General features: G+C 42.0%; 11 protein-coding genes across 15 annotated transcripts in view; 6 read left to right on the top strand and 5 right to left on the bottom strand.

Moving 5' to 3' along the window:
* LOC143107705 (fatty acid 2-hydroxylase-like) overlaps window positions 1–9,273 on the top strand; it is an 11,208-nt gene extending 1,935 nt beyond the window's left edge. The window contains exons 2-7 of one of the 2 annotated variants that reach the window (XM_076271511.1): window positions 3,272–3,340; window positions 4,730–4,872; window positions 5,199–5,278; window positions 5,775–5,944; window positions 6,472–6,724; window positions 9,111–9,273. In XM_076271511.1, the coding sequence (XP_076127626.1) occupies window positions 3,275–3,340; window positions 4,730–4,872; window positions 5,199–5,278; window positions 5,775–5,944; window positions 6,472–6,724; window positions 9,111–9,217 (819 nt within the window). In that variant the 5' untranslated portion in view covers window positions 3,272–3,274 and the 3' untranslated portion in view covers window positions 9,218–9,273. Of the gene's footprint in view, window positions 1–1,718; window positions 2,293–3,271; window positions 3,341–4,729; window positions 4,873–5,198; window positions 5,279–5,774; window positions 5,945–6,471; window positions 7,148–9,110 lie in introns of those variants that run through there. The other variant, XM_076271510.1, reaches the window with a different exon arrangement.
* A 1,398-nt stretch (window positions 9,274–10,671) lies between these two features.
* Window positions 10,672–14,407, bottom strand: LOC143138838 (zinc-binding protein A33-like). Its single transcript, XM_076299258.1, has 5 exons — window positions 14,390–14,407; window positions 13,997–14,245; window positions 12,400–12,422; window positions 12,200–12,318; window positions 10,672–11,824 (listed from the first exon to the last, which is right to left on the bottom strand). Exons 1-5 carry the CDS (start codon window positions 14,405–14,407, stop codon window positions 11,286–11,288), a joined length of 948 nt encoding a protein of 315 aa, XP_076155373.1. The 3' UTR covers window positions 10,672–11,285.
* Window positions 13,244–36,236, top strand: LOC143107610 (GTPase IMAP family member 8-like). 3 transcript variants are annotated; one of them, XM_076271503.1, is made up of 12 exons: window positions 13,244–13,361; window positions 14,643–14,725; window positions 15,115–15,166; window positions 18,436–18,510; window positions 26,549–27,238; window positions 27,424–28,125; window positions 28,226–28,924; window positions 29,249–29,923; window positions 32,770–33,064; window positions 33,608–33,704; window positions 34,495–34,621; window positions 35,123–36,236. In XM_076271503.1, exons 3-7 carry the CDS (start codon window positions 15,136–15,138, stop codon window positions 28,759–28,761), a joined length of 2,034 nt encoding a protein of 677 aa, XP_076127618.1. In that variant the 5' UTR covers window positions 13,244–13,361; window positions 14,643–14,725; window positions 15,115–15,135; the 3' UTR covers window positions 28,762–28,924; window positions 29,249–29,923; window positions 32,770–33,064; window positions 33,608–33,704; window positions 34,495–34,621; window positions 35,123–36,236. The 3 variants fall into 3 exon arrangements, with proteins under 3 accessions (XP_076127618.1, XP_076127619.1, XP_076127620.1); XM_076271504.1 differs by lacking the exon at window positions 18,436–18,510; XM_076271505.1 differs by lacking the exons at window positions 13,244–13,361; window positions 14,643–14,725; window positions 15,115–15,166; ... (3 more) ...; window positions 33,608–33,704; window positions 34,495–34,621 and having other exon boundaries at window positions 28,759–28,924.
* A 306-nt stretch (window positions 36,237–36,542) lies between these two features.
* On the bottom strand, window positions 36,543–41,604 carry LOC143107672 (E3 ubiquitin-protein ligase TRIM35-like). The gene is made up of 6 exons (XM_076271508.1): window positions 41,168–41,604; window positions 39,122–39,217; window positions 38,801–39,031; window positions 38,670–38,692; window positions 38,470–38,588; window positions 36,543–38,091 (listed from the first exon to the last, which is right to left on the bottom strand). The coding sequence occupies exons 1-6, from the start codon at window positions 41,576–41,578 to the stop codon at window positions 37,556–37,558; spliced, it is 1,416 nt and encodes a 471-aa protein (XP_076127623.1). The 5' UTR covers window positions 41,579–41,604; the 3' UTR covers window positions 36,543–37,555.
* A 4,143-nt stretch (window positions 41,605–45,747) lies between these two features.
* Window positions 45,748–50,254, bottom strand: LOC143107646 (E3 ubiquitin-protein ligase TRIM35-like). 2 transcript variants are annotated; one of them, XM_076271506.1, is made up of 6 exons: window positions 49,727–50,254; window positions 48,547–48,621; window positions 48,226–48,456; window positions 48,095–48,117; window positions 47,895–48,013; window positions 45,748–47,522 (listed from the first exon to the last, which is right to left on the bottom strand). In XM_076271506.1, exons 1-6 carry the CDS (start codon window positions 50,156–50,158, stop codon window positions 46,984–46,986), a joined length of 1,419 nt encoding a protein of 472 aa, XP_076127621.1. In that variant the 5' UTR covers window positions 50,159–50,254; the 3' UTR covers window positions 45,748–46,983. The 2 variants fall into 2 exon arrangements, with proteins under 2 accessions (XP_076127621.1, XP_076127622.1); XM_076271507.1 differs by lacking the exon at window positions 48,547–48,621.
* Window positions 50,255–54,064: 3,810 nt separating this feature from the next.
* Window positions 54,065–59,051, bottom strand: LOC143107689 (E3 ubiquitin-protein ligase TRIM35-like). The gene is made up of 6 exons (XM_076271509.1): window positions 58,392–59,051; window positions 56,284–56,379; window positions 55,963–56,193; window positions 55,832–55,854; window positions 55,632–55,750; window positions 54,065–55,304 (listed from the first exon to the last, which is right to left on the bottom strand). Exons 1-6 carry the CDS (start codon window positions 58,800–58,802, stop codon window positions 54,772–54,774), a joined length of 1,413 nt encoding a protein of 470 aa, XP_076127624.1. The 5' UTR covers window positions 58,803–59,051; the 3' UTR covers window positions 54,065–54,771.
* Window positions 59,052–63,270: 4,219 nt separating this feature from the next.
* Window positions 63,271–66,501, top strand: LOC143138829 (E3 ubiquitin-protein ligase TRIM35-like). The gene is made up of 6 exons (XM_076299247.1): window positions 63,271–63,681; window positions 63,862–63,957; window positions 64,077–64,307; window positions 64,836–64,858; window positions 64,963–65,081; window positions 65,755–66,501. The coding sequence occupies exons 1-6, from the start codon at window positions 63,271–63,273 to the stop codon at window positions 66,288–66,290; spliced, it is 1,416 nt and encodes a 471-aa protein (XP_076155362.1). The 3' UTR covers window positions 66,291–66,501.
* Window positions 66,502–69,130: 2,629 nt separating this feature from the next.
* LOC143138825 (zinc-binding protein A33-like) lies at window positions 69,131–74,611 on the top strand. The gene is made up of 4 exons (XM_076299233.1): window positions 69,131–69,529; window positions 71,817–72,054; window positions 72,503–72,619; window positions 74,091–74,611. Exons 1-4 carry the CDS (start codon window positions 69,131–69,133, stop codon window positions 74,609–74,611), a joined length of 1,275 nt encoding a protein of 424 aa, XP_076155348.1.
* Window positions 74,612–79,523: 4,912 nt separating this feature from the next.
* LOC143107578 (E3 ubiquitin-protein ligase TRIM35-like) lies at window positions 79,524–119,004 on the top strand. Its single transcript, XM_076271501.1, has 6 exons — window positions 79,524–80,068; window positions 80,364–80,459; window positions 80,572–80,802; window positions 81,148–81,170; window positions 81,276–81,394; window positions 118,271–119,004. Exons 1-6 carry the CDS (start codon window positions 79,661–79,663, stop codon window positions 118,855–118,857), a joined length of 1,464 nt encoding a protein of 487 aa, XP_076127616.1. The 5' UTR covers window positions 79,524–79,660; the 3' UTR covers window positions 118,858–119,004.
* Window positions 119,005–122,187: 3,183 nt separating this feature from the next.
* On the top strand, window positions 122,188–126,198 carry LOC143107594 (nuclear factor 7, brain-like). The gene is made up of 6 exons (XM_076271502.1): window positions 122,188–122,380; window positions 123,300–123,395; window positions 123,523–123,753; window positions 123,846–123,868; window positions 123,983–124,101; window positions 124,744–126,198. Exons 2-6 carry the CDS (start codon window positions 123,327–123,329, stop codon window positions 125,283–125,285), a joined length of 984 nt encoding a protein of 327 aa, XP_076127617.1. The 5' UTR covers window positions 122,188–122,380; window positions 123,300–123,326; the 3' UTR covers window positions 125,286–126,198.
* A 1,069-nt stretch (window positions 126,199–127,267) lies between these two features.
* srgap1a (SLIT-ROBO Rho GTPase activating protein 1a) overlaps window positions 127,268–143,210 on the bottom strand; it is a 116,615-nt gene continuing 100,672 nt past the window's right edge. The window contains exons 17-20 of the mRNA XM_076299220.1: window positions 137,262–137,442; window positions 135,849–135,983; window positions 132,766–133,150; window positions 127,268–131,783 (exon numbers count right to left, since the gene is read on the bottom strand). Coding sequence (XP_076155335.1) covers window positions 131,355–131,783; window positions 132,766–133,150; window positions 135,849–135,983; window positions 137,262–137,442 — 1,130 coding nt within the window. The 3' untranslated portion in view covers window positions 127,268–131,354. The remainder of the gene's footprint in view (window positions 131,784–132,765; window positions 133,151–135,848; window positions 135,984–137,261; window positions 137,443–143,210) is intronic.

The following is a 143,210-nucleotide window of genomic DNA, read 5'->3' as shown; positions in this document are numbered from 1 at the left end:
TAATTAATTATTTGTTGTTGTTTTGTTAACAATAGAAAATTTGCCTAGGTCTAATGCTACTCTGCTACAATGTTTATTACCACTACTATATACTAATAGTAGGCTACTAGGAATCTATTCTAATAGGTATTATAGGCAGCTAATACTAGGCAACTAATATTATTAGCCTATTAATCATAGCTATACATATATCATGTTAGGTAGACTAATATAATATCATATATAATATAATATAATATAACATAATATAATATAATATAAAATAGCCTAATATAATAGCATCAAAACCTCCACCCACTCACGGGAAAGAAAGCAGTTTGAGCCAGACTGTTTATTTATTGTCTTAGCCTAAGCAATTGACTTTCAATGTAGACATAGAAACAGGAACATAGAAATGCCCTGCAGTGACTAAATTATTATTATTATTATTATTATTATTATTATTATTATTATTATTACTACTACTACTATACTACTATTCTCATTAGGCCTATTATTATTATCACCTTGACACAAGTAGAAACTAGGCTACTTGCTCGTCTACAGATCCACTCATGACAACTAGCCGGCTGATTCGGCTGACTCGCACTCATAACAACAACGTAACCGGCCCGCTTGGCTGATCCACTGGCTAGCCTACTCTCCATACAGAGCTTGCAATGTTTCAGACTGTCTTCGCGACCTAATTGCATTTTAAAGTAGGCTATGCGTGCAGAATATATGTTATTTCAGAAGTGAACGCATGGCTTTTGTTGTGGATTTTCTTTTAACCTTAACGAGGAGTTACTCGCTCCTCTAAAGATCCACTCATGACAACGTAGCCGGCTGATTCGGCTGACTCGCACTCATAACAATGTAACCGGCCCGTCCTGCAGATCCAACTGACCCGGCTAGCCTGAGCAGCTCCATACAGAGCTTGCAATGTTTCGTACTGTCTTCACGACCTAATTGCATTTAAAAGTAGGCTATGCCTACGTGTAGAACATTGTATGTTATTTCAGAAGTGAAAGAATGGCTTTTGTTGTGGATTTGCTTTTCACCTTGACAAGGAGTTACTCGCTCGTCTACTGATCCACTCATGACAACGTATCCGGCTGATTCGGCTGACTCGCACTCATAACGTAACCGCCCGGCCCAGCGATCCGACTAACCCGGGTATACAAAGCAGCTCCATTAAGAGCGTGCAATGTTTCGGACTGTCTGCGCGACCTAATTGCATTTTAATATGCTACACATCTATACACCAAATCTAAAGTATGCCTAGGCTACATGCAGAACATTGAATGTTATTTAAGAGGTGAAGAATGGCTTTTGTTGTGGAATTGATTTTCACTTTGAGGAGGAGCTACTCGCTCGTCTACAGCCACTCATGACAACGTAGCCGTAGCCGACTCGTACTCATGTAGCCTAACCGGCCGGCTGATCCGACTAACCCGGCTCTGCGGGAAGTTAACCAGTTATCTCAGACTGCCTGCTCACTCAGTCGCTTGAGTTGATTTGTGGAGTTGTGGTTATCCTACTTACGAAATGGTTACATTTTTGGCAGATATGATGGCTAGTAGGCTAGCTAATGTTGCAAGAGGTTTGTGTGTGGCGCTGTTTATCGTTTTAGATTGAATTGTAGTAGGACTCAACTGATCCGAGTTAATGATACTAGAGACTCGCGACTCGTGGGTTAATTTAAAGATACGGGTGAAAGATCCGAGTGAATCACGACTCAAACAGGCGTAGAACAGAAGAACACACCAGAATAGGCCTGTTTAGTAGTAGGCCTAAGCAGGATTTGATGGCCGCATTCCTACACTTATAAAATGCAATTCAATGCGGAAGTAATCTAAGTATTCAGAATACGTTACTCAGATTGAGTAACGTAACGGAATACGTTACAGATTACATTTTTGGGCATGTACCCTGTATTCTGTAACGGAATACATTTTGAAAGTAACCCTCCCAACACTGGACCTATCGAAGATGGCGGAACATCTTCCTCTTCCTCTTAAGGATTTTTTGTGTTGTAATGTTTGCGGAGGGACACTTAAGAACCCAGTATCGCTTGGTTGCAATCATAGCTTCTGTCAGATTTGTCTGTCTGATTTCTGGAAAAAACAGATTGATGAGAAATGTCCATTGTGTGAGAGAAAGTCATCTAACGAAAGACCTATCAACTTTTCGTTGAAAGAACTTGCTGACTGTTATCGACAGGACGCGACGACACAACGACACAATGTTGAAGATGAACAGTCAGATGAATGCCCAAACCCAACAATTCAGCCAGGGCATCCTAAATTACAGGTAACACATGAAAGTTAACTGAGTCCGTCACATTCTGTTAGATAATTTTGTATGCTTTGACGCAAAAAAGACAGGAGCCAGTGATCCAAAAGAACAATACAATTGTAGGCCTATTATCTTTGCAAAGAGAGAGAATGAGACAAAGCAATGGTTCGTACCCAAACTCTGACATGTTCTGCAGGCAAGCAAGCTTCTTTATATCATACAATCGGGGTTTGACAGTTAACACATGGCCTAAAACATGACATAGCCTGACCCTCAGGTCAGAGCGCATTCCGAAATTGTGACCTGAGCTTCTCTCCATTCCTCTATGGTCAATTTTAAACTTACACTTGGGCGACTCAGCATGTCTGGATATTACTGTAGCAAAAGCAGAACTATAAACAGAACACAAGGTTCATGTTCGTAGAATAAGACACTAATAAGACAATAACATACCGAACATAAGATTTATAACTAAACAAGAGTCAAAATGACAGAACAGAAGATTCATATTTATGTGAAGCCAAAACAGTAGATGTGAACTAAAACAGCATCATAAGGATGCATGTGAACTAAACTAAATCAATGTAAAACACTTAAATGTTTTAAGGCAGTGCAATAACTAAAAACATATAACTTATAGGTATTTTTAACAGTGCAATAACAATTGGCAATGCACACGTCATCCGACAAAGTTAAAATTACACACAACTTTTGGGGAGATGAGCGAATATATTCAGCTATAGCAGGCTATGTCAAAAATGTGAACATGTGAGATTCAACTAGATGACCTTTTTACACGTATCTTCTGAAACTATTCAAAACTCTCCATACTATTCTCCAAAAACAATCACTGATAAATCTAAAATGCTGATACTTGCATGGAACATTTTGAAGTGCTGTGCCTTAACACACACAAATGTTCAAGGTCTGGTTGTTGTGTGTCTGTGTGTGTGTGGTATGATTTGTCTGTATGTTGCTGTTTGTATGTAATTAGCAGATGCTGAGAAAACGGAGTACCAAGGAGGAAGGACTGACCAGAGCCGGTAGAGTTGAACTAGAAGAGGTGAGAAAAAGAGGGAGGCTGAACATGAGAATGAGGGAGTGTCATTTACACAACTCAATTGAGTTGAGGATATTTACATTCCAGAATGACAAAGCTTTGTTTTGTACAAGTAAATTCACTAATAGATGGAGACATGATGAGTGCAACTCAGATCCTAAATGAGTGTTTGAGGTTGGGTGGGGAGGGGTTCCTAATCGATAGAGTGTGTGTGTGAAGGGGGTATTGCTAGGCCTACTATAATAATAATAATAAATGAAGCAAAAACAAAGCAGAAAAATAAATATTCAAAATAGAAATATTATGGAAAGAGCAATCAAGAAAATCAATCAATATCAGACCAATAATATGCTTAAAGGCATTTTGGAAATTAGCTTATTTTGGGAGCTATAGGCTAGTTGGTTCTGCCCACCTTAATGAGCTATACTAAGCTAGGCTAACGATGTGTGTGTCAGAGTGACACTGCGGTGAGTTACTGCATGCACAGAGATGAGAAGGGTTATATGTATAATCTATCTAACTGGAGGAGACTGTGAATAAGCTAATTTCTCAAAATGTTGATTGATTGATTGATTGATTTTATTTGACCACTTAGATATAAAATATGAAACAGTACTACTCTGTGTCATACATTAAAATACATAAATAGTCAGGGATGACACGGTAAAGCCCAACGACTTATTTCCATTGTGGTCCCTGTTTGTGGGTTACTTTAAAGCAATCAGTAAAATAAACAATAATATCAATCAGTAAACAACCAACCACCAGTAAAATTAAAGTGTTAATGAAAAGCTAAAGTAACCAGGTAGATTTTTAGCTGTCACTTAAAATGTCCACTAAGCCAGCCTCTCTAATATGTTGTGGTGGGGATTCCAGAGTTTGGGAGTGCAGTCTCTGAAGGCCACCTCTCCCATTTTATTTTGATGGACCTTATAAGAGCCTGCAGCAAAGGACCTAAGACCTCGGGATGGGACGTAACACGATAACGATTCTGTGATATATGAGGGTGCCAAACCATTAAGAGCTTTGTAAACCAGGAAACTTCTAAAAGATATAGGGAGCCAAATAGTGTTGCTAAATCAGGAGTGATATGCTCTCTTTGCCTTGTTTTCGTTAGGAGTATAGCAGCAGAGTTCTGGATTAGTGTCTGGATATTTTTTGTAAGACAAGTAAAAAGAGCACTACAATAGTCCAATCTACTTGAGATGAAAGGATGAATGAATATTTCAACATTTTGGGTTAAAAATGAGTGCACTTAGGCAATGTTTCTTAGATGAAGGAAGACTGGTCACAGGTTTCCCTATTCCCCTACAGCAATACTCTCTCACTGTGTGTGTGTGTGTGTGTGTGTGTGTGTGTGTGTGTGTGTGTGTGTGTGTGTGTTTTCTCTAGGATCTAGTGGATTGGAATAAACCCCTGTCGTGGCAAGTGGGTCATCTTGGGAACAAGTATGACAAGTGGGTGCATAAGCCTGTGGACCGGCCCATTCGCCTGTTTGAGTCAGAGTTCCTGGAGGCCAGAACCAAGGCTGCATGGTATTGTTGAAATCATTCACATGTACTGACACTGTATCATGCCTCCTCCAGGCCTGAAACAATAGCTTAACGTGACAGCAGTGCAGAGCCAGGACACATAAATGATGCACTCAAGCAATAACATATACTGTGCTGTACTGTAGGCCTAACTTGCCAGTATCGGAAAATAAACCCGAGAGGATGAGTGGGTCTTGTTTTGCTGTACAGTGTTTTACTTGTTTTATTATATGTTCTCCAAAAAGTTTCCATTTACTAGTACCTAGTAAAAGTAGGTCATGGTATTTATTCTTGAAATCTTCTAAATCTGCATATTTATTTGTGTGTAGGTATTGGGTTCCAATCTTTTGGGTGCCTGTAGTCATATGTCTGACCTTATACTGCTGGACACTTCTCTCCAGGGAGTCGGGTGAGACAGGAACCCCAACACACACACACACACACACACACACACACACACACACACATTATGCTGAATACTGTACTGTTCTTTATCTACAGTATATGTATTATGTGTTATTTGTTTAATGGCTATAAAAGTAAATGCACAAATAGGCAAATTTAATCTCATAATCTCAGTCCCCAGAGTTTACTCCACAGTGGAATGGTCTTATGTTTCCCATTGACAACTCAGTAGTTTAACATTTCTTTACATACAGTGTAGTAAAAACAGTCAACATTACAGACTACAGTTGAATTCACTTGTAATAGCTATAGCCATAGCAATTCATAGCTATTGATTCAATCATGTCGATCTGATTTGAAAAAAAAAGTCTATATATTTTTTGCTGCATGAGCCATAGCTCAGATTCTCTGTCTGTGCATTGCTATAATATACATTTATCTGGTCCTTTTCTCTCTCTCTCTCCCTTTCTGTGTCCCTCTCTGTCTCTCCCATCTCTCAGACAATTCAGTGCCGATTCATAAGTATGGTGTCCCCTTGGTCTTAACTTTGGGGGGGTTATTTCTATGGTTGTTCTTGACTTACTGGATACATTTCCTCTTCCACACTCCGCTGAAGCACAATTACTACATGATCACAATTCACTTCATACTGCATGGACAACATCACAAGGTCAGAGGCATCCTATGACTCTCTCCCTCTCTCTCTCTCTCTCTCCCTCCCTCTCACTGTCTCTCTCTCTCTCTCTCCCTCTCACTGTCTCTCTCTATCTGTATCACTCTCTCAGCAGTATCCACTGTAAGCAATAGACTGCAATTAAATGTCAATTATCAACTTTACTAGTTATTACTGTACATCATTTTAAACTATAATACCTAGCTGTGGTTGAACAGATTAGACGTTTGCAGGCTGCTCTGGTCTGACTTGACCTAGTTAATTGATGGTGTCATTAAGTATTGGATCAATTAAGACGTTTACTTTTAAAAAACTCTTTGGCCTATTATACAATTCCTTCTTAATGCATTAAATGGTTTTTGACATAGACTGTATAGAACTGTCCAGTTCTATATATACAGTCTATGGTTTTTGAAAGTTCCTTGTCTAGCTCCTGTATTCATTGCCTGATGATAGATAGGTCAAGGTCATCCGTTGCATGTGAATGCTGTCTCTCCCTCTGACTTGTCCCCTCTCTTTCACAGAATCCAAATGATAATTCACGGCTAGTCTTTCCTCCTAGTATGGCCATTCTTTTGATGGGCATTCTCTACTGGGCACTGAGCTGGCTGTTGCCAGAGGTTTTGGCCTTATCCCTGTTGTTGGGGGTCATCTGTGGATATGTACTAAATGACCTGGTCCACTACTACCTGCATCATGGCTCCCCAAGTGAAGGCTCTTGGTTCTATTTCATCAGGAATTCCCACATCAAACACCATTTTGAGAATCCAGATAAAGGTGAGGAACAATTTCATGCTTATTCACAAACTGAACTGGATGCTTGTGTTGATTATTTTGTGTTTTCCTAGATGCTAAATTGTCTCTTTTAGCTGCTGATCACAGTGTGTCTGACAATGAAATATATATGTGGCATATGAAGACAATCAATACAAGTCATATTAGGGAGAGATAAATACACAATTTGTGTTTATAATAAGAATATTTAAAATAAAAATGTGGATTTGGGTTATTTGAACAAGGGACACAGCTGGGCTGTACAAAAAAAAAGCAAAACGATGGTTTCGATGTAGACGGTGGTTAAGTGAACACTCTGTGCTGTGCTGTGCTATGTGCTTTTGTACTGTAAATGTCACTACCTCTCATTGTTCAGAATAATCCAGTGCTGCAGTTTACCATGCTAACAAGCATCAACAACACCCCTATTTACAGCGGGGAAAATAAGTATTGAACACGTCAACATTTTTTTCAGTAAGTATACTTCCAGTGAGGCTATTCGCATGAAATTTTCACCGGACATTAGTATTTACTTAGGTAATCCACACATATATAAAAATCCAAACATTAATGTGTAAAAGTAGTGTTATGAGTAAAAAAGTGGAATGGCACAGGGAAAAAGTATTGAACACGCTAAGATAAAGCAGTACACAAACGCAAGGAATGGCAAGGAACAAACTGGAATCTATAAGTAGTTAGAGAAATTATCCCTCCTATCTGTGCAAATTGATATAAGCTGGGTTAGTACATACTGGTGGGCTATAAAAAGGTTTTTTGTTAACAAGGTGTCACACAAGAAACATTTCATGATGGGTAAAAGCAAAGAGCTCTCCCAAGATCTTTGCAACCTTATTGTTGCCAAACATATTAATGGAACTGGTTACAGATGCACTTCAAAACTTCAGAATCATCCAGCAAGCAGTATTGGAGCCATTATTTGCAAGTGGAAGGAACATCACTACATCATCAACTGGCCATTCACAGGATCTACTTGCATGATTTCTGACCAGGAAGTCAGAAGGATAGTCAGAAGAGTAGCCCAAGAGCCAAGGACCACTCTGAGAAAGCTCCAGAAAGATTTGGAGGCAGCAGGTACAATTGTTACAGAGAAAATCATAGGTAATGCACTCCACCGCCATGGCCTCTATGCACGCTCATCCAGCATGATTCTATTGCTGAAGAAAAACATGTCGAAGCTCGTTGAAAGTTTGCTACACAACATTTGAACAATCCTATGAAATACTGAGAGAATGTATTCTGGTTAAAAATGTAACTTTTCGGATGTCATACTACACACCATATTTGGAGGAGAAATGGCACTGTGCATCACCCTAAAAATACCCTACCAACAGTGAGGTTTGGAGGTGGTGGCATCATGGTGTGGGCTGTTTTTCATCTCATGGTACTAGCAGACTTCATACAGTTGAAGGAATGATGAATGGAGTCATTTTTTTCTGGGAGAATCTTTACATCCACCAGGATGATGAGGATGAGACATGGCTAGACCTTCCAGCAGGACAATGATCCTAACCATTCAGCAAAGGAAACTCTCAATTGGTTTCAGAGAAAGGAAATCAAGGCCCTGACTTCAATTCAATTGAACAGTTTTGGAAGTTAACTAAAGATCAGGATTTACAAGAGGGACCCCTGAAATCTTCAATATTAAAGGACTATCTGTTTAAAAGAATGGGCCAAACTCACACCAGAATACTCTGACTGATTAGTTTCATCATACAGGAAATACCTTGAAGCTGTCATTACGAATAAAGGCTTTTCCACAAAGTATTTAAGAAATTTCAGCAGGCGTGTTCAATACTTTTTTCCTGTGTCATTCCACTTTATTGCACATAACTCTACCTATGGACTTTAATGTTTGGATTTTTTTATATGAGTGGATTATCTGAGTTAATACTAATGTCCGGTGAAAATTTCATGCAAATAGCCTCATTGGAAGTATACTTACTGAAAAAAATGTTGACGTGTTCAATACTTATTTTCCCCGCTGTATGTCTACTTGTGTGTTCTGATGTGATGTGGGTTTGTGTTACTATGATATGTCTACTTGTGTGTTCTGATGTGATGTGTTTATATTAGATGGGCTTGGAAAGATATTTAAGTTATTAGGTTAAATATCACATGTTATATGTGCTGCCATGTGTCATATGTGGTAATGTGCCCACATTCCTAACTGTGGACAGGAGTGATACAACTGTGGACAGGAGTCAGGGTGATAAAAATGATGACATTACAGACTGTCTAATGTTGCTCCAGCTTTGGAATGTAAAATAACGTTATAATAAAGTGCCTTTTATTGTAGCCTTGTGTGGTATAATACTGAAGGTGAATTGTATTCTTTTGTGTTTACATTTCTTTTTATGGTATTATGAAGAGAAGAGCAGAAGCGGTCTGCTGTTCCATCTCTGCCCTGTAGATGGCTCTAGAGATCATGGTTTCTTGGAGACAGGACAGCTCACATTCCCTTATGACTGCAGGTAGTGCTACTGTACAGAGGGAAACGAGAGAGGCGGGGACAGTGTTACCTGGGCTGTTATTTATAGATATCAAGCATCTCCTGTATGTAGCGGTCATGTTTTCATTATATATTTTATTATAAGGGATCAGGTTTGATCGCCACAAAGTAAAAAGAAAGGGTAGGACCTGCTGTTCCATCTCTGCCCTGCAAATGAGATGATGGTTTCTTGGAAGCAGGGCAGGAGCTCACGTTCACTTATGCAGTGACTGCTATGACTGCCGCTAGTGCTGGTACACTGAAGTCATATTTTTTTTATCAAAGTTTTTGGTCAGCCATTCCATAGGAACGCCCAGCACATATGAAACTTGTATGACCTTGACAGCAAAAGCCCTCTATTTAAGAGAAATATTAAAGTACACAGGCTTAAAACATGCATCTTTCATACTGGGTGTAGTCACAATAAGAGTCTATGAATAAGTCTATGAATTTCAACCATGATGAGCTGGAGAATTTGCAGTCTTTTTTTATAATATACATCTACATAATAATGAAGCAGATGCAATATTTGTGTTATTCCATGTTTTTTAGAGGAAAAAAGATAATTTTTTGTCTTTATGAATAAAGTATTTTTGAACGAAATTCTAAAAGATAAAATTGTCACATGTTCTGCTAATATTAGTTTTTAAAAGGTTGTTACAGTGATTGGACGAACTCTTGAAAATGTCTCTGTGTTTTGTGTGAGCCCAGAGTGATATTACACCACTGTCTGTGGCAGGTGAATACACATCTGCAGTAAACTTTTTTTAGTATATATTTTTAGGCTTTTTATGCCTTTATTTGATAGGACAGTGGAGAATGACAGGAAGCGAGTGGGAGAGAGTCGGGGTGGGATCCGGAAAGGACCACGGGGCGGGAATCGAACCCGGGGCGCCGGTGTATGGTGCAGGTGCCCCAGCCAGTTGTGTCACAGCTGGGGCCCCATCTGCAGTAAACTTGTAATTTTCTCTACACTTCTCCTCTTCATCTCAGTGATTCTGAGTCCAGTGAATTAGCAACGGCTTCACAAATGTAACCATTACAAGGAGCTGGACAGGTAAGGCATTACATTACATTACATTACATTTGGCTGACGCATTTTTAGCCAAAGCGACTTACATATGTCAACTATATTACAAGGGATTACATTGTCCCTGGAGCAACTTGGGGTAAAGTGCCTTGCTCAAGGGCACAATGGTGGAAGCCGGGAACCGACAACTTTCAGGCTACTGCACACTAGCCCAGTTCCTTAACCGCTACACTACGACCGCCCCGGCAAATGGATGGGTTGGATTTGTACTGACAAAAAGGCTGTACAGGAAGTCCCCATGAAATATACTGAAACACTGATAAAACTAGTTAATGTCACATAAATTAAGCTCATCTTTGAGAAACAAGATTTGAACTTTTTGAATTTTGTTTGGTATTTAAAAACTGTAACATATCAATGTTACATAATTACAAGCTTTGTACACTAATGATATTCGTTCTGAGGAAACATGAATGATCATTCTTACTGTTAGTGTTTTTACGTAAAAGCAAAAATCTCTTTAAACAGCAGTGTGGACACAAAATACTGCCTTGAAATACAATACACTTTGATTTATTAGTATGGTTTGATCTTAGTGGACGAGGTATGCTTGAGCTGCTGCTACTTGACCATAGAAAAGATGTAGTGGGAGACATTGTGACTGAAAATGCTTGGCAGTTGCACTGGAGTTGCAATCTAGATACACTTGAATAATGGCAAACATAATAGTTGGATGCTGCAAAAAGTAGGCCATATGCAGTTGATCAAATGCCACTGATGATGTTCATATTAGTCCAAGTAAGAAAGTTAACCTGCACAGTTAGCGGTGGTTGGAGGTAAAGTTTACGTTTTGCCATTGCTTTGTCAATATAGTACAGCTGCTACTGACATCTAAGCAGCAAGTACAGATTATTTAACAAGATTTAAGAGTTTCTTGGTTGAACAAAATTAATAATTTTTAGGCATAATTCCAACATTTAAGTTAAACTTTTTTTTTTTACTTTGTACATTGTTAAAACTATAATTCAAAGTTTTTTCACTGTGAGGAATACCTTAAAGGGGCAGATCTGAAAACTTGTTTCACTTTCATCACCTTCAGTACTAAAATATGGGAACAACTTGTCCTTGAAAGTGACCTTGTAAGTGTAAATATAAGACATGTCACTGGGGTCGTAGAAGTACACTTCTCCTCTCTCATAGTCCAACTGCACTCTGACCCTCTGAGATTTAGTCTTCAGGGAGAGGGTCTTAAGAGGTGCTATATATTCATCATTAATCTTTTTTACAGCCCAGAACCCATATTTTGGACCTAAGAATGTCACTCCCTTCCTCTCCACCGTCTCCTTGGCTACACCCAAACTCCACTGGCTCCTGTCCCCCACCTGCACCTCCCAGCAGTGCTTTCCTGAGGTGAAGCCCTCAGAGCCCAGCACATCATTATACTTCATAAAGCGCTCTGGGTTTTCCAGCTGGTGCTGTTTGGTTTCCATCTCTCTTACACTTGTCAGGTCCTCAGACAAAATGTGCCGGGGACTTGCGGTACTGGCGTCCAGGATTACAGGGTCTGTAAAAAATATAATTCAGTATCGATTATTGAGTATTAGCTTTGTTTGAATTTTAGCAGCATTTGTGGCTATATTTATGTATAAAGAATTGAGAAGTCAAAAACATAACCTTATCTAATCTTTGAGTCTCACTTAGCACATTTACTTAGTTTTACTAATTTTGTCTCACACACTAAGCACAAGTTAAACCATGAGTGAGTGAAATCAAAATGGTATTTTCTTCACATCTGTTGCTATAGGCCATTTTGAACGTTTTGAACTAAAAATACGCTTTTAACAACTGTATTCAACAAAATGACTGAAATTGCTGCCACCAGACCATTTCTGCACCCATACTGAGGTCCTCAAGATCAGGCCTGCTACATGTACTTTACGATACTCTACAGTGTCCACCATCTTCTCACAGACTCTGTACCTGAGGTTGCCCAGGTGCTTGGCTACATCTATCAGAGCCCCTGATAGCAGCGGTGGGTCCCGTAGTGTGCACTGGGCTCTGCAATCACACAGAACTCAGTCAACAGACAGAACAACTGACAGCAGAGGAGAAGAGTCATGAGGAGTCATGATGACTTACCTGCTCTTTGTGCTCTGGTATCCCTACAATATAAAACACAAATATTGATCAAAATAATATAGTATAGCCTACTGCATATGAGTAGAGTAGGTGATTATATATGGATAAACAATTAAACAATAAAACAACAGCATTATACCTTGAGAAAGGGCACGATGCCTGCTTCAGGTCATTTTTCACATGCTGAATTGAGTCCTTTAAAGGGAAACTTGGCAGGATTTCCCCCTCTGCTGGAGAAATTGTGCATTATGCTATTTCAAACTGTGGGAAAAGGTAACGATAAAGCACATGGATTTGTTTAGAACGGTTAGCATAAGTTTGGCAGAACTATGTGGATGTTACAAGGTAAGAAACACGATTTAAAACTAGTTTCTTGTTTCTCACTTCTCTTTTCGGGACGGTAGTCTCAATCTATGGTCTCAATGTTGCAAGGTTGGTTTTCCGCCTGAGGACGATAGGCGCAGAGGGGAAAGTCACCATTTTCACCGGAACAGGTCATTTAACCATCCAAATGATTTCTAAACGGGTTTATTACGTTGAAATAGTTGCCAAGTTCGCCTTTAAAGTCTGAATCTGCTCCTGAAGGGTCTTTATTTCTCTGCCAATCATCTTCCCCTTCTGCTCCTCTTCCTCCCTCAGTGCAGTCAGTCTGGCCTCCTCTTCCTCTCAGGAACTGACGGAGCTGCTCAAATACCTCCTTTATGCTTCTCTCTGTAGCAGCTAGCTGGCTCTGTACGCAGTGATACACATATTTATAAATGTAAACAGGCAACAGGCATACAGGCAACAATAGATTGTAAGTGTTTAAGTAAGTAAATAAGTGTAAAAGTGTAAAGTACTCACTTTTGTATGTTGCACCATGTCCTTATAAACCTTTTCAGTATCTGTGCATTTTTGCAGATTTGTCTGCATTTTTTCCAAGTCTGACTTCAGTTTCTCCTGACACAGACACAGATGCTGAGGTAATTCTCTATTTGTATTTGCTTTGAGATTTCTCTTCAACATTGACACCATAATTGGCGTAGGTGTATTATTTGGTATCTCAAATATACTAAAACCATATGCTATAGCCTATTATTGGTTGAAGATACTAAACACAAACATTGCTCAACTCAATGCTCTCACAGGCCACACAATACCTGTAGCTCATGCATGAGACACCTCGCTCCTTCACTGACTTTGTACTTTGCCTATAAATTACGTCTCTAAATGTTTAAATAAATGATTAAACATGAATATGCTGCATATATTATGTTGCAAAAGACTGCAGCTTGGTTGCACACACATTTTGCCATTTGGGATCTGTATCCAACCAGGCTTTATATTTAGCATTAACTTATAGCCTTAAAAGTAAGGAAAATAAATTTAATACAGACAAATATCTCTGTAAACTACATAGGGCATAAAAGAGATTAACAGAATCATCTGAAAATCTGTATCTGCACAAAATGCGAACATGTTAATTAATCGTTACTCATTGTTCAAAGTCCAGTTCACTCCCTTTACTCACATGAGATCTTTACCACATTCCTGATGCTATATCACCACCACCTATTAGAAATGCTGTCTTTTTTTATGACCCTGTTTGCCATCTTACCTTCATGTCTTCTACAGCCTCCTCTAAGGGTATGACTTTGTGTCCAGAGTGCTTTGGTGGGTTTTGGCAGTCGTCACACACAGCCCTGTCTTCGTCCACGCAGAACCAAGCTGGTGTTTTAGTGTGTTTACTGCACACCACCTCCTTCCCCTTGTCTGTGTTTTTATCCAGTTTAAGGCGTCCATTGAAGGAGTCTGCCAGTTCCTTCAAGGAGAAATTAATTCCTGGTTTCTCCTTGGATGACTTTCTCTTACAGACAGGACAGTTTCTATTCTTTACTTGTTTCCAGAATTTAGACAGACATGTCTGACAAAAGCTGTGATGACAGCCAAGAGAGACAGGGTCCTTAAATGTCTCAGAGCAAACATGACAGCACAAAAACCTCTCGACAACCTGCTGTTTCTCAGCCATCTTCACATCCTGAAATGGCATCTGTCTGCCTGTTTGGCAACTCTTGTGATAGTCTTACTGGTGCTTGCAGGCACTCCAATCTAAGCAAGCTCCTCCTCTAAACACTTTGTTCCTCAGGCTGCAAGACTTACAGTATCAGCCAATCACTGTCCTCCTGCCCAACCTGATATTGTTATTGTGCTTACTTGATCATATGCCAACACGTGATGTCTTTCACTTCCTCCTACTGATGCAGAAGTTACATACGTAGACAGGAGTGCTGGTGGAAGGTGCCGAGTGCCGAGAGAAATGGAATAAAAGGACTGTATATATTTTGAGGTAGGACAAATAATAATTATTGTCAATGTCTGAACAATTAAATCAATATGGGGTCAACGGTGTGATTGCAGTAGCCTAATGTTTAGGCATGTCCACATTTTGCGAACGCCCAGTAGCCTTGCACTTTGCGTTTCATTTCTTGTAAGCTACATTTACAAGAAAGGATTAATTGTAAGCGTATTTCTGGATGAGAGCAGAATGTGAGTAGATGAGTGTTCAGTTGATTGGTAAATCATGTAAAAGTGATTCTCATTCTTTACTCTTAAGAAATGTCCTGAGAAGACTGCAAAACATAGCCTAGTTTCTTCCTAGTTTCTTCTGCAAAACATAGCCTAGTTTCTACAATGATGTTTTCATTGTAAGCTCTAATGTTGGCGACTTGTGTTCAGTTGACAGTGTGAAAACAAATCATGGACAACAATGGAGAAAATATCCATTTGGGTGAGTTAAAAAGTTACTTTTCCTTTTCATGCTACTGCTTTTTACGTTTGAGGATACCAAATAAATACACAACAAGAACAAATATGAACATTAAATATATAAACAATAAATGCAACATAAGTGTTTTGAAAGCTATTTTGACTGTGTAAGACATTCAACTCTTAAAACGAATGTGTTGAAAACAACAGAACTTGCATTGTTTTTAACACATTCTGTGTCCAGATAGGGAAAACACAGTTTGTGTTGTTTCCTTTTTCATTTGTTACACAATATGTGTTGAAAATAACACAACTTGTGTTGTTTCTTAACACATCTCTGTGTCCAGATAGGGACAACACATTAGTTTTAAGGGTGCATGAATAAGTCAAATTGTGGTCATTATTCTGGATGTTTCAATCAGAGAGGGCTGAACCTGATCAAGGAACTTTGGTTTTAATTCTCTGCCATTTAGGCTAACAGTCATTATCAACAACATCAGAAGCATTGCTTTGGAACAGGTTATACCAGTTACACTAGGCGGGTCAATATATGAAAAAAAATACACCTAACCTCAAAAAAATTGATACAAAAGTTTTTTCAACTGATTATGATACCTTTAGATGTACTTAATAACATATTAAAAATCTAGTAAAATCTGAACCCAGTAAAGGGGTCATTTTCAAGATGGCGTCCAAGATGGCCACTAAGCTAATTTGGGATATCTGAAGCATTATTCAACCTAGGAAAGTGTTTTTCGTGTTTAATCAGATTTAGAGGTCACTGATTCATATATGTCACACTAAAGTATCAGTTTAATCATTTTCAAAGACTTATCATTTTTAAGATGGCGTCCAAGATGGCCACCAGAAGCTAATTTTGGCTATATCTGAAGCATTATTCAGCCTAGGAAAGTGTTTTTCATGTTTAATCAGATTTAGAGGTCACTGAATCATATATGTCACACAATCCTTCATTAAATCATGCCACCCTAAAAAGATGGTTGTGGCGTAACAAAAGGTCATGAATTAATTATAATCTATTGAATTGTAATTAGTCCTTCTTTTCCACAACTTTCCAACCATACTGCCAATCAGTGTTGGGAGTAATGCGTTACAAAAGTAATTTAATTACTGTAATATATTGCTGTTTGCGGTAACGCGGTAATGTAAGGCATTACAAAAAAAAATTTGGGTAATATTTACTCGGTACAAACTTCAGTAACGCGCGTTACAATGCATTTTAACCCAAAAGTAAGCGCTTGTTTTGTTTTGATACATATTCGCTAAAAACCACCGCGAGAAAAATAGTATCTCCTGATACTGGTTGAAGATGACTGTGGCTGCAGCAGACTCAAAGTCGGACTCTATTTGCGGGATGGACATAAGCCTACGCTCATTATTTTTAGCTTGTCAGAGACAAGGATATGAAGAACAGTTAGTCCACTTTGTGTGCGAAACCGGAAGATCTCACTATGCCTCGCGAAATAGCAAGTCATTTAATGAAACATCTAAAGTGGTGCCACGCTAATGTTTTTTATTCTTGATAAAACACAAACTATGTTCTTCTAGTGCATGTCAGCTTTGAGCTGTGAACTTGAATTAAAGAGAATAAAGGGATAGAAATGCAGAAAAGGATTGTGTAGCCTGGCAGTGCCACCTCTCCCACCACGCGCATCACGCACTTTGCGTAGGGCACCAAAGGACAGAGGGGGCACCCAAATGTAACCAATGAATAGTAGCTTTACTGCAAACTGCGTTTCACTCTTCATCAATAACGTTTACAATGTCAGAATGCACTAACACCATGGTACATGGAAGTTTGATACTTTTTGGGTTCTCTCAATCTCCACCACGTAGTACTAGTAGAATGGAATTGGTGGGTCTTCAATAATTCGTTTCCCAAGCATTTAGGCTACATGAAGCACATGATATGCCAAGTCGACAAAAAAATCCATTCAGATAGCTAGGTGGATACCAGGCTCATCATTCACTTTTATTTGCTAAACGAAATGTGAAGCAACATGTCATTGCATACTTTCCAAAGCAATGAAGGCTGCTTAAAACAACTTAACATTGTGCATATTATTGTTAATATTGTGCTATCAATGTAACTCAACAAACAAGGCTTGTAAACAAGAGCTGGCAAAAGGGCATTATGAAAACGTAAAGATCAATGCTCTTAAAGTGACCGTGCACCATTTATAAGAAAACAGCATTTCTTCAGAAATTAATGTTAAAAAACACACAGTAATGGTCTGTATAATAGGCCTTTTATTTTACTTTAGGTGTTTGAGTTATCATTTAAATGTCACTCACTCAAAGCCACTCACTTAGGGCACCGAAATGGCCAGTAGGCCACCATCTTGACATGTCTTTATTAAGCTTTGATTTACAATAGGCTCCAGTGTTTCCCATACATTGACTTATTTGTGGCGGCCCACCACAATATCAACATTGACCACCACACAATAATTTTCCAGGTTGTGCTAAATTGTGCTTAAATCTGGTTGGCATCATATCCACGCTGCGCTAATTTGTTAAAAACTGTTGCATTCAAGTTAATTCTGCAAACCTACCACCACAAATAGAATTCAATTCTGTGGGAAACACTGGGCTCTCTATTATGCAGGCCTAGGCCTTAAAGTTACATACAGTATTTATATCACAATTTACCAGACTTTGACCTTTTGTCGGTTTTTAACAAAATTCTGACTATGATTGTTCCTTGTTTTGCATCATGAGCACTGCGCCTATTGCATTCTTACTGTATGTTGTTAGCCTTAAGCCTAGCTCAGTCATTATGCTATACCACATCTCCCTCCATTGGAAGAGCAATGAGTTGCATTGAGCGTAATAAACTGCATTTAGAATGGCAAATCCATATTTCTAGATATTTTGGTGAAAGTAACTTAAAAGTAATGCAATAGTATTGTAATGCCCTACAATTTAGAGACAGTAATATTATAATGTAACTAATTACTTTGAAATGACAGTAATAAGTAATGCATAGTACATTAGGATTTTGAAGTAACTTGCCCAACACTGCTGCCAATTCAGTCTACTTAAAGCATAGAGAACAATAGACATCATTTCATTTTCCTTTTTTTTCACGACTTTCTGTCAGTTCAGTCACATACATATGACAGACTATTAGGGCCACACATGAAGAAAACAAATATTTTTGCCATGATGAGAAGCCAAACCCAACATGTCGTTTAAAGTCGACATGTCAATATTAAACACAACATTTTGAGAATAAAGTTAAAATATCATGTCAACTTTAATCTCTAGGATCTCTGGTGTCCGCAAAAGACAGCATTCCAGAAGAGGAGAGTTGCCTTCACTACTTCCAATCAGACAACAGAGGTGATTGGTGAATTAAGATGCCAAGTGATGGCTGTACTTTTTGGTGGAAGTACACAGACTCTCTTACAACATAAGGCACAACACCCTCAAGGTTGTCCTTGCGCCAGAACGTCTCCCTCCAACTGAATTTGCTAGTAGGCTAAAGCTTCACAGCTTTTGAAAGTTATCCGCTGTAACTGTGTGCATTTCTGCAAGACACTCTTCTGTTAATGTAGATATGGATTACGCTTCACTGCTGCCTGAACATGTCAAAATGAACAATGTGACAATCTGCACAACTTCCTTTCAGAGGACTGGAGGATGATGGATAATTATATAGTAATTATTTCTGATATACTAAATATAGTTTAAGATTTAATTAGCTCCCCCCTAATGATAGATGCCAACATGTTTTGATGTACATGTAACAGAGGTCGTCTCTCCCCTCCCTCGATCACTCTGCGTTGTGTATAAAGGATGGACGCCACAACCGACCTTGATTATACTGTTTATTGCTCTCTGGAATATAGGACAAAACAAACACAAATCAGGCAGGGAGCGAGCCAGTCGCGTCACAGCTCCTCTGCCTCAGGACAGTAAAGAAAGCGGCAAGACCACGAGACACGCAGTTAAAGGCGTGAATCGCCATAAAAGTACATGTGAAAAGACAATAACAAAAGTACATAAAACAAACATGGCATACCTGGAATATAGGACAAAACAAACACAAATCAGGCAGGGAGCGAGCCAGTCGCGTCACAGCACCTGCCAATCAAACAGGTAGCCCACGTTTAAATACATTGTCAATTCACCAGGTCTGTAAGCTAACTAGTTAACGCCGCTACACCTGCAGCCACGTTAGCAGACTGTAGCATGTAAAACTGAGGTAACATAAAAACAGTGATTAAACAAACGTAACTCGTAGGCTATATAAGGTGTGCAACACCAGAAAACAGTTCTTTGTGAAAAATGCACAATACAAGTATATAAAAGATATGATGTATTGTATGCAAGACTCCACATACCTCTGCCTCAGGACAGTAGCAAAAGAGGCAGAGGAGGGGGCTACATGAACACTTAAGGGGTCTTCAGCGTGGGAACCAACCCCTGCCACACCCAAGCCAGACCCCCCTCCAACCTACTGTACCTCAGAGGCGTGGGAAACAAAATATGTCTATAGAACTTATAGAAACGATGGGGAAATTCAGGGAAGCATAATTAACCCTGCTACATACACAAATATATTATGCATGCCTATGCATGGGTTATGGTTCTCTAAAGTCATAGAACAACCAGAACTGTATATATTCTAAAAGCATAGCATACCCTGTACATGAAATATAACATCAATCAACTTATGTTCCCATCTTCCACCACACTTTGCATAATACATAGGCTACTCTATTCTGTGTAGGCGGATCTAGTGTACAGCTGATACATTTTGGTATGTACAAATTAAACATCCTAAACTATATATTTTATGAAAGCATATAACCTGTAGATGAGACATAACACCAGTTAAGACATGTCCCATCTCTTTCTCCATGCCATGAACAATACATTGCCCTCTATTCTGTATAGGCGAATCTAGTGTAAAGCAGATACATTTTGGCATACAGTCCAGGGAAAACAAATCAAACACCCTAAACTACATATTTTTTAAAAAGCATATAACCTCTAGATGAGATAGCACCAGTTAAGACATGTCTTATCTTCCTCCATGCCATGGAGATGGTTCATAATCCTGTACTGCATTTGCTCTGTATTAAAACACATTGATTTTAATATATGGCCGAAAAAGGTAGAGCATTGAAACATTTTCAATATTTCTATCAGAAAGACTCAGGAAGGTACAATGAAAGATAACACACGTTTTAATCCATCAAAGGATATACAAAAGGCATAAGCAACAATAAGGCAGTCTTTGGCATAGGCCCCGTCCTCGGTCCAGGTCACAGAGTGTGCAGACCCTTGCAGATCCTGCCGGTATGAGACGGCAGGGGCCGAGCCTACCCCCAAAGAATAAGAAAAAGATACCCACGAGAATGCTTAGATGGTTATCCTCTCTGAAATAAAGCATAACAACATTAAACAGTGCATGTTGTATTATCCGGTTGAGCTCGGGAGATGAATCAGAGAAAGCAAGACAGACAGCAGAGACAGATGAAGAATATACTATTAATAAAATAAACTGATAATTTGATGTGGATGATTATGATGATGGATTCAACCACCTGTGACTCAAATTCTATGATTGATTTAAAGTTATGGAAGGGAATTGCGCTTGCAGATGTTCAACCCATTGAACGAGACTGCTTGAGTGACTAGTGCTTGCAGAAGCTTAGCTTAAGGGTTGACTAACAACGTGCAGGGCGATGAGCTTGCAATTACAAATGCTCAGGGTCAGTGCAGAGGATAGAGCCTGCAATAACAATGCTCAGGGTCAGTGCAGAGGATAGAGCCTGCAGTTGCAGATGCTCAGGGTCAGTGCAGCAGAATAGAGCTCGCAGTTGCAGATGCTCAGGGTTAGTGCAGCGGGATAGAGCATGCAGTTGCAAATGCTCGGTGGACAATGAGCTTGCAGTTGCAGAAGCTCAGGTTAGTGCAGAAGAAATAGCGCTTGCAGTCAAAGATTATGACCTGCACAAATGCGACCAAGCCAGACGGGCACCAGAACGAAGAGATGAGTAATAAGATTAAATTTAGATAACCGCCACCAGACATTTGCAAGAGGAAGTACATTGATTACAAAATGCTCATTACTGCTGAGTGAGTAATTAAGAACTCAGAAACCATACAGTCCATAGATTCTTGTGAGCCTTGTGACTAGTAAATGGAGTAGCTAGCTCTTAATTGATAAGCAAGTTGATGTAAAATATTACAGTTTGTGAACTCCATTTGTTACGGTTCAATGGTGAACAGAAGCTGCAAGGACAAGATGTAGAGGAGATGAAATTAACAGACTACTGTCCATCCGGCAGAGGTAAAGCCATGTTAAAGAAGCTAAATAGCACAACGTATAGGCCTACTATTAGGATAGAAATGTAAACAAGCCAGGTTTAGATTAATGAATTAATTATGTTGACTTACCCAAAATAACAGCACGGTGTAGTGTCCATGACTGATTATATACGATTTAAGTACGACCCCTAAATGTGATTACTTTCCATGAGCAAGCCACATCCAGAGGAAAATGACCAGCATGGTCTGCAGCGATTGCAGCGAAGTCGAGGAGCTTGCCCAAGCTCAGAGTTTTCGTAAGCTCGGTTCTTGCACGGCAAGGATGTAATGCAATGTGGTGCAAATCCCTGTGGAAAGTGCTTAATGATCGTTCTCAGTCCAGGACCCGAAGCGTGGAGACCCTCGCAGATCCTGCCGGGTGAATACGGCAGGGGCGAAGCCTACCCCCAAAGAGAAAGATGGGAAAGGCCTACCAGAGGGTAGACGTGAGGCTGGGACACTTCCTGGAATAGAGCATAATCAAAGAGAACATTAATATGAGACAAATCCTTCGTTAATAGTAAAGTGATTCATGAAAGGAAATGAAACCAAGAACAGATGATAGGAAAAGTGTACTCTCTTGCGGGTACAGAAGACATAACCAGCATGGTCTGCAGCGATTGCAGCGGGGAGCTGCACGAGCTCAGAGCTTTCATAAGCTCGGTTCTTGCACGGCAAGATGTAATGCAATGTGGTGCAAATCCCCGTGGTAAGTGCTTAATGATCGTTCGGTTGGATAACGATTGATGATTGCGATTTGATGATGCGATTCGAGTCGACTGTCGAGTCGCGTATGTATATGATGAGAAGTGGGGTGATGGAAGGATAAAGGAAATTAACTGTTGTGACGTGATTACCCGAGGTTGCTTGCAGAAGCTAGACCAAGGGCGGCGGTGCGTAGTGACTAGAATGTATTAACACTTTATTCTGTGCCTAAAGTGCCGGCTGTGCGTAGTGACTGGAGAAGAGTGGCTCGGGTCCATCGTAATTAATATAATGCTTTAGCCGAGCCGAATAACCACCACCAGACCTTTGAAAGGTAGCTTACCTTATTTGACACTTGCAAGAGCTATTTGCGCATCTAGAAGGGCTTTATCCTGAGGTCTTATATAGGACTCGTAAGCCGACGAAGACCATCTTCCGAGCAACTTGATAGAAGATGCAGGTAATCCTAGAGCGGCTGCTGACGTTGCAGCGCCGATGCGAAAGGGATGGCCAGTATATAGGGAGGTTGAGAGCCCGCAGCTACCAACCGCTGTCGACAAGCGGATTCTGAACCATTGTTTAGACATAGATAACCCAGTGGGTAGAAGAAAGAGGTGCATTAGGAGAAGTGTGTGGGTGAAGTTTAAGATAGTTGATCATAGAATTATAGGGACAGAGGAGTTATTTACTTTAGAATCTCTGATAATGACAACAGAACCTGAGGTGTCCATTTTGGAATGTTTCAGAAATACATAGAAGTGGGAGGAGAAGAGGATGGCTGAGCAAGCCAGATCCTGAGAAGGGTTAAGAACCTGGCTGTCAGAACAAAATTCCCCAGAGCGCATGAACCCATAGAAAGCCATGAGGAACACGGCTTCAAGGAGTGAATGATGGGGAGTGAAAAGAGAGCCAGGGTTAACTAACCAGCAGCAGACCTAAGGACACAACAGGACAAGACAAAATACAATCAACAGATACATAGCTGGAGTACACTAGCACTTATGGATGGTCGCTGTGGATGATTTAGCATACCTAAAATAAAGACAAGAGATGGAAGAGTAATCCTCATCATGCTGACTGGGTGAAATAAGATTAAATGTGAGCAAAGCACTGCTCCAGAGCCAAGAGTAAGTGGGTGTTTAGAATATGTGATCCAGCATCACAGACCTAGTAAATTAAATAGTTAGAGTGAATTGGTGATGTAGCCTAATAATTGCTGGTTGATTTGATTATGACGATTGAGAATTATGTGATTGAGATTCGAGGACATATGGATATTCGATAGTGAATTGCAAAATCTAATGATTTAACAATGCAAGTTCACTATTCTGCTGCTCCTACTGTGGTGGGATAAAGACATGAAGGGTTAGCGTATAGCTTAGATGAGGAGGTAAATAAGTTGACATCACATGACCTGGATGAAGTAAGATTAAATATGAACCAAAGCACTGTCCCTCGATGAAAGTTTTGGCTATAGGCCTACGTGAACCAGCCCCGCATCCCTGCATGAAGTAGATAGTTACGGTGAGGGTCAGTACTCCACTGCCGACAGATGCATACGCTTAAATTAGAGAGAGAGGCATTTACATTAAATGAAGAGGAGCTGCTCCTGAAATGGAAAGATTATTAAGATGTCAAGTAATGAAGAAATGGGAAGGAATGCCATCCCTGTGCTTGCGGCTGCCGTGACGTAATGGGAGATTACGAATGACGACAAGCAAAGTGCATTGTGCTTGGAAAAGTATATGAGTGAGTGCAGTATTGGCCTGAAGGAGAGTTTGTGCCTGCTATAAGTGTTGCTCTTTTGGCAGAGAAGAGTTTGAGGAAAGATCTTGTTCTAGTCCCTACAGCCTGAAGACCTGCAAGGAGGAATGGAGTGGTTAGAGAGGAGACATAGCATTTTCAAAAGGACCTAGCAGGCAGGCAAATAAACAGCCATGATACATTTACGTTGCCGTTAGTTAAATCAACGAACACAATGTATGGACCTACATATTATGTACATAACCAATGACAGTAACAGACAATGACAGACAATAATGATCAGCCAGACAGGAGAATGAAAATAAGATTAATATGGCCTTCAGGTGCATCGGAAATAGTATGGTTAATGACAGTAGCCTAGAAAGGGACAGGGACTAGGAAGAGTACTTTTGTCCCTGTTGGCCTTCCATACACGACAGCCTGACCGGCGAGACAATTTGCCTAGATGTGGACCTAGCAAAGCTGCATCATGGCAGCTTTGGCAAGGAAACCATCGCGAGTGTCGATAACTGGAGTAACGGAGTTTTTAAACGGTTCCGTACATGTATGTTAACAGCGAAGTTTGACGGTTTTCGTCAGAAAAGTTTAGCAACCATATTTCCGTTGTTAGCGATACGACGTTAACCTCATTAAGCAACTAGGATCTAACACGAGACTAGGGTGAAAGAGAACCTTCAAGCCGCGGAACTTGTCTCTTTCCGTTGATAAGACCGGGCGGACAACCCGAACAGTGGCAACAATTTGGCCTACCTTACTCTCCGACGTTTACGAGCTACTATCCTACATAGAAACCCCCGAGACTTTGGTGAGATGCGTCCAACTCGGTTGAAGCGAACGTAAGGTAGGCTAAGCTACTATGACTGCATCACATGTTAAAGTTGTGGCGAAGTGAATGACTAGCTACCCGTGCATGGATACGGAACATCGAAAATCGGCACCTGAAAGCAACAGGCAGGTGCAAAGTAAAGTGATTATAAAGGCTGATGCAGACTGGTGATTGGTCGGAAGTAATGAATGAATGAGTGACGCATGCATTGAGTCTTCCTGACAGAATTTACGCTAACGCTTCCATTACCATTTAAAATCATATTCTTGTTTAATATGACCACAATTTGACATCAATTTCACCCCTGTATGCTGAATAGTAATTGAGATATAGCCATTTTAACCTCTTGACAGCCATTTTGGCGGCCATTTTGAAAACAACCCCTTTCCCAAGTATTTTAGTATGTTATTTAGCATGTCCAACAGTACCAGAATCCATAAAAAAAACTTTTGTATCAATTTTTTTGACGTTGAACCCTATATTGACCCGCCTACTGTACTTACTGTGTTGACAGACCTTACTGTGAACAATGGGGAAAAAAAGAACTGTTGACCTGATGTACTGTATATGAATTAAAGACATTTCTTTGGATGTCTAAATGAAGACAGCTTAATTCATTAAGCAATGCATTTTGTTGGGTTGAGAAAAAATATTTTAAAAGCAACATTATGTTTTTTTTTTTACCTTAAAATAACAGCTCAAACTAATTTTGATGATATGCTGACTAAAGGCCAAATCATTGTCTGCATGAAAAGCGCCGCTCGATAAAAAGTATTGTTGTCGACAGATGTCACAGGCACTGGTCCTACACTAGCAACTAAAGGTCAAATCAAACCTTGTTTTATAATAACTTGGAGATTAGGCTACCTATTCTAACATTACATCTTATAACAAAACGAAAGCATCTGTTGCCAACTGGCAGAGGTGGAAAAAGTACTAAAATATTGTATTTAAGTTAAAGTACCAATACTTTGATGAAATATTACTCAAGTACAAGTTAAATTACCGATCTGAAAATGTACTCAAGTAAAAGTAAAATGTATCATTTAATCATTTAGTAGCCTATCATTTAGTAAAAAGTTCATTTAAAATGTAAGTAAAATTAAAGAAAAAATCCCCCAAAACAATCGGTTTTACCTAGCTCAAGTTGCTGCTACTCGAGCTAGGTAAAACCGATTGTTGTCGGGGTTTTTTGTACCACAGCAGTCTACTTGATGTCGGTGACCTCGGGAAACGGAGATCTATGTGAAAAACCACGCTCATCCTTGCTCCCTTTGCAGTGAACAGTAATCCAGCTGAAAAGCTGCTCACAGGCAGCTGAGGCAGGCAGGCCCATGTTGAGTTTCGGAGAGAAACTGAAACTGTTGGAGAGGAGTTTTAGCAGATCCAAGGGCGTTGGACTGGGGGGAAAGTGGGACTGATTACTAGGGCCCCAATGGAGGACAGGGCCCTTTAAAAGGAATATATTTTATTTTACCTGAATATTTTCATTTACAAATTAAATGTCAAAATGAATGTAAAGTCTGACTTCTGCATACAAAAAATAGTGGAAAAGACCAAAAGACTGAGCATCGCTAGTAGTGGGCCGCTAATTGTTTTGCTACTGGCAATGTCTTTCTCCAAGAAAACCAAGTTGGGTTACAAAAAACAAAGGCAAGAATAGGAAAAAGAAAGGTATCAAAATGAGGGAAAACAACTGCTAATAAACTTCTTTCTAAAGGTCACAAACGTAATTTTTTTTTAATTTTTTGCACTCCATGACAGGTCTCTCTGAAATACGCATTGTTCTGGTGGGGAACAGGAGATCTGGGAAAAGCTCAGCTGGAAACACCATCCTCGGCAAAAAGGAGTTTCATTGCAGGAGGACCACACAGAGTGTGAAGAGACAGGGAGAGGTAGCCGGGTGGCAGGTCACCATAGTTGAGGCTCCAGGATGGTGGCGAAATTACCCTCTGGAGGAAACTCCCAGGCTAACAAAAGAGCAGATTGAGTTCAGTGTGTCTGTGTGTCCACCAGGACCCCACGTCTTTTTGCTCGTCATTCGTCTGGACTCTCCATTCACAGAGACACAGCAAAGAACCACTGAAGAGCACATGAACCTTCTTGGCGAGAGAGTTTGGAGACATACAATAATGCTGTTCATCTCTGGGAACCAACTGGGAGACACCAGCATAGAACAACACCTTATACAGGAGAAAGCTCTTAGATGTCTTGTTGAGAGATGTGGTAACAGATACCACATCCTCAAAAGTTTGCAAAATGATGATGGCACACAGGTCACAGAACTTCTGGAAAAGATTGACAAGATGGTGACTGGGAACAATGGCTGTCATTATGAGGTGAACACAGAGAGAATACAACAGCTGGAAGAGAAGAGGAGGGAGACTGCTGACCAAATAAAAGAAAGAATGGAGAATGTGGAGCGACAAAGAGATTTTCACAGGACGTTAAAAGGTGATCTCATCAATCCTGGTATAATATATGTTTGTTATTGTATCATTGTTTCAGTGAGCTTTATTTTTGCTAATGAATTATGGGCAAGATGTAAGGAATGTTTAATATTGCATTTAGAATAAATATTAAATGTTCCACAAGGTGAATGTATACTGAAATGATACTTTTGTGATACTTTTGGCCAGATGACGCATTCCCTCTCTCCAAACTGGGGGTCTTGCTCCTGGGCTACAGAGCGGCAGGAAAGAGTTCAGCAGGAAACATCATCTTGGGGAGAGAGGAGTTTGATCTGAAGACAATGGCTCAGTGTGTAAAGAGACAGGGAAACGTAGATGACAGGCAGGTCACTCTGATCGAGGCTCCCGGATGGTGGAGAAATTACCCTTTGATAAATACTCCTCGACTGATCAGAGAAGAGATTGAGTTTTGTGTCTCTCTGTGTGGCCCAGGGCCCCATGCTATACTGTTAGCTGTGCGTGTGGACTATTCATTTACAGAGACCCACAAAAGAGCACTAGAGGAGCACCTGGGCCTTCTCAGAGAGAGAGTCTGGAATCACACTTTAGTGCTGTTTACCTTTGGGGACTGGTTAGGTGACACCACAGTTGAGGAGCACATTCAGAGTGAAGGAAAAGACCTCCAGTGGCTGGTTGAGAAATGTGGAAACAGATATCATCTGTTTAATAAAACCAGTATTGACCACAAACAGGTTACAGACCTTCTGGAAAAAGTAGAGGAAATGGTTGCTTGGAATGGCAAACGTCTTTATCAAATTAGGAATGAAAGGATAGTTGAGCTAGAAGAACGAAAAAGGAACATTAAAGAAGAAAAGATGAAAAGACTTGAGATGGTCGAGAAACAGAGAAAACATCACAGAGCACTAATGGGTGAGTTCAAATGTTTAAAACGAGGTCATTATTAATGCTCATGTATGTCTTATCAAAGGTCAATCTTTGATTAAATTAAACTCATCTTATTATCTTTCAGATGATGCAGTCCCTCTCTCTGAGCGGAGGGTTGTGCTCCTGGGTTACACGGCAACAGGAAAGAGTTCAGCGGCAAACACCATCTTGGGGAGAAAGGAGTTTGACCTGAGGAGAACGGCTCAGTGTGTGAAGACACAGGGAGAAGTAGCAGGGAGGAAGATCACCATGGTTGAGGCCCCTGGATGGGGAAGGAATTGCCCTTTAAGTAACACTAGCAAGCTGACAACACAGGGGATTAAGCTCAGTGTCCCTCTATGCTCCCCAGGCCCCCATACTGTAATATTAGTTATCATGGTAGACACAGCATTCACAGATACTAACAGGGAAACATTGAAGCAACACCTGGAGCTTCTTGGTGAGCATATCTGGAGTCACACCATGGTGCTGTTCACGGGAGCAGATCTGCTTGGTGATGTGGTCATCGAGGAGCATATTGAGAGAGAAGGTGCACCCTTGAAATGGGTTGTGGAGAAATGTGGGAACAGATACCATGTTTTTAACAATGAAGAAATAGACAATGACACACAGGTGAAATAGCTGCTAGAAAAGATTGATGAAATGGTGGCAGGAAATGATGGACATTTTTATCAAATTCCCAAAAAGATCTTTGATGAAAGAGCGAAGGAGGACATACAGAACAGGGTGAAGGAGAGAGCAACGAAGGTTGAACAATTCAGAGAGAATCAGAGATTACAAATGGGTGAGTGTAAAAATAAATATATAATCATAATGATAATAATATTATAAGCAGTAGCAAATGGTGTCACTGCATTTTCACACACTAAAATAAATACCTGGGTTATCATGCTGAAGTTTCAGTGGGTGATGAAATTACTTACTATGTAGCCTATTACATTTACATCCGACACAATCTTGGAGGCCAAAAAAAGCATGTTTTGTGTTCTTAGTTTGAGCTTTGATCAGGCCATCAGTGAATAGTCCTCATAGTTCCCTTTTAGTACAACTCATTATGTAGAAAGAATCAGGGATAGGAAGTGATGTTTTTCAATTGTTTTCCCGTTAGGCGATGGTCCCCATCTCTCAGATGTGAGGATTGTGCTGCTAGGACACACAGGATCTGGGAAGAGATCAGCAGGAAACACCATCCTGGGTAAGGTAGTGTTTGACTCAAACAGCACAACTCAGTGTACGAAGAGAGAAGGAGACGTGGCAGGCAGACATGTTACCGTGGTGAAGCTCCCGGGATGGTGGAGAAACGACCAACTGGAGAAAACCTCTGAAATGACCAAACAAATTGTGTCAAGTATGTCTCAGTGTTCTCCCGGACTTCATGCACTTCTACTGGTCATACGTGTGGATACGACATTCACAAATAAAAAGAGAAAAGCAATGGAGCAGCATCTGCAACATCTGAAGGCCCCTGATGTATGGAAACATGTCCTTATATTGTTCACGTATGGAGACTGGCTTGGAGGTGCAACCATTGAGCATCACATTGAGAGTGAAGGGCATAACCTCAAGTGGCTCATGGACAAGTGTGGGAACAGATACCACGTCCTCAACAACAAGCAGAGAGGTGACAGTGCCCAGGTCAAAGAGCTTCTTGAGAAGATAGAGGAAATGGTTGCCGGGAATCATGGGAAACTGTTACAGTTAGAAAAACCAGTAGTTTCACTAGAAGTGGAACAGCTGACCCCTTCCAGGCGATCTAATAGCTACGGACTCCTTCCACCTAATAGTAAGTATTTTCACACTATATAATCTATTATGTACTAGCACTATTAATTGGTGCTTATACACTAACACTAATATTTAACTATTAACAGTGAATATTACTTGTCCTATAAAGATTAACTTGGAATTTGAGCAGGCAAAAGATAATTGATATACATCACAGAGTAGGGGTCATGCACATACTTCACCCTCCCTTAATAACAGTCCAATATGAGGCTTATTTATTGCACCATAGATGCTGGGCCCAGGGGCGGAGCTACGTGGTGGCCAGGGGGGGCCACGGCCACCACTGGTCAAAGCTTGGCCACCCTGCTGGCCCCCCCCCCCAGCTCCGTTCAGTTAAAAGTAAAAAAAAAAGAATTGCTGCCGTTTTCGACAACACTTTGCAAAGCAGGGACTGAACCAATTACTGCACTCTATCTATGACCATTGGCCCAGTCAGGAAGTGTAGCCTACGGTTCTGATCACATCATGAGTAGGCCTAGTGCAGCAGCAGCAGCAGCGGGACAATTCAAGTCATCTGTTAAAAACACTTGACAGTAGACTAGGCTAGTCTACTACTTAACCTCAGTAACAGGTGAGTTGAGTTGGAACATTAATGCTAATAAGATGTTAGAATGTGTCACGAATCATAGCCAAGTGAGCTGCGTTGGGCTGTCCTTGTTAGGTAGCCTAGGCTCTGACATTGATGTGTGGGGCTGATCAAAAATAATCGGATGCCCGCGGGAACGCTGTTACAAGAATATTTTGATAAAATTCGGGTAAAATGCAAGCATATTAGGCACATATCTCCAGATGGCTCCAGGTAGGCTAATAGGGCCTAGCCTAGGCTACTTTATAAATACATAATTTGCTGACTGCGTGTGGTTCTTGCCATAGCTGGTCAGGCAGAGGCAGGCTGCTTTGCCTGAATTCTTTGTTACATTGCTCTGGAACTGTTCATCGCAGCGAGATGAAACCTTAATTGTGTGACAGAGCAGAAGTGGGGCTTTCCAACGAGACTAAACACTTGCCTGTGCGATTAAGTATGAAAATAAAAATAAATATCATGTAATTAAATAAAATTGATTCATATTTACAGTTCACCTGCGCACCCATTACTCTCGTTTGAATTACTTGCGAACCCGTGATCGCATATATATGGCAAGCATATCAGAAGAAAGAGGAGACACAGGGCTATCTATTGGTACCAAGTATATCGTTCCTTCTGGGCTATACAAACAGACAACGTGACTGCAAAATAAAATAATGTACAAAAACCAACGCTGCACACCCATTACTCTCGTTTGAATTAGGCCCTACTCACAAACCCGTGATCGGATAGATATGGCGCGCATGTCAGGTGAAAGAGGAGACACAGAGCTATCATTTGATACCAAGTGCATCTGTCTGGGTTATAAAACAGACGAAATGACATCAAAATAATAACTTCATATAGCTCGACTTACCCCACGTTTTTGTGTGTTGTGGTGGCAAAGCATGTTCATAATCCAACGCTATCATGTGTTTCTCTATGGCAAAGCATGTTCATAATCCGGTTTTGAGATCCTAGCGAATTCCTGCATGGCATCCAATTCGAGACTCACATTGCATCCCAATTTATTTGACAAAGAAACACCTTTTTGCCTTCACTTTGTTCATGACAATGCAGTAAAAAGTTGTTTTAGAATCATCATGAGTGTATACAGAACTTGCAAACTCGGGTTCAGTCAGGTCAGATCAGTTCGTGTCACAGATATGGAGCGCAGAAAGGGCATTTTTCATTACTGTGTCAATGCCACTTACAATGACCAGGATAACTGCTTATAACTAAAGGTAGTGAGAATGGGCAAAAATAGAGTAGCCATAGGGCTAAATAAAAAAATGGCATTTATTTCCATAAGGCACACACCACATATTTTTCACATTTGCTCAGCCCCAGAGAGTCCCTCCACCATGGCAATGATATTGCCAGATTCACAACAGTCTGCCCTATGCACACATGTGCCAGCTTGCAGTGGTGAGATACATGTCAAAATATAAGAATTTTTATAATACTCTATTTGTATTTTTATTATTTAAAAATCAAAATGAAATCAATGCAAGTATTAATACATGAAATAGTGGCAGATCTGGGTAGCCTAGACTCTGTTAAAAAACAATATATAGCATGTGTGTATGGCACTTACATTCACCAGGATAAATGTTTCTAAGGTAGTGAAAAAGCCCTTAAAACAGTCTAGGGTTCTAAGGGTTAATTTCTTAATTCAGAGCCATGTTACTTACAGCCAAGTACTTGGAGTGGATATCAGAAAGAAATATAGTTTGGCCATCAGTATGAGATCAAATATATAAATACAATATTTGTAGTATTTATTATTGTTCTTTGAGTTAACATCATTTGAATAAAACTGATTAAGTAAGGTGCATTATCATAATATTTTTTATTGGCATTGACCTATTTATGGAAAATATGTTGGAGTGGCCAACAAACTGACCTGTGTATCAGTGTTGGCTTTGCACAATTTATTGCAATTATTAAAATAGGCTATCCTAAATCTTCAAAACTTTTTGAGTAGTTTTCAAATAGTAGTGCCACCCCAATAAAAAGTCTGTACCCAGCTGGCCCCCCCTATAAAATAATCCTGGCTAGGCCCCTGGCTGGGCCTGTGGCTATCCTTTTGTTACAATATACAGTATCTTTATTTGACTCGTGACACCTGACTGGACTTTAAAAAACCTGAATGCACCCATAGTATCTCAAAATACATGTGGTTCAACAATAAGATTCAATACTCAATGCTTTTCTAATATTCCTATCATCTTATATTCCTATGTCTACTAAAAGAAATATCTCTTATGTTCTCTCAGTGAGTGCTGAGAACAGATCTGAAACATCATCATTCAGAGCGTCTCAGGCATCTCTCCGATCAGACGTCAGTTCTGTATCTCTGGCGTCGACATCCAGCTCTTTATCCGTGAGCTCTGGATATGAGTCTGCCAGTTCTGATGCCGGATCCATGAAAAGCTCCAGATCCACTAGATTTACTAAATTCTTCAAGAGAAAAGGAAACCTTGGAGTAGTCGCTGAGGATCAGGAGAGATCAATTCATCACAACAAACGGAGAGGTCACCATACAACAAGAAGAAAAAGGACTATCACTGAGTAAGTACTGTAGATGAATCGGGTAGTAAATAATAACCTCAGAAAATACACTTTGTATGGTTAAAAATAGCATATATGTCTCGTGTCACATGGTCATATCCTTTTATCTCTTAGCATTACCATGTTTTAACCATTGAGATTATATTGTGCTTTATATTATTTCACTGATATTATATAAGGGAATGAGGGAATTTATATTGAGGGAATACATGAATCATGGAGCAGATCTTCTCTTTCACACCAAACTGTACAATATGTATTTTAATGAATATGTTAAATAGATTACATTGATTGTATGTGAAATTATGAAGAGTTTGTAACAAACATTCTGTATTTAAAATGTCATAATAATTTATTAAAAGCTCACTGTTAGACATTTCAGCAATTTCTACAGTACTTTACTTCATATCACACAGTAAAATACTTTAAATTATTATTAGAGTAAGTTACTGTAAATATGGTGATTTTGCGTTATGAGTGGGGTAAGTTACCAGGTTTTTTTAAAATTGTGGTAAGTTACCCGTTTTTTTAAAATTACGATAGTGTACGTCACCTGTGACCCCACACAAGTCAGTTTGTTCCTCTACAACGGCTAGCTGCTACTGTTTCGCCACTGGACCTGAGAGAACTTGACAAAAAGGTAAATGCACCGTAACAAAACAGACACAACCCTGTTCATGGGTCTTCTTTTCGTCAATGTTTGGTAAAATAGCAGCTATCGATATAGTATGACACCGTCAACTTTCTGCCAACAGAGTGAACAGACATAATGCACATTGACATAACTTAGAAGCTAACGTTAGCCAATGTAAAAACTCTAGGGTGACTGATTAAGTGCTAGCATGCTAGACGTCCCCGATTTTGGTAGTCTGTCCTGTCCTGTCCTGAAACCTAGCTGTATAATGTCGGTTCGCGATGTTTTGTTTAAATTGGCAGCTGCTCTGGCTATCATCTTTGCAGTTCAACTGCTGGACGTTTATCATAGTAGTTATTTACTGAGGTATGGTGAGATAGCTAACGCTAGCTTTAGGTTAGCCCAGGTCAGGGGTTGGTAGCATTAGAATACCAGTGGGCTATGTGTTTTTGTGTGTTTATTTTGTTTCATATTTAGTCTTTATCAAATGAAGTGTTGTTGACTGGATAGCGCTGAATAGTTTAACGTTGGTGTTGCATGTTAAGTGAGCCAGTAGCTAGCAGTAGTGGGCGGCTAGCTTGCAGGAGGGCAGGATCGATCTCTGTAACATTAACAGTAATCTGTGTTCACATTAAAACCCTACACGTCTTTGCTTCGATCTGTCATCACCTATGGTTGTAGCATGTCCTAAAGGGGATGTAAAAAGCTTCACCTTCATCATAACTGTTAACGTTACTGAATATGTATCTAATACAATACTTTTTTTTCATCTTCTCTTGTCTACATTCTTCGAAAGGAGGGAAGTAAATGTATGAAACCAGGACAGGTGATGAAGAGCCATTGTGACTTTCTTCGTTTGTGTCAAGACTGACACTGTTGGCAGCACTCTGTTTATAACCAATGGAGTAATTTTTAAGGCCAAGGTGAAGTGAAATGTGTACTTTGGATGAAATAAACTTTTCAATATTTTGCAAAGTTTGGCTGTGTTAATTTGATCAGCAGTAGGTTACTTCTATATGATACATTTAAAAGGATAAATAAATACAATATTATAATTATAGCCTACACACAATATGAATTATTAATAGTAATATTAATAATAGAATAGTGTCCAGTACAGTACTGTTTATCTGAAGGTTTACAGTACTGTTACTGTAATTGAGATACAGTAGTGGTACTGTAAATCTGAATTACAGTAACTTACTGGCAAAAGTGCTGCCAGTTAGTTACTGTAAAATACCACTGAAATGTCTAACAGTGCTGTTTCTTTGATTAAAAGGGTATTTGACGTCAACACAGTATGAGGTTTATCACAAAACAGAGGTTTATGGGATTGTCCTGGCATCTATGACAGGAGAAAAAAGGCTGCACTTTGCATACAAAAGTGTTTATTGTCCTGACATATTTGTGGTTGTATCACCCAGGCCCACAGAGGACAACCCATCAGAACCGTATGCAGTTCTGCAGGAACAGCAGCAGCGGATCAGCGCCAGCTCAGAGCCATGTCTGGCCCAGAGTCACGTTACATGAGCCCAGACTGACCTCATCCCTACACAGCCTCTCTACCCCACACAGCCTCTACACCCCACACAGTCTCTCTACCAGACTGGTTTCCAGACTCACTACTTTGTTTGACTTTGTGAAGAAAGTCTGGCCTCTCATGATTGGGAAACGTTTCCAGCTCTTAACACAGTGGTTGTCTTTACCTTCATCTTCATGATGTTTTACACTGAGGTCAAGGGAAAGTGGATAGAAAAAGGCAACAGGACGGGAAATTTTGAGTGCAGCCTGAGAGACATGTTGTGTATGTTCATGTCCCATATGACATGCAGGGGGCACTGTGGGGTTGCACATGCTCTGGGTCAAATCTCAATTGAAGATGATAATCTTAGAATCCCTGAGACTGAATTCAGTGCTGAGCCTGTGGCAGCTGTATTCTCCCAGTGCTCATTGTTGCTGTTGTTTTTCCACAGAGTTTTTTATCCTACTGAGCAACAGGGATGTAGGGAATATGAGGTCATGTTTCCTGCTTTCATGAAGTGTATACAGCTCAAACTCCCTCTTATATTAAGCCTAATGTGGCATGGTTTTGCTGGCAAAGTGTCTGTACTTGGATTGTTGTGTACTATCTAGATATCTTATGTCACCTATTTATAAAACAGATAATATACCAAAAAGAGTGAGAGTGATGTGTAATTTACTTTTACCTTTGTAAATTAACTCACATAAGGATATAAAGTAAGGACATATCCTCCATAGGATTATGCAGCACAGAACCCTAATCAGGTTCTAGATGCCATAAGGTTTTGATAGATGGCCATTGGCCAAGACAGAAGAAGTGATCAGAGACATAATTTTTACTATGAATACATATATTCATATCTAGGCCCTGAATCTGATACCGATCTAACCTGGACCCTGAAATGGTCTATTTGTCCATTTTTCTCTTTCACTAGAAAAGAAAGGGAAACTCAACATGGATATCTATAGCAGGTGAAATATGCGCCACAGTGCATAAAAAAATAGCACCACTCTTCAAAATTGATCATTATGACCCAGAATGTGCATCATGTCATGCCACAGGCTAGCCTAGAAATCTAGAGGCACCCTAGCGGTAGCAAATGTAATTTTAATTTTAATGTGGGTCTGGCTCGTCAGGCTAGCCACAGGCAATAAGTTGAGAAAAACATAATCAGTTAATGCCTATTGTGACCTAAACATCATCTTATAAAGATCCCCTCCACACACACACACTTTCTCTCTCTCTCTCTGTAGTTGTTAGAGAGAGAGACTGACTTGTATATGTCAAAGTCAAAATGAAACATTCAATATCAGAAACCAAGAGAGGGGTGTGTGATTTATGCAGTGAATTTGTAAATGTATATCAAGTCCATTTACAGTAACGAAGTTGCAGTAAACATAATCAAACCATTGTTCTGATTGTTCTGGCAAAAATCATTATAGTTGACCCTACACATCCATATCATGACTTTGTTTCATTAGTCCAGAGAAATCATAAGATTGCTTCAGAGCAGATGTGGATCAGGAGAGGATTGCACTGTTGCTTAATCAACCCATGGCTGGGTCACCTGGGTAAGAGTGTGATTGACGGAAGACCCTAAACCTCTGATGACCCCAGTAAGCTAAATATCACTGAGGATGTGTCCTTGTGCAATATATATTATCTATATTTTCTATTTTGATTAAATGTAACTGAATTGGTTCCATTTCCAGACTAATTTCAATGTTCAAGTTTAAGCCTAAAACTACTAAACTGAGGTGTAGCTGAGGTGTACTGGATTAGCCTGGTTTTCACCAAACCCATTCACTTTGTGATATTTCAGTGAGAAAATGAACTGAGATACATTGAAAGCAATTTCACGTGTTTCAACCTAGTAATGCACCATATTATCAATATATAATGTTCTCAAACACTTTTTTTGTCAATTTTATCAATAAAGAAATGTTCCTGTTGTAAATGTGCACTGCCTTCTATGCAAGAGAAAATAATCTTGGAAAACATGTACCGGTATGTACATGGGTGTACATTTCTCCTTGAAGGAATTTGCTGACATGTTCACAGAACAACTCAAACTGAATGATGATTTAGATGAACACAGTGTTGTGGTGTAGTGTTGTTCTGTGTGGATGAAGACAGGTCCATGTGAGCAAACTGGTTGTAGTTACTTTTAGTAGCGGTGGCATGGCTGGATGTAAAGTTTACGCTTGGCCATTGCTTAGTTAAATAGTCCAGTCTCCAGAATGAGAAAACTCATCGCAAAGTACAGCTGCTAGCATCCTACCAAGTACAGATTGTTTCATAAGATTAAATGAAGCTTTGCACATTGAACACTAATTCAAAGTTTTTTCACTGTTAGGGATACCTTTAAAGGGCAGATCTGAAGACTCTCACTTGTATCAGTCTCAGTACAAAAATATGGAAACAACTTGTCCTTGAAAGTGTCCTTGTGCGTGTAAATGTGGGACATGTCACTGGGGTCGTAGAAGGACACTTCTCCTCTCTCATAGTCCAGCTGCACTCTGACCCTCTGAGGTGTAGTCTTCAGGGACAGGGTCTCAGGAGGTGCTTTATATTCATCATTTCTCTTACGTACTGTCCAGAACCCATATGATGGACCTATGATTGCCTCTCCCTTCCTCTCCACAGACTCCTTGGCTACACCCAAATTCCACTTGCTCCTGTCCCCCACCTGCACCTCCCAGCAGTGCTTTCCTGAGGTGAAGCCCTCAGAGCCCAGCACCATTCCATACTTCATAAAGCGCTCTGGATTGTTCAGCTGGTGCTGTTTGGTTTTCATGTCTGTTACACTTGTCAGGTCCTCAGACAAAATGTGACAGGGATTTGCGTTACTGGCGTCAAGGATTACAGGGTCTGTAAAAAAAATAATTCAGTATCAGTATCGATTAATGAGTATTAGCTTTGTTTGAATTTTAGCAGCATTTATGGCTATATTTGTGTGTAAAGAATTGAGAAGTCAAAAACATAACCTTATCTAATCTTTGAGTCTCACTTAGCACATTTACTTAGTTTATGATTTTGTCTCACACACTAAGCACAAGTTAAACCATGAGTGAGTGAAATCAAAATGGTAATTTCTTCACATCTGTTGCTATAGGCCATTTTGAACGTTTTGAACTAAAAATACACCTTTAACAACTGTATTCAACAAAATTACTGAAATTGCTGCCACCAAACCATTTCTGCACACATATTGAAGTCCTCAACATCAGGCCTGCTACAAGTACTTACGGTACTCTACAGTCTCCACCATCTTCTTACAGACTCTGTACTGGAGGTTGCCCAGGTGCTTGGCTACATCTATCAGAGCCCCTGATAGTAGTGGTGGGTCCTGTAGTGTACACTGGGCTCTGCAATCACACAGAAATCAGTCAACAAACAGAAGAACTGACAGCAGAGAAGAAGAGTCATGAGGAGTCATGATGACTTACCTGCTCTTTGTGCTCTGGTATCCCTACAATATAAAACACAAATATTGATCAACAGAATATAGTATACTGCATATGAGTAGAGTAGGTGATTGCATCATTATATGGATAAACAACGACAGCATTACAATGACCTTGAGAAAGGGCACGCTGTCCTGCTTCAGGTCATTTTCCATGTGCTGAATTGAGTCCTTTAAAGTCTCAATCTGCTCCTGAAGCGTCTTTATTTCTCTGCCAATCATCTTCCCCTTCTGCTCCTCTTCCTCCCTCAGTGCAGTCAGTCTGGCCTCCTCTTCCTCTCTCAGGAACTGATGGAGCTGCTCAAATACCTCCTTTATGCTTCTCTCTGTAGCAGCTAGCTGGCTCTGTACGCAGTGATAAACATATTTATAAATGTAATGTTAGAAAGCAATAGATTTTAAGTGTTTATGAGTGTAAATGTGTAAAATACTTACTTTTGTATGCTGCACCATGTCCTTATGAACCTTTTCAGTATCTGTGCATTTTTTCAGATTTTTCTGCATTTTCTCCAAGTCTGACTTCAGTTTCCCCTGACACAAAAATAAATGCTTGGATAATTAATACTATTTGTATTTGTTGTGAGGTTTCTCTTCAACATTAAAACAACTGAAATTGTGTAGGTGTATAATTCAATGTCTCGAACATACATACCATATGTTATGCTATATTGTTGGTTGCAACACAGCATTTAATGTATTTGTACCACTAGGCACACACACTTTTACAGTGAAAGAGTAATTATCAATATCAATAATTACCAGTATTATCAATAACTCAAATAGGTAACAAATAACAAAGTATGTATTACTTTTGTGCACTTATTGTAGTAGCCATTCATTCAATTATTTCGGATTATAATTAGAGCTCCTAAATTGGAATATTATATTTAAATTGAAATTATATTTGAATCAATTGTCCCATATTATGTTTTGTGCTAGTGTGCTGTATCTACTGCCTTAGTCTCCCTCTATAGGAAGCGGGAGAATTACCTATTTAAGGTGATGCAGCAACACGTGATTATAACCAAACTTGAATGGAATTTGGAACTTTGATCTGTACTGCAGACTCTTTCTTTTTGCAGTTTATGTTTATTTAATTTTGTTACTAAATCCACTCATCAAAAAGAAAGCAATAACTCTCACAATTTTCATTTAAAACATGTGTCAGAGTACAGCACCAGTCTACTCTGGAAATGAACAAAAATGGGGAAAGTTTGATGGACAAGAAAAACTAAAAACATAGCTGTTTTTATCTCTGCTTCCAGGGTTCCTACACATTTTCCATTTCAAAATGCCATACTTTTTCCATACTCAAATTTCAAAACTTTGCAGCAGATTTTTCTGCCTATTTGACATCACAATAAAAAAGGCCCTAATTTAAATCATGGGCCAAGTGCAAAGTTTACTGTTTAACTAATTTTATGCACAAACATAAGTGGATCAACTCAATGCTCTTAAGCCACATGTAGTTCATGCATGAGACACTTCGCTCCTTCACTGACTTTGTACTTTGCCCATTTAAATTAGGGCTCTAAATGTTTATTACCTAAATAAATTATATACTGTATGCTATTTCGTTGCAGAATATTGCATCTGTAAAACCTTGAGCTGCACACATGTCGCCATTTGAAATCTGTATCCAACCAGGCTCTTTATTTAGTATTAACTTATAGCCCTCAGAAAACTTGCAATTGGCCATTGTTGAATAATATTTGTAAAGGAAGCTCTGTACTGGACTGTGCTTTCAATCAATTTTCTTTTTCTTTTTAAATTCCATATGTATGAAACATGCAATAGTTCACTGCTAGAAGAGGCCTCAGAAATCACCTCAGACATATGTTTTGGTTGCAATAGCACAGTTATTAGAGAATACAGTGTCTATTTCTTGATATATTTGACCAGTTACCATACCAGTTTGCCAGTACATACACACAATGGTGTAGGGCACTGGCCTACAGCCTAGATTCAACACAACAAATCACACTGTCCCACAACTCGCCTTACTTCTTTCAAAGTCAATGATATCAAGCTCATTATGGTCTCACATTTGTGAACATTTTGCCAATTTTATATTTTAGAAAACAATATACTGTAGATACATTGCGGTAGTCCGGAAGTACAAATATTTTCCACAACTACTTTTCTTTTTTCTTATCCAGGCCCGGACAATTCTAAAATCTAATTCCATACTGTTCCATACATACACACTTTGTCATTCTCAATTGCCTCATTTGCCTTGTCTTAAAAGTAAGGTAAAAGAATTTCCTTTGGACAAATATCTCTGTAAGATATACAGTAGGGCATAAAAGAGACTACAGAATCCCAAGAAAATCTGTATCACAACATGCAAACATGTTCAAAGATCTTTGTTCAAAGTTCATTTAGCTCCTTTTACTCATGTGATCTTTACCACATTCCTAATGCCATATGATCTCTTATTCAAAATGTTGTCTTATTTATTAATCCTTTTAGCTGTCTTACCTTCATGTCCTGTACGGCCTCCTCTAAGGGTATGACTTTGTGTCCAGAGTGCTGTGTGGGGTTTTGGCAGTCGTCACACACAGCCCTGTCCTCGTCCACGCAGAACCACGCTGGTGTTTTAGTGTGTTTACTGCACACCACCTCCTTCCCCTCGTCTGTGTTTTTATCCAGTTTAAGGCGTCCAGCGAAGGAGTCAGCCAGTTCCTTCAAGGAGAAATTAATCGCTGGATCATTCTTAGATGACCTTCTCTTACAGATAGGACAGTTCTTGTTCTTTACTTGTTCCCAGAATTTAGTAAGACATGTCTTACAAAAGCTGTGATTACACCCAAGAGAGACAGGGTCCTTAAATGTCTCAGAGCAAACATAACAACGCAGCAAACTCTGGAAAACCTGCTGTTTCTCAGCCATCTTCACACCCTGGAATGGTGTCTGACTGCCTGTTTGGCTACTCTTTAATCTGAGATTACTTCCTGCTCCAAAATCAAAAGCGAAAGTTTACCAAAATGAAGTCCTTCTTGACTGTCTTTCATATCTCCATCATATTTTTGTCCACAAGTCATTTACATCTGTCTCTGTAGAATTTGTTATATACAGTAATGTTATTTATAGTTTCCTTAAAAGATATATGCTTTACCATTTCTGCCCAGTAGATGGCTCTTGATTACGGATGCTATTTAAACTTGAAATCTTCTGCAACTGTGGATTTGTTTGTGTGTAGGTATTGGGTTCCTATCTGGTGGGTACCTGTGGTCATATATCTGACCTATTACTGCTGGATCTCTCCAGGGAGTCAGGTGAGACCACTATCACTTCCACAAGAACCCTAACACACAGAGAGGTGTCAGACTGGGGGGGGGGGGGGGGGGGGGGGTAGGGGGGGACTGATTATAGGGGAAGAGGGCCCTTGAAAAGTCTGGAATATATTTTATTTTTCCTGAATATTTTCATTTCCAAATGAAATGCCATAGGGAATGTTTAAGACAAAATGTAAAGGTAATTTGTAAAGTGTATTTGCTTAATAACTGGTTGGTTGACTGACTGAATTTTGTATATAAAAAATAGTGAAGACCTTCTAAGGTTACACTTACCCTTGCTAAAGTGTAAAATGGTTTAGTCCGCCTGCAGGATGATGGTGACAGGTACTGTAGGCTATGCACTTTTTGTTGTTGTCAAATTGATAAACATGTTTTCTTAAGTTGCTTGTGTTTTATCTATTTGCAAGTGTTTTGTCGATTTGTATTGTTATAAATTGCAGGTTGTTTGCACCCATCGAGTTGCTCTGATGAGAATGGCCCTTGTAATTCGCTTTGGATAAAATTGTCTGCTAAATGCTAAGGATTATATGAGGATTATATACTGTACTCTGAACAATTTTTTTAACAATGTGGAAAGATTTAAGTGGACTAGTCCAGCCTATTTCCACACAAATAGTTAGAGGAATAGTGACAAGATATACAGTCCCTTTCACACAAACACAACGACTGCTTTTATTGTGTATACCATCACATAGTCTGTGCAGTCAAATTGGTCTGACAGCTCATGTCCCCTCCTGTCAAGGGTTTTCAGCTTTGGGTGTATTATTAATTTGATACTAACTATTAACTCTCTTTTACTTTCAGAAAGGTCTTGATGAGGTAAGTTTAACAGATGTCACCTTTACATTATTCAAAGCTGCTAGCCTATAGTTACTTGTCCTATAAAGATTAAATCTGAATTTGAGCAGGCAAAATATCATTGGTACAGTATACAGCACAGGGTAGTGTTCAAGCACATAAACCCTCTCTTAATACCAGTCCAGTATTATGGGGCTTATTTATTCTGCACCATGGATGGTGGGCCTGTGTCTATCCTTTTGTTATAATATATCTTCATTTGACTTGTGACACTAGACTAATCAAACCTGTATGCACCTGCAGTACCTCCCACTACCATACATGTTTTTCAACAGTAAAATTCATTACTCACTGATTTTCTTACATTCCTATCATCAGATATCTCATTTTTTTCTCAGTGAGTGCTGAGAACAGATCTGAAACATCCTCATTCAGAGCGCCTCAGGCATCTCTCCGATCAGACGTCAGTTCTGTATCTCTGGGGTCGACATCCAGCTCTTCATCCGTGAGCTCTGGATATGAGTCTGCCAGTTCTGATGCTGGATCCATGAAAAGCTCCAGGTCCACTAGATTTACTCATTTCTTCAAGAGAAAAGGAAACCTTGGAGTAGTCGCTGAGGATCAGGAGAGATCAATTCATCACAACAAACGGAGAGGTCACCATACAACAAGAAGAAAAAGGACTATCACTGAGTAAGTACTGTAGATGAATCGGGTAGTAAATAATAGCCTCAGAAAGTACACTTTGTATGGTTAAAAATAGCATATATGTCTCGTGTCACATGGTCATATCCTTTTATCTCTTAGCATTACCATGTTTTAACCATTGAGATTATATTGTGCTTTATATTATTTCACTGATATTATATAAGGGAATGAGGGAATTTATATTGAGGGAATACATGAATCATGGACCAGATCTTCTCTTTCACACCAAACTGTACAATATGTATTTTAATGAATATGTTAAATAGATTACATTGATTGTATGTGAAATTATGAAGAGTTTGTAACAAACATTCTGTATTTAAAATGTCATAATAATTTATTAAAAGCTGTTTCTTTGATTAAAAGGGTATTTGACGTCAACACAGTATGAGGTTTATCACAAAACAGAGGTTTATGGGATTGTCCTGGCATCTATGACAGGAGAAAAAAGGCTGCACTTTGCATACAAAAGTGTTTATTGTCCTGACATATTTGTGGTTGTATCACCCAGGCCCACAGAGGACAACCCATCAGAACCGTATGCAGTTCTGCAGGAACAGCAGCAGTGGATCAGCGCCAGCTCAGAGCCATGTCTGGCCCAGAGTCACGTTACATGAGCCCAGACTGATCTCATCCCCACACAGCCTCTCTACCCCACACAGCCTCTCTACCCCACACAGTCTCTCTACCAGACTGGTTTCCAGACTCACTACTTTGTTTGACTTTGTGAAGAAAGTCTGGCCTCTCATGATTGGGAAACATTTCTAGCTCTAGCATTGTAAGGGACCAACCTAACCAATCACATTGATCAGGGATTCCAAACATTACTTCCTACTTTGATTAACCTTTGCAAACTGATAATAATCGGCATCAGTAGTCAGGAAATAATGTATGTTTGTTTATGTTTGCAGACGTTTACTACCATTTCCCACAGCTACATTGATTTTGAAACTATAGCGTCATACCCTCTCGTCACTGATTGGCCCAGCACCCTTTGTGTCAGATGCCAGACTAGTATCTCAGTGAAATGAAAATGATAGCATGCTTACTGGTTTCTGACACTGTTCCCTAAGTGAAATGTCCCAGTAATATTTAGTGATAAGAGCTGTTTTTCCTCTAAGTACTTAGGAAAGGTGCTTGAATGCTTCCTTTCAAATCTCCTTTAGCATAGGGCAAACTACTGAAGCATCCTTTGAAAAGAAAAGTGAGTGACACCACAATGCCCTGTGCCAAGTCATTAAAACCCACCTTCTAGTGAGTGCACAGGGAGTCGGATTCTCTTTACACAGTGGTTGTCTTTTCCTAAGTCCTTATGAATTCATCTTCATGATGTTTTACACTGAGGTCAAGGGGAAAGTGGATAGAAAAAGGCAACAGGACAGGAAAGTTTGAGTGCAGCCTGAGAGACATGTTGTGTATGTTCATGTCCCATATGACCTGCAGGGGGCACTGTGGGCTTGCACATGCTCTGGGTCAAATCTAGACTGAATATGATAATCTTAGAATCCCTGAGACTGAATTCAGTGCTGAGCCTGTGGCAGCTGTATTCTCCCAGCGCTCATTGTTGCTGTTGTTTTTCCACAGAGTTTCTTATCCTACTGAGCAACTGTACTAAGGTCAGATCTATTCTAGGGATGTAGGGAATATGAGGTCATGTTTCCTGCTTTCATGAAGTGTATACAGCTCAAACTCCCTCTTATATTAAGCCTAATGTGGCATGGTTTTGCTGGCAAAGTGTCTGTACTTGGATTGTTGTGTACTATCTAGATATCTTATGTCACCTATTTATAAAACAGATAATATATCAAAAAGAGTGAGAGTGATGTGTAATTTACTTTTACCTTTGTAAATTAACTCACATAAATATATAAAGTAAGGGCATATCCTCCATAGGATTATGCAGCACAGAACCCTAATCAGGTTCTAGATGCCATAAGGTTTTGATAGATGGCCATTGGCCAAGACAGAAGAAGTGATCAGAGACATAATTTTTACTATGAATACATATATTCATATCTAGGCCCTGAATCTGATACCGATCTAACCTGGACCCTGAAATGGTCTATTTGTCCATTTTTCTCTTTCACTAGAAAAGAAAGGGAAACTCAACATGGATATCTATAGCAGGTGAAATATGCGCCACAGTGCATAAAAAAATAGCACCACTCTTCAAAATTGATCATTATGACCCAGAATGAGCATCATGTCATGCCACAGGCTAGCCTAGAAATCTAGAGGCACCCTAGCGGTAGCAAATGTAATTTTAATTTTAATGTGGGTCTGGCTCGTCAGGCTAGCCACAGGCAATAAGTTGAGAAAAACATAATCAGTTAATGCCTATTGTGACCTAAACATCATCTTATAAAGATCCCCTCCACACACACACACTTTCTCTCTCTCTCTCTCTGTGTAGTTGTTAGAAATATGTCAAAGTCAAAATGAAACATTCAATATCAGAAACCAAGAGAGGGGTGTGTGATTTATGCAGTGAATTTGTAAATGTATATCAAGTCCATTTACAGTAACGAAGTTGCAGTAAACATAATCAAACCATTGTTCTGATTGTTCTGCAAAAATCATTATAGTTGACCCAACACATCCATATCATGACTTTGTTTCATTAGTCCAGAGAAATCATAAGATTGCTTCAGAGCAGATGTGGATCAGGAGAGGATTGCACTGTTGCTTAATCAACCCATGGCTGGGTCACCTGGGTAAGAGTGTGATTGACGGAAGACCCTAAACATCTGATGACCCCAGTAAGCTAAACATCACTGAGGATGTGTCCTTGTGCAATATATATTATCTATATTTTCTATTTTGATTAAATGTAACTGAGTTGGTTCCATTTCCAGACTAATTTCAATGTTCAAGTTTAAGCCTAAAACTACTAAACTGAGGTGTAGCCTACTGGATTAGCCTGGTTTTCACCAAACACATTCACTTTGTGATATTTCAGTGAGAAAATGAACTGAGATACATTGAAAGCAATTTCACATGTTTCAACCTAGTAATGCACCATATTATCAATATATAATGCTCTGAAACACTTTTGTTGTGTCAATTTTATCAATAAAGAAATGTTCCTGTTGTAAATGTGCACTGCCTTCTATGCAAGAGAAAATAATCTTGGAAAACATGTACCGGTATGTACATGGGTGTACATTTCTCCTTGAAGGAATTTGCTGACATGTTCACAGAACAACTCAAACTGAATGATGATTTAGATGAACACAGTGTTGTGGTGTGGGCCACTAAAACACCCAGATTGTTCTGTGTGGATGAAGACAGGTCCATGTGGGCAATGGAGCAACTGGCTGAAGTTACATTTAGTAGCTGTAGCTGGATGTAAAGTTTACGCTTGGTCATTGCTTAGTTAAATAGTCCAGTCTCCAGAATGAGAAAACTCATCACAAAGTACAGCTGCTAGCATCCTACCAAGTACAGATTGTTTAACAAGATTAAATGAAGCTTTGCACATTGAACACTAATTCAAAGATTTTTCACTTTTAGGGATACCTTTAAAGGGCAGATCTGAAGACTCTCTTCACTTGTATCAGTCTCAGTACAAAAAAATGGGAACAACTTGTCCTTAAAAGAGTCCTTGTACGTGTAAATGTGGGACATGTCACAGGGGTCGTAGAAGGACACTTCTCCTCTCTCATAGTCCAGCTGCACTCTGACCCTCTGAGGTTTAGCCTTCAGGGAGAGGGTCTCAGGAGGTGCTCTATATTCATCATTAGTCTTCTTTACAGCCCAGAACCCATATTTTGGATTTAAGCGTGTCTCTCCCTTCCTCTCCACAGACTCCTTGGCTACACCCAAACTCCACTTGCTCCTGTCCCCCACCTGCACCTCCCAGCAGTGCTTTCCTGAGGTGAAGCCCTCAGAGCCCAGCACCATTAGATAAGTCATAAAGCGCTCTGGGTTGTCCAGCTGGTGCTGATTGGTTTTCATCTCTCTTACATTTGTCAGGTCAGCAGAAATAAAGTGGTAGCGACTTGCGGTACTGACGTCCAGGATTACAGGGTCTGTAAAAAATATCATTGAGTATTGATTAATGAGTGTTAGCTTTGTTTGAATTTTAGCAGCCTTTATGGCTATATTTATGTATAAAGAATTGAGAAGTCAAAAACATAACCTTATCTAATATTTAAGTCTCACTTAGCACATTTATTTAGTTTATGATTTTGTCTCACACACTAAGCACAAGTTAAACCATGAGTGAGTTAAATCAAAATGGTAATTTCTTCACATCTGTTACTATAGGCCATTTTGAACGTTTTGAACTAAAAATACACCTTTAACAACTGTATTCAACAAAATTACTGATATTGCCGCCACCAGACTATTTCTGCACACACACTGAGGTCCTCAAGATCAGGCCTGCTACAAGTACTTACAGTACTCTACAGTCTCCACCATCTTCTCACAGACTCTGTACTTGAGGTTGCCCAGGTGCTTGGCTACATCTATCAGAGCCCCTGATAGCAGCGGTGGGTCCCGTAGTGTGCACTGGGCTCTGCAATCACACAGAACTCAGTCAACAGACAGAACAACTGACAGCAGAGAAGAAGAGTCATGAGGAGTCATGATAACTTACCTGCTCTTTGTGCTCTGGTATCCCTACAATATAAAACACAAATATTGATCAGAATAATATAGTATACTGCATATGAGTAGAGTAGGTGATTGCATCATTATATGGATAAACAACGACAGCATTACAATGACCTTGAGAAAGGGCACGCTGTCCTGCTTCAGGTCATTTTCCATGTGCTGAATTGAGTCCTTTAAAGTCTGAATCTGCTCCTGAAGCGTCTTTATTTCACTGCCAATCATCTTCCCCTTCTGCTCCTCTTCCTCCCTCAGTGCAGTCAGTCTGGCCTCCTCTTCCTCTCTCAGGAACTGATGGAGCTGCTCAAATACCTCCTTTATGCTTCTCTCTGTAGCAGCTAGCTGGCTCTGTACACAGTGATAAACATATTTATGAATGTAATGTTAGAAAGCAATAGATTTTAAGTGTTTATGAGTGTAAATGTGTAAAATACTCACTTTTGTATGCTGCACCATGTCTTTATAAACCTTTTCAGTATCTGTGCATTTTTTCAGACTTTTCTGCATTTTCTCCTAACACAAAAATAAATGCTTTGATAATTAATACTCTATTTGTATTTGTTGTGAGGTTTCTCTTCAACATTAAAACAACAGAAACTGTGTAGGTGTATAATTCATTGTCTCGAACATACATACCATATGATATGCTATATTGTTGGTTGCAACACAGCATTTAATAGGCACATACTTTTGTGCACTTATTGTAGGAGCCATTCATTCAATTATTTCAGATTATAATTAGAGCTCCTAAATTGGAATATTATATTTAAATTGAAATTATATTTTAATCAATTGTCCCATATTATGTTTTGTGCTAGTGTGCTGTATCTACTGCCTTAGTCTCCCTCTATAGGAAGCGGGAGAATTACCTATTTAAGGTGATGCAGCAACACGTGATTATAACCAAACTTGAATGGAATTTGGAACTTTGATCTGTACTGCAGACTCTTTCTTTTTGCAGTTTATGTTTATTTAATTTTGTTAATAAATCCACTCATCAAAAAGAAAGCAATAACTCTCACAATCTTCATTTAAAACACGTGTCAGACTACAGCACCAGTCTACTCCAAGGAAGTGAACAAAAATGGGGAAAGTTTAACGGACAAGAAAAACTAAAAACTTAACCTGTTTTTATCTCTGCTTCCAGGGTTCCTACACATTTTCCATTTTTAAAATTCCATACATTTTCCATATTTAGTATTAACTTACAGCCCTCAGAAAACTTGCAGTTGGCCATTGTTGAATAATATTTGTAAAGGAAGCTCTGTACTGGATTGTGCTTTCAAACTATTTTCCTTTTCATTTTTAATTCTCCATATGTATGAAACATTAAATAGTTCACTGATATAGCAGAGGCCTCAGAAATCACCTCAGACATATGTTTTGGTTGCAATAACACAGTTATTAGAGAATACAGTGTCTATTCTTGATTCATTTGACCAGTTACCATACCGGTGTATGGCACTGACCTACAGCCTTAACACAGAAACAAATCATGATTTGTTTCTGTGTTAAGGCTGTAGGTCAGTGCCATACACCGGTATGGTAACTAATGCTGTAGGCTATCACCACCTATTAGAAATGCTGTTTTTTTTATTAACCCTTTTAGCTGTCTTACCTTAATGTCCTGTACGGCCTCCTCTAAGCGTATGACGTTGTGTCCAGAGTGCTTTGGTGGGTTTTGGCAGTCGTCACACACAGCCCTGTCCTCGTCCACACAGAACCACGCTGGTGTTTTAGTGTGTTTACTGCACACCACCTCCTTCCCCTCGTCTGGGTTTTTATCCAGTTTAGGGCGTCCAGCGAAGGAGTCCGCCAATTCTTTCAAGGAGAAATGAATCGCCGGATCCTCCATTGATGACTTTCTCTTACAGACAGGACAGTTCTTATTCTTTGCTTTTCCCCAGAATTTAGACAGACATGTCTGACAAAAGCTGTGATTACAGTGAAGAGAGACAGGATCCTTAAATGTCTCAGAGCAAACATGGCAGCACAGATACTTCTCGACAACCTGCTGTTTCTCAGCCATCTTCACACCCTGGAATGGCATCTGTCTACCTGTTTGGCTACTCTTGTAATCAGAGTTTTCTTCCTGCTTCAAGATTGAAAACGAAAGTTTAACATGATGACCTGCTTCTTGAATGCCATGATTATTTTCTTTCATATCCTCAGTCATATCATATCATGAATTACATTTTGATGTTGGCTCACAAGACACACCACCAAACTTGTAACATACTAAATGACTTCAATTTTCACTAACCGGTAGAATCTGCTGTACCACATTATACCCATAGATGGCTCTACATCAGGTTTGTTAAAATCAGGGGAGCTCATGTTGGCTTATAGCGTGTTGTCATTTTACCCATATATTTTATTTATACTTCCACATTTTCTTCTAAATTGTGTTTCATTATTATATTTGCATCACCATCATGATCATGAATATTATGATATGGGTTACATTTTATCATCACATCAACTTTACTTTGCTCTCTGTGGTTAGCGCCATTCATCTCACTTGCTGGCAGTCAACTCTGAGCAAGATCCTCCCAACCACTTTGTCCCTCAGGCTACAAGACTTATGAGCTAATCACGCATTACTTGAAACTGGTTATACACCTGTATTATAAATGTATGTTGAGAGACCTTGTGCAATGACATAACAATGACAGCTTTGTTACTTAGGACTAGATGTTGACATCCCTATTTTACATGAGATGTTCGACACAGTGGGAAGGTGAGTGATGGCACCTTTCTGGATTATCAAGTGGGTGGCCTCCTTCCTCAACGTTTTCCTGATAGTCCCACAACCTCTCCAGAGGGTTCAGCAGTGAATCCTAGCATCCCGGGCTCACCCCCTAGACACCACCCACAGTTGAGGCCCATGTGGAGTCCTTTCTCTTCATCCAAAGCCACTGAATGCCCTTTTCAGAAGTTCTGGAGACATCTTTCAGTGCTTGCAGGGGGGCCTTTCCTCACACTCCCATCTCCCGGAGTAGCCTTATAAAACCTCGACTGGATGGATCTCTACTTTCCAGCCACATGGTTGCGCGTCGGCTGCAAGCTCGACATACCTCAGCTTCTTGCACTCAACCAGCTATGCTTTTGTTTCATGTTGAAGGAACAAGGTGATGTTATATGGGACATTCAACATTTTGTTGCTGCAATAGGACTTTGACATCCTATGTGCCTGTGACATCTGTCTGCAACAATATTTTTTGTTGAGTGACACTTGTCAGGACTATAAATTGGCCTTTACACAGTGACAGCATATTATGAGTTCAGTTGAGATGAGTTTGAGCTGTTATTTTAAAATAAAAAATACATATTGTTACTTTGAAAATATGTGAAAGGCTTTTTTTCTTACATCTGTCAGACCATTTTCTCAACCCAACAAAATGATTTGCTTCATGAATTAAGCTGTCCTCATTTGGACATCAAAAGAAAGGTCTTTAAGTAATTTTTATGCTGGTTACACAGACCAACATGGGCATTGAAGAAAGTTGTTAAATACAGTATAATATACAGTAGATATGTCGTGGCAGATATTCAGACTCGGGCCAGAAATTAAGTCCAAACATCTTGCCCACAACGTAACAAAAATACACCATTATAAGTGCTGAAGTCAAAAACTTCTCCCAAAAAGAAGGCTCAAAAGTCCGGCAGAGTTCCGTGCAAAAATTCCTTTAATGACTACATAGCGCAAAGCCTGAGTGGATCGCACGATCGCACTCCCGAAAAAAGGTAGAACTCTCTTACTTATACCCCTCCAAAATGCTACCCCGAATGAACTTTTCACCTTAAGTTTATGGAAAGTTCAGGGGTGTACAGTATAGAGTGATCACAGGTCATACATTGTGCATGGGTTAAATATCGTTCGCCCCCCTGCACTCTCCTACTGGTTGTTATGAGTAGAGCTCGCCCTGTGTACGTGTTATCTTGCAGCTTCAAGGCCGACTCTGGTTTCTTCAAAAGGCCTAGGCTAAGGCAGCATGAGACACAGTGCAACAAAATGAGACACAGGGCAGCAAACAGAGACATAGGGATACAAAGCGCACATAGGGGGAATTCTGGTAGAATAGCTTTAGTATGTTAATAGTATTAGTTAAACTTGTTATTTAAAATGTTATTATGAGTATTATGGTTAGGAATAACTTCAGTGTATTACTTGATTATGATTAAGGTTATATGAATACATGCTTTACAGTTTCAAACTCTCTCTCTCAATGATGTCTACAACCCATAGGATAATTTTATACAACAGATACACTGTAATGTCATGTCAGTAACATTCTTTTTTGACCTCGTACCTGAAGTACTTTGCAGTAAAATACAACCTTTTCATTGTTCATATGCAGCACAAGGTCAATCAACATAAGTATACATGTACAGTATACCTAGTATAACAAATTTCAAGGAATGCTGTGTGATAAGTCTTGTAGCCTGAGGGACAAAGTGGTTAGGAGGAGTTTCACAGAGTTTAGCGCAGAGAGCAAAGTAAAGTTGATATTTTAAAATGTAACACAATGATGTACTGTATGACAATGATATTCTCCCAGGTTCAACACAGCCACTAAAACACCCACATGGTTCTGTATGGATGAAGACAGTGCTGTCTGATGATCGTGACAGCCCCACACAACATGCAGAACTTAAGTAGGTACGTAGTAGTACATGCAAGCAAGCAAGTTTGATCTTAGTATGCTTAAAATGCTGCTATTTGACTAGTTGCAGAAAAGATGTAGTGGGAGACAGATGGCTATAGTGCTCAAAGGTCCTCTTGGATTAAGCCTAAATTTGCATGCTTTTCCTGGCAAAAGTGTCTGTGTTTGGATTTTTGTGTAGCCTACCATAGATATCTTATGTTACCTGTTTCTACAACAAATATTGCAATTGTAGCCTATTTAAAGAGTAATTTAATGTACTTAGTGAAAGAGGTTAATTTACTGATAACTTGGTAAATTAGCTCACATTAGGATGCAAAGTAAGGGAAATGTCACGACAAAGCAGAGGCAGGAATGTCGGAATGCTTTCTCCTCTTTGCACCCATGATCCTGATTTGGAATATCAGTGGAGTAAGCAGCACAGAACCCTATCGGTGTACATGTTATTCCATGTTATTCAGAGAACAAAAGGTTCATTTTTGTGTTTATGAATAATGAATTAAAATGAATAAAATAATTTATGAACAAAATTATAAAAGATAAAATTGTCCCATTTTCTGCTAATATAAGTTTTTAAAAGGACTTGTGTTTTGTGTGACAGCACTGTCTGTGGCAGGTAAATACACATCTGCAGTAAACTTGTACTGTTCTCTACACTTCCCCCTATAGTCCCCCTCCATCTCAGACCTCCTCTCCCCCTACTCTAATTTTAGGTCCCTTAGATCGGCCACGCTGTGGGACAGCATCCCTACCTCCATCAGATTCTCTTTTAAATCCCAGCTCAAAACATACCTTTTCTCTCTAGCGTTTCCCGATTCATCTTGACCGGAGCCCTACCTGTACTGTTGTCTCTTTCCTTTATTTGTATGGTCTGCTTTATGATGTGTTTTTGTATGGCCTGCCTCTGTTATATATGTTATATGTTTGCTTCCCACCGGTCCCTGTAAAGCACTTTGGTTGATGCAAGTCATGTTTAAATGTGTTATATAAATGAATCCGATTGATTGATTGATTGATTGACTTCTCCTCTTCAGCTCAGTGATTCTGAGTCCAGTGAATTAGCAACAGTTCCACCAATGTAACCCTTACAAGGAGCTGGACAGGTAGGCAAATGGTTGGATTTGTACTGACAAAAAGGCTATACAGGAAGTCCCCATGAAATGTACTGAACTGAACAGTTAACGTCATATAAATTAAGCCCATCTCTAGGAAACAAGATTTGAACTTATCCATACACAATTTTGTGGTATGGAGTTTGATATTTAAAAACTGTATTTAATGTTGTGACAAACATTTCAATGTTATTTACAAGCTTTGTACATGAATGATTTTCTTTCTGTGAGGCAACATAAATTGTCATTCTTACTGTTTTACGTATAAAAGCACAAATCTCTTTCAACAGCAATATGGACACAAAATACTGCCTTGAAATACAATACACTTTGATTTATTAGTATGGTTTGATCTTAGTGGACGAGGTACGCTTGAGCTGCTGCTACTCGATTAGTCAAAGAAAAGATGTAGTGGGAGACAGCGTGACTGAAACGACTTGGCAGTTGCACTGCACACTTCTAGATACTTCTAGAATAATTGCAAACATAAAAGTTGGATGCTGCAAAAAGTAGACGATATGCAATTCATCAAATGCTACTGATGATGTTCATATTAGTTATCAAAGTAACAAAGTTAACCCTGCTCAGGTAGCGATGGGCAACTGACTGTGGTTACTGCGGTGGGATGTAAAGTTTAAGTTCTGCCATGACTTAGTTAAATAGTGAAGTCTCCAGAAAGAGAAAACTCACCACAAAGTACAGCTGCTACTGACATTTAAGCAGCAAGTACAGATTCTTCAACAAGATTAAATAATCTTCTTTTTTAATTAAATTCATAGCTTTTAGGCGTTATTCCAACATTAAACGATCTGAATTGGCTTCTTCAGGTTGATCAGACAACTTCTCATAAACAGTTTAACTTTGTACATTGTTACAACTATAATTCAAAGGATTTTCACTGTTACCTTTAAAGGGCAGATCTGAATACTTGTTTCACTTTTATCACCGCCAGTGCAAAAAAATGGGAACAACTTGTCCTTGAAAGTGTCCTTGTAAGTGTAAATGTGGGACATGTCACTGGGGTCGTAGAAGGACAACTCTCCTCTCTCATAGTCCAGCTGCACTCTGACCCTCTGAGGTTTAGCCTTCAGGGAGAGGGTCTGTGAAGTTGCTTTATATTCATCATTAATCTTACGTACTGTCCAGAACCCATATGCTGGACCATAGCATGTCTCTCCCTTCCTCTCCACAGACTCCTTGGCTACACCCAAACTCCACCTGCTCCTGTCCCCCACCTGCACCTCCCAGCAGTGCTTTCCTGAGGTGAAGCCCTCAGAGCCCAGCACCATTAGATAAGTCATAAAGCGCTCTGGATTGTTCAGCTGGTGCTGTTTGGTTTTCATGTCTGTTACACTTGTCAGGTCCTCAGACAAAATGTGACAGGGATTTGTGGTACGGGCGTCAAGGATTACAGGGTCTGTAAAAAATATCATTCATTATCGATTAATGAGTATTAGCTTTGTTTGAATTTTAGCAGCATTTATGGCTATATTTGTGTATAAAGAATTGAGAAGTCAAAAACATAACCTATTTAATCTTTGAGTCTCACTTAGCACATTTACTTAGTTTATGGTATCAAAATGGTGATTTCTTCACATCTGTTACTATAGGCCATTTTGAACGTTTTGAACTAAAAATACACCTTTAACAACTGTATTCAACAAAATTACTGAAATTGCTGCCACCAGACCATTTCTGCACTCATACTGAAGTCCTCAACATCAGGCCTGCTACAAGTACTTACAGTACTCTACAGTCTCCACCATCTTCTCACAGACTCTGTACTTGAGGTTGCCCAGGTGCTTGGCTACATCTATCAGAGCCCCTGATAGCAGCGCTGGGTCCCGTAGTGTGCACTGGGCTCTGCAATCACACAGAACTCAGTCAACAGACAGAACAACTGACAGCAGAGAAGAAGAGTCATGAGGAGTCATGATGACTTACCTGCTCTTTGTGCTCTGGTATCCCTACAATATAAAACACAAATATTGATCAGAATAATATAGTATACTGCATATGAGTAGAGTAGGTGATTGCATCATTATATGGATAAACAACGACAGCATTACAATGACCTTGAGAAAGGGCACGCTGTCCTGCTTCAGGTCATTTTCCATGTGCTGAATTGAGTCCTTTAAAGTCTGAATCTGCTCCTGAAGGGTCTTTATTTCTCTGCCAATCATCTTCCCCTTCTGCTCCTCTTCCTCCCTCAGTGCAGTCAGTCTGGCCTCCTCTTCCTCTCTCAGGAACTGATGGAGCTGCTCAAATACCTCCTTTATGCTTCTCTCTGTAGCAGCTAGCTGGCTCTGTACACAGTGATAAACATATTTATGAATGTAATGTTAGAAAGCAATAGATTTTAAGTGTTTATGAGTGTAAATGTTTAAAATACTCACTTTTGTATGTTGCACCATGTCCTTATAAACCTTTTCAGTATCTTCAGTATTTTTCAAATTTGTCTGCATTTTCTCCAAGTCTGACTTCAGTATGCCCTGACACAAAAATAAATGCTTGGATAATTAATACTCTATTTGTATTTGTTGTGAGGTTTCTCTTCAACATTAAAACAACAGAAATTGTGTACAGTAGGTGTATAATTCAACGTCTCAAACGTACATACCATATGATATGTTATATTGTTGGTTGCAACACAGCATTTAATGCATTTGTACCACTATTTTACAGTGAAAGAGTAATTATCAATATCAATAATTACTATTATCAAAAACTCAAATAGGTAACAAATAACAAAGTATATATTACTGTTGTGCACTTATTGTAGGAGCCATTCATTCAATTATTTCAGATTCTAAATAGAGCTCCTAAATTGGAATATTATATAAAATTGAAATTATATTTGAATCAATGGTCCCATGTGTGCTTTCACTACTGCCTGAGTCTCCCTCTATAGGAAGCGGGAGAATTACCTATTTAAAGTGATGCAGCAACACGGGCCAGGTGGGGGGTGCAGGCGAAACAGTCATTGACCGTGTCACCGCCTCATCAACGTGACTATGTGTCACTTGAATGGAACTTGAATGGAACTTGGAACTTTGATCTGTACTGCAGACTCTTTCTTTTTGCAGTTTATGTTTATTTAATTTTATCAATAAATTCACTCATCAAGAAGAAAGCAATAACTCTCATAATATTCATTTAAAACATGTGTCAGACTACTGTACAGCACCAGTCTAGTCCAAGGAAATGACCAAAAATGGGGAAAGTTTAATGGACAAGAAAAACTAAAAGCTTAACCTGTTTTTATCTCTGCTTCCAGGGTTCCTACACATTTTCCATTTCAAAATTCCATACTTTTTCCATACTCAAATTTCAAATCTTTGCAGCAGATTTTTCTGCCTACATTTGACATCACAATAAAAAGGCCCTAATTTAAATCACTGGCAAAGTTTACTGTCTAACTACAGCTAATTTTATGCACAAACATAAGTGGGTCAACCCAATGCTCTCACAGGCCACAGAATAGTTGTAGTTCATGCATGAGACACCTCACTCTTTCACTGACTTTGTACTTTGCCCATTTAAATTAGGGCTCTAAATGTTTATTACCTAAATAAATGATATAATTTCGTTGCAGAATATTGCAGCTGTAAAACCTTGAACTGCACACATGTCGCCATTTGAAATCTGTATCCAACCAGGCTCTTTATTTAGTATTAAGTTACAGCCCTCAGAAAACTTGCAGTTGGCCATTGTTGAATAATATTTGTAAAGGAAACTCTGTACTGGATATTTTCCTTTTCTTTTTTAATTCTCCATATGTATGAAACATGCAATAGTTCACTGATACAGCAGAGGCCTCAGAAATCACCTCAGACATATGTTTTGGTTGCAATAACACAGTTATTAGAGAATACAGTGTCTATTATTGATTCATTTGACCAGTTAGAATACCAGTTTACAAGTATACACACAATGGTGTACTGTATGGCACTGACCTACAGCCTTAACACAGAAACAAATCACACTGTCCCACAACTCGCCTTACTCCCTTCAAAGTCAATGACATCAAGCTCATTCTGGTCTCACATTCACATTTTAGCAATTTATTTTTGAGAAAACAATGTAGGCTGCTGTAGATACAATGCAGTATTCTGGAAGCACAGATATTTTCCATAACATACTTTCCTTTTTTCTTATCCATACCTGGAACATTCTAAAATCGAATTCCATACTTTTCCATACTGCATACAAACTCGGCCATTCTCAATTGCCTTCTTACACTTAAGTCTCAATTAGTCTCCTTGACTTAAAAGTAAGATTAAATAATTTCATTCGGACAAATATCTCTGTAAGATATAGGGCATACAAGAGACTACAGAATCCCAAGAAAATCTGTATCACAACATGCAAACATGTTCATTGATCATTGTTCAAAGTTCAGTTCACTCCTTTTACTCACATGTGATCTTTACCACATTCCTAATGCCATATAATCACTTATTCAAAATGTTGTCTTTTTTATTGACCCTTTTAGCTGTCTTACCTTCATGTCCTGTACGGCCTCCTCTAAGCGTATGACTTTGTGTCCAGAGTGCTGTGTGGGGTTTTGGCAGTCGTCACACACAGCCCTGTCCTCGTCCACGCAGAACCATATTGGTGTTTTAGTGTGTTTCCTGCACAACACCTCCTTCCCCTCGTCTGGGTTTTTATCCAGTTTAAGGCGTCCAGTGAAGGAGTCAGCCAATTCCTTCAAGGAGAAATTAATCGCTGGATTGTCCATAGATGATTTTCTCTTGCAGACAGGACAGTTCTTACTCACTGCTTGCTCCCAGAATTTAGAAAGACATGTCTGACAAAAGCTGTGATTACAGTGAAGAGAGACAGGGTCCTTAAATATCTCAGAGCAAACATGACAGCACAAAAACCTCTCGAAAACCTGATGTTTCTCAGCCATCTTCACACACTGGAATGGCGTCTGTCTGCCTGTTGTAAATAGAGTTTTCTTCCTGCTTCAAGACTGAAAGTGAAAGTGTGAAAAGATGACCTGCTTCTTGAATGCCGTGATTATTTTCTTTTATATTCTCAGTCATATCATATCATGCATCACATTTTGATGTTGGTTCACAAGTCATTTACATCTCCAGATATTTGGGTTTTTACACCAAACGTGTAACATACTAAATGACTTAAATTTTCACTAACCGGTAGAATCTGCTGTACCACATCTTACCCATAGATGGCTCTACCACTTTGTCCCTCAGGCTACAAGACTTATCAGCTAATCACCCAGCATTACTTGAAACTGGTTATACACTTATATTATAAACTTATGTTGAGAGCCCTTGTGCTGTGAACAATGACAGTTTTGTTACGTAGGACTAGATGTTGACATCCCTATTTTACATGAGATGTTAGACACAATGGGAAGGTCATGTGAGTGATGGCACCTTTCTGGATTATCAAGTGGGTGGCCTCCTTCCTCAACGTTTTTCTGATAGGCCCACAACCTCTCCAGAGGGTTCAGCAGTGAATCCTACTGTAGCATCCCGGGCTCACCCCCTAGACACCACCCACAGTTGAGGCCCATGTGGAGTCCTTTCTCTTCATCCAATGCCCTTTTCAGAAGTTCTGGAGACATCTTTCAGTGCTTGCAGGGGGGCCTTTCCTCACACTCCCATCTCCCGGAGTAGCCTTAATGTTGTGGCTATAAAACCTCGACTGGATGGATCTCTACTTTTCAGCCACATGGTTGCGCGTCGGCTGCAAGCTCAACATACCTCAGCTTCTTGCACTCAACCAGCTATGCTTTTGTTTCATGTTGAAGAAACAAGGTGGGATATATGGGACATTCAACATTTTGTTGCCTATAAATTGGCCTTTAGACAGTGACAGCGTATTATGAGTTGAGTTTGAGTTGAGATGAGTTTGAGCTGTTATTTTAAAGTAAAAAATACATATTGTTACTTTGAAAATATGTGAAAGGCTTTTTTTCTTACATCTGTCAGCCTATTTTCTCAACCCAACAAAATGCTTTGCTTCATGAATGAAGCTGTCCTCATTTGGACATCAAAAGAAAGGTCTTTATGTCATTTTTATGCTGATCACACGGACCAACATGGCTATTAAAGAAAGTTGTTAACATACAGTATAATATACAGTAGATATGTAATATCATGTCAGTAACATTTTTTTTGACCTCGTACCTGAAGTACGTTGCAGTTAAATACAATTTTTGTCATTGTTCACATTGCAGCACAAGATCTATCAACATAAGAATACATGTACAGTATACCTAGTATAACAAGTTTCAAGGAATGCTGTGAGATTAGATGATTAGTCTTGTAGCCTGAGGGACAACGTGGTTAGGAGGAGTTGCTAAGTTGATATTTTAAAATGTAGCACAATATGATGTGTGACAATCATATTCTCCCAGGTTCAACACGCCCACTAAAACACCCACATGGTTCTGTGTGGATGAAAACAGTTCTGTCTGATGATTGTGACAGCCCCACACAACATGCAGAACTTAAGTAGTACATGGTAGTAAGTTTGATCTTAGTGGACTACGCATGCTTAAAATGCTGCTATTGGACTAGTTGTAGAAAAGATGTAGTGGGAGACAGATGGCTGTAGAGTGAACTATAGTGCTCAAAGGTCCTCTTGAATTAAGCCTATATTTGCATGCTTTTCCTGGCAAACGTGTCTGTGTTTGGATTTTTGTGTAGCCTACCATAGATATCTTATGTTACCTATTTCTACAACATATAATATGATTGTAGCCTTCGTAAAGAGTAATTTAATGTACTTAGTGAAAGAGGTTAATTTACTGATAACTTGGTAAATTAGCTCACATTAGGATGTATACTAAGGGGAAATGTCACGACAAAGCAGAGGCAGGAATGTCGGAATGCTTTCTCCTGTTTGCACCCATGATCCTGATTTGGAATATCAGTGGAGTAAGCAGCACAGAACCCTAATCGGTGATAGTGCAGCACATCTCAGCTCTTTTAACCCTGATGAAGGCAGGACAGAGAGAGCTTGTATCACCTAAGAAAGCTACACTGTAGAGTCTGAAAAAACCCAACTGATTTGGCAACAGCAACTCTCACGAGAAGAAGGCCCAATGCAGTACCTGACAGAACATCTGAGCCAGGCAGTGTAGATCAGATCAGGGAAACTAAATCATCAGCACACTAGTCTCTTTTAATGGCTACCCTCTGGACATCTATTTTCTCAGGGCTGGGGCAGAGGGACTAGCCTCCCCAGCCCCACCCAATAAAACAAATTAAGACTTAATTGACATACTATACCTTTTGCACTTATATATATATATATATATATTTTAATTTTTTTATTCACTTTTCTTTGCACAATTGGGAGTTTTTGTACCCCCTTCTCACTGCTGTCATGTGCACATGTAACAAATGATATTTGTTGAATCTTGAAAGCTCTTCTTGTTGTTGCCTACATCAATCACCAGCAGAGACTGCCATGCAATAAAAGTATGTCATATCTGAAATGAGGATACTACACAATAATGATGCTCAATGACCGCCCACAGACTGTCTACAGATGCTCAGATTATCATCTATTGACACTCTGTTAACTACAACTGTAAGGTTAGGGGTTGGATTTGGTTAAGTTGATGTTCAATAATTATTCAACAACAATTTCACATACTGAACTTGTACTTGTAACTTGAAACTTGTGACTCTGTAAAGTCTTTGAGGGCAGATTATCCAAGTAAAGCGTTACCCAATTATTTCATTCTCATTCTCATCAGTGAGAAAAGAGATTATACAGTTACAAAAGAAATCTTTAAATCCCAAATGCTTATAATGATTATTTAAGCAGATTTCATTCTAAAAATAGAAAATGAATTCTGAGATAAAGCATGCTGCTTAATAACCACAGTTTAGGACTGTTGTGATGGCAACATGCTTAATAACCGCTGTTTAGGACTGTTGTGATGGCAACATGCTTTGGACTGTTGTGATGGCGAAATGCTTAATTTAGCTTCAGCCCTCTGCAATCAATCTCTGTCAGTCCAACAGCTGAACCCCTGTGGAGTAAATGAGACCCCCGAAACACAATCTTCTTTCTGTACATTCTTGAGACCTCCAGTTGCCTCCTACAGTATGTCACAAATATCTCCAGAAACAAGAGTCTGGCCCATATATTACACTGAAACACAATAGTCATCTCAACACAAGTCATCTCAAGATCAATCCACAGCTGTTTCATATCCCATAACCTGATAACTATCTCCATTAGTTTCATGTATGGGATGGGCTAGGCCTCTTCAGCCAATCACGATGGACTCTTCGGGGGTTGTATGGGAAGTGATATGTCTTAGGGTAACACGAGACAGACCTCAGTACATTGAGATCACCCTTTTGCAACTTTTGCAAAGGACAACAGTTGGACTACCACTGGTCAGCAAGACTTGTTTTCTATAATAGGTATGCAATATCTCTTCATCTATCTCTTCTGATCGTATGTAAATGGCGGTATATTATAAGGCTGTCTATAATTTGGTGGTTGAGGGATATTCTCTATGATGTTGTAATAAATTGGACAGGGGTTGAAATGCAGACTGGTTTATAAATATCATCTGCTCTAAGCATACAGAACATTACAAACTGATCATCGTGCTGATTTATGTGCAGGAGACAGTTATACCATGCTGTCAGTCAGTTCTAACACAGCCGCAAAACAATTTATTATGCTACCCTTCCAATAGTCATTATTTCCTGGCCACACATATCCTGTTGGGGAGTATTTCAAAATGATTTATGAACTCAGTCGGTATGATAAAGTGCCTTCATTTTCAAAGAGATTATTTATGACTTGGCCCTGACTATCTGTCCAGTGGACTCGAAGCACAAGAGTGGTTAAATGCTGCAGATGATACTTGAGCTGTGGACACACTTGGCAGAATCTCACACTCTTAGAGGTCACATGTGTATATGCTGCACTTTAGCACTTTAACACACATCTACTCTGACACAACACATGCAATATATACTTGCATTTCTTTATTTCAAGAATATTAAAATAATAATGTTATATATACTTCCATTTTGTTATTTTGTGAATATCAAAAAATAGTGTTTATTATTCTACTGTGATCAAGGCTGAAACTCTTTCAGGTGGTGTATTCAGCTATTTATTACATGTATATTTATCTTTGTCAGTTTTATTGAATCATCAAATGCTATCTTTGAGGTGCTGTATTCAAATGGTTATTTATTTTATTTGCCTTTGTCAGCTTTATTGAATCATTGGGTACTGTGCAAATCCTTCCCTTAAAACTCAGCGTCGTACACATTTGAAAGTTGCGACTTATTGCCTGGACCAACATTTCAGCATCTGGAACATTAAAAGGATACAAAGTACAGGAGGACCGCACGGCTGCAGCTATGGCAGATGACTCAGAGGTTCTGGAGTATTTTCTTTCGTGCCAAATCTGCTCCTCCACCTTCACTGACCCTGTGTCCCTGGAATGCAACCACAGCTTTTGTAAGATGTGTTTGTGTACGTTCTGGGACCAGGACGACAACAGAAGATGCCCAGTCTGTGAAAGGTCGGCCTCCGAGGACATGCCGGAGGTCAATTTGACCTTGAAGGGCCTCGCGGATGTATTTGCTGGGAGGATTCAAGAAAACGGCAATGCGGAGACGAAGCAGGAAGTGTTGTGCAGTGTGCACACTGTGAAACCGACGTGGTTTTGCATAAGTGAGGACAAACTGGTTTGTGAGGGGTGTGAGAGTATCACTGCCCATGCTGGACACAAGCTCAAGCTTCTACAAGAGATTGTAGAGGATTTGAAGGTAAGAGGGTAGCCTACAACTGGAACTTTCTCATAATAGCACAAAATAAACACACACAGTCACTGTCACCTGTGGACCTGTGTCTTCATAATGTAATACAATTTAAAATAATAAAAGTTTTACTAAATGTACAGGTATAAGAAGTAGTGGATGAATTGTCATTCTTAATTTCCTACACAGCAAACTATTACTCTGGACCTGATCCCATTGAAGAAGCAGGCGCGAGAAAGCAAAGATGTTGAGGACACGTATGTGCATATGGAAAAGCACTTGACGGTGAGTTCTGCAACTGCCCAAACTGCCCAAACTGCCCGCTGCCCAAATGTGGGGAAGTAAACACAGCTCTCAGTGCCATCCGTGTTTTGGGAGCCGTTACATATTATGCATATTCACAGACCCAACGTGCACGGGTTGAGAAGAAGATCAAGGAAGAGTTTGAGCAGCTTCATCAGTTCCTGAGAGAGGAAGAGGAGGCCAGGCTGACTGCAGTGAAGGAGGAGGCCGAGAGGAAGATGATGATCATTGAAAGAGAGCTGAAGATCATCCGGGGACAGATCCATGCTCAGACAAAGGCTATCTGCCGTGTGGAAGTTGACCTGAAACAAAATGATGCGTCATTTTATCAGGTAAACAATCCAGTACAATAGCATTTGGCTCCAGCATAATTTAACCTTTATTTTGCCAGGAAGGCCCCATTGAGACACCATATCTCAAGGTGGCAGCATAGCTTCCTTTAAGAAAGACAGTGAATGGACAACATGGGACATAGACACAGTCTAGAGACACCTATAACACACTAATACACAGAGACAACAAAGACTAAGGAGAGCTAAAAGAATAATTAAAAAATAAATTATGGAAAATAAATATAGAATATATAAATCCTCATATGCACCCATTCTGTAGCTTGCTGCGGTCTTACCTCTGGCAAGGGTGTACCAGGGCATGGCTAAGCCATTCACGAGTCTAACTACCATATGTAGCGATCAAAGCCATAGCACAGCTGAAAAGACATAGCTTCATGTGAAAAAAAAACGATTCCAGCGCAGTCGATTCCAGTCCATTTTATCCCCCAAATGGCTCACTGCAAAGTAATTTAATAATTGTAGTTAGCAATTTTTTTTTACTGAATGCATTTCCCTGTTCATTTCTAGGACTACAGTCGTACCAAGGCAAGGTGAGCATTTATCTATTTATTTATTTATCTATTCATTTTACTTCTTTTTGGATGTCTGCATATGACATAGTTTGAGTTTGACTGAGTTTTGTGTGTGATTGCAGAGTCCAGTGCAAACTGCAGGACCCATATGTGTTCTCTGGGGCTATGCTAGATGTCGCCGAACACCTGGGAAACCTCAAGTTCAACGTCGGGAAGAAGATTGTAGAGACAATGGATTACTGTGAGTGGAATAGTGCAGTGTGGTTGAGGAAAGCGATTAATAGGTGATATGCTGCATGGGGACACCAGCTCTGAGAACTTCCAAAGCATTTGAAAAGTGTGTGACTGCTATAACCCCTTTATTTGCTATGATTTGGACATATACAGTAAGTCTCTGTTTGCTGAGGGCTGTGACTTTACATTTAAGATGCTCCCACCACTTTGAGTCTGCTTTCAAATGTGATACAGATTCATGATTGTGTCTGTATTTGAAGGATAGAACAATGTGCTTCTAAAACAGCGTGCTTCTGAATAAAGATATTTTAACCATTTGCATTAAGGGTAGTATGGAAACCCTAATGGAGGAGTAAAGGCCCACTGTAGTGAGCATGATGTTTTTGCACTCTGTAGTCCTGCACATTTGTGAGTCCTAAGAATGGGCCTTTTGATGACCCTCATGATGCCTACACTAAGTTTAGAATACATTAGGATATTTTGCCCAGATTTTTTTTTTTCATTTCATAAATCAACTATATATAATACCAGTGGAAAAGTTAACTTAATTGACACAACACACTAATACTTAATTAACACAGCACACTAATACTAATATATTTATACTTAATTGACACAACACACTAATGCTAATATATTTATAGTTATTTCTACAGTATACATGTGTCTGTTATTTCCAGACCCGGTGATCCTTGACCCCAACACAGCAGATGGCTGGCTCAGTGTGTCTGAGGACATGACGACGGTGACGGAGATAAGAACCAAACAGGATGTTCCGGACAACCCGGAGCGCTTCACAAAGTACATCTACGTACTGGGCTCGGAGGGCTACGACTACGGCGAACACTGCTGGGAGGTGCAGGTGGGGGACAGAGACCGCTGGAGTCTGGGTGTGGCCAACGAGTCCATCGAAAGGAAGGAGGAGACGTTCCTGGAGCCAAAGTTTGGATTCTGGACAATCTGGATGGATGAATTTAAGTGCACTGTAGGCGGCATACACATTGAGCTGGAGAAGAGACCAGAGAGGATCAGAATCCAACTGGATTATGGGAAAGGACTGCTGTCCTTCTACGACGCCGATGACATGACACATATTCACACATACAAGCCCACTTTCACAGAGAAGATCTACCCATTCTTTAGCACAGAGACAGATGAAAGTGCAACAGGCATCCAAATCAGCCCATTCAAAATGTCCTTGATTGCAACCCCATAGTTGCAAAGCATGCTGAGGTGTCTAAAGACACTAAATACTGTCTATCAGTAATACTGTGATTGCAGGATTGTATGTTTACTGTGTTGCCTGTCTATCTGTCTGTCTGTCTGTCTGTCAGTCCCTAACCTGTACAATTCCCAGGTCACTCTACCTGAATTTGGCAACAAATATTGAGTTTAACTACTAACCTCAAAATAATGATATTTGCTGAGCTGGCACAAGGTAATGGAGTTGGCTCATTAAGTATTATTGACAAGGCCCTGGGTCTCCTACTCTTCAGTGCCCCTTACAGGCTGAGTTACACACACACACCCAACGCACCGCACACCAAATGTAATATGGCATACAGATACACTAACACTGGTGGGCTAAACTAAGACACACACTGACAAAATGGTTATGTTTACACACAGTAACAGTGCCGAGTGCAGATGCAGAATTCCGTTAATCCAGAGTGATACTAGCCTGATGTAGTCATACTCAATTCTAGTCAGAATATGAACTTCCCAACCTCACTAAGACTAAGTTCGGAATGGCACCCAGGCTAGAGTGATACAGCACTGTGGGGTGAAAATATTTACATTCTGGTCATTCACAGCACACAGTAGCCTATACAATCCTCTTGTACACAACAATACCTGTAATTCATTCACTTACACAGCATATAGTTATATGATGTGGAGTTACCCTTGGCAGTATCTAAGGAAGCACAGGATAGGTGCCTTTTTTCGGTATCAGACATGCATATACAGGTTCAGGATTTATGCCTTAGCACAGGGGGCCTACCTAAAATAGACAACAGAATAGGGGGTCCCAGAAAGCACTCGTGTGACTCAGATTTCTCCATGTAAGGGTCATTTGAGCCTTCCGAGTCAACATGGTTACTAACACTTACTAATGCTAACTAATACTAACAGTTACTAACTATTGCCTTTACCATGTTTAACATGCATATTTAAATCATTCTTAATTATGTTATGTCACATCCTGTAATGTTAATGACATACATTTCTTCATGATAATATACTTTTTTTTAACTTCTTTGTCTACTGTCCTGACACTTCCAGGGACTTGCCAAGTCACAATAGTAGACCTCTGAATTGAATGACATTGTTATTGAAACAATCCAGTTGATCTATTTATCATTTTCAGTATAGAAACCCAATATGGTATAATAAAGGAGAAGAGATTTGAAATGGATGCTCTGTGGAAGAGGGAGCCAGTTTATGTTCTGAAGGACTGCTAGGGTGCTGTGGTCACAGGAATGGCAATGAGTGGGCAGCGGACCTGCAGCAGATGTGCAGCCTGCTGGAGTTTATTTAGGACATTATAATATGTACCATAACAATGTTGCTGTAGTTATTTGACTAAACACCTAAATAAGAAGGGCTAAGGTGGATCACAAGCTTATTCTACCCTCAAGGGAGAAATCCTTACACATTGTTAATCTACATACATTACATCATAAACACAAATCATTTGTATATAAAAAAGTGAGACGAACTATCCCTGATATTAAGATTTGAAATTTAGGGTCACATGACACTGTGTGTGTCATGGCACTGACATGTGTGTGTCATGGCACTGTCTGTGATTAACAAGACTGCCAAATGTACCCAGTGTGTCATCTTACCCTGCTGTTCCCTATAGGGATAATATGGATCGCTATATATAGCCTAGTATAGCCTATGTGGACTGGAATGAAAATACATTTTAACTTAATTATGTTATGGTTACACTATAGTGGAAAATAATATACTAGATGCATGCATTTGCAGAGTCACTCACCACCAGACCAGAATCCACTACAGCACTTTGGCAACCTGAGAGGTCTTGAGGTTTGGGATAAATGCTTTGTTTGAGGGAATTGCTGGCATGCTGCAAATCACAGTGATGCAGGCGCTCTGTAGGTTACACCCCGGGCACGCTGGTGGTTGGCAGCCTAGCGAGAGATGGGTGGGGTGGGGCCCCTTAGAGATATGGGAATGAAACTTTTTTAGAAAGTTCGCTCTCTTTTTCTCTGGGGCAGTTATGAAGCGCTGTTAATTCATTAATGTATGTCATATGCGTGTCCTTTAGAAATAAATCAAGATATTGGCATAAGTGTAAGACATTTTTTACAGGTTGATTGTCGTCAGGGGACATACGATATAATTATAGATAGATAGATAGATAGATAGATACATAGATACTTTATTGCCGCACAACAATGTACAACAAAGAAAATACATAAATGTTCCTATCAGTTTAGTTGTGTTCAGGACTCTTACTGCTGAAGGGAAGAAGCTATTTTTGAAGCATGTGATTTCAGTTCTTATACATCTGTAACATCTTCCAGAGGGGAGAAGCTAGAAAAGTGGTGGTTTGGGTGAGAGGGATCTTTGATTATTTTGAAAACACGGTTAAAGGTGCCCTCACTACTAGCCTACATCTACATAAAGCATTTGAAATGCCTTATGCATTATGCAACCGAATATAATGTTTAATATTAATGGAGAGCTCTCGAGATTTATGGACGTAAAACATATGTGTAAGACAACACTGAGACATTACAGCACGTTCCAGGTGTCACCCTATGCTCTGGCGCCATCTGTCGCCATTTTCACGGGGCAAACTTCAACTCTATGCAGCAGAGTATCATGACTGTTACTCACAAGTGAAAGGTCAAGATACTTGAGAACCGTCTGTTTCTGGTTGTAATGTACACTCAAGAAACAGTCTAGTCTTCTGACACTCTTTTCTCAGACCTCTTTATAAAGGGTGGCTATAGGGGGACCCCAGAACCAAAACTGTTCCCACTGTTGACGTAACGCTGTGAAGTAAACAAAGGGACGTCGGAAATGGATATTAAGTCGCCAATTATGATGCGCTTTTTGCGTTGTCACATCTGCTCCAAAAGTTTAGCAGACCCCGTGTCTCTCAATTGCAATCACAGCTTCTGCAAGAGCTGCCTTATTCAGTACTTGAATCAAGCCGAGTGCCGAGACTGTCCGGTGTGCAAGAAAGAACTTCCCAAAGAATCTCCAGGAATCAACATCGCTCTCAAGGAACTTGTAGATGCCTTTGCAGGAAGAACACAACTTGATAAAATAAGAAACCAAGATGTCGTGTGCCGGAAACATACCCCATCCTGGTTCTGTGTGGACGAGGGAATTGCAGTATGTGAGGAGTGTCAACATTCCCTTTGGCACGCTGGACATAAGCTGAAACGTGTGAAAGAGGCGGCGGAGAGTATGAAGGTGAGAAAACTCAAGCAACAACCCAGAAATCTTAATAGACACATTTAGTTGTCGGCGATCAAATGCGACTGTAACAGGTAGCCTAGCAGCAGCATCCTTTTAATGAATCGTGGCTTGACGTGACACTTCAATTTCCTAAAAGCTGTCGGGATAGCTATAGCGTTTCTCCCGGGACACTCTCCTTTTCAACATTGTAAGGAGCCAATTTATTCTGAAAAAAAAAAAGACATATGACCTGTTCAATAGGCTACTCAAAATGAAATAAGTAGTTTAAGAGGAGGTTTTGGGAAACGTATGTACTGTAGCCTACATATGTGTCTCAATTGAATATATCTGTCATTATCTCTTTAATCAAAAATGATCTGGGATGGGTGAAAATGCATTACGTTTATCTTGACATAAAATGCAAAATACTCAAGTATTGACAATAAATGTAAAAAGGAGAGATAATTTCACTGACATCTAGCCCTATAAGGTAAGATGATATCACAAGCCTGTTCTCTATAGACATACTGTACATCATCATTTGACAGCTTGTCACTGCCTAAGGCACAGCGCAACTCTGTTTTGAGAAGCACTGTCATGACATAATATTTTGTCATCCAGTCCCAGAGAGAAATGGTCATGCACCTTTTCAGAATGCTGCATGCAGATGACATGGTATGCACTGCTCTTGGCACAAAGATGCCTGCAGAAGCATTCATGTGACATCATCCTGTACAAGTTTGGGTTAAGCATTTTATTTTTTATTATAAACACCACACTATTTTCATACAAATTGTCTGAACAAAAAAATGCTCATTACATGCAAATAGTCAAATAAAATGTTGTATCAGTAGGCATACTGTGCTTATTATATATTTATTATAAGTACAGCCCATCCCTGACAACCATTCCATTTCAGTATAGGGGAGCTATCCTGTTTTTCATGCAGAGGAATCTGATCACTCTAGCTCTGGAACTATTTTTGCCTTCTCCTCCGACCTGTCATGGAGGGGAGAGGTCAGATTTGGACTCTCTGGATACACAACGCTAATTGATACCGAAATACTGTATCACCAACTTCGTCATGTAGTTTGAACTGTGCAGCAGGCCTATCTTCCAGTAGACACATGGCAAGTGGGATGCTTTCAGTTGTTCATGTTTAATCCATTTAGCCTGTTCATTTGAGACCTTATATAGTTAACTTACCTGAGAGACTATCTGAAGCTCACAGGTGAAAGCTTCAGAATCAGGCCATTTTCTTCAAATGGTCCATTAATAATATTTGTCAGTTTATCATGATATGCAGCCTATTCAAATAAGACATGTGTCTGCAACAAGGCTCAATGAAGATTCTATTCTTAATGTGCTAGTGTGTACACATGACATATAGGAAACAAAAATCAAGAAACCTTAGTGCAAATCTCAGGGGTCAGGGGTCAGGAGTCAGACTCAGGGGTCAACTATTCTGGCAGGTGGGCATGATATTTTAACGTGAACACGCCCAAATAAGGCTGCATCCGGGCATAGAGTGTCTAAGACTGTGAAAAGATATATCCACATGTTGACTCAAATTTACAAGATAAATATCTTATCATAAATCTTTATAGGATCTATTATCTATTTATTAAGAGAGAATGTACATGGTGCAGAAAAGGGTTAATAGATAACAGATAGATAAATGTGAGGATGCTATAATGCTGTATTTCATTAATACACTATCTACAACATAACGCAAAGTATATACTGTATTAATGTACACATTATTTGTGTAAAGCGTATTAAGAAATGTGGTTTGACATATACTGTTTATTATTTCCTTTTCATGCATGTAGGAGACTTTACGCTCTAAGCTGCAGCGGATGGAGCAACAGCTTGATCTGTGTATCTATGCAGATGAAGTTTACAAAGACATAGTGAAGCATATGGCGGTAAGAATAAAGCTCGAAAGGTATCTAACCATTTGAATAGGAATCGGAATCACAGAATATGATCTCATTTAGAACTCACAATGTGACACCACAATAGTAGCAGTGATGCTGCAGTACTCAATACGTTACTAATAATATTACATACATTATGTATAGCATTTTACATCGTGATATCTGTGTACTCTGTAACTGAAGAAAAATATTCACCAATTATGTCTTTATTCACTGAATATATGTATCTATTCACATAAATTCTTTTTTTTTAACTGTCTTGAGTCTGAAAACATTTTTTTTCTCAATATGTATAGGGTATTGATATAACAATAACGTAAACATGAGCATTCATATTCAAGGTCATTATTTACAATTTGCAGAAACAGAGGGCTACCACTGAGAGAAGGATACAAGAGGAGTTTGAGCAGCTTCATCAGTGGCTGAGAGAGGAAGAGGAGGCCAGACTCACAGCAGTCAGGGAGGAAGAGGAGGAGAAGAGGAAGCTGATTGATCGAGAGCTGGACATCATTCAGGGCCAGATGTTGGCTCTAGAGAATTCCATACATCAAATTGAAAAAGACTTAAAACAGGACAATCTGTCATTTCTGAGGGTAAGGAGTCATCAGTACTTATACCAGTAATTGATAACAGGTTGCCTTCACCTTGGTATAATAAAATGTTATGCATATTTTTTTTCCTTTGCACTTTAGGATTCTAAACACACAACAAACAGGTAAATCCTCATTGATTATAAAAGATATAAGAAAACTCCACACACTCCAGTCTGTGAAAAAAAGGTTTTTACTTTGACTCGGCAAGCTTTGGGTCAGCAGACCTTCTTTAGCCAGAGGAGTAGGATCTACTCTGCCTGAAGAAGATCTGCCGACCGAGAGCTTGCAGATTCAAAGTAAAAACCTTTTTTGCACAGAATGGAGTGAGCGGATCTTTCTTATATATTTTATAAGCTACCAGCACCTCGACAGATGACTTTAAATCATAATAGTTTAAAAGTCTTTAATTCAGTCCATTCTTATGTGTGTTGACTGACTCTAATATGATTTCAGAGCCCAGTGCATACTGCAGGACCCACAAGTGCTCTCAGGCGCTTTGATAGATGTAGCCAAACACCTGGGTAACCTCAAGCACAGAGTCTGTGGAGAACTGCAGGAGAAAGTGCAATACAGTATGTATAAATGAATGAGTGCATTGCTAAATATCTCACAATAGAGTTTTAAACAGAGGCTGTTTAAAGAGTCTCTTACATTCACATTGGTTGTATTTAGGATTTACTTGCTACAATTTCCAATCGAACAGAAAGAGTTGCATACTACTGTCCTTTAAAGCAGTGTTTTTCGACCTTTTTTGTGCCACGGCACACTTTTGACACTTAAAATGTCCCACGGCACACTAACAAAAAATAAACATACCATAGCCTAAAATTTCAAATAATACACAGATATGGCCTTGTTATGGCTTCTATGCAAGACCTGCTCAATATAACAAGCGCCCTCTGTTTCATTTGTAGGTGACTATATCTAATTTAATTGTTGTTTTGAACTGGATATGCGATGATTCTGTGAATAGTGGATATGGGGCCCCCGTTGTACAATGCCTGCATACCACAAATAGTGCAATCATACAATCAATGAGAGCATGTGGTTATAAATTCTTTGATGCAACAGTTGCTTTTCTGGACCAGTGAGTGACATTTGGGTAATTTTCTGCGGCACACCTGATGATCTCTCACGGCACACTAGTGTGCCCCGGCACAGTGGTTGAAAAACACTGCTTTAAAGGGGCATGATGTACGCTTTAGTGATATCTAGTGGTCATGTTTCAGATTGCAAGTTGCACCCCTTCCCTCACCCCTCCCTCTGTGTGCTTGACCATGCTTATGTGTCTGAGCAAGCTTTCTGGGCATCTTATGTCTGAGCAAGCTTTCTGGGCATCTTATGTCTGAGCAAGCTTTCTGGGCATCTGCCAAAATGAGACTCTACGTCCATGAGACTCAACATGACTGACCAGCATCATATTGATAGATGAGGATACTAAAGTTACTCTGCTTTTGTCGTTTGAATAGATTTTGAATAAACAAAGTCTTCTTAATGAATAAATTGAATAAATGAGTTTTAGCACGTCGCTTACAGTGTATATAGTGTGTGGTGATATGTCTAGGGTTTGACAAACTGTACTTTATTCTCTCTGAATTGAACATTATGAAGTTGAGTTGAACAGCCAATAGAAACCAAATAATTCCACTTTGGTTTTCAGCCAATATCAGTCTGATTAGCGTCAGAAGATAAACCTTTTCCTTTATTAGATTTTAATCTTAGAGCTTGTGTTGGAATCTGTGTTGTGCTTGTGGTTGTGTTGGTGTTAGCGACTCACTTTTTATAAGCTATGGTGTTGATGCTTTAGGTTGTAAGACACTCAAGGGAACACATAGCAAGCCTACATAAACCTATTGTATATTACACCACAAAATCTGATCTGATTCTTTCACATAGAGAACTACATGCAGTTATAAGCAACAGAGGAAGTCAGCATGTTTAGATGATATTGTAACAAGTCGCACGCAGGCAGTAAATAGTGATTTTAAATGTTGAAAAACCCACATAATGCCCTTTTAATATTTTTCTCTGTGCTACTTAAAGCTCCCCTGATTTTGGACCCCAACTCTGCAGCTGGCTGGTTGGTTCTGTCTGATGACTTGACAAGTGTGAGGTATATTAAAGCCAAGAAGGATCTGCCTGACAACCCGGAGCGCTTCATGGAACATGCCATCGTCCTGGGTTCCGAGGGCTTCACCTCAGGCAAGCACAGCTGGGAGGTGGACGTTGGGGACAGGTTCAAGTGGGTCATCGGTGTTGCCCGGGAAACAGTCGACAGGAAGAAAGACTGCTACCTGAAGCCCCAGTATGGACTCTGGTCCATTTGGAAGTATCATGACGAGTACCATGCAACCCGTCAGACGCTTACGCTGCAGAATCCCCCTCAGAGGATTACGGTGGAGCTAGACTACGAGAAGGGCCACGTGTCGTTTTACGACTCCCACGACATGTCCCTCCTATTCCAATATGAGGACAGTTTCAAAGAGAAGATGTTTCCCTATTTCAACCCTCAGGCAGACACGAGTGGCACACCCCTACAGATATGCCCAAGCAGGATTCAATGATATTTATTATTAGTAGTAGCCTATTATATTACTATATGAGTACAGGTGTATAGGTCAGCATCCCTGGGTGGTCAACATTTCCTTGGGGGGTTGCGTTACAGCAAGTTTGCCGCTTGTTTAGAGCAGAGCAGGAAAACTAAGTGCACCATTGTAAGCAATTGGTCAAATTAGGTATGGCACTGCTCATCTAGCATGCTAGCCAATTTGCTACCCAACGTCTCCTTTGCATTGTATCTTCAATGTTTTTCCTCATTTTTGTAAGTTGCTTTGGATAAAAGCATATGCTAAATTAATACATGTAAATGTACCATTTAGCCTGTATGTTATTATTGATATATCAGTCAGTCACGCACCTAACATGAACTGTTCCAAACAATGGCAAGACACATGAAGACAGTGGACATGGCACAGATAGGCTGATGCTACTATAAGATGTATTGGACTGAAAAAGTGTAAGGAATTTGCATGAACAAGACAAAATAAATGTTTCAAGCGAAGCCTGAAATCGTGTGGGCTTTCATTGGACACATTTATCCTGGTCCACGAAGAACCAATTTGGAGCTGTGTTGTTTAGGCTGCCTGATCACTGATAGCATGACAGAATCCAGACAAACCTGTTAGCAAATCCAAAAACCCAGGCACCAATCACAATGGCTTATCCGGCACGGGGCAGACTGTATATGATGACAGATAGAACAGGTATTTTCACTGCTGGTTATATGGCCCTGGAAGTCTTAAGTCTATTCTCAATCTCAATTGACATTTGAGAAGATCTGGTGTTAACTCTTAAAACTAGCCTAATCTTTTTTTGCATTAGGCTACTATTGCAATACCGACTATCTTATATCCTTTTTTTCAGCACAACCTAAGCAATAGGATTAATTTATTAAGTTGATTTCCTTTTTACCAATTACAAATGAGCAAAAAACGTCCAAATATACTTAAAATCCAGTGGTGGGATGTAACGAAGTACAAATACTTCGTTACTGTACTTAAGTACATTTTCCACGTATTTGTATTTTACTTAAGTAGAATTTATAGTGCATGCTTTTGACTTTTACTTCGTTACATTTTACAGCAATTATCTGTACTTTTACTCTGCTACATTTCTATAACACCATCGTTCCTTTTTTGATACATTTTACAGTTTTTTTTTCTCTCTGACAAACACGTTTGTTCTACCAGGGGGCGGGGTTGCTACCAAAGATTCTGGAGCGCTACGTGCCCAGCTTCTAAATCTTTGAAACATAAGCTTCTAGTCTAGACCAGGCAAAGCGTGAGCTTGTAGCCATCTGCATTCGGTAGGCTATATTCACCAGAACCATGGCTACACTGGACATGCAACTGTGTTCTGTGCCTTTCTCTGTCTGTTATCTGCAGCGTTAGGGCCTCCTCTCCAAAGAGATTTCTATCCGCGGATCAGCTAAGTTACAGGCTATGCCCATATGCTTCTGTCACACGTCTGATCATTTGCGGCACAAATGAATGATAGACTGTTAATGAACCACTGGCCGAAAAAACGTAACATTTTCCAGATTAGGCAATATTTCTTAATTGTGTGTGATCAAATAAAGATGCATAGCCTACAAATGGGGGGTAATGTGAGCGCTCATTCAATGTATGTGCGTCTGCGCAAGTGAAATTGAACCTAATCATAAAGACACTTTTCTCAGCAACTTTTCTGTTCAATCAGCAGAATTGGCATTACGATCCACCCGACGTTTCCCTTGTCTACCCCGTTAAACTTCAGGCTCTCGTGTTTTGCTGAATGATATTTTACTTAGCAGATCACCCTAGATATCCAGAATTACAGTCTCTAGAATTGTAGTTCAGAATGTAAACTGGGCCACAGATGGTAAGCACAATTGCATTAGCTTAAAACTATCTAGTCGAGTATAACCTAAAACTAGCTTAATTAAAATGCCACAGCCCATACTGATTTTTCCTTTTAGAATATAGATATTAGGATAATAAATCATTATGCAAATACTTTTACTTTTAATACTTAAAGTACATTTAAAAGCAGGTACTTTTTACTTTTACTTAAGTAGGGTTGTCATTGTGGTACTTTTACTTTTACTAAAGTAAATATTTCTCTGTGTATTTGTACTTTTACTTAAGTACTGAGTTTCAGTACTTCCTCCACCACTGTTAAAATCCGACTGATTCATTTCAAAATAAATTATTGGCAAAAAACACATAAGTAGGCCTAGATTACAGTTTTTTTTATTAATTTAAATCATATACACACTTATTCTGAAATAAATACCACTGAAAGTTTTACTACAACTATCTAGTCAGAGAGATATCCTCTCAAAGTCCTTTTGACATTAGCCTGCAAGCTAATGGGTGGATTACAGTCTATGAATGGATGGCGCTCTTGCTGATGTAGTATTACATATTACGATATTATATTTTCGCAACGTCTTTCTGGTCGCAGTAAAAATGTAGGCCTACGTTTTTCACAGGCTTGATCGCTGTATGTGAGTGGTAGCATAAACCTAACCATACACGAGGAGTTAGTGTGGAATTAATACCACTGAGGTATAATAATATTATAACAATATAATAACACAATATTTATTTTAAGTGATCTCATGGCCTGTTTACTGCTTCATTCATTTTGTGGGCAGCCGTGGCCTACTGGTTAGCGCTTCAGACTTGTAACCGGAGGGTTGCCGGTTCGAACCCCGACCAGTAGGCACGGCTGAAGTGCCCTTGAGCAAGGCACCTCACTGAGCCGGGATTAGTATGTGCTTCACCTCACTGTGTGTTAACTGTGTGCTGAGCGTGTTTCACTAATTCACGGATTAGGATAAATGCAGAGACCAAATTTCCCTCATGGGATCAAAATTATAAATAATTGCATCCAGACACTTGATCATGGTGTTGTGTGTGGCCTGCGTGACCAGCAGGGGGCACTGTGGGGTTGCACATGCTCTGGGTCATAGATAGATAGATATATAGATACTTTATTGAAATTTAAGAATGAAATTCAACATGCCTTATATGGATTTCTATCAGAATCCCCCCATAGGCTCAGTCTGTTGTTTTCCCACACAGTTTTGTATCCTGCTGAGCAGCTGTACCAAGGTCAGGTGTAAGTCAGATCCCAAACAAGGTTCCTTCTTCAAAGCACATCTCAAGACCTTTTTGTTTAATGATCACTTCTCCTCTACACCCAACACATAGATCCATACACATTGTCTTGTAGTGTTATTGTTATTGTTTCTCTGTCTGTTGTTATGCTTTCCTTCTACTATGTTAAATGGCCTTGGGTATGAGGTAACGTATTATTATTATTATTATTATTATTATTATTATTATTATTAAATGCAGACATGTACTGTCTTTAATGCTGTGTAGAGCTCAAACTTAATTTCCTTGTTTTCCTGGCAAAATGTTTTGTGTGTGTGTGTGTGTGTGTGTGTGTGTGTGTGCGCGCGCGCACCCGCACCTTAGGACCTACAACAAGTTGAGTACATGATACAGCTCTGGAAACAATTAAGAGACCACTGCACAGTAATATTTAATTTACTCATAATTGGCAAAAGTACACCAAATATACTGCTATTATGGACAGTGTCACCTCTTAAACCATATAATGTATTATCATGCATATTACAACACATTCACATGTTGTACTATCTTATTTCCAAAAATATAAAGCCCTTGATGTATCATGGACTGTAGCCACTGTTTATTACTGTTCTGTTGGTGGATAGTTTATAAAGCTTAAGCCCCCAGCAATTAATTTAGGTCAAGCCTCTGTTGACTCTCCCATGGTATAAATAGGTTCCTTGAAACACAATCTGCTTCCCGAAGACTTCTGGAGACTTCCAGGTGCCACTGCCTCTGTTTTCCTGTATCTCCAGAAACAAGCTCAGAGCCCGTACCATACGTCACACTTTTACACGGAAGTGGTCTTTAGCCTGACTTTTCACATGGACAGTCCACAGCTACTGTATTTCCTATCACACAAACCAAGGACTATCTCCATTACTTCCGTGTATGGGAAGGGCTGGACTCCCTCAACCAACTGCAGTGGATGCTCAGGGTTGTGTGGCAAGTGGTATGTGAATGTTATTGGTCACATGCTTAGGGTAACACGATGCACACATCAGTGCTTTGAATACACCCCTTTGCAACTTTTGGAGTTTAAAAGCAACAGTTGGACTACCACTGCTCTGGAGATTCCTTCTCAGGCTTTATTTGGATCACAACAGGTATGCAATGGCCCCTTCTATCGCTAATTAATCCTATAATAACATAACATCATGTATTGTTCTATGAGTTGATGGTTGTAAGAATGTTTTTTAGACTGTTGTGGCAAATGAGATAGTGAACTCCAGCATGGTTTCAAGAGCTTGTCTGCGCTCTCAGCATGCAGAACATTACATTAAGCTTGATAGCCTTATAGCCCATCTTCATATCCATTTATGAAGACAGTTAACATGTTGTTGGGCAGTTATAAAATAAATTAAATAAACAATCCTTACCATTCCAAGCATAAACCATCTTAATAGGTATCAAACATATCCATTATTCTTGAGCTGAACGGATGGTAAAGAGCTTTTATTTTCAAAGAGATCATTTAAAACTTGCACCTATGGTCTCCAGTGAATTCTCTCCCTACACAGAGACCTTCACAGAGACCTTCACAGACTGCTTACATGCTGCAGATGACATCTGAGCTGTGGACACATTTGGCTGAATCTTTCACACTCTCAAAGGGTCACATGCTGTGGAGTACACACACACACACGGACACGCACATACCCAAAGTTCTGATTTCATGAGTATTGAAAAAGAATAATGATTGTAAGCTTAGCTTCACTTGGCTTTTAAACCAAGTAATTTCAGATGGCCTGATTCTCTTATTTCTTCCATTTTGTCTTGTTCAGCTTTATGATTGTATTTGATGGTGAATAATTTCCAAGAAACAGCGGAAGTCAAATTTGAAAGCTGTGACTGCCTGGGTCAACATTTAGGCGTCAACCCCATCTTGCTTTTTGATCTGTAAGAGAACTGCACTGAACTGCTGTAACCATGGCGGAGAACATGGAGGATTTTGAGTATTATCTGTCGTGCCAAATCTGCTTCAGCACCGTGGAGGAGCCCGTGTCCCTGGAATGCAACCACAGCTTTTGTAAGAGGTGTGTGTGTGAATTTTGGGACCAGGACGAGAAGAGGTTCTGCCCAGTCTGTCAGATGCCAGCTCCCAAAGACACACCGGAGGTCAATGTGACCCTGAAGAACCTCGCTGACGCGTTCGCTGGGAGGATTCAAGGCGACAGTAATTCAGAGACAAATGAGGAAGGTCTCTGTTGTGTACACCCTTTGAAAGCGACGATGATCTGCACGACTGACAGAGATGTGATATGTACGGAATGTGAGACTGTCAAGGAGCACATTGAAAAGGTCATTCGGCTGAAAGACATGGCAGCAGATACAAGGGTAAGTAAAGTAAACCTAAAACTGGAACCCCAATTTCCACAAATGTTGTAGGACCTTCAATATGACCTCTCAGACAACATATACAAATACGATAAACAAAACACACACATACAGGTACACACACACACACACACACACACACACACACACACACACACACACACACACACACACACACACACACACACACACACACAGTTTCACCTTCATGCACATGAATAATGCAAAACAAATGTGTTGGTAAATTTGTAAATCAGGTATGAAGTATTGTATGAATTCCTATGTGTTCATACAGCAATCGATTTCTCTGAACTTGATTAAAATGAAACAACAACTAGAGGACTGTAACGACGTTGAGGACACCTACATGATCATGAGAAAGCATACGATGGTGAGCTGTACAAGCACCCATGCTGCCTACAAATCTGACAACAACACTCCTCCTGCAGTCATCAACGTATGGGAACGATAATGAATACTATACTGGTGACTTTTTTTCACAGGTCCAGCATGATGAGGTTGAGAAGAAGATCAAGGAAGAGTTTCTGCAGCTTCATCGGTTCCTGAGAGAGGAAGAGGAGGCCAGGCTGACTGCAGTGAAGGAGGAGGCCGAGAGGAACCAGATGACCATTGAAAGAGAGCTGAAGATCGTTCGGGGACAGATACATGCTCTGACAGAGGCCATCCAGTGCTCACAAAAGGACTTGATAAAAGACGATGTGACAATTTTCCAGGTACAAAATCTAGTATAGCACTTGGCTCCAGCATAGATGCCATAATTTAGTATAGCACTTGGCTCCAGCATAGATGCCATAATCTAGTATAGCACTTGGCTCCAGCATAGATGTTGCTCCAGCATAGATGTTGCTCACCTTATCAGTACAGTGACCATTCTGTAGCTCTGGAATGCCAGGACATGGCAAAAATGAAAAGGGTTTGCTTTAAGAAAATGAACGTTTAAGTTCCAACACATCCTGTGTCCCTATAGGTCCAATGCACCATTTGCCACTACAAATCATCAGTGATTGGTTGACCAAAATACTTTTGTTTAATTAATGCATTTCCGCTTTTAATTCTAGGATAGCAATCGGATCAAGGCAAGGTGAGTTTCTTCTTGAAAACGTATTAATTAAGTGAGCCCATCCATTGTTTTCTTCTGTCTAGATGTTTAGACATTATGTTGTTTTACCGATGTGTGGGATTGCAGAGCCCGTAACACACTGATGGGCCCGAACGTGGTCTCTGGGGCAGTGATGGATGTCGCCGGACACCTTGGCAACCTAAAGTTCCAAGTCTGGAAGAAGATGATGGGGACGGTGGAGTATTGTGAGTGCATCGCTACTAATATAGGCTAATATATTTGGATGACACTTTTTTTTTTATTTAAGTATATTTTTTGGGCTTTTTATGCCTTTAATTATATAGGATAGTGGAGATTGACAGGAAGTGAGTGGGAGAGAGAGTCGGGGTGGGATCCGGAAAGGACCACGGGGCGGGAATCGAACCCGGGTCGCCGGCGTACGGTGCAGGTGCCCCAGCCAGTCGAGCCACTGCTGGGGCCATTTGGATGACACTTTTATCCAAAGTGACTTACATGTCGATTATTACATGGGCCAGTTTCACCAGAGCAACTCAGGGTCAAGTGCCTTGCTTGTAGCCTGACGAGGCAGACCCACATTAAAATGTAGGGTCTGGGCACTCACTGTTCGCAGTGCTCAGTCCAAGGGGCGGGATAATCTGTTGTCTTTCAAATTCCCTCTGCACGCAATAGGACAGCGGCAGCGCTATGAGTCCCATGCGTTTCCCACCAGCGGAGCTAGTGGGCTAGTTCAAACTTTTGGCAACTTAATAAAAGCTTAACTCGTGTCACACTGTTCGCCAACAGCAACATTATTGGGGGCCAAGCAGCGAAGCTGCGAAGGCACCCATTGTGTTTCTATGATTTCTTATTATTATTATTATTATTATTTAACATCTTTCCTCTGCCATTGGAGTCTATGGCAGCCTATAGAACCGTCTGGTGAAAAGTTGTGAAATTTGGCACACTGATTGGGAACAGGCCAATGATTAATTTCACCAAGATTCATGCCGGCACCTTGAGCGCTCTAGCGCCACCAACAGGCCAAAGTTGGACGCGCGTTCACACACGTAACTTTTGACCCATAGGCCCAATTGTCAAAAATGAGGTATCGTTGGAATCCTTGGACCAAGCCGAGTTCAACGCACCATATGACATCATTTTCCGCCATGATGGATTTTCCGCCATTTTGGATTTTAGTGAAAGTGAAACTAATTCTTCACAGGTCACAAATTTTGTCCGATCGTCACCAAACTTGACACACATGATCTTCAGCCCACGCCTCACAAAAGATACTCCTTTTCGTCTTCGGAACTCAAACCGTTCACCCGTAACAGCCAATCGAAACATGCGGCGAAGCCGCCAAACAGGAAGTGAGCTCACATCTCAGCAACCCTTGCATGTATCAAAGCCAAACTTGGTGCATGGACTCAGGACCCAATCATGGGGACGTCGAAGAAATCTGGTGACCTTTGACCTCTAGGGGGCGCTGTAATTAAGAAACATGTCATTTGGCCTGTAGCTGCAGTTGTGCTTAGAATTAAAATGCACTAGTGGTGTCTGGTAATACTGTTGGAGGTCCTTAGGCCGACCCAAGCCAACTTGTGATGTCATCATAATTGATTCGGCCGCCATATTGGATTTAATCAAAAACACGTACAAATTTTCGCAGGCCACAAATTTCAACGGATCCTCACCAAAATTGGCAGAGACCATCTTCAGACCATGCCTTATCAGTGCATCGCTTTTCGGAACGATTGACAGTAGCATTCGGCTGTAACAGCCAATCGAAACTTGCGGCGAAGCCGCCAAACAGGAAGTGAGCTCATATCTCAGCAACCCTACCATGTATCATAACCAAACTTACTACATGGATTCATGACCCCATTAGGAGGACGCTCAAAAACTTTGGTGACCTTTGACCTGTAGGGGGTGCTGCAATTAGCAATATTGCATTTTGATCTGTAGTTGCCAATGTGTTTTATTGATGTTTTACTTTTTGATGTGAAACTGATGACAACATGTTCCATCCAGTTCATTCTAATGCGTGCGTGCATGCAAGGGCGGGGCAGGACGGGGTGGGACGGGCAGGGGTGATTAGGTGAGGGGGGCTGGCTGGCGGAGGCGGTGGCAATACTCAGCCCTGTTTCAGCCCTACAAAATCAGCTATGTTTTGATGTGACACTAGTTGAAAGTGTTGATCGCGGGTGTTTGCTGAGTTCTATCTTGTCGCCGTGGCTACTCCGGCCTATACTGCTTGGCCCCCTCATTGCTGCTTGCAGCTATATTTGGGGGCCAAGCAGCGAAGCTGCGAAGGCACCCATTGTGTTTCTATGATTTCTTATTGGGGGCCAAGCAGCGAAGCTGCGAAGGCACCCATTGTGTTTCTATTTGGGGGCCAAGCAGCGAAGCTGCGAAGGCACCCATTGTGTTTCTATTTGTTCTTATTGGGGGCCAAGCAGCGAAGCTGCGAAGGCACCCATTGAGTTACTAGCTTTTCCTATTATTACACTTCTGCCATTGGAGTCTATGGCAGCCCATAGAACGCCTGGCTAAAAAGTTCAGATTTTTTGGCAGAAAGTTTCAGGACACTCCACTGACCACTCACACTCATTTACGGACCTCTAAACCCAGCCATCTAGCGCCACCAACAGGTCAAAATCTGGCCGAAAATTGAACCGCTGGGTCTAAAGTTATAAAATTTGGCACACTTATTCAGCACTGTCCCATGATCACTCTCACCAATTTACAGAACTCTATGCCCAACACTCTAGCGCCACCAATGGGTCGAACCTGGATTGCATTCACATATGTGACCATTGAACGGTGCGTCCGATTTTCACATATCAGGCACCGTTGGAATCCCTGGACCGACCTAAGTTCAATGACCCCTATTACGTCACTTTCCGCCATATTGGACCTCCGCCATATTGGATTTAGTCCAAACTCTACGAAAAGTTTCAGCGGTCAGAAATTTAATCCGATTTTCATGGAACTTTGCGGAGATGATCTTCTGCTCGAGCCGCACAAACAATACTTGTCAGATTTTTCAATTTCATTTTTGTTTGCCCGTGACAGCCAATCAAATATGGTGATGAAGCGCCAAACAGGAAGTGGACTAACATCTCTGTGGCACTTTGAGTTAACATAACAAAACTCGATACCATTAGTCAGGACACTGTCTCAATCACTCACAGCAATTTATATGCATATACATTGAACACTCTAGCGCCACCACCAGTTCAATGCTGGACATGTGTTCATGCGCGTGATCCTTGACTCTTTTGTCTGATTTTCACAATTGAGGTAGTGTCTGAATCCTTTGACCATACAGAGTTCATCGACCCCTATCCTATCACTTTCCGCCATATTGGACCTCCGCCATTATGGATTTAGTCCAAACTCTACGAAAAGTTTCAGCGGTTACAAATTTCATCTGATTTTCACAGAACTTGTCGGAGATGATCTTCAGACCGAGCCGCACAAACGATACTTGTCAGATCTTTTAATTTCATTTTTGTTTGCCCGTGACAGCCAATCAAATATGGCGATGAAGCCACCAAACAGGAAGTGGGCTAACATCTCGGCTATGCTTTAATGTATGAAGTCCAAACTTGGTACAGGGACTTGGTATCTGATTGTGAGGACGCACTAGGAAATTGGCATCATGTGGCCTCTATAGGGGGCGCTGTAATACAGGAAGTGAGCTTGTATCTCAGCAACGCTTTGGTGTACAAAGTCCAAACTTGGTACAGGGACATATTAGCTGATTGTGAGGACATGCAAGGAAAGTGGTCTCATTTGGCCTCTAGGGGTGCTGTAATAAAGAAATTGAGCTCACATCTCAGCAACACTTTGGTGTATGAAGTCCAAACTTGGTAGAGGGACATGGTAGCTGATTGTGAGAACGCACAAGGACATAGGTGTAATTTGGCCTCTTGCTATGAGTGCTTGCTCATGCCATGGCAACGCCATTCCTGCTATAGCGCTCTGCTAGGCCCCCGCATTGCTGCTTGCAGCTATATTTATTATTATTATAAAACTTCTGCCATTGGAGTCTATGGCAGCCCATAGAACGCCTGGCTAAAAAGTTCAGATTTTTTGGCAGAAAGTTTCGGGACACTCCACTGACCATTCACACTCATTTACGGACCTCTAAACCCAGCCATCTAGCGCCACCAACAGGTCAAAATCTGGCCGAAAATTGAACCGCTGGGTCTAAAGTTATGAAATTAGGCACACTGATTCAGCACTGTCCCATGATCACTCTCACCAATTTACAGAACTCTATGCCCAACACTCTAGCGCCACCAATGGGTCGAATCTGGATTGCATTCATGCATGTGACCATTGAATGGTGCGTCCGATTTTCACATATCAGGCACCGTTGGAATCCCTGGACCGACCTAATTTCAATGACCCCTATCCCATCACTTTCCGCCATATTGGACCTCCGCCATATTGGATTTAGTCCAAACTCTACGAAAAGTTTCAGCGGTTACAAATTTCATCCGATTTTCACAGAACTTGGAGGGGATGATCTTCAGACCGAGCCGCACAAACGATACTGGTCAGATTTTTTAATTTCATTTTTGTTTGCTCGTGACAGCCAATCCAATATGGCAATGAAGCCACCAAACAGGAAGTGGTAAAACATCTAGGTGACGCTTTGAGTTAACATAACAAGACTTGATACCATTAGTCAGGACACTGTCCCAATCACTCGCACCAATTTTCATGCATATACATTGAACACTCTAGCGCCACCACCAGTTCAAAGCTGGACATGCGTTCATGCTCGTGATCCTTGACTCTTTTGTCTAATTTTCACAATTGAGGTAGCGTCTGAATCCTTGAACAATCTTGAGTTCATCGACCCCTATCCCGTCACTTTCCGCCATATTGGACCTCCGCCATATTGGATTTAGTCCAAACTCTATGAAAAGTTTCAGCGGTTACAAATTTCATCCGATTTTCACAGAACTTGGCGGAGATGATCTTCAGACCGAGCCACACAAACAATACTTGTCAGATTTTTTAATTTCAAGTTTATTTGCCCGTGACAGTCAATCACACATGGTGACGATGCCGCCAAACAGGAAGTGGGCTAACATCTCGGCTACGCTTTAATGTATGAAGTCCAAACTTAGTACAGGGACTTGGTATCTGATTGTGAGGACGCCCTAGGAAATTGGCATCATTTGGCCTCTATAGGGGGCGCTGCAATACAGGAAGTGAGCTTGTATCTCAGCAACGCTTTGATGTACGAAGTCCAAACTTGGTATAGAGACTTGGTACCTGATTGTGGGGATGCACTAGGAAACTGGCGTCATTTGGCCTCTACAGGGGGCGCTGCAATACAGGATGTGAGCTTGTATCTCAGCAATTCTTTGATGTATGAAGTCCACACTTGGTACAGGGACTTGGTATCTGATTGTGAGGACACAGTAGGAAATTGGCATCATTTGGCCTCTATAGGGGGCGCTGTAATACAGGAAGTGGGCTCAAATCTCAGCAACGCTTCGTTGTATGAAGTCCAAACTTGATACATGGACATATTAGCTGATTGTGAGGACATGTAAGGAAAGTGGTCTCATTTGACCTCTAGGGGTGCTGTAATAAAGAATGTGAGCTCACATCTCAGCAACACTTTGGTGTATGAAGTCCAAACTTGGTAGAGGGACATGGTAGCTGATTGTGAGAACACACAAGGACATTGGTGTAATTTGGCATCTAGGGGCGCTCTAACAAAGTAAATGAGCTTATTTCTCAGCCGTTCTTTATCCAATTGCAATCAAACTTGCTGTGAGTGCTTGCTCCTGCCATGGCAACGTCATTCCTGCTATAGCGCACTGCTTGGCCCCCGCATTGCTGCTTGCAGCTATATTTGGGGGCCAAGCAGCGAAGCTGCGAAGGCACCCATTGAGTTACTAGCTTTTCCTATTATTATTATTACACATCTGCCATTGGAGTCTATGGCAGCCCATAGAACGCCTGGCTAAAAAGTGCAGATTTTTTGGCAGAAAGTTTCGGGACACTCCACTGACCACTCACACTCATTTACGGACCTCTAAACCCAGCCGTCTAGCGCCACCAACAGGTCAAAGTTTGGCCGAAAGTTGATAAGCTGGGTTGAAAGGTATTTGCAAGTCATTATTATTATGAAATTTAGCACCCTGATTCAGGACCGTCCCATGATCACTCTCACCAATTTACAGAACTCTATGCCGAACACTCTAGCGCCACCAATGGGTCGAATCTGGACTCACATTCACGCATGTAACAATTGAACGGTGTGTTCGATTTTCACAAATCATGCACCGTTGGAATCCCTGGACTGACTTGAGTTGAATGACCCCTACTACGTCACTTTCGGCCATACTGGACCTCCGCCATATTGGATTTAGTCCAAACTCTACGAAAAGGTTCAGCGGTTACAAATTTCATCCGATTTTCACGAAACTTGTTGGAGATGATCTTCTGCCCGAGCCGCACAAACGATACTGGTCAGATTTTTCAATTTCATTTTTATTTGCCCGTGACAGCCAATCAAATATGGTGATGAAGCCGCCATACAGGAAGTGGACAAACATCTAGGTGACGCTTTGAGTTAACATAACAAGACTTGATACCATTAGTCAGGACACTGTCCCAATCCCTCACAGCAATTTTCATGCATATACATTGAACACTCTAGCGCCACCACCAGTTCAAAGCTGGACATGCGTTCATGTGCGTGATCCTTGACTCTTTTGTCTGATTTTCACAATTGAGGTAGCGTCTGAATCCTTGAACAATCTCGAGTTCATCGACCCCTATCCCGTCACTTTCCGCCATATTGGACCTCCGCCATATTGGATTTAGTCCAAACTCTACGAAAAGTTTCAGCGGTTACAAATTTCATCCGATTTTCACAGAACTTGGCGGAGATGATCTTCAGACCGAGCCGCACAAACGATACTTGTCAGATTTTTTATTTTCAAGTTTGTTTGCCTGTGACAGCCAATTACACATGGCGACGATGCCGCCTAACAGGAAATGGGCTAACATCTCGGCTACTCTTAAATGTATGAAGTCCAAACGTGGTACAGGGACTTGGTATCTGATTGTGAGGACGCCCTAGGAAATTGGCGTCATTTGGCCTCTATAGGGGGCGCTGCAATACAGGAAGTGAGCTTGTATCTCAGCAACGCTTTGATGTACGAAGTCCAAATTTGGTATAGAGACTTGGTATCTGATTGTGAGGACACAGTAGGAAATTGACATCATTTGGCCTCTATAGGGGCCGCTGCAATACAGGAAGTGAGCTTGTATCTCAGCAACGCTTTGATGTACGAAGTCCAAATTTGGTATAGAGACTTGGTATCTGATTGTGAGGACACAGTAGGAAATTGGCATCATTTGGCCTCTATAGGGGGCGCTGTAATACATGAAGTGGGCTCAAATCTCAGCAACGCTTCGTTGTATGAAGTCCAAACGTGATACATGGGCATATTATCTGATTGTGAGGACATGCAAGGAAAGTGGTCTCATTTGGCCTCTAGGGGTGTTGCAATAAAGAAAATGAGCTCACATCTCAGCAACACTTTGGTGTATGAAGTCCAAACTTGGTAGACGGACATGGGAGCTGATTGTAAGAACGCACAAGGACATTGGTGTAATTTGGCCTCTAGGGGCGCTGTAACAAAGTAAATGAGCTTATTTCTCAGCCGTTCTTTATCCAAACTTGCTGTGAGTGGTTGCTCATGCCATGGCAACGCCATTCCTGCTATAGCGCACTGCTTGGCCCCCGCATTGCTGCTTGCAGCTATATTTATTATTATTATTCCGCCATGGAAGTCAATGGCAGCCCATAGAACCGTCTGGTGAAAAGTTGTGAAATTTGGCACACTGATTAGGGACAGTCCCATGATTAATGTCACCAAGTTTCATGATGGCACCTCAACCGCTCTAGCGCCACCAATAGGCCAAAGTTGGACGTGCGTTCACGCACGTAACTTTTGACCCGTATGGCCGATTGTCAAAAACGAGGTATCGTTGGAATCCTTGGACCAAGCCGAGTTCAACGCACCCTATGACGTCATTTTCCGCCATGATGGTTTTTCCGCCATTTTGGATTTCATCAAAAACACTAAAAAGTTTTCACAGGTCACAAATTTTGTCCAATCGACACCAAACCTGACACACATGATCTTCAGACCAAGCCTCACAAAAGATACTCCTTTTCGTCTTCGGAACTAAAACCGTTCGCCCGTAACAGCCAATCAAAATTTGCGGCGAAGCCGCCAAACAGGAAGTGAGCTCATATCTCAGCAACCCATTTATCTATCATAACCAAACTTTGTACATGGACGTAAGACCCAATCAGAGGGACGCTCAAGAAATCTGGTGACCTTTGACCTCTAGGGGGCGCTGTAATTTAGAAACATGCCTTTTGGCCTGTAGCTGCAGTTGTGGTTAGAATTAAAATGCACTAGTGGTGTCTGGTAATACTGTTGGAGGTCCTTAGGCCGACCCAAGCCAACTTGTGATGTCATCGTACTTGATTCGGCCACCATATTGGATTTAATCAAAAACACGTACAAGTTTTCGCAGGTCACAAATTTCAGCGGATCCTCACCAAAATTGGCAGAGACCATCTTCAGACCATGCCTTATCAGTGCGTTGCTTTCTGGAACAATTGACAGAAGCATTCGGCTGTAACAGTCAATCGAAATTTGCGGCGAAGCCGCCAAACAGGAAGTGAGCTCATATCTCAGCAACCCTTGCATGTATCAAAGCCAAACTGGGTGCATGTACTCAAGACCCAATCAGGGGGACACTCAAGAAATCTGGTGACCTTTGACCTCTAGGGGGCGCTGTAATTAAGAAACATGCCTTTTGGCCTGTAGCTGCTGTTGTGCTTAGAATTAAAATGCACTAGTGGTTTCAGGTAATTCTTTTTGACGTCCTTAGGCCAACCCAGGCCAACTTGTGATGTCATCATAATTGATTCGGCCGCCATATTGGATTTAATCAAAAACATCAAAAAGTTTTCACAGGTCACAAATTTCATCTGATCTTCACCAAAATTGGCACAGACTATCTTCAGACCATAACCTATCAATATATTGCTTTCTGGAACAATTGACAAAAGCATTCTTCCGTAACAGCCAATCAAAAATGATGGCGAAGCCGCCAAACAGGAAGTGAGCTCATATCTCAGCAACCCTGCCATGTATCATAACCAAACTTACTACATAGATTCATGACCCCATTAGGAGGACGCACAAAACATTTGGTGACCTTTGACCTGTAGAGGTTGCTGCAATTTGCAATTTTGCATTTTGATCTGTAGTTGCTGATGTGTTTCATCGATTCTTTATTTTTTGATGTGAAACTGATGACAACATGTTCCATCCAGTTCATTCTAATGCGTGCGTGCAAGGGCGGGGAGGGGCAGGACGGGGTGGGATGGGCAGGGGTGATTAGATGGGGGGCTGGCTGGCGGAGGCGGTGGCAATTCTCAGCCCTGTTTCAGCCCTACAAAATCAGTTATGTTTTGATGTGACACTAGTTGAAACTGTTGATCGCGGATGTCTGCTGAGTTCTATCTTGTCGCCATGGCTACTCCAGCCTATTCTGCTTGGCCCCCTCATTGCTGCTTGCAGCTATATTTGTTCTTATTATTATTATTATTATTCCGCCATTGAAGTCAATGGCAGCCCATAGAACCGTCTGGTGAAAAGTTGTGAAATTTGGCACACTGATTAGGGACAGTCCAATGATTAATGTCAGCAAGTTTCATGATGGCACCTCAAGCACTCTAGCGCCACCAACAGGCCAAAGTTGGACTTGCGTTCACGCACGTAACTTTTGACCCGTATGGCCGATTGTCAAAAATGAGGTATCGTTGGAATCCTTGGACCAAGCCGAGTTCAACGCACCCTATGACGTCATTTTCCGCCATGATGGATTTTCCGCCATTTTGGATTTAATCAAAAACACTAAAAGGTTTTCACAGGTCACAAATTTTGTCCAATCGACACCAAACCTGACACACATGCTCTTCAGACCAAGCCTCACAAAAGATACTCCTTTACGTCTTCGGAACTAAAACCGTTTGCCCGTAACAGCCAATCAAAATTTGCGGCGAAGCCGCCAAACAGGAAGTGAGCTCATATCTCAGCAACCCATTAATCTATCATAACCAAACTTTGTACATGGACTCAGGACCCAATCAGGGGGACGCTCAAGAAATCTGGTGACCTTTGACCTCTAGGGGGCGCTGTAATTTAGAAACATGCCTTTTGGCCTGTAGCTGCTGTTGTGCTTAGAATTAAAACGCACTAGTGGTGTCTGGTAATACTGTTGGAGGTCCTTAGGCCGACCCAAGCCAACTTGTGATGTCATCATAATTGATTCGGCCGCCATATTGGATTTAATCAAAAACACGTACAAGTTCTCGCAGGTCACAAATTTTAGCGGATCCTCACCAAAATTGCCAGAGACCATCTTCAGACAATAACCTATCAATATATTGCTTTCTGGAACAATTGACAAAAGCATTCGCCCGTAACAGCCAATCGAAATTGGTGGCGAAGCCGCCAAACAGGAAGTGAGCTCATATCTCAGCAACCCTTGCATGTATCATAACCAAACTTACTACATGGATGTATGACCTCATTAGGAGGACGCTCAAAAACTTTGGTGACCTTTGACCTGTAGGGGGTGCTGCAATTAGCAATATTGCATTTTGATCTGTAGTTGCTGATGTGTTTTATCGATCTTTTATTTTTTGACGTGAAACTGATGGCAACATGTTCCATCCAGTTCATTCTAATGCGTGCGTGCAAGGGCGGGGCGGGGCGGGGCAGGGGTGATTAGGTGGAGGGGCTGGCTGGCGGAAGCAGCAGCAATACTCAGCCCTGTTTCAGCCCTACAAAGTCAGTTATGTTTTGATGTTACACTAGTTGAAAGCGTTGATCGCGGATGTCTGCTGAGTTGAGTTTATCTTGTCGCCCTGTCTACTCCGGCCTATACTGCTTGGCCCCCTCATTGCTGCTTGCAGCTATATTTATTGGGGGCCAAGCAGCGAAGCTGCGAAGGCACCCATTGTGTTTCTATGATTTCTTATTATTATTATTTAACATCTTTCCTCCGCCATTGGAGTCTATGGCAGCCCATAGAACCGTCTGGTGAAAAGTTGTGAAATTTGGCACACTGATTGAGGACAGTCTCATGAATAATTTCACCAAGTTTCATATCGGCACCTTGAGCGCTCTAGCGCCACCAACAGGCCAAAGTTGGACGTGCGTTCACGCACGTAACTTTTGACCCGTATGGCCGATTGTCAAAAATGAGATATCGTTGGAATCCTTGGGCCAAGCCGAGTTCAACGCACCCTATGACGTCATTTTCCGCCATGATGGATTTTCCGCCATTTTGGATTTAATCAAAAACACTAAAAAGTTTTCACAGGTCACAAATTTTGTCCAATTGACACCAAACCTGACACACATGATCTTCAGACCAAGCCTCACAAAAGATACTCCTTTTCGTCTTCGGAACTAAAACGGTTCGCCCGTAACAGCCAATCAAAATTTGCGGCGAAGCCGCCAAACAGGAAGTGAGCTCATATCTCAGCAACCCATTGATCTATCATAACCAAACTTTGTACATGGACTCAGGACCCAATCAGGGGGACGCTCAAGAAATCTGGTGACCTTTGACCTCTAGGGGGCGCTGTAATTTAGAAACATGCCTTTTGGCCTGTAGCTGCTGTTGTGCTTAGAATTAAAACACACTAGTGGTGTCTGGTAATACTGTTGGAGGTCCTTAGGCCGACCCAAGCCAACTTGTGATGTCATCGTAATTGATTCAGCCGCCATATTGGATTTAATCAAAAACACGTACAAGTTATCGCAGGTCACAAATTTCAGCGGATCCTCACCAAAATTGCCAGAGACCATCTTCAGACCATAACCTATCAATATATTGCTTTCTGGAACAATTGACAAAAGCATTCGCTCGAAATTGGTGGCGAAGCCGCCAAACAGGAAGTGAGTTCATATCTCAGCAACCCTGCTATGTATCATAACCAAACTTACTACATGGATTCATGACCCCATTAGGAGGATGCTCAAAAACTTTGGTGACCTTTGACCTATAGGGGGTACTGCAATTAGCAATATTGCATTTTGATCTGTAGTTGCTGATGTGTTTTATTGATTTTTTATTTTTTGATGTGAAACTGATGACAACATGTTCCATCCAGTTCATTCTAATGCGTGCGTGCGTGCAAGGGCGGGGCGGGGCAGGACGGGGTGGGACGGGCTGGGATGATTAGATGTGGGGCTGGCTGGCGGAGGCGGTGGCAATACTCAGCCCTACAAAATCAGCTATGTTTTGATGTGACACTTGTTGAAAGTGTTGATCGCGAGTGTCTGCTGAGTTCTATCTTGTCGCCGTGGCTACTCCGGCCTATTCTGCTTGGCCCCCTCATTGCTGCTTGCAGCTATATTTATTGGGGGCCAAGCAGCGAAGCTGCGAAGGCACCCATTGTGTTTCTATTTGTTCTTATTATTATTATTATTCCGCCATGGAAGTCAATGGCAGCCCATAGAACCGTCTGGTGAAAAGTTGTGAAATTTGGCACACTGATTAGGGACAGTCCCATGATTAATGTCACCAGGTTTCATGATGGCACCTCAAGCGCTCTAGCGCCACCAACGGGCCAAAGTTGGACGTGCGTTCACGCACGTAACTTTTGACCCGTATGGCCGATTGTCAAAAACGAGGTATCGTTGGAATCCTTGGACCAAGCCGAGTTCAACGCACCCTATGACGTCATTTTCCGCCATGATGGTTTTTCCGCCATTTTGGATTTCATCAAAAACACTAAAAAGTTTTCACAGGTCACAAATTTTGTCCAATCGACACCAAACCTGACACACATGCTCTTCAGACCAAGCCTCACAAAAGATACTCCTTTACGTCTTCGGAACTAAAACCGTTTGCCCGTAACAGCCAATCAAAATTTGCGGCGAAGCCGCCAAACAGGAAGTGAGCTCATATCTCAGCAACCCATTAATCTATCATAACCAAACTTTGTACATGGACTCAGGACCCAATCAGGGGGACGCTCAAGAAATCTGGTGACCTTTGACCTCTAGGGGGCGCTGTAATTTAGAAACATGCCTTTTGGCCTGTAGCTGCTGTTGTGCTTAGAATTAAAACGCACTAGTGGTGTCTGGTAATACTGTTGGAGGTCCTTAGGCCGACCCAAGCCAACTTGTGATGTCATCATAATTGATTCGGCCGCCATATTGGATTTAATCAAAAACACGTACAAGTTCTCGCAGGTCACAAATTTTAGCGGATCCTCACCAAAATTGCCAGAGACCATCTTCAGACAATAACCTATCAATATATTGCTTTCTGGAACAATTGACAAAAGCATTCACCCGTAACAGCCAATCGAAATTGGTGGCGAAGCCGCCAAACAGGAAGTGAGCTCATATCTCAGCAACCCTTGCATGTATCATAACCAAACTTACTACATGGATGTATGACCTCATTAGGAGGACGCTCAAAAACTTTGGTGACCTTTGACCTGTAGGGGGTGCTGCAATTAGCAATATTGCATTTTGATCTGTAGTTGCTGATGTGTTTTATCGATCTTTTATTTTTTGACGTGAAACTGATGGCAACATGTTCCATCCAGTTCATTCTAATGCGTGCGTGCAAGGGCGGGGCGGGGCGTGGCAGGGGTGATTAGGTGGAGGGGCTGGCTGGCGGAAGCAGCAGCAATACTCAGCCCTGTTTCAGCCCTACAAAGTCAGTTATGTTTTGATGTTACACTAGTTGAAAGCGTTGATCGCGGATGTCTGCTGAGTTGAGTTTATCTTGTCGCCCTGTCTACTCCGGCCTATACTGCTTGGCCCCCTCATTGCTGCTTGCAGCTATATTTGGGGGCCAAGCAGCGAAGCTGCGAAGGCACCCATTGTGTTTCTATCTTTTCTTATTATTATTATACCTTCTTCCGCCATGGAAGTCAATGGCAGCCCATAGAACCGTCTGGTAAAAAGTTGTGAAATTTGGCACACTGATTGAGGACAGTCTCATGATTAATTTCACCAAGTTTCATACCGGCACCTTGAGCGCTCTAGCGCCACCAACAGGCCAAAGTTGGACGTGCGTTCATGCACGTAACTTTTGACCCGTTGACCCGATTGTCAAAAATGATGTATTGTTAGAATCCTTGGACCAAGCCGAGTTCAACGCACCCTATGACGTCATTTTCCGCCATGATGGATTTTCCGCCATTTTGAATTTAATCAAAAACACTAAAAAGTTTTCACAGGTCACAAATTTTGTCCAATCGACACCAAACCTGACACACATGATCTTCAGACCAAGCCTCACAAAAGATACTCCTTTTCGTCTTCGGAACTAAAACCGTTCGCCCGTAACAGCCAATCAAAATTTGCGGCGAAGCCGCCAAACAGGAAGTGAGCTCATATCTCAGCAACCCATTGATCTATCATAACCAAACTTTGTACATGGACTCAGGATCCAATCAGGGGGACGCTTAAGAAATCTGGTGACCTTTGACCTCTAGGGGGCGCTGTAATTTAGAAACATGCCTTTTGGCCTATAGCTGCTGTTGTGCTTAGAATTAAAACACACTAGTCATGTCTGGTAATACTGTTGGAGGTCCTTAGGCCGACCCAAGCCAACTTGTGATGTCATCGTTATTGATTCGGCCGCCATATTGGATTAAATCAAAAACACGTACAAGTTTTCGCAGAACACAAATTTCAGCGGATTCTCACCAAATTTGGCAGAGACCATCTTCAGACCATAACCTATCAATATATTGCTTTCTGGAACAATTGACAAAAGCATTCGCCCGTAACAGCCAATCAAAATTGGTGGCGAAGCCACCAAACAGGAAGTGAGCTCATATCTCAGCAACCCTGCCATGTATCATAACCAAACTTACTACATGGATTAATGACCCCATTAGGAGGACGCTCAAAAAATGTGGTGACCTTTGACCTGTAGGGGGTGCTGCAATTAGCAATATTGCATTTTGATCTGTATTTGCTGATGCGTTTTATCAATCTTTTATTTTTTGATGTGAAACTGATGACAACATGTTCCATCCAGTTAATTCTAATGCGTGCGTGCAAGGGCAGGGCGGGGCGGGGCAGGACGGGGTGGGACGGGCAGGGGTGATTAGGTGGGGGGCTGGCTGGAGGAGGCGGTGGCAATTCTCAGCCCTGTTTCAGCCCTACAAAATCAGTTATGTTTTGATGTGACACTAGTTGAAAGTGTTGATCGCGGATGTCTGCTGACTTCTATCTTGTCGCCATGGCTACTCCGGCCTATTCTGCTTGGCCCCCTCATTGCTGCTTGCAGCTATATTTGGGGGCCAAGCAGCGAAGCTGCGAAGGCACCCATTGTGTTTCTATTTGTTCTTATTATTATTATTATTCCGCCATGGAAGTCAATGGCAGCCCATAGAACCGTCTGGTGAAAAGTTGTGAAATTTGGCACACTGATTAGGGACAGTCACATGATTAATGTCACCAGGTTTCATGATGGCACCTCAAGCGCTCTAGCGCCACCAACGGGCCAAAGTTGGACGTGCGTTCACGCACGTAACTTTTGACCCGTATGGCCGATTGTCAAAAACGAGGTATCGTTGGAATCCTTGGACCAAGCCGAGTTCAACGCACCCTATGACGTCATTTTCCGCCATGATGGTTTTTCCGCCATTTTGGATTTCATCAAAAACACTAAAAAGTTTTCACAGGTCACAAATTTTGTCCAATCGACACCAAACCTGACACACATGATCTTCAGACCAAGCCTCACAAAAGATACTCCTTTTCGTCTTCGGAACTAAAACCGTTCGCCCGTAACAGCCAATCAAAATTTGCGGCGAAGCCGCCAAACAGGAAGTGAGCTCATATCTCAGCAACCCATTGATCTATCATAACCAAACTTTGTACATGGACTCAGGACCCAATCAGAGGGACGCTCAAGAAATCTGGTGACCTTTGACCTCTAGGGGGCGCTGTAATTTAGAAACATGTCTTTTGGCCTGTAGCTGCAGTTGTGGTTAGAATTAAAATGCACTAGTGGTGTCTGGTAATACTGTTGGAGGTCCTTAGGTTGACCCAAGCCAACTTGTGATGTCATCGTACTTGATTCGGCCGCCATATTGGATTTAATCAAAAACACGTACAAGTTTTCGCAGGTCACAAATTTCAGCGGATCCTCACCAAAATTGGCAGAGACCATCTTCAGACCATGCCTTATCAGTGCGTTGCTTTCTGGAACAATTGACAGAAGCGTTCGGCTGTAACAGCCAATCGAAATTTGCGGCGAAGCCGCCAAACAGGAAGTGAGCTCATATCTCAGCAACCCTTGCATGTATCAAAGCCAAACTGGGTGCATGGACTCAACACCCAATCAGGGGGACACTCAAGAAATCTGGTGACCTTTGACCTCTAGGGGGCGCTGTAATTAAGAAACATGCCTTTTGGCCTGTAGCTGCTGTTGTGCTTAGAATTAAAATGCACTAGTGGTTTCAGGTAATACTGTTGGACGTCCTTAGGCCAACCCAGGCCAACTTGTGATGTCATCATAATTGATTCGGCCGCCATATTGGATTTAATCAAAAACATCAAAACGTTTTCACAGGTCACAAATTTCATCTGATCTTCACCAAAATTGGCACAGACTATCTTCAGACCATAACTTATCAATATGTTGCTTTCTGGAACAATTGACAAAAGCATTCTTCCATAACAGCCAATCAAAAATGATGGCGAAGCCGCCAAACAGGAAGTGAGCTCATATCTCAGCAACCCTGCCATGTATCATAACCAAACTTACTACATAGATTCATGACCCCATTAGGAGGACGCACAAAACATTTGGTGACCTTTGACCTGTAGAGGTTGCTGCAATTTTGCATTTTGATCTGTAGTTGCTGATGTGTTTCATCGATCCTTTATTTTTTGATGTGAAACTGATGACAACATGTTCCATCCAGTTCATTCTAATGCGTGCGTGCAAGGGCGGGGAGGGGCAGGACGGGGTGGGATGGGCAGGGGTGATTAGATGGGGGGCTGGCTGGCGGAGGCGGTGGCAATTCTCAGCCCTGTTTCAGCCCTACAAAATCAGTTATGTTTTGATGTGACACTAGTTGAAAGTGTTGATCGCGGATGTCTGCTGAGTTCTATCTTGTCGCCGTGGCTACTCCAGCCTATTCTGCTTGGCCCCCTCATTGCTGCTTGCAGCTATATTTGGGGGCCAAGCAGCGAAGCTGCGAAGGCACCCATTGTGTTTCTATCTTTTCTTATTATTATTATACCTTCTTCCGCCATGGAAGTCAATGGCAGCCCATAGAACCGTCTGGTAAAAAGTTGTGAAATTTGGCACACTGATTGAGGACAGTCTCATGATTAATTTCACCAAGTTTCATACCGGCACCTTGAGCGCTCTAGCGCCACCAACAGGCCAAAGTTGGACGTGCGTTCATGCACGTAACTTTTGACCCGTTGACCCGATTGTCAAAAATGATGTATTGTTAGAATCCTTGGACCAAGCCGAGTTCAACGCACCCTATGACGTCATTTTCCGCCATGATGGATTTTCCGCCATTTTGAATTTAATCAAAAACACTAAAAAGTTTTCACAGGTCACAAATTTTGTCCAATCGACACCAAACCTGACACACATGATCTTCAGACCAAGCCTCACAAAAGATACTCCTTTTCGTCTTCGGAACTAAAACCGTTCGCCCGTAACAGCCAATCAAAATTTGCGGCGAAGCCGCCAAACAGGAAGTGAGCTCATATCTCAGCAACCCATTGATCTATCATAACCAAACTTTGTACATGGACTCAGGATCCAATCAGGGGGACGCTTAAGAAATCTGGTGACCTTTGACCTCTAGGGGGCGCTGTAATTTAGAAACATGCCTTTTGGCCTATAGCTGCTGTTGTGCTTAGAATTAAAACACACTAGTCATGTCTGGTAATACTGTTGGAGGTCCTTAGGCCGACCCAAGCCAACTTGTGATGTCATCGTTATTGATTCGGCCGCCATATTGGATTAAATCAAAAACACGTACAAGTTTTCGCAGAACACAAATTTCAGCGGATTCTCACCAAATTTGGCAGAGACCATCTTCAGACCATAACCTATCAATATATTGCTTTCTGGAACAATTGACAAAAGCATTCGCCCGTAACAGCCAATCAAAATTGGTGGCGAAGCCGCCAAACAGGAAGTGAGCTCATATCTCAGCAACCCTGCCATGTATCATAACCAAACTTACTACATGGATTAATGACCCCATTAGGAGGACGCTCAAAAAATGTGGTGACCTTTGACCTGTAGGGGGTGCTGCAATTAGCAATATTGCATTTTGATCTGTATTTGCTGATGCGTTTTATCAATCTTTTATTTTTTGATGTGAAACTGATGACAACATGTTCCATCCAGTTAATTCTAATGCGTGCGTGCAAGGGCAGGGCGGGGCGGGGCAGGACGGGGTGGGACGGGCAGGGGTGATTAGGTGGGGGGCTGGCTGGCGGAGGCGGTGGCAATTCTCAGCCCTGTTTCAGCCCTACAAAATCAGTTATGTTTTGATGTGACACTAGTTGAAAGTGTTGATCGCGGATGTCTGCTGACTTCTATCTTGTCGCCATGGCTACTCCGGCCTATTCTGCTTGGCCCCCTCATTGCTGCTTGCAGCTATATTTATTATTATTATTTAACATCTTTCCTCCGCCATTGGAGTCTATGGCAGCCCATAGAACCGTCTAGTGAAAAGTTGTGAAATTTGGCACACTGATTAAGGACAGTCTCATGAATAATTTCACCAAGTTTCATACCGGCACCTTGAGCGCTCTAGCGCCACCAACAGGCCAAATTTGGACATGCGTTCAAGCACGTAACTTTTGACCCGTATGGCCGATTGTCAAAAATGAGATATCTTTGGAATCCTTGGACCAAGCCGAGTTCAACGCACCCTATGACGTCATTTTCCGCCATGATGGATTTTCCGCCATTTTGGATTTAATCAAAAACACTAAAAAGTTTTCACAGGTCACAAATTTTGTCCAATCGACACCAAACCTGACACACATGATCTTCAGACCAAGCCTCACAAAAGATACTCCTTTTCGTCTTCGGAACTAAAACCGTTCGCCCGTAACAGCCAATCAAAATTTGCGGCGAAGCCGCCAAACAGGAAGTGAGCTCATATCTCAGCAACCCATTGATCTATCATAACTAATCTTTGTACATGGACTCAGGACCCAATCAGAGGGACGCTCAAGAAATCTGGTGACCTTTGACCTCTAGGGGGTGCTGTAATTTAGAAACATGTCTTTTGGCCTGTAGCTGCAGTTGTGGTTAGAATTAAAATGCACTAGTGGTGTCTGGTAATACTGTTGGAGGTCCTTAGGCCGACCCAAGCCAACTTGTGATGTCATCGTACTTGATTCGGCCGCCATATTGGATTTAATCAAAAACACGTACAAGTTTTCGCAGGTCACAAATTTCAGCGTATCCTCACCAAAATTGTCAGAGACCATCTTCAGACCATGCCTGATGAGTGCATTGCTTTCTGGAACAATTGACAAAAGCATTGGTCTGTAACAGCCTATCGAAATTCGCGGCAAAGCCGCCAAACAGGAAGTGAGCTTATATCTCAGCAACGTTTTCATGTATCAAAACCAAACTTAGTACATGTACCTCAGACCCCATCGGGAGGACGCTCAAGAAATTTGGTGACCTTTGACCTCCAGGGGGCTCTGTAATTGGCAAAAATGCATTTTGGCCAGTTGTTCCTGATGTGCATTATTCTACAATGGAAGTCAATGGCAGCCCATAGAACAGTCTGGTAAAAAGTTATACAATTTTGCACACTGTTTGGGGACAGTCCAATAATTTATTTCACCAAGTTTCATGACGGCACCTCAAGCACTCTAGCGCCACCAACAGGCCAAAGTTGGCGTGTGTTCACGGACGTAACTTTTGACCTGTTGATCCGAATGTCAAAATGAGGCATCATTGGAATCCTTGGGCCAAGCAGAGTTCAACACACCCTATGACGTCAATTTTTGACCTCTATGTTTAAATCACAGCAAGAGTGATCATATCTCAGTCAATCTTTTATTTTTGATGTGAAACTGATGACAGCAAGTTCCATCCAGTTCATTCTAATGCGTGGGTGCAAGGGTGGGGCAGGGTGGGACGGGCAGGGGCGATTGCGGCGGTGGGTTGGCTGGGTGAGGGGCGACGACACTCAGCCCTGGTTCAGCCCCATAAAATCAGTTATGTTTTGATGTTAAACTTGACCTTGTAACTCAGCCAATCTTGGGTTGTATGGCATGGAACATGCTGTGACTGCTTAAGACTATATGTCTGATGCAACGGCATTGACTTACATGGCAAATCTGGCCTGCTGAACTGTCTGCTTGGCCCCCTCATTGCTGCTTGCAGCTATATTTGGGGGCCAAGCAGCGAAGCTGCGAAGGCACCCATTGTGTTTCTATGTTTTCTTATTATTATTATTACGCTTCCGTCATTGAAGTCAATGACAGCCCATAGAACCGTCTGGTGAAAAGTTGTGAAATTTGGCACACTGATTAGGGACAGTCCCATGATTAATGTCACCAAGTTTCATGATGGCACTTCAAGCACTCTAGCGCCACCAACAGGCCAAAGTTGGACATGCGTTCACATACGTAACTTTTGACCCGTATGGTCGATTGTGAAAAATGAGGTATCGTTGGAATCCTTGGACCAAGCAGAGTTCAACGCACTCTATGACGTCAATTTCCGCCATGATGGATTTTCCGCCATTTTGGATTTAATCAAAAACACTAAAAAGTTTTCACAGGTCAAAAATTTTGTCCAATTGACACCAAACGTGACACACATGATCTTCAGACCAAGCCACACAAAAGATACTCCTTTTCGTCTTCGGAACTAAAACCGTTCGCCCGTAACAGCCAATCAAAATTTGCGGCGAAGCCGCCAAACAGGAAGTGAGCTCATATCTCAGCAACCCATTGATCTGTCATAACCAAACTTTGTACATGGACTCAGGACCCAATCAGGGGGACGCTCAAGAAATCTGGTGACCTTTGACCTCTAGGGGGCGCTGTCATTTAGAAACATGTCTTTTGGCCTGTAGCTGCTGTTGTGCTTAGAATTAAAATGCACTAGTGGTGTCTGATAATACTGTTGGAGGTCCTTAGGCCGACCCAAGCCAACTTGTGATGTCATCGTAATTGATTCGGCCGCCATATTGGATTTAATCAAAAACACGTACAAGTTTTCGCAGGTCACAAATTTCAGCGGATCCTCACCAAAATTGGCAGAGACCATTTTCAGACCATAATCTATCAATATATTGCTTTCTGGAACAATTGACAAAAGCATTCGCCCGTAACAGCCAATCGAAATTGGTGGCGAAGCCGCCAAACAGGAAGTGAGTTCATATCTCAGCAACCCTGCCATGTATCATAACCAAACTTACTAGATGGATTCATGACCCCATTAGGAGGACGCTGAAAAACTTTGGTGACCTTTGACCTGTAGGGGGTGCTGCAATTAGCAATATTGCATTTTGATCTGTAGTTGCTGATGTGTTTCATCGATCCTTTATTTTTTGATGTGAAACTGATGACAACATGTTCCATCCAGTTCATTCTAATGCGTGCGTGCAAGGGCGGGGAGGGGCAGGACGGGGTGGGATGGGCAGGGGTGATTAGATGGGGGGCTGGCTGGCGGAGGCGGTGGCAATTCTCAGCACTGTTTCAGCCCTACAAAATCAGTTATGTTTTGATGTGACACTAGTTGAAAGTGTTGATCGCGGATGTCTGCTGAGTTCTATCTTGTCGCCATGGCTACTCCAGCCTATTCTGCTTGGCCCCCTCATTGCTGCTTGCAGCTATATTTATTATTATTATTATTATTCCGCCATTGAAGTCAATGGCAGCCCATAGAACCGTCTGGTGAAAAGTTGTGAAATTTGGCACACTGATTAAGGACAGTCCCATGATTAATATCACCAAGTTTCATGATGGCAACTCAAGCACTCTAGCGCCACCAACAGGCCAAAGTTGGATGTGCGTTCACGCACGTAACTTTTGACCCGTATGGCCGATTGTCAAAAATGATGTATCGTTGGAATCCTTGGACCAAGCCGAGTTCAACGCACCCTATGACGTCAATTTCCGCCATGATGGATTTTCCGCCATATTGGATTTCATCAAAAACACTTAAAAGTCTTCACAGGTTACAAATTTTGTCCAATCGATACCAAACTTCACAGATATCATCTACAGACCAAGCCTCATTAATGCATTGCTTTTTGTCTTCGGACCTATAACCATTCGCGCGTAACAGCCAATCGAATTTTGCGGCGAAGCCGCCAAACAGGAAGTGAGCTCATATCTCAGCAACCCATTAATCTATCACAACCAAACTTAGTATATGGACTCAAGACCCAATCAGGGGGACGCTAAAGAAATCTGGTGACCTTTGACCTCTAGGGGGCGCTGTAATTAAGAAACATGCCTTTTGGCCTGTAGCTGCAGTTGTGCTTAGAATTAAAATGCACTAGTGGTGTCTGGTAATACTGTTGGAGGTCCTTAGGCCGACCCAAGTCAACTTGTGATGTCATCGTAATTGATTTGGCCGCCATATTGGATTTAATCAAAAACACGTACAAGTTTTCGCAGGTCACAAATTTCAGCGGATCCTCACCAAAATTGGCAGAGACCATCTTCAGACCATGCCTTATCAGTGCATTGCTTTTTGGAACAATTGACAGTAGCATTCGGCTGTAACAGCCAATCGAAACTTGCGGCGAAGCCGCCAAACAGGAAGTGAGCTCATATCTCAGCAACCCTTGCATGTATCAAAGCCAAACTTGGTGCATGGACTCATGACCCAATCAGGGGGACGATCATGGAATCTGGTGACCTTTGACCTCTAGGGGGCGCTGTAATTAAGAAACATGCCTTTTGGCCTGTAGCTGCTCTTGTGCTTAGAATTAAAATGTACTAGTGGTGTCTGGTAATACTGTTGGATGTCCTTAGGCCAACCCAGGCCAACTTGTGATGTCATCGTAATTGATTCGGCCCTCATGTCAGATTTAATCACAAACATCAAAAAGTTATCACAGGTCGCAAATTTCATCTGATCTTCACCAACATTGGCACAGACCATCTTCAGACCATAACCTATCAATATATTGCTCTCTGGAACAATTGACAAAAGCATTCGCCCATAACAGCCAATCGAAATTGGTGGCGAAGCCGCCAAACAGGAAGTGAGCTCATATCTCAGCAACCCTGCCATGTATCATAACCAAACTTACTACATATATTCATGACCCCATTAGGAGGACTCTCAAAACATTTGTTGACCTTTCACCTGTAGGGGGTGCTGCAATTAGCAATATTGCATTTTGATGTGTAGTTGCTGATGTGTTTTATAAATCTTTTATTTTTTGATTTGAAACTCATGACAACATGTTCCATCCAGTTAATTCTAATGTGTGCGTGCAAAGGTAGGGCAGGGCAGGACGGGGTGGGACGGGCTGGGGTGATTAGGTGGGGGGGGGCTGGCTGGCGGAGGCAGTGGCAATACTCAGCCCTGTTTCAGCCCTGTTTATCCCGGGTGTCTGCTGAGTTCTATCTTGTCACCGTGGCTACTCCGGCCTATACTGCTTGGCCCCCTCATTGCTGCTTGCAGCTATATTTATTATTATTATTTAACATCTTTCCTCCGCCATTGGAGTCTATGGCAGCCCATAGAACCGTCTGGTGAAAAGTTGTGAAATTTGGCACACTGATTGAGGACAGTCTCATGAATAATTTCACCAAGTTTCATACCGGCAACTTGAGCGCTCTAGCGCCACCAACAGGCCAAAGTTGGACATGCGTTCACGCACGTAACTTTTGATCCGTATGGCCGATTGTCAAAAAGGAGATATCGTTGAAGTCCTTGGACCAAGCCGAGTTCAACGCACCCTATGACGTCATTTTCCGCCATGATGGATTTTCCGCCATTTTGGATTTAATCAAAAACACTAAAAAGTTTTCACAGGTCACAAATTTTGTCCAATCGACACCAAACCTGACACACATGATCTTCAGACCAAGCCTCACAAAAGATACTTATTTTCGTCTTCGGAACTAAAACCGTTTGCCCGTAACAGCCAATCAAAATTTGCGGCGAAGCCGCTAAACAGGAAGTGAGCTCATATCTCAGCAACCCATTGATCTGTCATAACCAAACTTAGTACCTGGACTCAGGACCCCATCAGGGGGACGTTCAAAAAATATGGTGACCTTTGACCTCTAGGTGGCGCTGCAATCAGCAAAAATGCATTTTGGCCTGTAGCTGCAGTTGTGCTTAGAATTAAAACGCACTAGTGGTGTCTGGTAATACTGTTGGAGGTCCGTAGGCTGACCCATGCCAACTTGTGATGTCATCGTAATTGATTCGGCCGCCATATTGGATTTAATCAAAAACATTAACAAATTTCCCTAGGTCACAAATTTCATCTGATCCTCAACAAAATGGGCACAGACGATCTTCAGACCATGCCTTGTCAGTGCATTGATTTCTGTAACAATTGACAGAAGCGTTTGCCCGTAGCAGCCAATCGAAATTGGAGGCGAAGCCGCCAAACAGGAAGTGAGCTCATATCTCAGCCACCGTAGCATCTATCAAAACCAAACTTAGTATAAGGACTTGTGACCCCATCGGGAGGACGTCCAAGAAATTTGGTGACCTTTGACCTCTAGGATCGCTGCAAACAGCAAAAATGCAAGTTGGCTTGTATTTTTTGACATGCTAGGAATGAAACTTGCTCTGACAGCTTATGGCCATATGTCTGATTGCAGCATCGAGCTAACAGCATTGAGTTGCCGTGGTTACTCCGGCCTACTGCTTGGCCCCCACATTGCTGCTTGCAGCTATATTTTCTTATTGGGGGCCTAGCAGCGAAGCTGCGAAGGCACCCATTGAGTTAGTAGTTTTTCCTATTATTATTGGGGGCCTAGCAGCGAAGCTGCGAAGGCACCCATTGTTTTAGTAGTTTTTCCTATTATTATTATTATTATTATTACACTTCTGCCATTGGAGTCTATGGCAGCCCATAGAACGCCTGGCTAAAAAGTTCAGATTTTTTCGTCGAAAGTTTCGGGACACTCCACTGACCACTCACACTCATTTACGGACCTCTAAACCCAGCCGTCTAGCGCCACCAACAGGTCAAAGTTTGGCTGAAAGTTGAAAAGCTGGGTTGAAAGGTATTTGCAAGTCATTATTATTATGAAATTTAGCGCCCTGATTCAGGACCGTCCCATGATCACTCTCACGAATTTACAAAGCTCTATGCCGAACACTCTAGCGCCACCAATAGGTCGAATCTGGACTCACATTTACGCATGTAACAATTGAACGGTGTGTTCGATTTTCACAAATTAAGCACCGTTGGAATCCCTGGACTGACTTGAGTTGATTGACCCCTATTACGTCACTTTTGGCCATACTGGACCTCCGCCATATTGGATTTAGTCCAAACTCTACGAAAAGTTTCAGCGGTTACAAATTTCCTCAGATTTTCACGAAACTTGTTGGAGATGATCTTCTGCCCGAGCCGCACAAACGATACTGGTCAGATTTTTCAATTTCATTTTTGTTTGCCCGTGACAGCCAATCAAATATGGTGACGAGGACGCCAAACAGGAAGTGGACAAACATCTAGGTGATGCTTTGAGTTAACATAACAAAACTCGAGACCATTAGTCGGGACACTGTCCCAATCACTCACACCAATTTTCATGCATATACATTGAACACAGTAGCGCCACCACCAGTTTAGTGCTGCACATGCGTTCATGCGCGTGATCCTTGACTCTTTTGTCTGATTTTCACAATTGAGGTAGCATCTGAATCCTTGGACCATCCCGAGTTCATCGACTCCTATCCCATCACTTTCCGCCATATTGGACCTCCGCCATATTGGAATTGGTCTAAACTCTACGAAAAGTTTCAGCGGTCCCAGATTTCATTTGATTTTCACAGAACTTGGCAGAGATGATCTTCAGACCGAGCCGCACAAACGATACTTGTCAGATTTTTTTATTTCATTTTTGTTTGCCCGTGACAGACAATCAAATATGGCGATGAAGCCACCAAACAGGAAGTGGGCTAACATCTCGGCTATGCTTTAATGTATGAAGTCCAAACTTGGTACAGGGACTTTGTATCTGATTGTGAGGACACGGTAAGAAATTGGCATCATTTGGCCTCTATAGGGGGCGCTGTAATACAGGAAGTGAGCTTGTATCTCAGCAACGCTTTGGTGTACAAAGTCCAAACTTAGTATAAGGACCTGTTACCTGATTATGATGATGCACTAGGAAATTGGAATCATTTGGCCTCCATAGGGGGCGCTGTAATACAGGAAGTGAGCTCGTATCTCAGCAACACTTTGGTGTATGAAGTCCAAACTTGGTACAGGGACATATTAGCTGATTGTGAGGACATGAAGGAAAGTGTTCTCATTTGGCCTCTAGGGGTGCTGTAATAATGAAAGTGAGCTCACATCTCAGCAACACTTTGGTGTATGAAGTCCAAACTTGGTAGAGGGACATGGTAGCTGATTGTGAGACCGCACAAAGACATTGGTGTAATTTGGCCTCTTGCTGTAAGTGCTTGCTGATGCCGTGGCAACGCCATTTCTGCTATAGCGCTCTGCTAGGCCCCCGCATTGCTGCTTGCAGCTATATTTGGGGGCCTAGCAGCGAAGCTGCGAAGGCACCCATTGTTTTAGTAGTTTTTCCTATTATTATTATTATTATTATTACACTTCTGCCATTGGAGTCTATGGCAGCCCATAGAACGCCTGGCTAAAAAGTTCAGATTTTTTCGTCGAAAGTTTCGGGACACTCCACTGACCACTCACACTCATTTACGGACCTCTAAACCCAGCCGTCTAGCGCCACCAACAGGTCAAAGTTTGGCTGAAAGTTGAAAAGCTGGGTTGAAAGGTATTTGCAAGTCATTATTATTATGAAATTTAGCGCCCTGATTCAGGACCGTCCCATGATCACTCTCACGAATTTACAAAGCTCTATGCCGAACACTCTAGCGCCACCAATAGGTCGAATCTGGACTCACATTTACGCATGTAACAATTGAACGGTGTGTTCGATTTTCACAAATTAAGCACCGTTGGAATCCCTGGACTGACTTGAGTTGATTGACCCCTATTACGTCACTTTTGGCCATACTGGACCTCCGCCATATTGGATTTAGTCCAAACTCTACGAAAAGTTTCAGCGGTTACAAATTTCCTCAGATTTTCACGAAACTTGTTGGAGATGATCTTCTGCCCGAGCCGCACAAACGATACTGGTCAGATTTTTCAATTTCATTTTTGTTTGCCCGTGACAGCCAATCAAATATGGTGACGAGGACGCCAAACAGGAAGTGGACAAACATCTAGGTGATGCTTTGAGTTAACATAACAAAACTCGAGACCATTAGTCGGGACACTGTCCCAATCACTCACACCAATTTTCATGCATATACATTGAACACAGTAGCGCCACCACCAGTTTAGTGCTGCACATGCGTTCATGCGCGTGATCCTTGACTCTTTTGTCTGATTTTCACAATTGAGGTAGCATCTGAATCCTTGGACCATCCCGAGTTCATCGACTCCTATCCCATCACTTTCCGCCATATTGGACCTCCGCCATATTGGAATTGGTCTAAACTCTACGAAAAGTTTCAGCGGTCCCAGATTTCATTTGATTTTCACAGAACTTGGCAGAGATGATCTTCAGACCGAGCCGCACAAACGATACTTGTCAGATTTTTTTATTTCATTTTTGTTTGCCCGTGACAGACAATCAAATATGGCGATGAAGCCACCAAACAGGAAGTGGGCTAACATCTCGGCTATGCTTTAATGTATGAAGTCCAAACTTGGTACAGGGACTTTGTATCTGATTGTGAGGACACGGTAAGAAATTGGCATCATTTGGCCTCTATAGGGGGCGCTGTAATACAGGAAGTGAGCTTGTATCTCAGCAACGCTTTGGTGTACAAAGTCCAAACTTAGTATAAGGACCTGTTACCTGATTATGATGATGCACTAGGAAATTGGAATCATTTGGCCTCCATAGGGGGCGCTGTAATACAGGAAGTGAGCTCGTATCTCAGCAACACTTTGGTGTATGAAGTCCAAACTTGGTACAGGGACATATTAGCTGATTGTGAGGACATGAAGGAAAGTGTTCTCATTTGGCCTCTAGGGGTGCTGTAATAATGAAAGTGAGCTCACATCTCAGCAACACTTTGGTGTATGAAGTCCAAACTTGGTAGAGGGACATGGTAGCTGATTGTGAGACCGCACAAAGACATTGGTGTAATTTGGCCTCTTGCTGTAAGTGCTTGCTGATGCCGTGGCAACGCCATTTCTGCTATAGCGCTCTGCTAGGCCCCCGCATTGCTGCTTGCAGCTATATTTATTATTATTATTATTATTACACTTCTGCCATTGGAGTCTATGGCAGCCCATAGAACGCCTGGCTAAAAAGTTCAGATTTTTTCGTCGAAAGTTTCGGGACACTCCACTGACCACTCACACTCATTTACGGACCTCTAAACCCAGCCGTCTAGCGCCACCAACAGGTCAAAGTTTGGCTGAAAGTTGAAAAGCTGGGTTGAAAGGTATTTGCAAGTCATTATTATTATGAAATTTAGCGCCCTGATTCAGGACCGTCCCATGATCACTCTCACGAATTTACAAAGCTCTATGCCGAACACTCTAGCGCCACCAATAGGTCGAATCTGGACTCACATTTACGCATGTAACAATTGAACGGTGTGTTCGATTTTCACAAATTAAGCACCGTTGGAATCCCTGGACTGACTTGAGTTGATTGACCCCTATTACGTCACTTTTGGCCATACTGGACCTCCGCCATATTGGATTTAGTCCAAACTCTACGAAAAGTTTCAGCGGTTACAAATTTCCTCAGATTTTCACGAAACTTGTTGGAGATGATCTTCTGCCCGAGCCGCACAAACGATACTGGTCAGATTTTTCAATTTCATTTTTGTTTGCCCGTGACAGCCAATCAAATATGGTGACGAGGACGCCAAACAGGAAGTGGACAAACATCTAGGTGACGCTTTGAGTTAACATAACAAAACTCGAGACCATTAGTCGGGACACTGTCCCAATCACTCACACCAATTTTCATGCATATACATTGAACACAGTAGCGCCACCACCAGTTTAATGCTGCACATGCGTTCATGCGCGTGATCCTTGACTCTTTTGTCTGATTTTCACAATTGAGGTAGCATCTGAATCCTTGGACCATCCCGAGTTCATCGACTCCTATCCCATCACTTTCCGCCATATTGGACCTCCGCCATATTGGAATTGGTCTAAACTCTACGAAAAGTTTCAGCGGTCCCAAATTTCATTTGATTTTCACAGAACTTGGCAGAGATGACCTTCAGACCGAGCCGCACAAACGATACTTGTCAGATTTTTTTATTTCATTTTTGTTTGCCCGTGACAGACAATCAAATATGGCGATGAAGCCACCAAACAGGAAGTGGGCTAACATCTCGGCTATGCTTTAATGTATGAAGTCCAAACTTGGTACAGGGACTTTGTATCTGATTGTGAGGACACGGTAAGAAATTGGCATCATTTGGCCTCTATAGGGGGCGCTGTAATACAGGAAGTGAGCTTGTATCTCAGCAACGCTTTGGTGTACAAAGTCCAAACTTAGTATAAGGACCTGTTACCTGATTATGATGATGCACTAGGAAATTGGAATCATTTGGCCTCCATAGGGGGCGCTGTAATACAGGAAGTGAGCTCGTATCTCAGCAACACTTTGGTGTATGAAGTCCAAACTTGGTACAGGCACATATTAGCTGATTGTGAGGACATGAAGGAAAGTGTTCTCATTTGGCCTCTAGGGGTGCTGTAATAATGAAAGTGAGCTCACATCTCAGCAACACTTTGGTGTATGAAGTCCAAACTTGGTAGAGGGACATGGTAGCTGATTGTGAGACCGCACAAAGACATTGGTGTAATTTGGCCTCTTGCTGTAAGTGCTTGCTGATGCCGTGGCAACGCCATTTCTGCTATAGCGCTCTGCTAGGCCCCCGCATTGCTGCTTGCAGCTATATTTATTATTATTATTACACTTCTGCCATTGGAGTCTATGGCAGCCCATAGAACGCCTGGCTAAAAAGTTCAGATTTTTTGCCAGAAAGTTTCGGGACACTCCACTGACCACTAACGCTAATTTACAGATCTCTAAACCCAGCCATCTAGCGCCACCAACAGGTCAAAGTTTGGCCGAAAGTTGAAAAGCTGGGTTGAAAGGTATTTGCAAGTCATTATTATTATGAAATTTAGCGCCCTGATTCAGGAATGTCCCATGATCACTCTCACCAATTTACAGAACTCTATGCCGAACACTCTAGCGCCACCAATGGGTCGAATCTGGACTCACATTCACGCATGTAACAATTGAACGGTGTGTTCGATTTTCACAAATCAAGCACCGTTGGAATCCCTGGACTGACTTGAGTTGAATGACCCCTACTACGTCACTTTCCGCCATACTGGACCTCCGCCATATTGGATTTAGTCCAAACTCTACGAAAATGTTCAGCGTTTATACATTTCTTCCGATTTTCATGACACTTGGCTGAGATGATCATCAGACCGAGCCGCACAAAAGATACTTGGCAGATTTGTCAATTTCAAGTTTGTTTTCCCGTGACAGCCAATCAAATATGGTGACGAAGCCGCCAAACAGGAAGTGGACAAACATCTAGGTGACGCTTTGAGTTAACATAACAAAACTCGAGACCATTAGTCAGGACACTGTCCCAATCACTCACACCAATTTTCATGCATATACATTGGACACACTAGCGCCACCACCAGTTTAATGCTGGACATGCGTTCATGCGCGTGATCCTTGACTCTTTTGTCTGATTTTCACAATTGAGGTAGCGTCTGAATCCTTGGACCATCCCGAGTTCATCGACTCCTATCCCATCACTTTCCGCCATATTGGACCTCCGCCATATTGGAATTGGTCTAAACTCTACGAAAAGTTTCAGCGGTCCCAAATTTCATTTGATTTTCACAGAACTTGGCAGAGATGATCTTCAGACCGAGCCGCACAAACGATACTTGTCAGATTTTTTAATTTCATTTTTGTTTGCCCGTGACAGACAATCAAATATGGCGATGAAGCCACCAAACAGGAAGTGGGCTAACATCTCGGCTATGCTTTAATGTATGAAGTCCAAACTTGGTACAGGGACTTTGTATCTGATTGTGAGGACACGGTAAGAAATTCACATCATTTGGCCTCTATAGGGGGCGCTGTAATACAGGAAGTGTATCTCAGCAACAGTTCGGTGTATGAAGTCCAAACTTGGTACAGGGACTTCGTATCTGATCGTGAGGACACAGCAAGAAAATTGGCATCATTTGGCCTCTATAGGGGGCGCTGTATTACAGGAAGTGAGATCGTATCTCAGCAACACTTCGGTGTATGAAGTCCAAACTTGGTATAGGGACATATTAGCTGATTGTGAGGACATGAAGGAAAGTTGTCTCATTTGGCCTCTAGGGGTGCTGTAATAAAGAAAGTGAGCTCACATCTCAGCAACACTTTGGTGTATGAAGTCCAAACTTGGTAGAGGGACATGGTAGCTGATTGTGAGAACGCACAGACATTGGTGTAATTTGGCCTCTTGCTGTAAGTGCTTGCTCATGCCATGGCAACGCCATTCCTGCTATAGCGCTCTGCTAGGCCCCCGCATTGCTGCTTGCAGCTATATTTATTATTATTATAAAACTTCTGCCATTGGAGTCTATGGCAGCCCATAGAACGCCTGGCTAAAAAGTGCAGATTTTTTGGCAGAAAGTTTCGGGACACTCCACTGACCATTCACACTCATTTACGGACCTCTAAACCCAGCCATCTAGCGCCACCAACAGGTCAAAATCTGGCCGAAAATTGAACCGCTGGGTCTAAAGTTATGAAATTAGGCACACTGATTCAGCACTGTCCCATGATCACTCTCACCAATTTCCAGAACTCTATGCCCAACACTCTAGCGCCACCAATGGGTCGAACCTGGATTGCATTCATGCATGTGACCATTGAATGGTGCGTCCGATTTTCACATATCAGGCACCGTTGGAATCCCTGGACCGACCTAAGTTCAATGACCCCTATCCCATCACTTTCCGCCATATTGGACCTCCGCCATATTGGATTTAGTCCAAACTCTACGAAAAGTTTCAGCGGTTACAAATTTCATCCGATTTTCACAGAACTTGGAGGAGATGATCTTCAGACCGAGCCGCACAAACGATACTGGTCAGATTTTTTAATTTCATTTTTGTTTGCTCGTGACAGCCAATCCAATATGGCAATGAAGCCACCAAACAGGAAGTGGACAAACATCTAGGTGACGCTTTGAGTTAACATAACAAGACTTGATACCATTAGTCAGGACACTGTCCCAATCACTCGCACCAATTTTCGTGCATATACATTGAACACTCTAGCGCCACCACCAGTTCAAAGCTGGACATGCGTTCATGCTCGTGATCCTTGACTCTTTTGTCTAATTTTCACAATTGAGGTAGCGTCTGAATCCTTGAACAATCTTGAGTTCATCGACCCCTATCCCGTCACTTTCCGCCATATTGGACCTCCGCCATATTGGATTTAGTCCAAACTCTATGAAAAGTTTCAGCGGTTACAAATTTCATCCGATTTTCACAGAACTTGGCGGAGATGATCTTCAGACCGAGCCACACAAACAATACTTGTCAGATTTTTTAATTTCAAGTTTATTTGCCCGTGACAGTCAATCACACATGGCGACGATGCCGCCAAACAGGAAGTGGGCTAACATCTCGGCTACGCTTTAATGTATGAAGTCCAAACTTAGTACAGGGACTTGGTATCTGATTGTGAGGACGCCCTAGGAAATTGGCATCATTTGGCCTCTATAGGGGGCGCTGCAATACAGGAAGTGAGCTTGTATCTCAGCAACGCTTTGATGTACGAAGTCCAAACTTGGTATAGAGACTTGGTACCTGATTGTGGGGATGCACTAGGAAACTGGCGTCATTTGGCCTCTACAGGGGGCGCTGCAATACAGGATGTGAGCTTGTATCTCAGCAATTCTTTGATGTATGAAGTCCAAACTTGGTACAGGGACTTGGTATCTGATTGTGAGGACACAGTAGGAAATTGGCATCATTTGGCCTCTATAGGGGGCGCTGTAATACAGGAAGTGGGCTCAAATCTCAGCAACGCTTCGTTGTATGAAGTCCAAACTTGATACATGGACATATTAGCTGATTGTGAGGACATGTAAGGAAAGTGGTCTCATTTGACCTCTAGGGGTGCTGTAATAAAGAATGTGAGCTCACATCTCAGCAACACTTTGGTGTATGAAGTCCAAACTTGGTAGAGGGACATGGTAGCTGATTGTGAGAACACACAAGGACATTGGTGTAATTTGGCATCTAGGGGCGCTCTAACAAAGTAAATGAGCTTATTTCTCAGCCGTTCTTTATCCAATTGCAATCAAACTTGCTGTGAGTGCTTGCTCCTGCCATGGCAACGCCATTCCTGCTATAGCGCACTGCTTGGCCCCCGCATTGCTGCTTGCAGCTATATTTGGGGGCCTAGCAGCGAAGCTGCGAAGGCACCCATTGAGTTAGTAGTTTTTCCTATTATTATTATTATTATTATTACACTTCTGCCATTGGAGTCTATGGCAGCCCATAGAATGCCTGGCTAAAAAGTTCAGATTTTTTGCCAGAAAGTTTCGGGACACTCCACTGACCACTAACGCTAATTTACAGATCTCTAAACCCAGCCATCTAGCGCCACCAACAGGTCAAAGTTTGGCCGAAAGTTGAAAAGCTGGGTTGAAAGGTATTCACAAGTCATTATTATTATGAAATTTAGCGCCCTGATTCAGGACCGTCCCATGATCACTCTCACCAATTTACAGAACTCTATGCCGAACACTCTAGCGCCACCAATAGGTTGAATCTGGACTCACATTTACGCATGTAACAATTGAACGGTGTGTTCGATTTTCACAAATTAAGCACCGTTGGAATCCCTGGACTGACTTGAGTTGATTGACCCCTATTACGTCACTTTCGGCCATACTGGACCTCCGCCATATTGGATTTAGTCCAAACTCTACGAAAAGTTTCAGCAGTTACAAATTTCATCCGATTTTCACAGAACTTGTCGGAGATGATCTTCAGACCGAGCCGCACAAACGATACTTGTCAGATTTTTTAATTTCATTTTTGTTTGCCCGTGACAGCCAATCAAATATGGCGATGAAGACACCAAACAGGAAGTGGGCTAACATCTCGGCTATGCTTTAATGTATGAAGTCCAAACTTGGTACAGGGACTTGGTATCTGATTGTGAGGACGCACTAGGAAATTGGCATCATGTGGCCTCTATAGGGGGCGCTGTAATACAGGAAATGAGCTTGTATCTCAGCAACGCTTTGGTGTACAAACTCCAAACTTGGTATAAGGACCTGTTACCTGATTATGATGACACACTAGGAAATTGGAATCATTTGGCCTCTATAGGGGGCGCTGCAATACAGGAAGTGAGCTCCTATCTTAGCAGCACTTTGATGTATGAAGTCCTAATTTGGTACAGGGACTTGGTACCTGATTGTGAGGACACAGTAGGAAATTGGCATCATTTGGCCTCTATAGGGGGCACTGTAATACAGGAAGTGAGCTCGTATCTCAGCAACACTTCGGTGTATGAAGTCCAAACTTGGTACAGGGACATATTAGCTGATTGTGAGGACATGAAGGAAAGTGGTCTCATTTGGCCTCTAGGGATGCTGTAATAATGAAAGTGAGCTCACATCTCAGCAACACTTTGCTGTATGAAGTCCAAACTTGGTAGAGGGACATGGTAGCTGATTGTGAGAACACACAAAGACATTGGTGTAATTTGTCATCTTGCTGCTGAGTGCTTGCTCTGAGCTCTGCTCTATAGCGCTCTGCTAGGCCCCCGCATTGCTGCTTGCAGCTATATTTATTATTATTATTATTTAACATCTTTCCTCTGCCATTGGAGTCTATGGCAGCCCATAGAACCGACTGGTCAAAAGTTGTGAAATTTGGCACACTGATTGGGGAAAGTCCAATGATTAATTTCACCAAGTTTCATGCCGGCACCTCGAGCGCTGTAGCGCCACCAACAGGCCAAATTTGGACGTGCGTTCACGTACGTAACTTTTGACCCGTAGGCCCGATTGCCAAAAATGAGGTATCGTTGGAATCCTTGGACCAAGCCGAGTTCAACGCACCCTATGACGTCATTTTCCGCCATGATGGATTTTCCGCCATTTTGGATTTTAGTGAAAGTGAAACTAATTCTTCACAGGTCACAAATTTTGTCCGATCATCACCAAACTTGAGACAAATGATCTTCAGACCAAGCCTCACAAAAGATACTCCTTTTCGTCTTCGGAAATCAAACCGTTCGCCCGTAACAGCCAATCGAAATATGCGGCGAAGCCGCCAAACAGGAAGTGAGCTCATATCTCAGCAACCCATTGATCTATCATAACCAAACTTAGTACATGGACTCAGGACCCCATCAGGGGGACGCTCAAAAAATGTGGTGACCTTTGACCTCTAGGTGGCGCTGCAATCAGAAAAAATGCATTTTGGCCTGTAGCTGTTGATGTGTTTGGAATTAAAACGTACTAGTGGTGTCTGGTAATACTGTTGGAGGTCCTTAGGCCGACCCAAGCCAACTTGTGATGTCATCATAATTGATTCGGCCGCCATATTGGATTTAATCAAAAACACGTACAAGTTCTCGCAGGTCACAAATTTTAGCGGATCCTCACCAAAATTGGCAGAGACCATCTTCAGACCATATCCTATCAATATATTGCTTTCTGGAACAATTGACAAAAGCATTCGCCCGTAACAGCCAATCGAAATTGGTGGCGAAGCCGCCAAACAGGAAGTGAGCTCATATCTCAGCAACCCTGTCATGTATCATAACCATACTTAGTATATAGATTCATGACCCCATTAAGAGTAAGCTCAAAATATTTGGTGACCTTTGACCTGTAGGGGGCTCTATAATTAGCAATATTGCATTTTGATCTGTAGTTGCTAATGTGTTTTATCGATCTTTTATTTTTTTATGTGAAACTGATGACATGTTCCATTCAGTTCATTCTAATGCGTGCATGCAACGGCAGGGTGGGGCGGGACGGGTGGGACAGGCACGGGTGATTAGGTGGGGCGGGGGCTGGCTGGCGAAGGTGGAAGCAATACTCAGCCCTGTTTCAGCTCTACAAAGTCAGTTATGTTTTGATGTGACAGTTGTTGAAAGGGTTGATCGCGGGTGTCTGCTGAGTTCTATCTTGTCGCCATGGCTACTCCGGCCTATACTGCTTGGCCCCCTCATTGCTGCTTGCAGCTATATTCTTATTTGTTTTCAAGTAACTCAAGCTTGTGAATTCAAGCCAAACCGTTGCAACTCTGCCATCAATCATTATGTTAAGCCCGCCTAACGACTCGATCAAACACGATTTGATTGTCCTGATAGAAGTTTAATTTTTCGAGCTCACAAGCCAATGGAGAGTTGCTAGACTAGCCGATAGGGTGCGTCTAGATTTAGGCTACCTTGCTTGGGCACAACAATGACAGTTGGGAAATGAACCCACTTTCTGGCAACTGCAAGCCTACTGTATCTCCTTAGCCACTACGCCTCCACCATGAGCAGTGTCAGATGACAAGACACAGATGCTGTGGGGAGTAGGACAAATCAAACAGAAGCACTTTACCAAGATTAGCCTGGTTAACACCAGACCGCTTCTCATAATCTCAAATTCAAACTAGCTAACAGATTCGTCTGGGTTTTCCCAGACTATACCAAGATAGTTAATTATTTTCTCTTAATGAAATCTCTTATTTCCAGACCCGGTGATCCTTGACCCCAACACAGCAGATGGCTGGCTCAGTGTGTCTGAGGACATGACCAGTGTGACGGAGATAAGAAACAAACAAATAGTGCCGGACAACCCAGAGCGCTTCACAAGATACATCTACGTACTGGGCTCGGAGGGCTTCGACTCAGGCCAACACTGCTGGGAGGTGGAGGTGGGGGACAGAGAGCGCTGGAGTCTGGGTGTAGCCTACAAGTCTATTGAAAGGAAGGAGGAGACGTTCCTGGAACCAAAGTTTGGATTTTGGACCCTCTGGATGACTGAAGACAATTACACTGTAGGAGCTGTGCCGTGCTTTCCGGACAATAAACCCAAGAAGGTCCGAATCGAACTGGACTGTGACAAAGGACATCTGTCCTTCTACGATGTCACAGATGACATGCCCATGACCCTTATTCACACATTCTTTCATGCGTTCACCGAGACGCTCTACCCATTCTTTAGTACAGAGACAGACGACAGTAAGATAGGCATCCAGGTTAGCCCATTCAACCTGTCCTGGGTCGCAACCCCCAGTCATAAAACTGAAAATAAAGAAAAAATAGAAATAAAGACATAAAATTGTTTATTGCAGAGATGGTTTGTACTTAATTAAGAAAAGCATGTTATTCCCCAACCTGTTCCAAGTTCCTAGGTCACTCTGGCTGTTTGAATAAAAGCAACATATGTGTTATGTTATGTTACATATATGATATTTGCATTTATTAGCGAGAATGTCATATAATGTGGAGTTGAATTAAAATACATTTTTATATAATCAAGGTCTTGTTTTTTAAATCCATTTTCGGTGCATCTGCTATAACTCTCCAACTTAATCTGTCCGATTTAAAACATGTAAAATACAGGTATGTATATATACTCTTTTGATCCCATGAGGGAAATTTGGTCTCATGAATTAGTGAAACACACTCAGCACACAGTGAGGTGAAGCACACACTAATCCCGGCGCAGTGAGCTGCCTGCAACAACGACGGCGCTCGGGGAGCAGCGAGGGGTTAGGCGCCTTGCTCAAGGGCACTTCAGCCGTTCCCACTGGTCGGGGCTCGAACCGGCAACCCTCCGGTTACAGGTCTGGAGTGCTAACCAGTGGGCCTCGGCTGCCCAAATGATGAATAAGTTGAATAATATGAATGAATAATATATATGAATAAGTTCTTAAAGATCAGGCAACACGGGCAGCATAAGAAAGGTACCATTGTTAATTCCGATCGGGAAAGGAAATCACGACCAGGCACTTGTAACCAGCAGGAACTCCCATGTTCTCTGGGGCGAGGCCCCATCTCATTCCGGTTCGTCATTCACAATTACATTGTCTCTAGACAAAACCATTACAATCAGTCATCTGACAATACTTGGGGGCATCATGGATAAAAACTAGGGCTGTCAATCGATTAAAAAAATTAATCTAATTAATTACATACTCTGTGATTAATTAATCTAAATTAATCGCATATATATTTTTTGCTGTTTAAATATTTAAATTCAAATGAATCATTGAATAATCAGCATTAGTAACATTAAACTCTTTCATTATTATTTTCACTGTTCAAATAATTGCCATAATAATCTATGATATGACCTAATATGCTGAGGAAATAAATTCAAAGTGCTTCAAATTCAAATAAATTCAAAATAAAGTGCTTCGGGAAGAAGTTTTTTTTCACATACAAGGTATTTCAGGCACAGATATAACCTTGGGGACACAATGAAAATAAATTAACACTCCCCTCAATGTCAACACTTATTTCTTTGCATTGATGTGCGACTACAGAGTTGATGAACTCCGATGATATGCAAATTCCTTGCTGCAGACATTGCAGAGGACTTTATTTTCAACACTTTATTTTTTATCAACACCATCAGGCCGTTTTTTAAAAGTAAGTAAGTTTTCCAATCAATGATCCAGGCAGCACATTTTGTTCTCTCTCCTTCATTTTACAGTCTAATTTTTACTGACTAGAACGGCTCGGGGTCAAAGTCATACGGAATCGATTAATCTGCACTATTTTTTTTAATCAGTTATTTTTTCTCAAATTAATTAATCGAAATTAATCAGTTATTTTGACAGCCCTAATAAAAACCCCAAACCATCATGCTATTTCCAAGCAGAGACAATAGACAACTCAAGGATTAAGCACAACCCCACAGTCTTTCCTGCTATTGGAGGCTGCATCACATGATATTATGTCAGCACTATTCTTTGCAGAACCATAAGCATGTCACACAGTCCCTTGTCTGCCTCAGGGAATGTCCTTGCTATCCTAACAATGGATGTGGCATGATCTTTATTTGTCAGCCGTTCATGAAATAGCAATTTGGTTGTTCAGAAATGCATGTTAGTGAGACACAAATAGGCTACTGAAGAACACCAGTTATTCCCAAACTTGACATATTGTAGGCTATGTAAACCACACACAATTATACAGAATGTAGTGTTCAACACATGCAATATAGGGTTTCCCCACAAATGCATTGGTGAATATAGTACTGGACCACCAGAGCAATTAAACCCTGCCAGATCTGACATAGTCTAATAGTGACAGTGCTATTATTCTGTTATCCTCTGGCGCCACCTATCGTTGGGTTCACGGAGCAAACTTCACAAGTAGATACAGTAGATCAGGGGTCGGCAATTACGTTTGGACCCGGGCCAATTTTTTTTCAGACAATGGCATCGCGGGCCATAGCTTTTGTAATGGGGGGGGGGGGGGGGGGGGGTTATAGGCCTACTATTTAAATTATGAATTATTATATTATATTAAAATAAACATCATCTAACTTTTAAAATGCATTTAATTTAATTCCATTAAAAACGTTTATTTGCTTATGTGCGCTGTTTTTATGCCGCCTGCTGCATCTCCTGTCGTCTCTCATGAAACAGGCGACTTGCCTAGCAACTTGCCGTAACTAATGTGTACAAATATTATTCTTTTGGATGACGTGTAAATGATTAGCTGAACATTGCTATATGCTAGTTATCGATGCAAAATGTCGTTGTCAAAAGCCTTGAAAAGAAAAATTGATTCAGAATGCAGGACCTACAAAGAAGAATGGAAGCAGAGGTATGTGTTTAGCCTGCCTGCATTTATTAATGCCAAGCCTATTAATTTAACGAAACATAGGCTATTTTTGACCTTGCCCACTGGAAGAGGGAGACAGGACACTTTTTTTTTTTTTTTTTGCACAAGATTACGCGCACTCGCGTGCCAATACCGTTCCGACCTGTGCGTCATGGATAACTGCAAGGATGTTCCACCTGTTGTTTTGTCACTTTAGTAGGACTATCATCTATACCTCAATAAATGTTTTGAAATTGATGGGATTGCTGTAGGCCTTTTTTTCTTTTTAAAAACATGGGGTTAAAAAAAATTTCATTTTTTTTTTTTTATTATTATTTAAACAGCAAATTAACGTCATCTCGCGGGCCAGATAGAATAGATGGCGGGCCAAAATTGGCCCGCGGGCCACTATTTGCCGACCCCTGCAGTAGATCTTAGTATCTTGATGATTGTCACAAGTGAAAGGTCAAGACAAGACACTTGAGAACCATCTGTTGTGCCCTCAAGAAACAGTCGCGCCTTCCTCCAGTTAGGCCAGTCTTTTCTTAAACCTGCAAGTGCTAAGTGGCACCCCTGGTAGTTTTTATTCGGGTTTCCGTAAATAAAATTACGTCTAAAATGGAAATGAAGTCGCAAATTATGATGCGCTTTCTGCGTTGTCACATTTGCTCCGAAACTTTAGTGGACCCAGTGTCTTTAAACTGCAATCATAGCTTTTGCAAGAGCTGCCTTATTCAGTACTTGAACCAAGCCGAGTGCCGAAACTGCGCGGTGTGCAAGAGGGAACTTCCCAAGGAAACTCCAGGAATCAACGTCTCTCTCAAAGAACTTGCAGATGCTTTTGCAGGAAGACCACAACTTGATAAAACCAAAAAACAAGATGTCGTGTGCGGTAAACATCCAAAGAAACCAACGTGGTTCTGCGTGGACGAGGGCGTTACATGGTGTGAGGAGTGTCAACATCCACTTCAGCACGCTGGTCATCAGCTGAAACGTGTGAAAGAGGCGGTGGAGAAAGTGAAGGTGAGAGAATGCCATTTAGAACTCAAGGGACATCTCTAATATCCTATGTGACTAATCTAAGTATGAGCAGAATCCTGGTGTTAATGTATGACCAGTGGCTTGGCATTAGTGCCTTTGCTTTTGGTAAAAAGCTGCGGTATAGTGATTATCCAGACGTCCCTCTTATTCTCCCCGGGTCAAAACAGGACACGGGCTCTGAAACTAATTTTGCACTTCTCCTCTGAGATTTCATGGAGGACAGCGATCAGATTTCCAGATTCTATAGCAGCCGTGGCCATAGTAAACTATTCATAAGCAGGCTATCCGAAACAAACAAATCATCTATGGGAAATATACTGTAGCCTACTTATACCGATATAGTTGTAGTTAGAACTTTGCAGCAGGCCTAACTAACTAGAGGTAACACGCAGCATGTCGTAACTCGATTTTTCCACGGTAATTAATTTAACGTGAGACCGCACCATTACTTTGATATTGTTCATGTTATTTACCTGATTGGCTGAGTTTTGGAGTATGAGGATGTGTGTTTGATGTGTTTGTGTATGTGAAGGGGGAAAATAAAACTGGATGGACGCTTTCCATGGCTGGACATGAGCCCATGGGCTCATACATCATGAAAAGGAAGCCCAACAATGTTGTCATGAAAGGCTGTAATTAAATAGCCTAGTCATGTGACTGCTACTGAGGGACTGTTCAGTGGCAGTTGTGTGCTTTGACTTGAGGCTTAGAATGAGCTTCAAATAGTGAAACAGTCAAATTATTTCTAAAACACCCAATAGGTAAAAATGTATTTTGTCAATAAACCATACCATAGTCATAACCAATATAGAATAGAAATTCATACTTTATCTGTACAAAATATAATGTGTGATGAAGATTTGAAAATAACTACTTTGAATGTTGTTTGTTCATCATACAGACTAAATTGCACTCCAGCCTCGAGCTTATGGAGGCACAGCTTGACGACTGTATCTACGCAGATGATGTTTACAAGGACATAGTGAAAAATATGGCGGTAGGGACACATCAAGCTTACAGCTAGCATGATGACACGTGTCTGTCTTGTGTCTACTCATGTGAGCACTCACATTTAAGGTGACAACTTATATTATATAATATAATATTATATATAATATTCACAGAGCCAGAGGGCTGCCACTGAGAGAAGGATACAAGAGGAGTTTGAGCAGCTTCATCAGTGGCTGAGAGAGGAAGAGGAGGCCAGACTCACAGCAGTCAGGGAGGAAGAGGAGGAGAAGAGGAAGCGGATTGATCGAGAGCTGGACATCATTCAGGGCCAGATGTTGGCTCTAGAGAATTCTATTCATCAAGTCGAAAATGACTTAAAACAGGACAATCTGTCATTTCTGAAAGTAAGGACGCATAATAGCAGTAAGAGAACAGACCGCCTTCACCTTGGTACTGTATATTAAAATGTAACGAATATTTTCTTTTCGTATTTTAGGATTATAAACGCACAATAAGCAGGTAAATCCTTATTTATTTAAAATTATTTAATTCAATTCTTGTTTCTTGACTGACTCTTGTGTGATTACAGACTGACTCTCGTGTGATTACAGACTGACTCTCGTGTGATTACAGAGCCCAATGCCTTCTGCAGGACCCTCAGCTGCTCTCAGGTGCGCTGATAGACGAAGCCAAACACCTGGGCAACCTCAAGTACAGAGTCAGCAAGAAGTTGCAGGAGAAAGTGCAGTACAGTATGTATTGTAATGATGGCTAAATGCATCATAGAGTTTGAATTCCACATTTGAGTTCCATAGAACTTTCACACAACTTCCGTATTTTTGACCGGAAATACGCAATCGTTGTGAAAATCTTCTTCCTCACCAGCGGACTATAATGCTTTAGTAAGGCAGTCTATACATACATTATGTCTAAATTGACACACTAATGATATGTCATTCTAGTTAACAGTTCAGTAACAGTAAATGCCTATTCAAATTTCTCGTGGAAAAATGTGCACCCTTTATTGATTTTTTTTGGTTTTGGTGACAAGAGTTTTCCCTCCCCGAGTCTTGTAACGTCGGCAAATGTAATATTTGGCAAATCCGTTCTCTTGGCAAAAATGTTCTCTTGCCCATGCAACTCTGCTTTCAGAACCATTACATATTACCAGCTACTGTGCAAAAGCTCCATTCAGTGCTTTGATTTGGAGGTTGGTGGTTTCAAATTCTCTTTCTCTCTCTCTGACACACACACACACACACACACACACACACACTCTCATGCACTGTAGCTTGGACTGATAAATGAGATACCCTGGCTGTAATTTCCACTGCATCAAACAGAAGGAATTGCCCTCTGCCCTCCTCTAACATTTCTCTCCGTGTTATTTAAAGCTCCTGTGCTTTTGGACCCCAACACAGCCGCAGGCTGGGTGGCCCTGTCCGAAGACCTGACCAGTGTCAGATACATGACACCCAAGAAGGATCTGCCTGACAACCCGGAGCGCTTCATGGAACATGCCATTGTTCTGGGTTCCGAGGGCTTCACCTCAGGCAAGCACAGCTGGGAGGTGCACGTTGGGGACAGGGTCAAGTGGGTCATCGGCGTTGCCCGGGAGACAGTCGACAGGAAGGAAGACTGCTACCTCAAGCCCCAGTATGGGCTCTGGGCCATCTGGAAGCATGGGGATGAGTACCATGTGACGGGAAAGACGCTTTCGGTGCAGAGCGCCCCCAAGAGGATTAGCGTGGAGCTAGACTACGAGAGGGGCTACGTGTCCTTTTACGACTCCAGCGACATGTCCCTCCTATTCCGATACAAAGACAGGTTCAAGGAGAAAATGTTTCCTTATTTTAATACACAGGTGGACATGAGTGAGTCACCCTTACAGCTGTGTCCCCTCAAGGAGTGCCATGCAGAAATCAGCAACATTTAATACAGTTTAGCACTTGATCACAATGTGCTATGTGGCTCGATGGTGTTTTATGCCCCCAATGTTGTCTTCCAGGCAGCGCTGCCACCGCTGACTTAAAGGCACCTAACCCTAAACCTAAACCTAAACCTAACCCTAAACCTAAACCTAACCCCAACCCCAACCTTAACCCCAACCTTAACCCATGCCTAACCCTAGTGCCTTCCAGGCAGCGCTGCCTTGAAGACCACGTTGGGGGCATAAAACACCAAGAAACATGTGCTACACACTTTACTTGATTACATTGATTTTTAGTTGTCTGTGTTAGTGTTTTTGTTTGATGAACATTTTATACTGTGATGTTGCTATTCATAAGTTATATACATGTAGAGCTGAAGTTACTTGAATTCTAGAGTATGTAGTAGGCCTGAGTGCAGCTTCCTATATCTCAACAGGATACTCTGAGAAACATGTTCTCAGCTGTTAATAATTCCTACTGCACTGTCTAGGAAGGAGTTTTATATGTTGAGAATCCTTAATGGTTATTTTGAGAAGCTTAATGGGATCCCTATGAGAAGGCGCTATAGGATCTTTACAGGGTCTAAATGTTGCTTTGACACGTTGAGATGCTGAGCAATTTGTATGTCACCTGCTCACCATCAGTGCTCGTTGAACTCTTAACAGAAATAGAATTAGTAAACAAAATATCTCTTCATGTGATACTCGAATTAACCTGAGGGGTTTGCCTGATCCCATACCGAAAGGGTCTTCCAAGAAGGGATGTTTTGAATGTTTGTTGTAATGATTAATCATGACCACTAGGTGTCCCTCTAGCCTAACAGAAGTGATGAGAATTCTGTAACGTTTGAAGTGACTTTATGCAGATATTACTTGTGACACTTATTCCTTCTCTCTGCTTCCACGTCTACTCTCCCCACATTCCACTGTGTTACAGAAATCAAACACCAGTCATGGTGGTAAGTGACACTTTGGATGTTTTGAACAATAAATGTGGATGCATGTGCTCTTGATCTGTTTCTATTCCCAAGGATTAATTCATTTCTTTATTATTTTATTTGCCATAGTCCAATTACTGTAGGTGTAGCTCTGGCAAGCTGTGGACCCAAGTAGATGCAAGAAATATTTGGATTTTTCGTACAGCTCCAGAAAAAATTCAGAGACATTTTTCTGATGTCATCCTACGGTTGCTGAGTGACATTCGAATAAGTTGACGGTTATATTCAAAATTAAGAGACCACTGCCAATTTGAATATGACCACCAACTCATTCGAATGTCTCAGAAAAATGTGCAGTGGTCTCTTCATTTTTTCCAGAGCTGTATTTATTAGCCTCTTTTAAAGTGAGGCTAATCTATAGCTGCATGCAGTTCTCATAAGAGTGTGTGGGGTAAAGAAAGTTGGAACATTCACTCATTCCATCCTGGAGATCCTCTTCTTCCTAAGTGGCAGGGAGTTGCACAAGACCCAACCTGGCAGCTCTCCTGCACTTCGCATGAGTAAAGAGCTGGGAGCCGTCAGGCAAAGCCTCCATGCTTCTGCATTTTTCATGTCCAAATCGTGTTCAGGTTTGACTGGATGTAACCTGCTATTTTGAAGAGAATGTATTCTTTGTACCAGCAGAGGAGACAGGAGGAGAGGAGAGGATTCCATGGAATCCTCAGGCCAAGGACAGTGGGAGGCCTGGACTAATATCTGGGATCTCGCGGCGGCATTTTGAGACTGCGGTCTAAAAGCAAAGTTATAGCCTCCTAGAATGGCCAAAGATATTCAATGTCTGTTTGGATTGCCATTGTTTTGTTGATCTGTTAGTTAAGATCCAAAGTACTTGGGGAATATGAGAGTATGTGACTAAGTTTGAATATTTTAAGGTACCGGTAATACAGTTGTAGTTAAATACAGTTGTCATATGTCAATGACATGCAAAGCTGTATATACTTGGTACAGTGTTACATCAATGAAAACACAGAACCACCAAGCACTGACCAAACTTCTGCCTTTATTAGAAAGAAACACTTTGAGAGAACCATTCTCAAAGAGCTCCATTATAACTTGTTAAGATGTTACATGCCAAATATACAGTCCTATACATAAAAGTGCGTGTCACACTCGATAAGCAGTACTTGATTAATTATTTGATCGTTCATATAACTTTATTGAAACTACATCATTACCAATGATAATAATAGCAATAATATTTACTAATATTTATTCATATTCTCACTGTCTTGCCCATACTCTAGGGGGCTGGAGATGAGACGACAGGACAGAGCATGAGTGACGTCACTCTAACGGAGTTTCAAAGGCACTTTCACGTGTACATGCTACTGATGTACGAGGGACACGGTGACATGGATGGTAAACAAACAAACAAGACAGGCTGTGCTGGGTGGTTGGCTGTGTGAGCTGAAGAGCGCCACCTGTGGGCCTCCTAGTGCAATGGCTAGATCAGGGGCCTCCGTCCTCAACCACAGCCCCCCACAAACCTGCCACCCAGACAGCAGCGGATGCCCGGCTGCACGCGCCCCTGATCCGGCCCAAATCTGGGCTGGTTCCGTTCCAGGGCTGGCAGCTATCGGGGAAGTCTTCCAAGCATGTGGCTTAGTATATATATATATAATTCTGGCGAAAGTTCACCCTGACAAACCTCCTAAAATAAACCCAATGGCTTTGTTTTGCTAAGAGAATAAAGTCACAGGACTCTTCTATGGGAAGGTTTACCACTTAGTCCAAGTTAACGTACCCAGGTTTATCACCAAACCACATACTTGGAGTACGCCCCCTGGTGTCTAGTCTGAGCTAAAGCTAAACAACCTACATTAAGAATACCAATCATTTATCATCATACATTTAAAAAATAAATGGGTTAGTCGTCCCCAAGGCAAATCATATACACTGTACAAAATGAACAGGGGGCACTGACAGGGTATGGATCTGAAGAAGTTACAGAGAGGATGGGTATATAATACAATAACACAAAAACAAAACATGAGGTCACCACCTAATGATCTGTTTTTTTAAACATAATGAAATAGTTGTGCCGACAGTACTAAGGTTACACAGAGTGGCATGAACAGTGGTGACATCTGGAGTACACACACACACACACAGAGATAGACATTTGACAGTCTATTATTAAACCCTACACTCACACACACACTGACATTCTGAGAGTAATCTGAAAGTATATAATTAAACCATCTCTTGCCCTGCTCTAAGAAAATTGTGCACGTGCCTGTACACACACACACACACACACACACACACACACACAAACTGTATTCCTCTGCAGACAACGTGCACTCAGTAGCTCACGTGTGCTGCTCCCGCTCACACGGCTCTCGTGAAAAGGGCCGCCATGAATTATTCACAAGCGTTTTTTATCAGCATTATATCACCTGGGAGTTCTGAGGTGGTATGGCCCATCTCTCTTCCAGAGTCCTGGAGAGAGAGAGAGAGAAACAGAGAGGAAGGGAGAGAAAGAGAGTGAGGTAGGGAGAGGGAGAGAGGATGGGAGAGAAAGAGAGAGTGGGAGAGAGAGAGAGCGAGTGTCTCCCTGGTAGACATAGCCTTAGCATGCATCATTCATCATCCGTCAGCAGCAGGACAAGCCTGACTGGGATCAGGTCTGCATCTCAAACACACCTGCACAAACACACACACACACTAATTATGCACAGAAAGTTCACTCCATGCTGAAATGCTTTTTAGCTAAACACACACACACACACATTTATTTTTGTCCCACTGCACAATAAGCCAACAGCAGACAGCGAGGTCACAGTCCAGGGAGGGTTTTTGAAAGTGTTTTAAATTCTCATCGAGATCCTGCCATCCGACTGTACAGGTATTACTACTAGACTATCGCATGAGATCCTCCCATCCGACTGTACAGGTATTACTACTAGACTATCGCATTTTGTCTGAGACACGTTTGACCCCAGTTCTGGTGGCGGCTACACAGGCAGCTGGCAGCGAGGGCGCAGTACCCCTCACCACACACCCATCAGAAACCTCACAGCATGAGTGCACACACACACACACACACACACACACACACACGTGTACATGGAGGGAGGAGGGGGTGGGAGAGTCAGAGTAACAGTCACTGAGTCCATGGCTACTGGCAGCATACTCTCACGAGTGTGGCCGCTGAGTCACTTCAACAAGTCTTTGTGAAAAGATGCTCTGGTAGAATGTAGAGTTGTTGGAAAGGTGTAGCTATAGAGAACGGAACCCATCTTGTTGCATTGCAGATAGCATCTCCTCAGGCAAGGGAAAGCCAGGCATTGGTGACAGGGATTGGGGGATATAGGTGTCCTCCCTGTAAACAGTTGGGGGAGGATGCTCAAAGGACCAGCCAGAAGGTTTTTTTTTTTTCTTTTCCAAAAGTTGCCATTGCAGAGAATATACTAAAAAACTCATCAAGACGAGAGTTTGCTCATTTTGTTTTGCTTTCAATGTAGGTGTTATAATGACCACCTCACCTACCCTAACAGGTCAGTTCACAACTTCACATTATGAAAAAGCATCCTTTTGCGTGACTTTGCAGGATGGTTCATCGTCATTAGTGATCGCGGTCGTGTCATCATCTGACTGATACCTGGCTATGGTCCAGTATACTGTAGTCCCAGATGGGGCTAACTCCAGGTCAGCAGCTAGCTGGGCTTGCACAGGGTTTATCTGCGGGACTGAAGAGCTCTTTGCCACAGCTTTGCCCTCTCTCTCCCTCTCTCTCTACATGTTTGGTGTCTCTATTTCCCTGTGCTGTGTGGCATACACACACACATAGCTTCCATCCATATCACAGAAAAGCAAAAAGATGCTCTTCAGAACCCGTGGGAATGGCTACTCTAAAAATAAGTTATACATGTTATACAGCAGCGGTGAGGAACAGGTCCAAGTACTCTACTTACACACACCATGCCTTTCTTTCCATGTCTACAGTTCTGAGTGGACAGTGGGCTTGGCTAGTAAGGGACTTCAGTATTGCTATTGGTTGTAAAAACCATTAAAGGTGTTTAATCGGAATGACTAAAGAGAGACAAGGAAAAAAAGGCATTTGCTAATATTTGAGGGAGACTGCCATTCTATTTCTGACTGACTGTAAGGCCATTTCACAACGCTGCTAAAATGTTCCATGTGTGGTCTGGAATGCTGAAACTACATTTCCCATGATGCCTAACTGAAGTTGTAAACTTAAACAGCATCCAGAGCTGTGAGGTGCCTACTGTGCCATTCACATTTTTGTTTTGTTTTGTTTTCTCTAGTGGCTGTAAACTACAACTCCAACAATGTCAATGTCACTTTGTACTCATCGCTACTGGAAGCTTTTGTGATTTGCGTTACTTGTACTCTAAAAACGCCTAGTGATTCTGACAAAAAAAAGACTAATAAACTATCTGACCATGCAAATAGTTCTAAAAGACTGCTAAATGTCTTCTCTGCGGCTGACCTGTAACTAAGAGTCTTTAAAATGCCCATCCTTTTCCACTAAGTATAATAAACGTGAATAATTTGGAAATGGTTAACTCACTACACATTAAAAGAGAGAGAAAAAACTATACGTCTTTATTAGAAACTATGTCGCTATTTTCAAAACGTTGGGCTGTCTTAGTGACATATTATCAATGATCAACAGTAATATCAGTGAGAGCAGCATCTCATAAATGTAAATATTACACCGCTACTGTATTTACTTTAAACAAGAAAGAAACATCAGCACCCCTCACTCCCCACTTGAGTGGTCCTGTTAAAGTCATCCCATGAGGTCAGACCATTGGCTCTGCTTTCTCGGACAGGGATTAGGACTAGTCCCAGATTAAACTACATTCCCAAAGTGGAGAATCCCTGGCGTTGTGACATCCGACTTGGTCCAGGAACAGCAGGCTTATAGCACTCCTCTGGGGGTGAGGGGTGGTGTGCTGTGGGGTGGGGGTGGACAAGCTGTGTCCCTGGGAAGACCCATCAGAACAGCCACCTGACCCCCCCCACCAACCCCCACCCACCTGCTATGTCCTGCTCCACAGCCTTCTCTGTCCCTGTCCCTCAGACCCCCCCCAGTCCAGCGTCCCCCTCACATGGTGCAGGACTTGTCCACGGCCTCCTGCGGAGGGGGGGGTGCGGAGGGCTGTGGGTGGGCGTGGGCGTGCGGGTGTGGGTGCGGTGGGGTGGCAGTCTTGGGCAGCACCATGGGCTTGGGTCTGAGGGCGGGTGGCTTGAGCTGCACCCCCATGCGGGGCGCCACGGTGGGCTTGAAGGTCGTCATGGCGTCGCTGTTGGAGCTGGTGCTGCGGCGCATGATGCCCGGCCCGTCGCCGTGGCGATGGTGGACCAGCATGCCGTGCAGCGGGCTGACGGGCTCGCCGGCGCCCCCCTGAGGCTGCGGCTGGTGCTTGACCTGCTCCAGAGTGTCCAGCACCACGTCGGGCGCGTGCTTCACCGAGCTCTGCCGCTCCAGCTCACGCAGCTCATTCAGGGCCGTGTTCATCGTCTGCTCTATGTCCTGCAGCAGGGGAGAGAGAGGGGGGGGGGGAGAGGGAGAGAGAGAGAGAGAGGGGGAGGGAGAGGGGGGGAGAGAGAGAGGGGGGGAGAGAGGGGGAGAGAGAGAGAGAGGGGGGAGAGAGGGAGAGAGAGAGAGGGGGGGGGAGAGGGAGAGAGACAGAGAGAGAGAGAGGGGGGGGAGAGAGAGGGAGAGAGACAGAGAGAGAGAGAGGGGGGGGAGAGAGAGGGAGAGAGACAGAGAGAGGGAGAGAGGGAAGGGGGGAAGGGAGAGAGAGACAGAGAGAGAGGGGGGGGTAAGAGAGGGAGAGTACATGCTGTTACACAGGACAACACCAAAGTGGAATTGGTTGGCCCTAGTGAACACACACACAAAAGTCCTCGAGAGCCTTTCTAGTAGATTACACAAACCCGGCATAGTCTGACACAGTTGGCCCAACACCTGACCATCAGAACAGCACAGACAGACAGCACAGTGGGCTGCAGTCCTGCTCTGTGCTCTGGTATAAGGGCATTAGTACATCTCCTGCATAAAGCAGTATTTGGAAAAGCGCCCCTCCATTCCAAAGTACATAATCCAGCACTATGAGGCTTCATCCCTGTCTGGGAATCATGCCCTTGGAGGGTTATTCCCTGTCAAACAGCATGTATTCTGACAAATTAATACTGCTTTAACTTGATGATGGGAGAGAGATGGTGAGTGTGTGTGTGTGTGTGTGTGTCATATTATAGAGGTGTACTTAATCTGTGCTAACATGTTTATATGTTTGTGTCAGACAGCAATACAAGCAACGAGCACTTTTTTTTTGCACTGCTATGACAGAAAATGTGTTGCGGTCTTGTGAGTGGATACTTTTTTGGAATATACTCTATGAGTGGTGTCTGTTGTGTTTGGGTTTTGTAAGTTTGTGTGTGTGTGCGTGCGTGCGTGTGGGGTGTGTGTGTATGTGTGCGTGCCATGTGTGTGTGTGTGTGTGTATGCTCACCTGTGCGATGCTCTCTGGGTCCAGGCTCTTGGGGTGGTGTGAGTGTGTGTGCGGGTCCGTGCTGAAGCCGGTGTACTGGCCCGAGGAGGTGGACCGGCGGATGGGCGGGCTCTCCATCTTACGCAGCGACTCGTGGCGGCTGATGTTGGTCAGCGAGCCGTGACCCGTCCGCCGCCTCCTCTCCGGACTGTCCTGTGGGCCGTGACCTATGTGACCTCCGTGACCCCGACTTCTCAGAAGGTCGCGCGGCCCGTAGTGACCCAACACTGGGGATCCGCCGTCTGACGGGGGCCCGCGTCCCTGGGAGGGGTGCACAGCACAGTGGCCGTCGCCAGGGCGACCTGGGGGGTGGCGAGAGGGGGGGTCACTCCGCTTCCTGTGCCGACTGCAGAGGGGACAAGAGGAGAAGAGGATTATGGGAAATGTTTCATTTAGCTGTATGATGTGAGGATGTAGTTTAGGAATTGCACAACATAATCACTGATGTAGTAGTGTATTGTGTATTTACTGCATGTTTTAATCATTGAAAGCCATACAAAAGAAATGTATTGGTGACCGTAGACAAGTTAAGTTAAACTTTATTTATTCTGTAGGATATTCCTGTAGGAAATGTGTCCTCCATTTTACCCATCCGGGGTAGTGTACATACATACATACGCACACTTGGAGCAGTGACCTCATTAGCACACACAAAAGATATGAAATAAGTGTCAGAAATCAGTTTTAAAGAAATGATCATCAAAGCTCTAGTATGATCTGCGATCGGACAAAAATAACTCCTTTTCAAGTATGACACGGGTCCCTCTCTAAATCAGTCTAGCGCTCTTGCAGACCGTCCTTCTGCCAATCTAACCAATAGCCTGCAGGGAAGCAGTTGACCGGAACCTCAACTTAAACCTGATGTGTTTCCTGATGTTTTATTGATGTGTTATTAATGTCCTATTAATATTTAACCAACAATCACCGTGGCCTAGTGTCTGACCGCCTGTGGCCTTATTCAGGACAGAGTCAGACAGCCACAACACACAGAACCCTGCTATCAGCCAGCACACTGGTTCCACAACACACAGAACACACAGAACCCTGCTATCAGCCAGCACACTGGTGCCACAACACACAGAACCCTGCTATCAGCCAGCACACTGGTGCCACAACACACAGAACACACAGAACCCTGCTATCAGCCAGCACACTGGTGCCACAACACACAGAACACACAGAACCCTGCTATCAGCCAGCACACTGGTGCCACAACACACAGAACCCTGCTATCAGCCAGCACACTGGTGCCACAACACACAGAACACACAGAACCCTGCTATCAGCCTGCACACTGGTGCCACAACACACAGAACACACAGAACTCTGCTATCAGCCAGCACACTGGTGCCACAACACACAGAACACACAGAACTCTGCTATCAGCCTGCACACTTGTGCCACTCAATGAATCACAGCACGCATCAAGAGGGATTCATATCCACTGATACGCTACCGTGGAAATCCAGAGTTCTCGCGAGAGCACAATGGAATTGTCTCTGTGAGACACTCTGGTGATGAGCAATGATGCACGTTACTTTTACCCAAACATTCCGGGGAACCAGCTAAACTGATGAAGACAGCGCTGCAACGTTGGAGGACAGTACACATTGGTCGTAGTGTTATCCGATTGCGTCGAAGTCCGAAATCATTCAGAGTAAACATGGTCTAGTGTTATCCAATTGCATGCAGTGAGATTTTTATAAATGCATGCTTGATGCCGCCCCTCGAGTTGGGCCATTACATTGTAATCTTTCTAGATTACCAGGGTCTGGATTTTCCAGGCTACTGATTCACAGACATGAGAGAAAATCCTTTTTTTTGCATTTGTATTCTAAAACACCGTTGTTTGTGTAGAGGAAAGGACAACACGATACAAAACTTTTCAGTTTTCACAAAACGACGCTTTTGTTGTTTCTGTGTGGATGGCACCTTTTTGTTTTATAAAGACCACATGACATGATTTATAGGACAAATTATGCATTCCTCTGCTTCAGCCAATTGAATACCAACCCGTTAGTCTTACCCAATTTTATTAAATTTCACTCAAATACTACTAATAAATGTCTCTGTTTAAGCGGTCACTTATTGCTTATTTACAACAAATAAACAAGATGTTAGGCATACAAACCAATTAGCACATCAACTGACACCAGCATTAATTACCATAACTGATTAGTGTGCATGGGGGCTATGTGGCCCTAATCACTCTCTGGGACTGTTTGAGCTGTCCACAAACCTAGTGAATAATAATGGCTGACACATGTGTTCACCTGTGATCTCAGATTAAAAAAGGGTTCCCATTCTTGTGGGTGTGATGGATGTTTTAGGACAGTGAGTCTCAGAAACAAACACAGTTGACCCAATGTGTAACAGATTTTACACACATTTAGACTCTTGGGCTCTTGGATTCTTAAACAGACACACAAATGTGAAATATTTGTGGGACGCATGGCAATGCCCATTGTTTGAAGAGAGCCATTCTCTTTGCTTCCTCATAGTTAAGCCTATAAAGTCTAAATGAGGACAAAGGCTATTAATCATTAAAGCAGTTACGGATCGAGAGAGGAGGAGGAGGGGAAGAGGGGAGCAGAGGACAGAAAAGAAACAGAGATAAAAGGGGAGTGGTCATCTTTCTGAGTCAAACAAAAAACAGCAGAATGCAATAAACTCACCAGCTCGTATAATATGAGGATTGTAGATGTTTACATGCGTGCACAATTATGTGTGACTGAGTGTGTGTGTGTATGTGTGTTTACCTAATGTTGGCCTCCTGTATCCTGGTGTCAGTAGGGGAGCTTGTGTGTGTGTGTGTGTGTGTGTGTGTGTGTGTGTGTGTGTGTGTGTGTGTGTGTGTGTGTTTACCTGATGTAGGCCTCCTGTATCCGGGCATCAGTAGGGGAGCTTGTGTGTGTGTGTGTGTGTGTGTGTGTGTGTGTGTGTGTGTGTGTGTGTGTGTGTGTGTGTGTGTGTTTACCTGATGTAGGTCTCATGTATCCTGGTGTCAGTAGGGGGGCTTGTGTGTGTGTGTGTGTGGTGTTTACCTGATGTAGGCCTCCTGTATCCGGGCATCAGTAGGGGAGTTCATGTCTTTGCCGGAGTTCTTGTCGTCTGCGGCTGGCCCACTGCTAGCCTCACTGTCCGCCTTCTGGCTCAGGGTGTCGGAGAACGTGTCATCCCTGACAACGACACAACGCACATCCTGGTCAATCACACACACACACACACACACACACACACACACCACAGCATCACCTCCTACCTCCATTAACTAAGAAAACACACTCTTCTGCCAAGTGCTGCACCATGAATTATTAACACACACACACACAATCTCACACAGTCTCTTTCTCACACACACACACACAATCTTACACAGTCTCTCTTACACACACACACACACTCTCTCCTCTCCTCCAAAACTGCTCATATAGACAAACTCACACACACACACACACACACACACACACACACACACACACACACAGATGGATAGGGAGAAAGAGGCTATCAGAAAGCTTTTAGGCGGGCAATTCTCAGGCCGCTGTACAGAATGATCTGATTTGTCCTATTTAACGAGCGACCGCATCCACTCAATTAAGCAACCGCGGCCGTCGCCCAGAGGAGGGGTTTGAGGTTGCCAGGGTGAATCGCCAGGGGTGACGGAGATGTCCCGTAAACAGCAGACCCCCCCCCCCCCCCAATCTCTCAGAAACGCATCCGCCGGGGACCAAGACTTATCTGACACAGCGGAACGGCGTCCCACACACTGCCAAGAACAGCCCTCCCCGGGACAAAACTGTGCTTTAAGCAGGACACCATCTCCCTCTCCCACTAATCCTTCTCTCTCTCTCTCTTTCTCACTCTTTCTCTCCCACTCTCGCTATCTTTCTCTCTCTCTCCCGGAGAGGAGAGGAGGAAGAAGAGAGGAGAGGAGAGGAGGGGAGAGGAGAGGAGAGGAGAAGAGAGGAGAGGAGAGGAGGGGAGAGGAGAGGAGAGGAGGAAGAAGAGAGGAGAGGAGAGGAGAGGAGAAGAGAGGAGGGGAGAGGAGAGGAGAAGAGAGGAGAGGAGAGGAGGAAGAAGAGAGGAGAGGAGATAAATGTCATTCTCTCTCAAGAAAGGGAAGAAATGACACATCTATTCACTGGCCGTATCCAAAGACACATATCAAATCAGATATTTTCCATTCAGTGCTGCACATGCTGACGCAGACATTAGACAGACATTTAGATAAAAAAAAAACATTTTTTCACACACACACACAAACACACTCTCTCTCTCCTTTACACACACACACAACTCACATACACACACACACACACACACACACACACCTCACATACGCACACACACACACCTCACACATGCACGCACGCACACACACACACACAAACTGACATGTTTACACACATTCCATTCTCGTCTCTGCAATGTGTCAATGTCCTCCTCACACTTACATGTCCTGCACCACTATGTACTGATGTGGCACCAGCCCGTCGATGCCATTGTGGCGGCCCTCCCACCAGTCGTCGGATGCCCGCTGGTACAGCAGCAAAGACGCCCCCTTCTTGAAGGACAGCTCCCGCGCTGAGCGGCCCACGTAGTCAAACTTGGCAATGGCCTCGATGGGCTCTCCCTCTGTGGAGAGAAACGGGACACAGCCATGAGGTCAGAGGTCATAGGGCTGCCATCAGGGCCACGTGTCCACAGGGTGACATGGTGCAGAGCAAAGATGGAGGACAAGGAAAGGGCACCAGGAATTCACCCTTCGCTAAGCCACACCCGAAAACCGCCACAGGCCATTCGTGGCTTAGCAACCCGTCACTAGGCACGGGAGGTCTGACAAGCTTTTCGAGTTTTGCCATGTTAACCTGTGGAGACTGAAGGCCTGTGGCTCATGAAGGGCACTTATTTGGATGTGGTGCCCTAACCCACGTAAAATAGCATGTTACACTATAGAAACATGATATAATTGGGAACACATTTTGTTCTAACTATAAAAATGGCATATTGCATGATATTTCCATAACCGCGAGATACACGCTTCACGATAACGGCAAGAAGTTGTTAACAGACGTTCACCAAGATGTATAGCCCATCAGCAATCTATTAAAAATAACACCTATTTGAAGTACCATTCATGATATGTTGTCAAATATTGAAGTTGTGGGAAGTACATAGCTTAAATGGTATGTTTCTTTCGTCCCCCATGCCTGTTCCATTCATTCTGGCCAGGAGAGTCGAATGAAACAAAACGCACATTCGACTTCTGCTTAAATAACTCATGAACGGTTTTGTTCAGAGATGAAATTCCAACTGTATTTGACAGAGGACAGATGTAGGTTGCTAGTGACAAAATATTAGCTTCCAGTGTGGTACGATGTCTTTGTAAATTACATTTCATTGAAAAGTCCCGGTTCTCCCCCTATGTAATAGACGTGCAGGGTGCTAAAGCTTGTCAGGCATAGCAACAGTAACTAAGGAGGGCAGGACTTAGCGAAGGGTGAATTCTTTACGTTTTTAGGGGAACAGAGATGAGGAAGGAAGGCAGAGTGAGAACAACTCGGCAGCAGTTGCCATGAGAACCTGACTGTTGTTAAAGCTTCTTAGGGGACAACAAAATACCTCAGTTTAATTAATGAAAGTGTAACGTTAATTATGTTAATAACATAAAAATGTAAAGGCACTTTAAAGAAAGAGACAAACAGAGGGCATCTGAACAATCATGATGGACACACAAGAGAGGTTCTTAGGATGAAACCTTATCTCTAACATAAAAACTAACAGAGTAGGAGGGAATCATATATATCATCATCATCATCTACCACCACCACTACTATGAGCACCACTGCCACTATTACTACCACTACAACCACTACATCAATGACCTGAGTTTACAGGACTGAGGTCAAAGTTCGCCATCCCCCCAGATCACTGTTTTATGATCGTTTCCCCACGAGGAGGCCACAGTGGGTTTGGATGTGGAAGGGGGAGGTGAGATCAGTGGGTTTGGATGTGGAAGGGGGAGGTGAGATCAGTGGGTTTGGATGTGGAAGGGGGAGGTGAGATCAGTGGGTTTGGATGTGGAAGGGGGAGGTGAGATCAATGGCAGCACTTGGATGTGTAAGCCAGATTGTACGAGCGGGGCAATTGGCACACACATTAATATTTAAAGCCCGGCAGAGCAGGACCATCCATCTTAAACACTACTCTCCATACTGATGGTGAACGAGGGAGGGGTGTGTGTGTAGGGGCATGGGGGCGGGGGGGCGGGGACCCTGCCTCTCGGTTTAACCCCTGCGTAGCCTACTGTAGGTCTATACGCCGATTGGTTTCTGATCAATACTCTGATCAATGATCTGAACATGCCAGGGTGCTAGCTGGTGTTAATGGAAAAGGCTGACGAGATACAGACAGAACATGTGCTCCACACACTACACACACACACACACAATACACACACTCAAAAAAATGGACACCAGCTCTCTCCCTCTCGCTCACACACACACACATGCCCTCGAGCAGAAACAAATACTATTATATGTCCAAATGACATCCACAAATAGGTCATAGTAGAAACAGATCTATATGGAGTCCAGGTCACCATACAGTAGTGAACAGGGCCCGTGGAATGAACCAATCATTCACTTAGCTGGTCACCTCTGTGATGTACAGTGTTAGTTAACAAAGAGGCCCCTGTAATACTGGTGCTAGCGTTAACACACTCAGTACTGACTCCTGCAGTGAGGGTCAGTCTGCAGGGCTGTTCACAGTGGGCATGTATGTACACATGCTTAAGATGCAACCTCTGTCCCACATCCATTATGACCTGCATCAGTGACCAAAGTGCACAACAGCCCCATGAAAATCGCTGCAACTGAGTGTGCAATCTGAGAGTGATTTGTCTTAAGAGAACATAAAGATCAAGTTCCGTCTTGCACTAACATAGAGTTGATAAGGATTTGTATGTATAAGTATATATACTCTTTTGATCCCGTGAGGGAAATTTGATCTCTGCATTTATATCAATCCGTGAATTAGTGAAACACACTCAGCACACAGTGAACACACAGTGAGGTGAAGCACACACTAATCCCGGCACAGTGAGCTGCCTGCTACAACAGCGGCGCTCGGGGAGCAGTGAGGAGTTAGGTGCCTTGCTCAAGGGCACTTCAGCCGTGCCTACTGGTCGGGGTTCGAACCGGCAACCCTCCTTGCATCCATCCAGTGTGTGACAACTACAAGACAATTAACTTGTGTCCTTCTGGCTTTTTCCGAATAATATTCACTCTTCACTGCTACTGAATCCAATTCTGATGTCTTAAATCCTTTTCTTCCCCAAGAGAGGGCTGGTGGCGAAGCTGGTCTGTGTGTGTGTGTGTGTGTGTGTGTGTGTGAGAAAGAGTAATCAAAGACCTTGACTGAGAAGGGCCGTTGCCGTGGCCACTGAAACAAATCAAAATTCAAATAGGGCCCCTCGCTCTGGAGTGGTGACCAAGGGGCCGTTTGGGCCAATCAGAGCACACGTATGGAGAGTGGTTTGGGCCAATCAGAGCACACGTATGGAGAGTGGCGGCGGAGTCTGGACCAATGGGAGTGCGGCTGCAGAGACGCAGAGCTAAAAATAGCAGCAGCTACGTTATCTCCCAAAGTCTCCCATCGACTCCTGCAGGGAATCCCTGAATGCAGACACACGAACACACACACACACACACACACCTGCATACTTAGACATACACAACACAACTCACACACCTTGTTGTCAGATACACACAGGCAACAAATGGAGAGAAAAGGGCAACTGTGAAGCCTCCTTCACACCAGGGAAACCATCACCATCACTCCCATTTCCAACTGTGAAAAGCCTCCTTCACACCAGGGAAACCATCACCATCACTCCCATTTCCAACTGCTTGACAGATATAAACATAGCCACTTATGGGACGTCTCTATGTGTGTGTGTGTGTGTGTGGTAAATCCCTTTTATTTGTTCCTTGATCACTTCTGTTTCTAACATGCACCAGGGATTATTCCAAGTGTGTAGTTTAATAAAACTAAATCACACCTGGACGGACTGTTTCAAATATCTTCATTGTAACACATGCAAAGCTTCCCCAATCCCTACAGCACTCTGGCAGAAGCACACAAGTGTGTGTGTGTGTGTGTGTGTGTGTGTGTGTGTGTGTGCCTCAAGACCAAACAAACACGGTGCCTATCAGCACAGCCATAGATACAAATAATGAAATACTGAGTATACTTCAATGCACACATTTCAATTGGACCGACTTTCATTTCAGTCTAGCATCAATGGACCATGGAGATTGATAACATAGTTCCACTGCCTAAACCACGCTGCAATCATTTCCCCTAAAACTCGTTCCCATCATGTCCACATATTGAAACGGCATCCATCTTTTCCATCATGTCCACACATCTAACCAGGACCCATCTGTCCACACATCTAACCAGGACCCATCTGTCCACACATCTAACCAGAACCCATCTGTCCTCACATCTAACCAGGACCCATCTGTCCTCACATCTAACCAGGACCCATCTGTCCTCGATTCTGTTGTTTGGAGGCTCTCTCTCCTATGGTCAAATCCAAACAAGCACCAGCACGAGAAAGTATTTTTAGCATATTTTTAATATATTCTAAATTCTAAAATTCTAAATTTGTTTACAACAACACACACACACAAACATACACATCCATAAATTCACACATGCACAAACACTGTGAGGGATCACCCTACCCCACTGACCAAAGAAAACATGTCCATTTCTGAAGTGTTGAAATGAGACGAGGGGTCCACTAGGAGTCCCTGTAGTCTGCAAACGGAAGACTTCAAGTCAATAGAGCTTACTTTAGACAACGCTCCACATGACAAGGGCACCTTCTCCAAATCAGCCATTACTGATCATTATTTCCAGTGACCTAACCTTACTGTCACATTAGTCTAGGCTTGGTACTGTACATGTGCTTAATTTAGTTCATCTGTATTCTCCTTAATTTCACACATACACGTACACACACACACACACACACACACACACACACACTTGTATGACTGGGCTGCTGGCGTATTGGGCCGGAGGAGGTGGGATGGACGCTCAGAGGACCTGGTCTGTGTCCAAAGCCCATGGAAAATCTTACAGTCTACGCCACGGGCTCCACGAGAGAGATCGCCAAAGACTCGGGTTCACAAGTTCACGAAGCCCATTTTAGACGCCCGCACCTCTACTCTAGCTTGAAAATGATGAGTCCAGACAAACACACACACACATGAAACCTGACCCTTGAGGAATGCATAAATACATTTAAACATTTAGAATTCACAAGTCATTGAATGTATAAATACACATGTGAACGTTTTAAATGAAAACAATTACATGTAACATTAACACCATCTGTGTAAGCGTACAGTATATGCATTTTTGTCTCGTGTTTAGGTCGGATTGTTTTTACATATATTATTCTGAGTCGGGGGTGGGCGTTACGCAAGAGCACGCGCCTCAGAAGAGTTTGGGGCAAACCGCAGAGGCAGGGGTGAGTGGGGGGGGGGCTGAGACTGGGATGGGGGATGGGAGGGGGGGGGTTAGAGGGTGAGGGTGCGTAAGCTGAGACCTTATGTTTCAAACGGAGACCACAGCAGGTCAGACGTTTAATCCCTGCAGCAGGGCCATCCACTCACTACACACACACACACACACACACACACACACACATACACACACAAGCCCGCTGCTGGACACACACACACAATTATTTTGACACTGTGAACAAATACACATGTGCAAACACATACAAATGCACATGAGCCACACACACACACACACACCAAACCCTCTTGAAGGAGGTAGGTGATATCTTGCATAAAGCCATGATTGCAGTAATGGACTAAATGTGAAGCTCATGAATAGATAATTTGCTGATAGCCACCACAAAAACAAACACAAACCCATAGGCACAAACACAGAGTGAACTTATGTGGACACGTGCAAAATACTTCAGACAGCTAGTGTGTTTATGTATATACCGCATGTATATATCATGAGTGTGATTAAATAATGTATACTAGTCTGTCTGTCTACGTATGTGTCTGTCTTAATGAGCATGTGAATGTGTAAGTCAGTAAGTATGTGTGTGTGTGAGTGTGAGTGAGTGTGAGTGAGAGAGAGAGAGAGAGAGAGGGAGAGAGAGAGAGAGAGAGGGAGAGAGAGAGAGAGAGAGAGAGAGAGAGGGAGAGAGAGAGAGAGAGGGAGAGAGAGAGAGAGCGCTAGGTGCAAGGAGACGACATGTCTGTAGCAGGACAGCATGTACACACATTACTGATGGACGGCTGAAAGAGCTGTTTGGTTTGCAGGCAAGAGAAGCAGCGGAATGAGCAGAGAAGCATCTCAGA

This window comes from Alosa pseudoharengus, unplaced genomic scaffold, assembly GCF_046254945.1.
Source record: "Alosa pseudoharengus isolate Yale_2024_CS ecotype anadromous, Long Island Sound unplaced genomic scaffold, YU_APseudo_1.1 YU_APseudo_1.1_scf_10, whole genome shotgun sequence".
Classification (NCBI taxonomy): domain Eukaryota; kingdom Metazoa; phylum Chordata; class Actinopteri; order Clupeiformes; family Clupeidae; genus Alosa; species Alosa pseudoharengus.
This window is presented reverse-complemented; position numbering and strand designations above follow the sequence as displayed.

Bases quoted from the DNA above. Each gene is read 5' to 3' on its own strand.
- LOC143138838 (XM_076299258.1), bottom strand. The intron at 12,423-13,996 runs GTAAGATGGCAA...TTTATATTGTAG, and splicing joins AGGCTGTAGAAGACATGAAG to GGATACCAGAGCACAAAGAG. The intron at 11,825-12,199 runs GTAAAGTACATG...TATTTTTTACAG, and splicing joins GGTGGACACTGTAGAGTATC to ACCCTGTAATCCTGGACGCC.
- LOC143107610 (XM_076271503.1), top strand. From the start codon at position 15,136: ATGGACAACAATGGAGAAAATATCCATTTGG. The intron at 15,167-18,435 runs GTGAGTTAAAAA...TTTAATCTCTAG, and splicing joins TGGAGAAAATATCCATTTGG to GATCTCTGGTGTCCGCAAAA. The intron at 28,126-28,225 runs GTGAGTTCAAAT...ATTATCTTTCAG, and splicing joins ACATCACAGAGCACTAATGG to ATGATGCAGTCCCTCTCTCT.
- LOC143107672 (XM_076271508.1), bottom strand. From the start codon at position 41,578: ATGGCTGAGAAACAGCAGGTTTTCCAGAGTTTGCTGCGTTGTTATGTT. The intron at 39,032-39,121 runs GTAAGTATTTTA...CACTGCGTACAG, and splicing joins ACATGGTGCAGCATACAAAA to AGCCAGCTAGCTGCTACAGA. The intron at 38,589-38,669 runs GTAAGTCATCAT...GTGTGATTGCAG, and splicing joins TACCAGAGCACAAAGAGCAG to AGCCCAGTGTACACTACAGG.
- LOC143107646 (XM_076271506.1), bottom strand. From the start codon at position 50,158: ATGCCATTCCAGGGTGTGAAGATGGCTGAGAAACAGCAGGTTGTCGAG. The intron at 48,118-48,225 runs GTCATTGTAATG...TTTATATTGTAG, and splicing joins ACAGCGTGCCCTTTCTCAAG to GGATACCAGAGCACAAAGAG. The intron at 47,523-47,894 runs GTAAGTACTTGT...TATTTTTTACAG, and splicing joins GGTGGAGACTGTAGAGTACT to ACCCTGTAATCCTGGACGTC.
- LOC143107689 (XM_076271509.1), bottom strand. From the start codon at position 58,802: ATGGCTGAGAAACATCAGGTTTTCGAGAGGTTTTTGTGCTGTCATGTT. The intron at 55,751-55,831 runs GTAAGTCATCAT...GTGTGATTGCAG, and splicing joins TACCAGAGCACAAAGAGCAG to AGCCCAGTGCACACTACGGG. The intron at 55,305-55,631 runs GTAAGTACTTGT...TATTTTTTACAG, and splicing joins GGTGGAGACTGTAGAGTACT to ACCCTGTAATCCTTGACGCC.
- LOC143138829 (XM_076299247.1), top strand. From the start codon at position 63,271: ATGGCAGATGACTCAGAGGTTCTGGAGTATTTTCTTTCGTGCCAAATC. The intron at 64,308-64,835 runs GTAAACAATCCA...GTTCATTTCTAG, and splicing joins ATGATGCGTCATTTTATCAG to GACTACAGTCGTACCAAGGC. The intron at 65,082-65,754 runs GTGAGTGGAATA...TGTTATTTCCAG, and splicing joins TGTAGAGACAATGGATTACT to ACCCGGTGATCCTTGACCCC.
- LOC143138825 (XM_076299233.1), top strand. From the start codon at position 69,131: ATGGATATTAAGTCGCCAATTATGATGCGCTTTTTGCGTTGTCACATC. The intron at 69,530-71,816 runs GTGAGAAAACTC...TACAATTTGCAG, and splicing joins AGGCGGCGGAGAGTATGAAG to AAACAGAGGGCTACCACTGA. The intron at 72,620-74,090 runs GTATGTATAAAT...TGCTACTTAAAG, and splicing joins GCAGGAGAAAGTGCAATACA to CTCCCCTGATTTTGGACCCC.
- LOC143107578 (XM_076271501.1), top strand. From the start codon at position 79,661: ATGGCGGAGAACATGGAGGATTTTGAGTATTATCTGTCGTGCCAAATC. The intron at 80,460-80,571 runs GTGAGCTGTACA...TTTTTTTCACAG, and splicing joins TCATGAGAAAGCATACGATG to GTCCAGCATGATGAGGTTGA. The intron at 80,803-81,147 runs GTACAAAATCTA...TTTTAATTCTAG, and splicing joins ACGATGTGACAATTTTCCAG to GATAGCAATCGGATCAAGGC.
- LOC143107594 (XM_076271502.1), top strand. From the start codon at position 123,327: ATGGAGGCACAGCTTGACGACTGTATCTACGCAGATGATGTTTACAAG. The intron at 123,396-123,522 runs GTAGGGACACAT...TAATATTCACAG, and splicing joins ACATAGTGAAAAATATGGCG to AGCCAGAGGGCTGCCACTGA. The intron at 124,102-124,743 runs GTATGTATTGTA...TGTTATTTAAAG, and splicing joins GCAGGAGAAAGTGCAGTACA to CTCCTGTGCTTTTGGACCCC.